Source organism: Ursus maritimus, unplaced genomic scaffold (genome assembly GCF_017311325.1).
Source record: "Ursus maritimus isolate PB19 unplaced genomic scaffold, ASM1731132v1 scaffold_9, whole genome shotgun sequence".
Taxonomy (NCBI): domain Eukaryota; kingdom Metazoa; phylum Chordata; class Mammalia; order Carnivora; family Ursidae; genus Ursus; species Ursus maritimus.
This window is the reverse complement of record NW_024427107.1, coordinates 12,296,099-12,440,277: the sequence shown is the minus strand read 5'-3', so window position 1 is coordinate 12,440,277 and position 144,179 is coordinate 12,296,099. Positions and strand designations below refer to the sequence as shown.

At 40.1% G+C, this 144,179-nt stretch overlaps 1 protein-coding gene and 1 long non-coding RNA gene across 2 annotated transcripts; both read right to left on the bottom strand.

Annotated features, from left to right (window-relative positions):
* Positions 1 to 34,275: 34,275 nt before the first annotated feature.
* Positions 34,276 to 122,690, bottom strand: RAB2A (RAB2A, member RAS oncogene family). The gene is made up of 8 exons (XM_040625615.1): positions 122,369 to 122,690; positions 90,633 to 90,704; positions 81,911 to 81,978; positions 72,421 to 72,503; positions 71,918 to 72,010; positions 62,707 to 62,818; positions 37,632 to 37,700; positions 34,276 to 35,598 (listed from the first exon to the last, which is right to left on the bottom strand). The coding sequence occupies exons 1-8, from the start codon at positions 122,412 to 122,414 to the stop codon at positions 35,503 to 35,505; spliced, it is 639 nt and encodes a 212-aa protein (XP_040481549.1). The 5' UTR covers positions 122,415 to 122,690; the 3' UTR covers positions 34,276 to 35,502.
* Positions 57,480 to 62,695, bottom strand: LOC121101670. The gene is made up of 2 exons (XR_005833624.1): positions 60,061 to 62,695; positions 57,480 to 57,778 (listed from the first exon to the last, which is right to left on the bottom strand). It is a non-coding gene; the product is annotated as an uncharacterized LOC121101670 (long non-coding RNA).
* Positions 122,691 to 144,179: the final 21,489 nt, after the last annotated feature.

Genomic DNA, 144,179 nt, shown 5'->3' with positions numbered 1-144,179 from the left:
ATAGGTAAAAATGAATGAATGAACGAACGAATGAATGAATGAATGAATGAATGAACAAACGAGAGAGTTCACCCCGTGAAAGTCAAGCACTTCCTTGGGAAAGTAAATGTCTATAGATTGAAGAGCAGGTAGTCCAAAGCGGAACCCTGGGGAAGGCTCATATTTAGGGTGTAATCAGGAAAAGAGAAACAACAGGTAAAGTAGAAGCACTGTGCTCTACTGGCATAAAGCACTGCTTTGAAATTCCACAAATCTGTGTTTGAGTCCAGCTCTCTGACCAGCTTCCTCATCCTGGGCACATCATTTTCCTCCATAATCCTACAAGCTTCAATTTCCTTATCCATAAAGTGGGGATAATAATTACATCTTCCTCAGAGAGTTAATACAGAGCTTAAATGAAATAAGGTGTATAAAGCATCCTCTATTCCACCTGACACAAAATAAACACTCATTAAGCATTCGCTATTAGCATTGCTGTTTGATTACCGATCGGAGTGATTGTCAAAGGTTAGAAAAGCACCAGAGTATGGAGTGTGACACAAGGCAAGAGAAAACCTTGATGAAAGGGCAATGACAATGGTGCCAGGTTACAATCAAGGAATCTGATGCCTTTATCTGACTGCATGGTTTGGGGGTCATGGATGATGTCAACATCCTAGTTTCACAAAGATGTGGCCAAGACCACCTGATGACTGGGACTTGAGCTGGAACGCTGGGGAAGCAAGGGATGGGGGAGGGGCGAGGGATTTTTGTCTATCTCCCTATTTGGCCATGAAAGAAAGAAAAGGGATAGAGCAGCAAAGACAAGGGAGCCCTTTCTCAAAGTGAGGGGGCTCTGTCAAGTCTTTGGGAAGAAAGGAAGCCGACCACAGAGGGGGAGTGGCAGGAGGGCTGAGGCAAGAGCAGGGTCCTCAGCTCGGGGAGAGAGATGGAGTGCTGACCTTTGGGTGAAGTTATTCAGGGAAGCTGATTCACAGTGAGTGAGGTGTGGAGAATAACAACAGAATGAAGCCTCAAGAGGAAAAAGGGTTTCCAGGAGCACTGGAAGGGACTGTGAGGGAGGGAAAAAAGCTCAGACAGGCAAGGGAGAAGCACAGAGAAGCATGGCAAGGAGAATGAAAGAGAGCCTCACTGGATAGGGGGCTTGGTGTCTGGGTGAGGGGCTGATGATGACGAGGACAACCAGGCTGGGGATGAGTGAGAGCAGCTTTACGGAGTGCAGACTGGGGTCCCAAGCTCTGTCAGAAGCCCAAGCAGGCAGCCCATGCACCCTGTCCTGTTGCAGAGATTGCTCTGCTCGACCCCTCCACTGGGGCAATGGGAGAAGGGCGGCCACTGGCGCTCGGACTGAAGCAGCATCCATGGTGGCCTGTAGTGGAACAGAGACCTCCAGCTTCCCGGGGAGGAACTGCAGGGGCTTGAGGAAGGAAGGGATAGAACACTCCCCAGAGAGCCAGAGGGAAGACTCAGCACAAAACGAATCCAGCCAGTGAGATTCAGGGTCCCAGTAGGAGTGTTACACTGTGCAATTCCTTCTCTATTATTGCTGAGCCCTCTACTCTACTTACACCCTTCACTTCCAAACCCCATCACCTCATCCCTGAGCCTCATCCTAAGGACGAATTGGTAGCCCTTGTTTCTTACATTACCTGCCAAGAGGAAAAGCCCTGGAAATTTAATGACTTGCTTGCTGTAAAAACTCCTGAGTCTAAATGTCATGACCTTTCGACAAAGGAGATTAAGATTTGGGAAGAATACATTTTAAATCTAGATTCATCTGGATGATGATGTTGACATATCGGTATCTCTTTTCAAAACTCAGGGATGGCCCGTCCCTTTCTGGCCCCAATACTCACTGGTCCTCTTCTTCCACACCAATAGAATTTTTAGCTGGACACGTGGCAAAACAAAGACAGTGTATCTCAGCCTCCCTTGCAGCTAAGGGGGGTCAAATCAGCCCAACAGTGCGTGGGCAAAAATGTTAGATGTGAGCTTCAGAAGAACTTCCGGAAAGACACTTGGTGCACGCCCTTCACCCTTTCTTTGTTCTTCCCTCCCCTCTGCTGCCCAGAATTTGACTCTAGCCTCCATCTCGGACCACAGAGATAGGGACAAAGCCTCTGGAAGATCGATGCCTGAAGATTTGAAGTGAGACACACATCAGCCCAACACCACCTGTCCTTGAATTTGTACAGAACTGGGATAAAATTTCTATTTTGGTTATGCTAACATTATTTGAGGATTTTCTGTTGTGTGCAGCCAAACTTAATTCTAACTGATATACAAAGTATTAACATCAGCTAGTTGTTGGTAAACAACAACAGCAACAAAAAGCTAATGTAAGAGGTAATGATTTGCTGTTTATAAGAATATAATAAAATTACAGAAGTAAAATTGTAAGCCAGGTGATTGTCTATTAAATCAAAACTATAACTGTGTGTGTGTGTTTTTAAATGTGTTCTTAAAACTATATTCAGTGACCGATTTTCAACCAGTTTTCTTGTGTTGGGCCCTGTATCGGACTCAGAGGATGCCATACGAATAAGCCACAGTGTCTGCCCCAGGAAGCCCACATCTGGGGGAATTGTAATCCCATCACAATAGTGGGGATAAGCAGCAGGTGCTAGGGGCACACACACCCTCTTCCTGCGGACTGAGGTAGGGCCCAGTGAATGCTTTCTCCCAGATGAGGTCCCAGAAGAGACCTGAAGACCAAATAAGATCTAGCCAGACAAAGAAGAGGAAAGAATGGGCTTGTCAGGCAGCGGGAACTGCTGGGACAGAAACATGGAACAAGAGGGAGCTTAGCACTGTTGGAGGGCTGCAGGAAGGGCAAGGCCAAATGAGGTCCGTTCATGCAGAGCGATGCGGGAACATGACCAGGCAGTGCTCTGTCCCCCAGCATTAGGAGAGACCGAAAGTGACACGGAACGAGGCTTCGAGAGTGCAGTTTCAGAGCATAAGAGGTGCTCATTGATGGCCTTGGAGAGAAGTGCTGATAGACTTCACTTTGGGCTCCGTTGGGGCTGCGGCCAGTAAGCCCGTGTGTCGGGGTACCCATGTACCACCCCGAAGTACAGAGCAGTGCTGGGGGAAGGGCTGAGGGGATGGGGTCTCCATGGGGTTGAAGAGCAGGTGTAATAAAATCAAAGCCATGGAGGAAGGGGGAAGGTCATGGGTATGAGCTACGTGGAGGCACTTCCGAAGGGCGGTGGTTGCAGACCATGCCCCGCGTGAACATGGGAGAACAAGGCTCAGGGTGGGGAGGACGGCTCTGGAGTGGTGGCAGAGCACTGTAAGAAGAGAGTTTGCTTGAGAGGAGCTGGGGGAGTCCAGGAGTGAGTGTGAGGGAGAATGAGGAGCGTTCCCTGCAGACGGCTTTGGAGGGCGTCCTGTCACGCAGGGAGAGATTGAGGGTCAAAACTCAAACTGCCACGCAGAAAAGTCAGGGGCAAGGCATGAGGCGGATGGCACAAAACAGGTCTTCAAGCAGGGCTCCCACTGTGGGCTTCCAAGTCTGTTTAAAATATTTTGTGTGGCAGGACGCCTGGGTGGCTCAGTGGTTAAGCATCTGCCTTCGGCTCAGGTCATGATCTCAGGATCTCAGGAGTCCTGCATCGGTTCCCTGCTCAGAGTCTGCTTCTCCCTCTGCCCCTCCCTCAGCTTGGGCTCTCTCTCTCTCTCTCTCTCTCAAATAAATAAATAAAACTTAAAAATCAAATAAAAATCTTCGTGGTAAAATATACATAATATGAAATACACCATTTTGACCATTTTTAAGCGTATAGTTCAGTGACACTAGTTACATTCACATTGTGGCACAACTGTCACCATGACCCTCTCCAGAGTTTTTTCATCTTCCCAAACTAAAAATCTGTACCTATTAAACAATAGCTCCCCATTACCTCCCACGTCAGTGCCTGAGAACCTCTGTTCTACTTTCTCTGTGAATTTGACTACTCTCCCTTCCTCATTCAATGCTTCCTTTTGTGTCTGTCTTATTTCACTTCGCATCATGCCTTCAAGGCTCATCCAGGTTGCAGCCTGTGTCAGGATTTCCTTCCTTTTTAAGGCTGAGCAATATTTCACTGTATCTATGTACCCCATTTTATTCATGCATTCATCCGTGGACATTGGGGGTGTTTCACCTTTGGAGTAAAAAGAGTTGGAGGAGAAGTTAGCAGGGAAAGGGAGAGAAACCCAGAGCAGAACAGGAATGTAATCCACTCTCTCCTTTTACCTAAACATGTGGAAATTGTAGTCTGTGGAGGGTTTGAATAGCTCAAAGTCAAAAAGAATTCAAGTCTTCTGACCTTCAGACTGCTTTTTCTTCTAGTCCCGTGTTTACCCCCAAGCTAGTCTGAGTTCAGCTGAATTCCCGGACCAAGGAGGAACAGGGGTGGGGCAGATGAACAGATCCTGGAAGTCTGAGCAGAGGCTGGAATCCCACAGTCTGATGCCACCACACCAGCACAGAAATGGAGCCGGAGACACCTCCCTGGCAAGACTGTCAAAGCTCTTTGGGTCCCACCTCACTGGGTCATTGATCTTTTCTTCCTCTACCTTTGCTGTTCACAGTCTCTTATTTAGCATTTAGCCCTCTTGTTGCCTTTCTCCATCTCAGCAGGATAAAAACGATCTCTGTCGACCAGGTGAAAGATTACTTAGGTGTTAGCTTAAAGCAGCATCTGGGCTCCTCCCAGGAGATTTACATTTTAAGGGGCTGCTTTAGAAAATTGAAAATTTTAGGAGCCAAGGGAGTGGGACTGTAGCATGGCAGAGGGGCTGAGAGTGCTGCATGCCAGCACGAGTCACCTCCTCCCTTGCTGGTGGGGTTAGAAGGTTGCAGAGAACAGTGGGCAGGGAAGTGTCTGCCCAGCTCCTCCTCCCTCCCAAGAACGGAGGCTCACTCACAGATGCATTAGGGCTTTGCTTTTTTTTCTTTCTCAGAACTTGATTTTAGCTTCCTTGAGAAAAAATGCATCTTGTGTTTATTTTGCCATCCATACAGGGTGCATGCATTTTTGCTTTCTGCACATAGTAAGTTCTCAGTCAAACCTGGGAGGACGATTAACTGTTGGCCAAATATTTCAGACTTGCATGAAGGAGCCAGGGATAATAGGCTTTTTGTTGCTACTTTATCCTTCAGATTTATCTGAATATATAATGTGTAAATATTGTCAATATATAATGTGTAAATATTGATATAATTTGTAAATATTGTCATTGAAGAACATCTTCCTCTTTTAACCTTTGACGGTGAGCCTTGAATAAACTATGCTTCACTAAGTATTTGCCTTGTTTTTCTTTATCCATTTTTATTAGCGTCACACACATACACATCACCTTGCTCTTGTATAATACGTGGAGCGTAACAAAATCCAGACTGTACCAGAATCCTCTTAAACTTACTCCAATGATCCTTTTTTATAGAGTCCTCCAGTTGCCATTAACATCAGGATTACCCATGAATAAATGCAAGTACACAATCCCTACTTAGGGAATCGGAGTTTATGAAAAAGTAATTTTATTTCCTTCTTAGATTTTTTTCATACTGTGTGTGTGTACGATTTCCGTGAAAACCAAATGTCCCCAGGTCCAAAGCAGAATGTATAGATGAGTAAGGTAACTTAGGACTGCTTGGTCAGTCTTTTAAGATTGGTGGTATACATTATCCTCAGTTGATTCTCACATCAGCAGTGTGAGCTGGTCAAGATGGTAAATAGTTACCAATTTATAATGTGGAAACTAACTCTTAGACACAACTTGCAGAATGCATAAAACTAGCTGATTTGCCCCTGAGCCTTAATTCCAAATCCCAACCTTTTCCCACTATATTATGTGCTAGTCATCACTATCTGCATATCTCTACTTGACTGGCAGTTTATTCTCAATGCCCAATTAACTTGAAATCTCTGCTAAAACCAACAAATGTAGCAAATGGCAATCTTAGATCTCATCTTAAATGTGTGTTTCTTTCAAGTGTTTGCCTAATCAGGTTTGCCATGCTCAAATAAGGCTGAAATGTATTTCATTGTAGATACACTCTTAAAATGGGCTATTAAAAAAAATGTTTCACTATAAAGACTTTTAAAAATCATTTACCACTCCACAAAATTTGGAAATAAGATTTCTAAAAAAGGTTTAAAATTGAAAAATGCAGTTAGCTAAAATGTCAGTGAAGTGTACTTATAGAACTTTTACCAAATCAGTGCCTAAAATGTTTTCTAAACTCAAAACTATCCAAGCCTACATACACAAAGAGAAGCTCTTTGGGATTTACTTTTCCCTTATCATTTCTTTATAATAATCACTTGGTTTGTCCTGTAAATAGATATGATACATACTGGGAGAATACTTACCTACAGAAACAGTAAATAATCATAATGCACATTTTTTTCTGCTTCAAATACTTTAAATACATTACTTGCTTTTACCTTTATATAATCTCATTTATTTTTTGCTTATTTTACTAAAGAAACTTTCTCTTCTTTTAAAAAAGTTTTATTTCTTACTAAATTATACTCCCTTCCACCAAAGTGTAACAAAGTCAACAGGCCAGTTGTACAGTAATGAGAAAACCAACAAGGATCTCCTTCAGAGTAAGGCTGAAGGGAAACAATTTGTAGTAGTTAAGATTTATTCCCTATCCTCCCCTCCAAATATTACATCTCTCAACAAAGAATTCTTGTTTAACTTTATTGAAAGTGTGTAGCAGGGTGGTGTTTAGAAATACTACAGATCTAAACATACATATGTAACATTGCTAGCATTGAGTGAGCACACGGAAAATAAGAATTTCAATTTGTTACCATGACATCTCCTAAACAAAAGAAAAATATTATGAGTACAGAATTTTTTTTTAAGTCAGTATCAGGACAATTCCTTAACATATTGATAATTGCTGTTCTAAAAATTAATCATAATAATCAAGGATCAGAACTTTCACCATATTACTCTTTCCTCCCACTATCATTACTGGGCCATTAGTTTCAGCTCAGTTTGGAAGTTTCAGAGCCTGGGCTTAAAATGAACATTTCTGCCCATTAGCATTAAACAGGGAGCCACTGTTCCAGAATCTCACAAACCACACACACTATTGCTGCTAAAAGAGATTTATAGTTAATTGTCACAAAAACATCAGAATGGTTTAAATAAATTTATTATACCATTTTTTAAAAAAGTTATTCTTATAGAGAAACTTAGATTAAGAGAGGAGCATTCAAAACTGAAAAACACAGCAATATAAAATAAATCTATCAGTAGATACCTAAGGCTACTCTGATTTTTGTTTTCCCGAGCAGATCAGTCTGTATTCTTAAAGGGTTATTAGGCTCCGACCATTAAGTATTGCCCAGGACCATCCTGGGAACTGGGAACAATGGTGAGCAGGATGCAGACCCCGTTCTGAAGAGCTGCTGTGGCATGTAACAGGCGGCACAACAGGCGACCGCAGTGTAGGGCGATGGGTGCACTGTGGACGCAGGGATGCAACTGGTCCTTCACTTTGGGGATAGGAGGTGAAGGAAGGGAAGGAAGCCACCTCTTCAGAAAGAAGGAGGCCGCGGAGTGTTGCAGAAGCTAGAGAGGACTCTCTCGCCTTGAAGAACTGAAAGCTACTCAGGTAGGAAGGGTGGGAGGAGTAGCCGGTGGTAAAGGATCCTGCTGGAGACCGGGACGGAAACAGGATTAAGAGGGCCTTACAAAGCGAATTTAAGGAGATAGGACTTAACCCGGTGGCAACGGAGATTTTCTGAAAGATTTTAAACGGGAATAACATGATCGCATTTACTTTACAGTAAAGTAGACCTTTCTGGTTGCAGTGTCGAGATGGGGGAGGGGCAAAGCCTGAGGCCGAAAGACTAGCTAGCAGAAGACTACCGTAGTCCAGGTGGAAGACGCTGGTGGCCTGTGCAGAGGAGGCCAGAGCGTGGCAGGAGCAAGGACCGGACGACCAGGAGGACGGAAGTAAAACGGATCTTAATGACTGCGGGATGGGGCTGGGGGGTAATGGCCAAGCTGTAGTGAAGCAGCTGCTGAGAAGGGAGACTAGGGAAGTTTGGAGGAAAGGCGCGGAGCTCCGTTTAGGACACACAGATCGTGAGATTTCTGTGGCACCCAAGTTAGGTACGCCCGGACCTCAGAACTGGATGGTCTGGAAGCAGGACCACCCTCTGCGAGTGGACCAGACACCATCCAGAGTGCGCAGAGAGAAGATGGCCCGGGACGGCTCCCCCAGGGAACCCCACCCATGCAACTGGACAATGCTTCTATCCCACTTTTCTTCAAATATACGCTGAATCACAAAACACGCTGCGAGACAAGTAGGAAAGCTCATTCTCTAATCTTTTCAGGTGAGAAAAATGAGACTCTAGGGTAGGGCTTGTTCATGATCACCTGACGGTGAGTTTTGACTTTTCGTCACCCAGCCCATAGAGCCCCTACTCTACTCTAAACATTAACTCAATGTATCCGATTGCTGAAACATATTCTTTCTCAAGATTTCGGTAGAGTGGATCACAGAAACAGGATTTTTCTTTTTAAATGCCTTTTGTTCCTTTCCTCCCAATCCTCATGAAATACTGTGATCAACTTTCAGTTTTAATAAATAACACCAGACACTAAAAATATGTTTAAAGAATTCGGATAGAGGACAATTTTAGAACCTATCTCCACCAGTAAGCTCGCAACTTCTTCAAGTTCTCTGAGCTACATAAATAAACCTTGACAGATTTTGGCTTTACGCTTATTAACTCGGCACGTCCATCTCCCGTCCTTCTATCTCGAGGACGTGCCTAATCGCTCCCCCCTCCCCGTCCCTCTCCCTCCCTCCTCCGCCCCCCTCCGGCCGCACCACCTGCTCCCGGCACCTCCCCCTCTCCTCTCGTATGCCCGCCCGCACCGGTTCTCACGCGCGGCCCGCGTCCCTCCCCGCGGCTCCCGCCCCTTTCACTTCCTCGGTGCTTCAGGACCGGAGCCGGACCACTGCAAGCCTAGCTTCCCAGCCCCTCCCGCACTCCTGCTTTTCCCCGCCCGCCCTCGAGCGCCGCGCCCCCCACGAAGTTCTCCCTCCTGCACCGCCCCCCGCGAGGACTTCAGAGGCGGTCCCTGGCCGGCCGGCGCTGATTGGCTGTCTCCCCGGCGCCCCGCCCCTGTGCACGCGCAGGAGGTGGGGCGGGCCCCGAAGCGGGCGCGCGCGGCGCGGTCCCGCGGGCGAAGCGTCCGTGACCCGCGTGCCGGCCTCAGCGTCCGGGCTCGGGCGTCCGCGAGGTGGGGGCGGGCGGCGGCGGGGGTGTACCCGAGCTGGGGACTCATGTGGCCCCGAAGGCCCCCCCCCACCCTTTGACCCGGCGGCGCTCCCTAGCCGGGGCTAGTCGGGCGTCCCGCAGGGACTGGGAGCTCCCCGAGGGGCTGTCGTCGTCGCCAGCCCGGTAGCCCGGATGTCGCTGCCCCCCGCGGCGGGGCCGCCGACGCTTCTCTCGGCCCCGGGAGGAGGCTCGTCTTAAAGGGACAGCGCCGAGTTCGAGCCGGAATGGGCGGTGCGTCCTGCCCTCCGTGCGCGACCCGTGTCCCGAGGGGACGCCGCGGCGCCCGCACCACGGGTCCCCTCCTGTCGGCGGGGCGCAGTTGGAACGCGGCGCGCCCTGCCCCGGGATGGCCGCAGATGGCTGCCCAGAGGCCGGGTTTTCTCGGGCCCGAGCCGTGGCCGGTGGCGCCGCGCGGGGCCGGGAGGCGCCGGCCTGTGATTGGCCGAGGCCGCCGTGAATGCAGGACATTGTCTGGTCGCGGCCGTCTCTGTCCCTGCCCGCCGCCCTTCCACAGACCAAGATGGGTGCGGAGCGAGGGCTCTGGTCGCCGAGGTGCCCCCGGCCAGGGAGTGCCTTCAATGGTGGGCACACCACAGTGGGAAAACGTAACTTTTACGAGATCGTGGATTCTGAGAATGGCAAAAGGTGCTGTTTCAAGATACAGAATCATTCTCAACAAGGAAATAAAATCATTGTGTTTGATATAAAGGTTTCCTTTAAGATGAAAAATATTAAGGTAATCGGAAAGAGCCAACTGTCATAAAAACGGAGTAGTTTTGTCTTCAAGAGTCCTTTGATTAAGACCTATGATAATTCATCTGAATATCCTTTATGAAATTTTAAGCTATATATTCATACATACATATTCATATGTATATGAAATAACCTTTTCTGGATAGTACAGCCTCTCTGGGTCTTAGTTTCCATATATGTAAAAAAGACTGAACTGTTAGCTTTTCAAGTTTGTTTCTATTGTTAAAATAACTCTGATTCTGACCCTTGACTTAAAATCCTGATATGTCCTATGTGTTGGATCACATCTCAAGGTCTTGGAATAAATGAGATCTTTTAAAGAGCCCTCGAGGAGATTTCAGTTCTCAGATCATCTTTGAATATATGTGGGAGTTATTTAAGTGGAATTGTAGATCTTTCAGTGTGTAATTTTGGAGTAAAGGGAAATGAGAGCAGTAGAGAAATGTATGGAGATCAATCAGTTATTATTAGTCAATGTGAAGAGCAGGGTTTTCTTTCATCCTAAAGAAGTTTTCTAGGTAATGGAATATTATAATAAAGAATAGCCATCTTTCCTATTTTGTTCCCAGTATCAAAGGAGTAGAAAGATGGTAAAGGAAAGAAGACACGTATGAAAAAAGAGATACACAAATGGAAAATGTTTGGAGAGTTTTGAATAAAACTAAGTTGTATTTGCTTTTTAAAAAGCTGGCTAGGAAAAATTATTGAAGAGTTAAAAGCAGACTTGTGTTAATACAGATTGTGTATATGTTTATATATGTATGTATATATATACATTTATATATTTAAATCTATTTTATTCTTTTTAAGATTTTATTTTCATTCCAGTGTAGTTAACATACAGTGTTTCTGTTAGTTTCAGGTGTACAAAATAGTGATTCGACAATTTCAGGAATCACCAAATAGATTATATTATAATATATTGTAGCTTCAGTTTAATGCCGTCTTCAAAATTAGAAAAAAAGTCAATGATTTCATTTAATTGAACAATCAACAAAAATTAGAGACTTGGAAATGACAAACGAATGAAGGAAGGAAAACATCCAGAAAACAAGATAAACTTAATGGACATGATTCATTGCAAGAGACATGACCTCATTCCTTATTAGAGGGATTTCCACTAAACCAGTTTTGATGTTAAATAAATTTATTTTACAGACTTTCCTCAAAATTATACTAATTTAATATGTTTTCTCGTTGTCGTTGTTTTGTGGTATGGAAAAGGAAAAAAAAGAAGAGATACAATCAAAATTTTAAAACATTATTGCAGCTTCCTTAAATGACAGTTGTTCCAATCTCCTCTACATCACCCATCTTAATATAGCAATAAAAAAGAAATCATCAGCGTAAAGATTCTAGCTGTCCCCAGAAGTGAAACGTGAATAGCTGTGATGTGAATTTAGTTTTGATTAAACTTCTAGAATTTAAATTGTTGATTTCTAGAATAAAACTGATTTTACTTACAAGTTATTGAATAAATTATTGAAAGGGATTAAGCTAAGTGAAATAAGCTGTTTATAATAAACACAAGTTTTAGAGTCTCTAAGGCATGAAATGACTAGCCAAGTAAGTTTGAGACTTTTCCAGCAAGTCTATTCCTTAAGACTTTTGCTTTGGTATTCCATATATAACTATAGAATAATCTGTATAGAATCATAGTATTTATGGAACAGTTGGTATACACCAAACACCGTTTTAAGTATCTTCTTAGATCCTCACAAAAATCCTAGGGAGCAAGTACATTACTATCACCATTGTATTTTATTTATTAAATAGGACATGTTTTATTTATTTATTTATTTATTTATTTTTAAAGATTTTATTTATTTGAGAGAGAGCACGAGCGGGTAAGGGGCAGAGGGAAACAGAGAAGCGGACTCTCCCGCTGAGCAGGGAGCTCAATGTGGGGCTCCAACCCAGGACCCTGGGATCATGACCTGAGCCGAAGGCAGATGCTTCACCGACTGAGCCACCCAGATGCCCCTATGATTCCCATTTTAAAGATGCAGAAAGGTTAGGCAGCTTGCTGAAGTCAGACAGTTGGGGGGCAGAGGTGAGAATCGGGCCTAGAATCCTGTCTGACTCTGCTCAAAGCCATGTGGCTCTGTGTTCTCAATCACTCGCCGAACAGACTTCGTTATTTCTAAGGATGTGATCATTCATCCACTTTTGATCAGATTTTTTCAACAGTTACACATTTAAATATTTTGCCCTCTCATCCATTTATATTTCAGGTGAGCTTGTGGCTACCGGAGTGCCATCTGTGCTTAGTTTGCTACGGAAAGTCAAGCATGCTTGTCACCTTTGAAGAGAAACACCCCCTGAAATTTGCATCTCTGTTCTCTTTTAAACAGACATGGACATGGGCAGTAGCACATGGGAAAGTCCGCTCACCTTCTGCTTTTCTGCATTTTCTCTTTCTCTTCTTTCTTTTTCTTCCTTCGGGCGTATGGCTTCATGGGACCCCGAGAATACCGGCTGGTACATCTAATTGGTGTCAGTCCCAGAAGAGGTGCTGGCGTCCTCACTCATTTAGTATTGGCCGAAGGCTGACAAGTCCCTCAGTTGTTCAGAAGATGGAGAAGGGAGGAGGAACCAAGAATACATGACAGGAATTTGGGGATTCAGTAGTGTAAAGCTGAGAGAAAGCGCTGGTACCATCAAGACTTTTTTTTTCTTTCCTCTTTGGCTGAGAAGCGACACAACCTTCATGACAATCAAGGGTAAAGGGCTGCTGCCCCTCACGTTCACCTCGGCCTCTTTAGGCCTGGTTCTACAGGCGGTAGACAGCTAGCACTCCTCTGTAGTTCTGCCAAAGACAGGGGAGAGGGGGCAGTGGGTCTCAAATCATTCCCTGTCATTGCATGTTCACGGTGCCTGTATCGGGAGGGTTACGAAATTAGAAATAAAATTATTCTGAAGGGGATCACTCGCGACTCATTAATCCATGTGATTTCTGATGCTCATTATCACTGAAAATTGAGTTGCCTGAGTCTGTTTAACTTTTGTGATTAAGGATCAGCGTTAGGATTTGAGGTTCCGGGGACAGAGAGGGATGAAAGGATTGTGTTCAGCTGTCCTCCGCCCCCACCCGCCCTACAGCCAGCACCCAGTGCTCTTTGTCTTGGCCAACAAGTGCTTCTCCATCTCCCCGTGAAACACTGACGGGGAGGCTGACAGCTCAGCATGGAGGACGGGCCAGCCTTGGGCGACCCGATCCACAAGTCCCACGGCCATCAGTGGATGACAGGCACAGCCGCAATCAGTGTCTTCGTCCCTAAGGTGCCTAGAGGGGCAGATATGACTGAAGACTGGCCTCATTAGCCAGGGGTTGTCTTTTTATTTTATTGTAGTTTTACAGTGTTCCATAACTGAGCTCTTACCAGCTGATATTTTTCAAATTCAAATATTTAAACATCTTTTGAATGTGTAACACTATTTTAAATCTAATAGCAAGCACCTACCCATGTATCCTTGTACTAGCACTTCTCACTCGACAGGTGGCCACCCTCTCTTCCCGGGCTCCAGCACACAACCAGATTCTGGCGCGCCATCTTCTTTCTTCAACCCCTCAGCCTGGGGTGGGGATGGCTTCCCATGGCGGTCGACACGGATGCCTCACCTTGCTGATTCCTTCACTCCGCCCATACTTCTCTTTTCCGAAAGTCCAAGTGAAGTGTCTTTCCTTCCCTCCTTGGATGGGGCCTGCCTCAGACATCCATCATGATCTGGGCCCTTATGGACACCTCCAGTTTCGTCTGTGGCCTTTCTCTGCTGCGTTCTTTCCTCCTCTCACACAGCAAATTACTCCTGTACCCCACACCCTTTGACCCTCGAGGGTGCTGTTCTTTCTGTCAGAAAAGCTCCATGAAGAGTTCCTTGGGCTCCTTCCACCTGGGCTGCGTCTCTTACGACATGGACCACATTGTATTGGAAAAGCTGCTTCCCCAATTGGCCCTTCCCGAAATGGAGGCTCCTTGAGGTCAGAGCTCACGTCATTCAGCCGCACATCTTCGTGCTTAGCTCCGAGCCGAACACACGCAAGAACAGGATGAAGGAATAGCTAAATACAAATCGAAAATGGTTCATTTCCTCTATTGATTCTTTTTCCAGATCAGCTGTCTGGCATTTTCAAAATTTAATCAATTCAAAATTGAAGTTTCATTTATTTCAATCTTGTCAATATTGATGTAGATAAAATGACACCCTTTAATTAACATTTCCATGATAGGATGCTTTTACTACACTGCATGCACCAGATATGCTCTCAAACCTTGAGTAAATTAATATTTCGAATCCAAGGGTTTACGGTTTAAGGTAATTTGACTTCTTTATTAGTGGCAAAGCTTCTTTTGTCTAACAGTCATTTTCTAGGTTATTTATTTGGGAAATGCTGCTTTCCTTGTATCATATTTGCCTTAAGAAAAGGAATTCTGTGTTGTACCCCACTACGTAAGTCGGTTTAACTGAGAAGTATCATTTTGCTATTTTTTTGCCTGTAAATAACAAAAATAACAAGAACAATGTAACAGTCCTATTCTTTTCAAGGCAACTCCACTGTCTGTGTGTTTTTGGCAGTGAGAGCAGGAGAAGGACCAGCTTCTCCCCTGTCCCTTCCCCGTGTTTCTCCAGCTCTAGCAGAGACGTTTTCTGTAATTGGTTTTCCACATTTGCCAAGAGTCTGTTTCCTCTTAACATTCAACATGTTTAACAGAAGTCTTGTAATACTTCCAAAAATAATAAAGCTGGTCCCAAGCATAAAAATGATCCATACACAACACATTGTTTTTTTGTCGTGGCTTTGGTTTGTTAAGTTCTTTTTAATAATTTTTAGTGTTAAATCATGTGGTAGAAATAAAAAGGTTTTCTTCACAGTAATAAAAGCCACTATAGAACTAGAATCAATGACTTGTGCGTTGGGCGAGTGTTACCTGCCGAGGCCACCCTGGGACAGTGTGGCCACATCAGTGTCCAGCTCTTCTTGCTGTGAGGGAAGTGGGGGGTTCCAGTTAAATTTAATGCTGCACCCCCAGAAGGAACAAAAGCGTGTTCGAGGCACATACTTCCGATATGTTGGGAAGGCTACTCATTTTTTAAAAAAATATTTTATTTATTTATTTGACAGAGAGAGACAGCCAGCAAGAGAGGGAACATAAGCAGGGGGAGTGAGAGAGGAAGAAGCAGGCTTCCAGCTGAGGAGCCCGATGTGGGGCTCGATCCCAGAACGCCGGGATCACGCCCTGAGCCGAAGGCAGACGCTTAACGACCGAGCCACCCAGGCGCCCGAAGGGAAGGCTATTCTTAATCTGATGAAATTTATTTCTCACACTGTCAAATGCTAACATAAAAAAGCATCACTAGCTTACATTTTATCCGCCCCCGCCCATCACTCCTAGGAGGTGGTTAAAGTGTTCCAAGATAACTTTCTCTGTTTTAAATAATTAGATACTGGACAAGTGAAAAAAATTTAGATTTCCTTTAAACTTGTTACTTAATTTATTGTTGTTGTAGTTATTATGATTATTATCACCACTGTTATTATGAATGAAACATCTTTAAGTGTTTAGGGCATCTGGACTTAGGAAGAGCTTTAAAATTCCAGAGAGAAATCAGAGGCACTGGCAAGCAGGTAGCTGTGGAGCTGACAACACAGTCTCTATGATTTGGTGCAATGCATTTTAACCTTTTCTTCATCAGTGAATTGGAATCCAAATGATAAGCCCGGGGTACCTCAATGTTTATAGCATTGATGTCCACAACAGCCAAACTGTGGAAAGAGCCGAGATGTCCACTGATATATGAATAGATAAAGAAGATGTGGTATAGGGATGCCTGGGTGGTTCGGTCGGTTAATCGTCTGCCTTCGGCTCAGATTATGATCCCAGGGTCCTGTGATCAAGCCCCGCATTGGGCTCCCTGTTCAGCGGGGACTCTGCTTCTCCCTCTGTCTGCCGCTCCCCCTCCTTGTTCTCTCTCTCTCTCTGACAAATAAATAAATAAAAATCTTTTTAAAAAATGTGATATATATATCTATATGTATATATCTATATATACACACACACACAGTGGAATACTACTCAACCATCAAAAAGAAAGAAAAGAAAAGAAAAGAAAAGAAAAGAAAAGAAAAGAAAAGAAAAGAAATCTTGCCATTTGCCACGACATGGATGGAACCAGAGGGTATTATGCTAAGCGAAATAAGTCAATCGGAGAAAGACAATTATATGATCTCACTCATATGTGGAATTTAAGAAACAAAACAGAGGATCATAGGGGAAGAGAGGAAAAAATAAAATAAGATGAAACCAGAGAGGGAGACAAACCATAAGAGACTCTTAACCATAGGAAACAGACTGAGCATTGCTGGAAGGGAGGTAAGTGGGGGTAATTGGGTGATGGGCATTAAGGAGGGCACATGATGTAATGAGCACTGGGTATTATATGCAACTGATGAATCACTGACCTCTACCTCTGAAACTAATAATACAGGATATGTTAATTAATTGCATTTAAATTAAAAAATTAAAAACCAAAAGATCAGCCTGGGGCAATAAAAACAATAACCCTGGGGAAGGGATGTTGCCCCTGCCTCACTGTTAGAGGGAATCCCAGAACCCATGGGATTCTGTCCCCTGACACACACCCAAGTTTGGGAAACCTGTTTCATCCTTTCCCCAGATCCACTTCTCTCTTCTGGGGGAGCCCGCTCTTTCCCACAGGACCTGGACAGACCCTGAGCTAAAAGTCTCACTGCTCCACGCCTGTCTGGGGTCCAGCAGCATCCATATGACCAGAGACCACTTAGGAAACGCAGAAGCTCAGGCTGAACCCGGATCTTTGGAATCTGAACCGGCATCTTAACAAGGTCATCGGGGGACCAAGGACAACCCTGATATGAGAAGCCTAGCTTAGAGCACCCCCAAATGAAGATAAGCCAAGAGTGCCACCCCTGGGGAAGTGAAACCCCCTTATATATTGTATATTTTACCCCCGTGTGTATTATACCCCCTCGTAGTTTTTGGTGTATGTTTCCAGGGAATGGAGATATTTGGGGTGGGGGAGGGATAAGAAAGAGTACTTACCTCACTGCGCTTGGTCAATACGTGTAGTTCAAATGATATGACCACCTTCATGGTAAACAAAACACTGGGCGCAGGTGTCATTCCAGGGAGAAGTAATACATTTCGAATCTGTATCGGTTTCCCAGGGCTGCTGTGACAAAGTGGCAGAGGCCGGCCGGCTTCAGCGACAGAGCACCCCCTAGTTCTGCAGGCTGGAAGTCTGAAACCCACGCTCCCTCTGAGTCTCTGGGGACAGCCCTTCCCTGCGTCTTCCTAGCTCCGGTGGCTCCGGGCCTGGCTGTCCTTGGCCTGCAGCTGCCCTGCTTCGCTCCATGCCTGGCTCGGCACCTGGCTCTCTCCCCGGGTGCCTGCCTCCTCGCCTGGGGCCCTCTCCCTCCTCTGTGGAAACCGGTGATCATGGATGAAGCCCCCTCTTCCCCAGCTCCAGGATGTCCTCACCTGCAACGATGTGCTTTCCCAGTAAGGTCACATTCTGTTAGACCTGGGGATCCTGAGATGAGGAAGACGTGGCCTTTGGAGGAGGTCCAAGTCGGGGGCGGGGGGGAGACTGCGGAGCAGCAGGAGCGGCTCCCAGGGTGTCTTCCACCCCCGACTCCTACGTGGATTCCATGGCCCTGGAACCTGGATGTGTAAGAAATCCCAAGCGATTCTGCCACAGACAGCCTCGCTTGCAACCCACCGCAGAGGCATCAGGATCCTAGCAGAGGTCCCCATGCTTCCCAGCTTGCCCAGAGTGGCCCCCAAGTGCGCTTGTAGACAGACCAGCACGGTGTGTGTGTGTGTGTGTGTGTGTGTGTGTGAATGACTCTGAGCAAGAGTCCCTAGTTGTGGAGAGAGCAATCAGGAATTGGTTGTTAACGTACAGGGACAAGTGACAAGAGCCCTTCACAGTGTCATGACAGGCACTTTTATTGTTGTGAAGCCTGTACACTAAACTCAAGCATTTCAAAACAGAGGTGGTTCATTCATTCATCAAATACTTCAGTGCCAAGTTGTACTCAGAGCTTTGGGATTTAGGGGGGATTTGCTCTTAATTAAAAAAAATTAAATAAATTTAGGAAACTAATATAAGATTGCAAGTAACACATTTTTATTTTGCCAGTTCTGGACATGTAAAAAGTGCCATCATCACCGCAAGGACATCAATTATTGTATTTTAAATTTGTATGTATTTATTTCTGAATAAGTTAGACCAAAAGGTACGAAGTATGATGGTACAAAGTGAATGTCTCTCCCACAGACGTGACTGCTGTTACTTGAGAAAAACTGTTTTAACACCAAAGAAGTAAGAAGGACATAATCTTAGAGAAAAAGAGAGCTTTTCCCAAAAGGTAACAGGAAAAAGAAAAATATGTGTATATATTTTTCCTTTCTTTTTTATTTATCCATCACTTTTTCCCAAGTATTTCCACACTCCTTTTATGAATGAGGCACTGTTCCAGGGGTGAGGAGTACATCAGAGAACAAAACAATGAAAACATCATTTCCTGCCCTCTTGGACTTATATTCCTGTGGGAACTGAATTTGAAATTGGGACACAGAAGTCCAAGCAAATGAACAGGGAGAAGTCAACGGAAGCTGAAGGAAGAGGATGTCCCAGCCAGCCACGAGTCCCCCGGTGGCCTCCAGGCACAAGGCAGACAAAGGTGGGCATGCGGTTGGAAATCGCCAGGCGGCCACGCCCAGCACTGCTCAGAGACTATGGTGGTCAGACCAGGTGAAGGACTTCATGTCTGGGTCTCATTGGCACTTGAGAAGCAGAGCCTGACCATAGAGTTTGGTCCAGATGTGAGCACAAGTGCAAGAGATGTGTGGTGAGGTGGAGAGAATCTTAAGGAGCAGAGAGCAGAGAGATTTTAATTTTTTGATAGGGTTTCTGTTCATGCAAGGAAAACAGCTGAATCTGTTTGCCATTTGCCTGCTTCCTTCTTCATTCTTCCAGTATCTGGGCGTGCCCCTCAAGACAGGTAGCGACTGAGCTGTTACGATAAATTACTGGCTCTCTGCCAATGGCTCTCCAATCAGGATGTCGGGTGGGAAGCATCAACCTCACTCTTCACACTTTTTTAAAATTAATAGGCTTTTTTTAAAGGTTGTTTTAGAAACAAAATGAAATAAATAAAAAGTAGTTTTAGGTTTTTTTTTTTAAGATTTTATTTATTTATGAGAGACTGTGAGAGAGGCAGAGGCTGAGGGAGAAGCAGGCTCCCCGCTGAGCAGGGCGCCCGATGTGGGGCTCGATCCCAGGACCCTGAGTTCATGACCGGAGCTGAAGGCAGATGCTTAACGACCGAGCCACCCAGGCATCCCTAGTTTTAGGTTTATAGAAAAGTTTTTGTATATGCCCTCATCCACTCCAATTTCCTCTATTATTAACATCTTGCATTAGTGTGATAATTTGTTACCATCGATGAATGCATATTGACACATGATTATTAACTAAAGTCAGTAGGTTACATTAGAGTTCCCTCTTTGTGGTGTACATTCTGTGAGGTTTTTTGTTTTTTTTTTAAGATTTTATTTTTAAATAATCTCTACACCCACCATGGGGCTCGCTCGCAACTGAGATCAAGAGTCACATGCCCATCTGATGGAGCCAGCCAGGCGCCCCACATTCTGTGGATTTTAACAAATGTATAACAACATGTATCCACCATGTTAGTATCACACGGGATCATTTCACTGCCCTAAAAATCCCCTGCACTCTGCCTAGTCACCCCTCCCTCCCCTTGAACCTCTGGCAACCACTGCTCTTTTTACTACCTCTATGGTTTTCACCTTTTCCAGAATGTCACATAGCTGGAACCATACCATATGTGGTCTTTTCAGATTGTCTTCTTTCACTTAGTGATATACATTTAATGTATTTACTATATGTATATGTAGATATACATGTCTTTTTGTGCTTAAAAGCTCATTTGTTTTTCGTGCTATCTAGTATTCCATTGTCTGGACGGACCACATTCGTGTTTCCATTCATCCATTAAATGGCGTTTTGGTTGCTTGTAAGCTTCTGCAATCATGAACAAAGCTGCTATAAACTTCAGTGTGCAGGTTTTGGTGTGAACATAAATTTTCAACTTATATGGGTAAATGCTAAGGAGAGTTATCATAGGAGAAAATGACAAGAAAATGTTTAACCTTTATCCTTTTCCTTCAAGAAACTCTTCCCTTAGTGTAAAATTTTGAATGCAGAAAAAAAAATGCAGCATAACATTTCGTCTTAAAATACTATATTGCGTGTAAATTTTTTCTTGATATGAGCTTGTCAGTTTTGGAAACTGTATTTCACATTGCAACACAAAGCCAAAAAATGTTTTTAGTACAACTTCTTGGGCATTTGGCTTTAAAAAATAGACTGTTTCTTAGAGCATTTTTACGTTCACAACAAAATTGGCATTCCCATATACCCCTCCCCACATTCGTTTTTTAATGCTGTCATGTTTTTTTAAAGATTTTATTCATTTATTTGAGAGAATGAGACTGAGAGAGAGAGCACAAGCAGGGCAGAGGGAGAGGGACAAGCAAACTCCCCGCTGACCAGGGAGCCCGATGTGGGGTTCGATCCCAGAACCCTGGGATCATGACCTGAGCTGAAGGCAGATGCTTAACCGACTGAGCCACCCAGGCTTCCCTTTTAATGCTGTCATTTATAAAAATATAGTTACATGTAGATTTATTAATGAAAATGCTGATTTAAAAAAACTTCTACCACTTCTAAAGTTCAAGAGCAATAGCAACTCACAAAACAAGTATACGCAATGCACACTTGTGTAACCTAAGCACATTTCTCCTGTTCCCACCCCCTGTCTTGGTCATCACTCAGTTTGTGTGTAAGCTTGACATCAGTTTTCCTTGCCTTGCAAGCATTTTTACACAGAAGTAGGGTTTTCTTCTTTTGTTATTATTTTCACAAAAATGGGATCCTACCATAAATATTGTCCTGCTAGCATAATTTGTTTTCTTTATATTATGAACTTTTCAGTTTAGTGCATAAAAACTTTATCTATTTTTTAAGATTTTATTTTTAAGCTATCTCCATACCCAGCGTGGGGCTCGAACTCCCAACCCCGAGATCAAGACAATTGCCATATTCTACCGACTGAACCAGCCAGGTGTCCCTAAACCTCATTTTTGTAATGGCTGGAACGTATTCCTTAATCTATCCCTTCTCCTAGTGTGGAAATTTAAGCACTTTTGCATTAAAAATCATGTTTAAGTAAACATTCTACATATTCATTTTTATGCATTTATGCTAAACTTCTGTAAGATAGAGTCAGAAGAATAGAATTATTATCTGGTCATTTTTCACACACACACACACGCACACTTTCACTCATATATACGATTTCACCTCTTCAAATTCCATCAACATTTCATGAACAAGTAAATCCTTAATCCTGGATGTTATTAAGCATTTTTTTTTTTTTGCTGTCTTGAAAGACAAAAAGTGGGTATCTCTTTGTTTCAACTTATATTTACTAATCTTGAACGTCTTTTCATATTCTTGGAAACTCTGTATTTCTTCTTTTGTGAATTGTCTGTTCATGCCATTTCCCTATATTTTCTCTTAATGTAATTTCAATTTTCACAAGTCATACTAATTAATACTATGATTTAAAAATTCAAACAGTGTAGAAGTGTAAAGAATTAAAGATAAAAATTCTCCATCAAGAAATTAGTTATCAGGGGCACCTGGGTGGCACAGCGGTTAAGCGTCTGCCTTCGGCTCAGGGCGTGATCCCGGCGTTGTGGGATCGAGTCCCACATCAGGCTCCTCCGCTATGAGCCTGCTTCTTCCCCTCCCACTCCCCCTGCTTGTGTTCCCTCTCTCGCTGGCTGTGTCTATCTCTGTCGAATAAACAAATAAAATTAAAAAAAAAAAGAAATTAGTTATCATAGTCAAAAGTTGGGATGTATTTCTCTAATTTCCTCTGTGTGGGGGTTACATACATATCCAATGTGCATATGTGTGTTTATATGCATATGTGATCAGAATATATATATTATTTTCCATCACATTTTCTTTTTTTATAATGTTTTTTTATTATATTATGTTAGTCACCATACAGTACATCCCCGGTTTCCGATGTAAGGCTCGATGATTCATTAGTTGCGTATAACACCCAGTGCACCATGCAATACATGCCCTCCTCACTACCCAGCACTGGTCTATCCCATTCCCCCACCCCCCTCCCCTCTGAAGCCCTCAGTTTGTTTCTCATAGTCCATAGTCTCTCATGCTTCATTCCCCCTTCTGATTACCCCCCCTTTCTTTATCCCTTTCTTCCCCTACCGATCTTCCTAGTTCTTATGTTCCATAGATGAGAGAAATCATATGATAATTGTCTTTCTCTGCTTGACTTATTTCACTTAGCATTATCTCCTCCAGTGCTGTCCATGTTGCAGCAAATGTTGAGAATTTGTTCTTTCTGGTAGCTGAGTAATATTCCATTGTATATATCTCCATCACATTTTCAACTTAACAATATAGTTTGTATAGATTTTTATATTATATAAATGGTTTTACTTAATAATATGTCATATACATCTATCTAGAATCCTGATTTTTTAATCATTATTTAGTATTCCATAATTTTTTCCTTTTTTTCCTTCCGATTTAATGAACAAGTATATACTGCCCACTGTGCATAAGGTACTCTTCTAGTGCTTCCTAAAAATTAGCCCATTTCATTGTCACAACTATCCCATGGAGTAGATATTACTGGGATCCCCATTTTTGTCAAGGAAACTGAGTTACTAAAGATTAAGTACTTGTTTAAGATCACACTGCTGGTCAGTTGCAGAACAGATTAAAACTTGAACATTCCCATATTGATAGGCTTAAGTTGTTTCCAATTTTTTGCTCTTTCACTTAGTGCTGCAATAAACATCCCAGGGACCCAGCGAGAAGCCTAAGGAAGGGAACGGCAGGAAGTCAGGTCCAGAAGCGCTGAGAAGGTTGGAAGGAGGTGCCAAACAGGCAGGAGAAAGAAGGGCTAAGGCACCTGGTATGGTCTGTAGGCAGTCTACAGAAAGAACACATCTTTACAGCTTTTCTAAGGAAGGAATAGACCATGGAGCCAATCAGGTACAATCTGTCTTGAGGACAAGGTCAACAAGAGCCAGCCTGCGGGGCAGGCTACCATGTGGAAAACTTGATTATTAAGCCACAAGCGAGGACTCTGATAGTCATTATTTTTCAATAATTTGGATGCTAAATATGAAAGAATATCACATTATGTTATCAAGTAGCATATTAATATGATTTTACTCTGTTTACTTGGCAAATACTCAGTATTTGCGGAATGTTCACTCATATTGAATTGAATGAAATGCGTACAGAGTGAATATTGGCTGTTTCTTTTTGGGTGACATTTTATAGCTAGAAGAAGAGAAAGGCTATTTTTTTAGGATAAGGAACTAAGAGATGTATAGAAGAGAAAATAAGGAGTTGAAAAACAAAAGTAGATGGGAAATGATAAAAATTAGTAGAAATTGTGAAATGCCTTAGATTGGTTAACCAAAAAGCAAAATGGGCAGAAATTTCCTCCCTAACTTGCACTGAATTTGAAAAGGCAGACGTGAGATTAATTTTAGATTTTGAAAAAATGGAGCTCCTCAAAATTCTATTTCTAGAATGAACGTCATTATCTCAAAAGTCCATGTTGCGCAGAAGGACGTATCTTGTTCCTGGGTGGGAACATTTAATATCACAACAGTATCAACTTTTCCCCAAATTAAACCATACATTAAACACAGTTTTTTAAAATTCCAATAGAGTTTGGAAGGTTTTGGGGCGCCTGGGTGGTGCAGTCGGCTAAGCAACCTACCCTTCATTTCCCCCCAGGTCGTTTTCTCAAGGTGATGAGTTCGAGCCCCCACATGGGCTCTGGGCTCTGTGCGGAGTTTGCTTAAGATTCTTTCTCCCTCTCTCTCTTTCTCAAATAAATAAATAAATCTTAAAAAAAAAAGAATTTGGGGGTTTTGAGGGGTAGCGGTTACAGAAATGTAGAAATCTGTGGCACAATAAGAACGTCAGAAACAGGTCCAAATATGCATATAAAAAAATTTTTTTAAAGATTTTATTTATTCGACAGAGATAGAGACAGCCAGCAAGAGAGGGAACACAAGCAGGGGGAGTGGGAGAGGAAGAAGCAGGCTCATAGCAGAAGAGCCTGATGTGGGGCTCGATCCCATAACGCCAGGATCACGCCCTGAGCCGAAGGCGGACGCCCAACCACTGTGCCACCCAGGCGCCCCTTATATAAAATTTTTGTCATCTGAAATTGAAGCGTTTAGATGTAACGAGGAAAAGATGAACTGCTTCATACATGGCACAAACCAAAGATCTGGGGGTTCCCCATCAAGTTGCAAAAGATTTTTTTTTTTTAATAAGAATTTCCATTGCTGGTAATACAGTACAGAAAACAGAACACTCCTGAGGTCTAGGTGGAATATAAATTGATACATTTCTTTTCTCTTTTCTTTTCTTTTTTAAGATTTTATTCTTAAGCAGTAGCCACACCCAACGTGGGGCTCCAACTCACAACCCTGAGATCAAGGGTCGCATGCTCTGTGGACTGAGCCAGCCAGGTGTCCCTAATTTGATACATTTCTGGAGAGAAATTACATATATAGAATCTTTAAAAATGTCTATGCTTTATGAAGCAGTACTTCTAACAATGTATTTTAAAGAAATAATTATTTATGTGTCCAAAGGTTTAGCTATAAGAATGTTAACTGAGTCGTGACCATTTTGTCTAAATTATTTATAAACCTAGTCAACAGAAGGAGAGGGTTAGAGCACATCCACGCAATGAAGTACTATATAGTCATCAAAATTATGTTGACAATCAATGAGCTAACATTTATTGAGTACTCACCATGTGCCAAGGAAGTTTCTAAGAACTTTCCATGTAATAGCGCATTTCACCTCCCGGCCACCCTGTGAGGTCGGGCAATTATTACTTTCGTTTTATAGAAGAAGAAGGTGAGTGAGGGGGTCTGATCCCTTGCTAGCAGGTGGTAGAACCAGTATCAGAACTAGACAGTGGGGCTCCTGAGCTTACCTTCCTAATCATTACAACTGAGGAGATTAGGTCACAACAATGGAAAATTTGTATAATAGAATAGGTGAAAAAGAGTGGTATGCGCCCCACGATTCTATCTTCATAAAAGAACATATGTACGTATAATCATAGAAAGAAACTGGAAAGAAACACAGCAAGATGCTAAGTCGTTTTCTCTGGGGGCTGGTACTAGGTCATCTTTTTTTTTTTTTAAAGATTTTATTTATTTATTTGACAGAGAGACAGCCAGCGAGAGAGGGAACACAAGCAGGGGGAGTGGGAGAGGAAGAAGCAGGCTCATAGCGGAGGAGACTGACGTGGGGCTCGATCCCACAACGCCGGGATCACGCCCTGAGCCTAAGGCAGACGCTTAACGACTGCGCCACCCAGGCGCCCCATGGTACTAGGTCATCTGAATAGATGCTGTTGGTGCACTGGCTGCCCCCCAAGTCATCACCCGGCGTCCTTTAACACAGGCCATACGTTTCCTAGTCTCTCTGCTTAAGGGCATGTCTGGTGGACGGTGTACAGGGCAGGCTAAAGTGCCAGGGAGCTGAGGTCACCAGAGCAACTCCCACCAATGACAGAAGTCCCGCTTTGCTGGGGTGTGTCCTTGTCAGTTTCCCAGAGGGGCCTCCGTGGGGAATGAGCACCGGGGTAACCATAGCAGTAATGCATTCAACAACGCACCTTTGTTAGCTTTTAATTTTTCCTTTTTTAAAGATTTTATTTGTGAGAAAGAGAGAGAGAGCACGAGCGGGGGTGCCAGCAGAGGGAGAGGGACAAGCAGACTCCCTGCTGAGCGCGGAGCCCGCCACTGGGGAGGTTCAACTGGAGATCATGACCCGAGCTGAAGTCAGACAGTTGACCCACGGAGCTGCCTGGCTGCGCCTGTTAGCTCTCTCTCCTCTCCCTATCTCACTTCTGCATGCCCTTGCTGTGCTCCTGGGAGCACTGCCTCCCCAAATTCCTTGCACCTAAATCTTGTCTCAGAGTCGGCTTGGTGGGGAATTCGAACTTGGAGACTAATTTTAATTTTCCACCTTTTGTTTGTTTTCTTTATGTTTTCTGCAGCAAACACTGCATTTTAACAAGTTATTTTTTAAAAAACTTTCGCTATTTTTTTTAAAAGATTTTATTTATTTATTTGACAGAGATAGAGACAGCCAGTGAGAGAGGGAACACAAGCAGGGGGAGTGGGAGAGGAAGAAGCAAGCTCCTAGCGGAAGAGCCCGATGTGGGACTCGATCCCAGAACGCCAGGATCATGCCCTGAGCCAAAGGCAGACGCTTAACGACTGAGCCACCCAGGCACCCCATGCATTTTAACAAGTTATAAAGGAAGACAGTGCTGTTGTTGTTGTTGTTTTAAAGGAACTTTCTGGACTTCTAGTTAAGCAGGGTGGGTTGAGCACAAGCCTTTATGTCTCTCTCAAGACCTCAATAAAAGCCATTATAAGGAATAAAATATACAAATACACAAGGGCACAGAGGCGAGGAAATGCCAACGCCATGTGGACTTGGCAGAGTGAAATGTCCGTGAACAGCGAGCCGCAGCACCATGGAAGGTGGCTCTGCGCCCCCTCTCCGCAACGCGTGGCCTGGGGTCCGAACTCCATGCCTCCTCACGCAGGAGCTGGAGGTTGATGGCAGATGCGGGCACCAAAGAGGGGGAGGGGTGAAGGCAGCGCTGAGAATGCTGGGGAGTCGCTTAGAAGGGGGAACAGGAGGGACAAGGGATGGTCACTTCTATTATAAGCCTTCTAGTACTATTAGACTTTTTGGAAGTGATGTACACATATAATTTTAATAATTTTTAAAAATTTTTATTCACTTATTTGTTAGAGAGTGAGAGCACGAGCAGGGGGAGTGGCAGGCAGAGGGAGAAGCAGGCTCCCTGCCAAGCAAGGAGCCCGATGCAGGACTTGATCCCAGGACCCTGGGATCATGACCTGAGCCGAAGGCAGATGCTTAATGGCTGAGCCACCCAGGTGTCCCCTAAAATAAATCTCAGGTAGAAAGAAAGAAAGAAAGAAAGAAAGAAAGAAAGAAAGAAAGAAAGAAAGAAAGAAAGAAAGAAAGAAAGAAAGGAAGAAAGAAAGAAAGAAAGATGAAAGAAAGAAAAAGAAAAAGGAAGGAAGGAAGAAAGGAAGGGAAGAAAAGAGAAGAGAAAAGAAAAAAGAAAAAAGAAAAGAAAAGGAAGGAAGAAAAGGAAGGAAAGAAAAAGTATTCAGGCTGAGAAAGAAGTGGGAAGGCAAGAAGAATTGGAAAGCACAGCACCACAGCTCATGCCATAGTCTGAGGAATTTTGTTACACAGACGGGTGATGCTGCCTGACAGGATGACACGAGGCCCTCAGAACAGGCGACCCCATGGAGACATACACACACAGCTCCATGAAGTCATGGGCCAAAGGGCCTGGGTTCCAATGGGTCTAGATTATGTAGGGAGATATTTGGAATCAGGAAGAGAATTCCATGTGCTGAGTTTTTCTCTAGATTTAGTAGACACAGTTAAACATAAGAAACATTAAGGGAGCATTCTTTAAAATCTCTTTACGGCCAGCTTGTTCATGTCCCAGATGGTGTTCCCCAAACCCCAGCTTCACCATGAACACTTATTGGGCTGATTAAAGAGCTAAGTGCTTCTCTTTCTTACTCTCTAAATCCATAATCCACAAGCACATTTTTTTATGCTCTGAATTGTGTTCCCCCACTTCTCAAATTCACATGTTGAAATCCTAACCCCAGTACAGACAAGGGTGACCTTATCTGGAGACAGGATCTTCACAGCGGTAATCCAGTTAATTTGAGGTCACAGGGGTGGGCCCTAATCCAATAGGACTGGTGTCCTTATAAGAAGGGGAAGTTGGGATACAAAGACACACACACACATACACACACACACACACACACACACAAAGGGAAGATGATGTGAAGAGACACAGGGACAGAGGGCCTTCTCCTCCCTCACAGCCCTCGGAAGGGGCCAACACAACCCCTGAGATCAAGGGTCGCATGCCCCACTGACTGAGCCAGCCAGGTGCCCCTGAACTGCACAGTCTTTAATACTTTGTTATGACAGCCCTGGCAAACTAATGATACATTACCTAACAATCCTTGCTTTTCTTCCCTACTATGCCCATTGTCTGCATAAATACCTTGCCCATCGTGCAGTGGGTGGTTGCATGGAATAAACTCCCTAACCTTTGATTTCTTTACTTATTCTTTAAAGATTTCTTTATTTGCGAGAGAGTGAGCACAGAGGGAGAAAGAGAAAGAGAAGCAGGCTCCCCGCTGAGCAAGGACGTGGGACTCGATCCCAGGATCCTGGGATTATGACCTGAGCCGAAGGCGGATGCTTAACCAACTGAGCCACCCAGGTGTCCCCTTACTGTCCTTTCAGACTGTAAGAGCCATCTATGACAATCCTCCATAAGTACTTTTATTAGACTAATTGCAAAGAGGGTGTTGGACTCAGTGCTTTCACAGGAACCGGCGCCTGCTCGAGGGAAAGGTATCAAGTGGAGTCTGGCGAACTCGTACGCCAGCAGCTCCCAAGTCGCACACGGACACGTGTGAGAAGGCGTAGCAGAGGGCTGACTTTGCAGCCACTTACCAAGTTCTTGTGAATGTGAATTCTGTGCGAGAGCAGCTCCCAGGGACCGGAATGTGGCTATTTTAACGCAAGATTAATTGTCAGATATGAGACCGCAGCAGCCCGCTCTCCGGTGACTGGCTCGCCCTCTCGCATTATCATACATGATTTCAGTATCTCAGACCCAAAACACAACCCTCTTGGCCAGCTCCCCCCCCCCGTAATTTGTTCTTTCTCGCTTATTTCCACAACACGAAGGACATCGTTTCTAGAATTTGTGTGATCTCTCCACTCCAGTTGTATACCGTTCACACCGGCTTCGATTTTGAGCTGAATTCCGGGCATAAGGAATGATAAAAATTCTATCTTTAATGTCCCATCAAGAAAGTCCTACGTGTTATACCTGCGATTTTTCATGCAATCTCTGTGTACAAATATTTCGCGTTCCGAATAGCATCTTGATGTGTAGATTAAGTTACTTTGAGGCGGGAAGATGTACTATCCCTAGAGACGAACGCTTCTCTCCGGAGAAGCCGTGTGTGTGCGGGGCGGTGAAGTGGCTGTTACTCTCCCCAAAGCCCACAGATTCAATGCGACCTTTTACTGAAGGTACACAACCCATCAAAAAATGCCCCCGTTCACAGGATAGAAGGGATGTATCAATTTCCTAGGGTGGCTGTAACAAAAGGCCCCAAATGGCGTGGCTGAAGATAGAAACTTACACTTTCACAGTTCGGGAGGCTAGAAATGTCAGCGGGGCTGTGCTCCCTCTGATACCTGGAGAAGCCTTCCTTGGCTCGTCCTAGCTTCTGCTGGTTTGCTGGCGATGTCTGGCACTCCTTCCAGCCTCTGCCCTCATCGGCACGTGGCCTTCTCCCTGGTGTGTCTCTGTGTCTTCACGTGGCTATCTTCTTATGAGGACCCCAGTCATACTGACTTCATTTTCACTAATTTACATCTGTAATACTCCTATTTCCAAATCAAGACACATTCTAAGGTACTGGGGGTTAGGACTTTAGTATATTCTTCTGGGGGTGGGAGGGTGTAATTCAACCCATAACAAGGGGATAAGGTAAACCTCACACGTTTCAGTTTTAAGGGCAACTCATAAGGCAGCATTTTTATTTAACGAGACGAGATCTTATTTACAAGAACGTGTGCGTAAAGCACATGAGCATAGTTAAAAAATCACAAGGCAAGTATCTCTGTAACCCCCACTCGGATCAAGAAACAGAACCTTGCTCATTCCAGAGAAGCCCCCTGCGTACCCCTCTTTCATCAGAACCCTCCTCCAGGGTCCATCCAGCATCCCACATTGAATTTAGTTGTCATGTCCCTCGAATCTGTGACAGTTCCTCATTTTTTGTCTTCCATGACCTTGGTGAATACTAGTCACTTTTTTTTTTTTTTAAATACAGATTTTATTTATTGGAGAGAGAGTAGGAGTGGGGAGAGCAGCAGAGGGAGGGGACAAGCAGACACTGCCCTGAGCACAGAACCCAATGCAGGGCTCGATCCCACGACCCTGAGACCATGACCCGGAGCCGAAATCAAGAGTCGGAAGCTCAACTGACTGAGCCACCCAGGTGCCCCACTAGTCAGTTATCTTGTAGGATGTTCCTCAATTTGGGTTTGTCTGAGGTTTCTTAACGATTAGGTTGAGACTATACATTTTTGGCAATAATCCCACAGAATCGTGCCCTTCTTAGTGCATCCCATCAGCTGGTCCATGATGTCCTTACATCTTATTGATCATTTGATGAAGGTGGTGTCAAGTTGGCTAACCGTCAAGTTAGTATTTTTCCTTCTGTAATATCTTGTGGGGATACACTGAGCCTATGTACATATCCTGTTTCCTGTCATTCTTTTGCCCACTGCATTTAACATTCATTAATGATACCTATCTTTACCAGTTACTGTGTTTCTGAGGATTTTGTTTACATCATATCTTCTAGCTCTACTAATTGGCATTCTACTGTAAGGAAAAGCTGCCTCTTTCCCTCATTTATGTATGCAGTTATTCGTTTATATCATGGATGCTGAGTTCCATGGTTTACAATCTATTACTAGCATGAGTTATTTTTTTCAAAGCATTCCAGATTTGGCCATCGGAAGCATTAAGTTATTTTTTTCAAAGCATTATAGATTTGGCCATCGGTAGCATTGAGTCCCTTGTCATACTCCCTTTTCCCTCTCCAGCATTTTATGAGCACTCCCTTACTTTTTTGGCGTCAAAGATGTTCTGGACTTGTTTTATGATTTCCCTGCCTCAGGCGTGGAATCAACCATTTCTCCAAGGTGCCCTAGCTCCCTTTATAGGAGAAGGTACTTAGAAGCCAGTATCTGTGTACGAGGTATGCTTACTGCTGCTGGGGTGTCTTTACTTTTAGGTCCTTCTCTTAGTAGACAAAACTAGGAAAGGTCTACGTGTATTCACACTCATCTATCTGTATTTCTCTATGCATCTGTACATATAAAAACCGTGAGTTCCTAATACCTCCGATTTCAATCCAACACCACAGGGCTCATTCTAGTTTTTCCCAACGTTTACTTGTGACTCCTTTTTTCAATAATGAAAAAGGTTTTCATCACAGATCTTTCATTATCCACAATATATTTATTTGCTCTATCTAAATATGCTGAAGGTGTTTTTAGAATTGCTAACCTATACCCTTTACTACCTACAGTATAATTGCGTATAGTTCGTTATGTCTTTAGCCTTATACGGTCATCCTGTTTTCCAAAGTTGCTGGTTGTATGCTAGTTTTCTTTCCTGTCCCCTTCAGTGTGGTAATGTCACTCACTCATTTGTAATACAGGCAGGTTCATTCATTGCTTTTTATTTCGAGTTCTCTGAACATCCTGGTTGGTTTTAATTATTTTTGGAGTACTGAAAACATGACTATGGTTCTGAGTCAGAGCTAAACAAAAATGTACACTGAAAGAGGGGTCACTTGTCCCAAATACCCCATTCCCAACCCTCCTTACTTTCCACACTGAACCCACTCACCCTCTGTAGGTAACCAGTCTCATTAGTTTCTATTCTTGCTGTGTTTCTTTTACACAAATGAGCAGATACCTGCATATTTTCTTATATTATCATCTCTATTACATTATGATAACCTATAGACACCCTTGCACTTTGCTTTTCTCACTTAACTATATCCTGGATATGATGACATCAATTCATAGAGCTCTTCCTCATGCTCTGTACGGCTGCGTAGGACTCCCTCGGGTGGGTGTACCATAGTTTATTCAATCACTCCATGTATAGACATTTAGGTCATCTCCAATTATTTTGTAATTACAACCAACGTTGCAGTGAGCAACTTCGTGCATTATGTGCTTTTGCACTGTTGAAAGGTTACCGTCAGGGTATTTTCCTGGAAGTGAGATTACTGGGTCGACAAGTGCACTTTGGTTTTCTTAGGTATGACCAAGTTCCTCTCCAGAAGGGCAGCACTAGTTTGCACTTCCACTGACAACATCTGAGCATGTTTCACCAACAGAATGTGTTGTCATACTTCAAACTCCTTCCAATCTCACAGGTGAGAAATGTTATGTTTTAATTTCTGTATGTTTGAATTTTTATATTTTAGGGATATTTAAAAATCTTAAGGGTGAACTGTCTCTTTTTCCATTTTTTTTTTCTATCAGGATTTTGGTCCTTTGTCCTTCAACTTTGGGAGTTGGCCTCATGATATGAGAAAGCTTATGAATACCGAAATATACACACTGGCCCTTTAAAGATTCCCATCATGACTTCAACCACGTACTATTATCTAGTAAATACCAGTGCAGTATGAAATGCTCTACCATGGGGCTAGGTTCCATTTTCATTTGAACACCAAAGCACATGTAAACTCTTAAGAAACACAGGTCCGTATTTTAGTTTATCTTTTTGTATAGTCAATTCTTGTTTATTATGAAACAAGATTTTCTTTGCATTATTTTTTAGCTTATATAGTCAAACCCTATCCTGTCAGCCTTACTACTGAGCTTTGAAAGGGTTCAACTACCTATGAAAGAATGAATATTTAATGTGTTCCAAAGCCAGACATAAATCATTGTTTGAATGATTAGACACATTTTGGTATCATTTACATTCCCACCCTCCTGACTATGAGAAGATAAATAGGGGCTATTTTCCTGTTAACAGGCTATTTTAAAATTAAAAACAAACTGTGTGTGAAGATTCAGTTCAGCTCCCATGCTGTTTGAATTACCTATCAAATTATATGCTACTCTTTCAAAAATTTGCTCCTGATTCAGTTGTCTTAAATTCAGAAGACAAATAGTAACATTGTCTTTATGAAGATTACAACTTTGGAATGTTACATGTTAAGACAATAAAAGTTGTATTTAGTTTTTTAGTGACTGATTTTCTAGCTCTTAAATGTGTTCACAAATGCTGCAAAAATTTATCAAAGATCAATTAAAGACTCCAATATGGTATTAAAGCTTCAACTACAGGTGCCAGTATTATAGTATTTATGATAGGGATAAAAAAATGAGCAAAGAGTAGAAACCAGACACTGACACCGCTTTGTCAACTGACGTAAAGGATTCATCACACATATTTCTAAATCGTAGATGAGATCTGTGGAGAAAGTGGTAATGAATTATCGAGAAGTCTACTACTCACCCCTGCTGCCCAAGACGGAAGCAAATGAAGGTTGCTGTGGTAGGGGCTGTAGGAGCGCTCCATTTTTTCTTAGGGTATTAAAATACATGTGCTAGTCTGCTGTTGTTTGTTTTTACCATTTGTTTCTCCTCCTATACGTGATTTATAAGAGAATCAGGGGAGATGGCATGGAAGAGAGACACATTAAACTTCTGGAAAAGTTCGCAGTGGCTTATAACTACCAATTTCCAAAGACGCATCGCATCCCCTTCCCGGTAGAGAGCAGAACAAGTCGTAGCTGTCCAAGGCTTTCCTACTCATCATTAATGACACCGAATGGTGAGATTCGTGAATTTTATATGACCACTTTAAGGAAAGACAAGTTTAGAATAACAATACTCAAGAAACTTGAATTCCTCTCACCTTTCCCTCTGGCCTCCAGGAGTGCGTTAAAACGAACCTAAGGTAACAACAGGTGTTTTCCCACAAGAGTAATGGCAGAGCTCTGACGGAGTATTGCTGACTCTTCGGGGAAGACCCGCAGAAGGCCGAAGTCAGTGAGTGAACTGAAAGTAGTTTCACACTTAGAACTTCTTTATAAACCCTGCTTATAGTTCGAATGCGCTTCTGTGCTGGTTTGAGAGGTAGGAAATACTTGCTTACATTGTCAGTAACGAAAAGAATTTCAATATCGTGAAGAGTTTGATCACATTTAAGCAAAATTTTTAAAAAGGGTGTTAAACATGCTGACCCTTTAAAAAATATGCTCAAATAAATACATGTGGACAGACTAAAAAAATACATTAAAAAAATGATCTGGTCATAATAAAAAAAAAGGAACACTTTTATACATAGGATTTTATTTTGCACTGCTGTAACAATTTCATTATAGACCAAGGGAGAGGAAAAAAAAAAAGGGATAAAACCACCACACTGAGTAAATTACTAAAGCTTTTCTACTTTTGACAGGATTTTCCATCTGGTAGATTTATTGTCATATCCCCTTCAAAACAGACAAGATGCTTACCATATTTTAAAGATTATAGGTTGCCACTGAAAGAAAAATTTTACACAGTCACTGTACATCAAGGTTGAAAAACTGTCCTGCATGAAAAATATACTTAGAAATCATGTGAATAAAAGCAAAAGAAAACATTATTGTGTTTAAGGAAAGATTAAAGTCCTCATAATGTGCCATCTAAATGTGGACATTCATTCTTCTTGGAGTCGCTTAGGTGTAGGGAGTTCTTGCTTCTGCCCATTTCACTCATTATACTGTGTTTTTACCCAACAGTATTCATTAAGGCAAACAAATCCTTTTCTGAAGAGGTCTTAAAGAAACTGTGGACATATAGCAAACTTTTGGCATTAAAACAGGTTAACACATACAGAGCTTTTAGTAATGTACATTAAGCATATTTTCTTGGACTAGTGACAAGAAAAGATGAACATGCTCGTTAACAATGTCAAAAAGTTTAAAATTCAGTGTCCAAGCAATTCCTAACAATGCTTCTGTAGCTTTAAGCTCTAAACGGTATAGAATTTATGCAAATGCATTAAAGAATTCAAGCTTGGCAAATTACACCCAAGCAGGTTAAACTGTATATACAGAAAGTAAGTGATAAATACAGAATTAAAAGAGTCCTTCTGGTTTTCCTTATAGCCTTGAAAATTGACAAACTTTTTGAGGACAGTTCTAGAATATTAAACATTAGGTCACCACAGGTGTGAAACCTAACCACACAAACTGATTTAAAATACTCGAGATGACTTTGTAGTGTTTAATACAGTTCAGTTCGTAGGTAAGGGCACAAGACAACATTTAACAAAAATAATCACATCAATTGACCTAGAAATCAAATGCAAATAGATATGAATACAATCTGCAAAATCTGTCTTTTTAAGTGAACATTAACCATTTATTCAAAGTTATACAAGAATTTGAAGGATTAAAGTCTCCTGTGACATAAAGCCATGTCAAATAGTTTCATGTCTCAGCTGAGCAGGAGGAGAGAGTGAAAGAGGAAGTGAGTCGCCGCATTTGGGCAGCGAACAGTAAAAACGGACTCAACAGCAGCCTCCCCCGGCCTGCTGCCCTCCCTGATTGCCTGCGTGTGTGGCGTTAGTAGCAGCGTGCTGAGGGCCGATTTTAATGCCGTTTGCCTGGAAGGAAAGGGGGAAAGGACAAAAAAATGTTAATGGGCCCCAACCAGAGAGTACAGTTTAACTCAATTTCAAGAACTCCGGTGAATTCTTAATGACATGATTTTACCAAACAACTCGGAAAAAAATACATTAAGCAGATTTTGGCAACAATTACAACAGTATCTCTGACGGGATGTTCCTTCCTTTTAAAAATAATACTGTGGAAATCTTTCTGAAAATAACTCTTTATCCTACCAGGTACTTGTGAGTAAACAGAACCCGGGGAGTGCCACTTTCTAGGGCGTTCTCATGACGGAGAAACTGTTTCAAAACCATGACTGCAAGTACTCTTTTTGAAAGACAAAAACATGCACAGCCCTATGCTGCCCGAATACAACGTCAACTCTTTTCTCTAGACAGCACTTCTGCTCCATGTTGAATCAGCTGTGCGGGCTAAGGCCATATGAGTGTTCTGTGTCATCAATAATTTCTATGATCCCCAAAGACATGGCAGCTTGCCAAGAACCCACACACAGAGTAGTTCTTTCATTCATCAAACTCACACTTCTGTCTTAGCCCTCACTCCCTCAAGTGGATTTTACCTACAAATACAACACTTTGAGAAAAGTAATACAGTAGCTTCAGAAATTAAGCTCTTAAGGAAACTTTACGTCACAGTAAATCTCAGATTTATAGCGCTTGGCAGTTGCTCCGCAACAGTAGTAGCCCGGGGCTTTCTGGCACTAGCTCAGTATTGACAGCAGCTGATGTGGTTTCTTTTCGCTCTTTTGACTCCTCTTTAATAAAAAGCATGCCCTATGGCTCATTGGTTTTGCCCCCTTTGGGCTGGTAGCAACTTCTTGAGGAATCAAGGAGTCAGACTTGGCATCAGGCCAAATAAATCGCACGGCCTGTTGGCTCCTGACAGCACATTACAATCAACGCCGCACCAGGCCAGTAAAGCAGTCAGCTACTATATGAAACCAGACAGAAACAATGAACGTGCCCTTTTAAACAGAGGCCCAATTACTGTTCAATCTACCTGGCATTAGTCTCTGAATGGTGTTGTCTTTAAAGGAACTCAAAATCTACTGCCATATAAGCCTACAAGATAGGATTTAGAAAATATATTACTCCAAATTAAAAGAAATGAGAAAATCAAGTACTTTTTGGAACCCTCAGGCAAACTGTTGTTTGTTTTAGCAAAGAATATTGAGGCAGATATGGAAGAGCCTTGTTTATGTACAGGCCAAGAGCCACACATGCAATAAAGGGTTCCTAACACCATCCTTCCCTAACTGTGACTCTGGGAAGCACAAAGTCTCAATACAGAATGGCAAAACTATTTATGTAAAAGTAATCTACCATACAGCCACATCAACATTCTGAAATAAGTAAGTGCATTGTGGGAGTCAGGTCAGAATGATAACCTTTGGTAAACACTCTGAATTACATGCTTCAAAGCTTTACGTTTTATCCTAATCATATTCATCAAGTTATTTTACAAAGAAGACAAAACCAAAAACAATGCCAATTGCCAATTATATATATTAGTCTCCTGAAAACATGCTATGCTATACTGGGAGTCATTTCCAAATTGGGTATTTCCCTCTTTCATACTAGACAAGAGAGCGAGCATCTTGCATTAGTAACATAGTATGTGCATTTACACACTAGAAAATTATTCCCCAAAGCAGATGACACCATATGGACGCGTGGATGAAAGTGGATTTTCTTCTCTCTTTGGAGGGTTATCTTTTTTTGCATTGCTTGCAATAAATGGTCACTTATTTTAATCCATTTTCACGGACAAAGCGATGCCCTACTAGAACATAAACATTTACCTATTATAGAACATAGAACAAAATCTTCCGTTAGAGGATTATAAACTAATAATGTGTTAACTGACATCATAGACCCATTTAAGGAATTTAAAAGAAATATAAACTCATGAATCCATGTAGTAATTAAAATTCAATTCTACATTAGTATGAGCCAATAGTATTTATTTATACATACACATATATAGATAGATAGAGACATAGATATACCTCGTTATTAATGTCAAAGACTCCTTCTTGGATTTTCTCATAAATTTCTTTTGCTGTATTAATAAATGCCTGAAATATAGAGAAATTGATTTGAATTATTTAAAATCACAAAGATAAAAGAATATTATGTAAAAACTCTGTAGAATGTCATAAAGTTCCACATAAGAAAACCAACCAATGTAATGCAGCATGTTAATTAATAAGGGACAAAAACCATATGATCACTTCAATAGAGGCAGGCAGAAGCAGCATTTAACAAAATCCAACAACCTTTCATGATAAAGGGACTTCCTCAACAGCATCTACGAAAAACTCACAGCTAACACCACACCAAGTGGTGAAGACTTAAAGCTTTCCTAAAGATCAAGAACGAGGCAAGGGTGTATACGAATGTTCGTCATCAGCAGCAATAGCCAAGAAGTGCAAACAACACGAATGTTAATCTACTGACGAATAAAAAACCCAAAAGGTGGTATAGCCTTTAATAACACAATATTACTCAGCCATAACAAAAAATGAAGTACTCCTTCCTACTACAATGTCCATGAACCTTGAAAACATTGTGCTAAGTAAAAGAAACTAGATGTAGAAGACCACACATAGCATGACTCCATTTACTGAAATGTCCAGAAGAGTTCAACCCATAGAGAGAAAAAGTAGATGAGTGGTTGCCAAGGACTAGGGAAACGGAGAGTGACTGCTAATGCGTATGCGGTTTCTTTTGGGGTGATAAAAATGTTCTGGAATCAGATAGTGGTGATGGTTGCACAACTTTGTGAGTACACTAAAACCTACTGACCTGTACTCTTTAAAAGGGTACCCTATGATCCAGCAATTGCACTACTGGGTATTTACCCCAAAGATACAGACGTAGTGAAGAGAAGGGCCATATGCACCCCAATGTTCATAGCAGCATTGTCCACAATAGCTAAATTGTGGAAGGAGCCAAGATGCCCTTCAACAGACGAATGGATTAAGAAGATGTGGTCCATATATATACAACGGAATATTAGCCATCAGAAAGAACGATTACCCAACATTTGCAGCAACATGGACAGGACTGGAGGAGATTATGGTAAGTGAAATAAGTCAAGCAGAGAAAGACAATTATCATATGGTTTCACTCATTTATGGAACATAAGAAATAGCAGGAAGATCAGTAGGAGAAGGACGGGAAGAATGAAGGGGGGTAAACAGAAGGGGGGATGAACCATGAGGGACTGTGGACACTGGGAAACAAACTGAGGGCTTCAGAGGGGAGGGGGGTGGGGGTTTGGGATAGGCCGGTGATGGGTATTAAGGAGGGCACATATTGCATGGAGCACTGGGTGTTATACGCAAATAATGAATCATGGAACATTACAGCAAAAACTAAGGATGTACTGTATGGTGACTAACATAATAAAAAATTATAAAAAATAAATAGATAGCTAGAGAGGTAGGTAAATTTTATGGTATATAAACTATATCCCAAAAGAAAACTTCATCACTGGAGGGGGAAGGCAGGGATACCATCATGTGAGACTAGCACACAGAAGAAAAAGCTGTCAGTTCGGTAAACTGCATAAACTTTCTGTTGAAACCAGCTTACTTTCAGAGGCCACTGTTCCACACAGAATCCTCTTCACCAGGGCAATGTGTTACTTAATACACAGTTTAAGAGGGAAAGAATCAAAGGACGCTTATGATAAAGCAGCTCAGCTTCCATGCCATGCTGAATGAAGTTTCACCTTTTTCCCACATAGCACACTACTAAATTGACCAAAAAACCACAAAACACAAAAAAACAAAAATACCCCAAAAAACAAAACAGTGTGTTTTAAAACACTGACCAAATTACGCCTCTTATTTCCAAATGAATCCACAAGCACTCTACGTGCATGTAAAATATCAAGCTACCGGCCCCTGGCTCAGTCAGTAGAGCATGTGACTCTTGATCTTGGGTTTGTGAGTTCTGGCCCCATGCTGAGAGTAGAGATTACTAAACACACACAAAAAAATATTAGGATGTTTTATACGCATAGTGCCAATGCTACCAAAAGTGTTCAGAACCTCACGTCTGAACTCTCCCATCTGAGAGCTCACAGATAGCAGGGCTCACATCCTAAGTCAGGGCCTCTTCGGTGAGCAGTCTATGAAAATTCATACAAGGCTATTCTCCACTAGCACTGCCACAGATTTAATTCCGAATTTACAAAGCAAACAGGTTCATGGAGAGGAACCAGTCCTACCTTTCGTCTTCTCCGCACTGGAAACATCTGACTGCTGAACTTGCCACCGGAGCTTTTGTTTCCTAATTAACAGGACTGATATGTTTTCACCTTTAAAGGCCTTACAGCTCCCCAGAGTCATCAATCTACGGCAGCTCAATTACTGCACCAAGAACACACCAGTCAGCGACGGAGACGCCAGTGACTGCGGCAGGAGCGCAGAGATATGAATATGCATAAACTCTAAGTGGCTGATCGAATCATCAGAGAGGGTCATGAGAATTTGCAGCAAAATAATGAGAAGAATTAATCACTGCAGATTCACGAGGCACTTAGGAAGCAAGTGCGCTTTTCCTGTGCGCTGGAGTTATAGGGAAGGAGAAATTGGCTTCCAGCCAACTCTGAATTGATTCACATTCCTCAAAATTGAAGTTACCCTTATAAATAAGGAAAAACTTAACTTTATTTCCAATAACATGTCAATTACGGTGATGGCCTTAGAAACCAGGCTAACTAAATATTGAAGTCAACAGATTCATAAATTCACAGGGCTCTAAATCCTTAAAGGGGCAGGCACCCGCATGTGTACATCTCCCTAGAACAGACAGAACTACAAGATCCCATAAATGAGTTATACCTTCATATAAACAAGCATTTGTATTATAAAAGATATATAAATGTGCCAATTTATGTAAAGAAATGCACATTTTTGCTAATCTGTTGATGAATCATTTTAAAAACTGGCCAAGAAAGCTATGCTATATGAAATTTTCTAAGTCACTACTAATTTTATGACCTGAATAGTATTTAATATTATTAAGCACCTTTAAGAACCACTGTACCCAATGGACTTAAGATGCATTTTATATCTGAAGAACATGCAATTAATTTCATTACAATTGAGATACATACAAATAGATATATTTCCTTTCGTAATTCTCATCATCAATGAAATAGTCTTTGGACAATGCTTCATTTACTTGCCATCCAACTCATGATTATATACTGAAAACACTGAAATAAAATATCTTTCCACTCCTCTGGGTGTATGATAAAGAGAATATTATATAAATGGGTTGCTTTGTTCACATGATGGCAAAATTAATTATATTTAATATGTATTATTAAATGATTAATTAATGATCAATTTTAATGAATCCTTAGTTTAAAACCCGATGTGACAAATGCAGACATTAGTTCACATGTTTTATTTTATTTTTATTTTTTTTTTTTTTATAGTTCACATGTTTTAAAAGCCGGTGGCTATCGATTGAAACTGTTGAATCCCCAAATATAATGAACATTAATCAAATACTGTTAAGGCTTATCAGAGATGAAATGAAACTTCTAAGAGCAGAGCCTTGGGTGTTACAGACAGTATCTGTCCCCTAGAGCTGCAAGCATTTCAAGAACTCGGAAAGACAAGAGACACCTCTTAAAGTAACTGGCTAGAATTTTAATTGCTCATTTTACTCTAGTCACTAAAAAGCAATGCCCACATATATCTTTCAATGTAGCAATGTGAAATACCTCTAGAACAGACAACAAAGAGGAAATGAGCAACAATTTAACTAGATACCACAAAGCCTTTACACTAAAGCTCTCATGTTTTCATGGGATAGTCTTAACTTGAAATTCCTTTCGGTTCTAAACATACCTTTAATCAGTTTCACTTCTTCTATTTCCCATGCTATAGAAACAAATTCTAAGGAGGGAGTAGGATAAAGAAAAGGGGAAGGGCGCCTGGATGGCTTAGTCAGTTAAGTGCCTGCCTTTGGCTCAGGTCATGATCCCATGGTCCTGGGATCGAGTCCCTCCTCGGGCTCCTTGCTCAGCGGGGAGCCTACTTCTCCCCCTCCCTGCTGCTCCCCCTGCTTGTGCTCACTCGCTCTCTGACAAATAAATAAATAAAATCTTAAAAAAAAAAAAAAAGACAGAAAAGGGGAGCATGCATGAGGGCGTGTCTGTGAGTGGTAGGCCCGGTCAAACCTATGTAGTATTAGGGGCAGAGGCAACGGGGGAGCCTGCATATGGCGGCAGCTGTGGGGACAGCAAACTGTGGACATCTCACAGCTCCTGACAGCGGAGTACACGCACTAATGATGATGGTCCATGGCATTAAGGAGAGAGGCTATAACCTGGTAAACTAATCTACCTGGAATACTTATTTCTTTATTATCAGAAAAATGAAGTTAATGACACAGCTACAGAAATTTTTAGCATTAGTTAGTGCAACACTTTCAAAGCATGACAACCTAAAGATCACTGTTTTGTAACATGTAAGTTAGAACTGTAAGCAAGAACATTATACACTTCTATACTCCACAAATACAATCAAATCTGAATATTAATAAATAGGTTACGGAACAGGAAAAAACATCTGCTAAGAAACCGATGTCAAAAGATTTCATTATTAGCACTGTGAAACAAACAATATCTAGGCAGAGCCACAATTATGTAGTAGAAACAGATTTCTGTGTAGCTAACTTAATTTGGTGAGCCTCTTGCTTTCCCATGCAAAATCAAAGGCCTGACCCTCTTCATTTTGCCATTAGCTCTCCCCCTTTGCCCTATTTGATTAATTGCCATGGTCAGTTCTTTACCTTCATTAGCCATTAATTGCCTTCCACCTCAGACAGTAATCTTTCAGCCCCTGGCACTAGTTATCTGAATGGTTCTAATACCTACAGTTAAGTCAATTTTCACTGACTTCCCTAGCAAAAATTAAAATGAACATAACCACAAAGAACTATAAATGCATTATAATTCAAATAAATATTCAACATACAAGCTGATGCGTATCCTATCATTCATCATTCACCCAGGGATACCTACTGCTACCTGAGACCCAGCACTTCCCTAGGTACTATGGAAGATATAGGGAAGAGGATATAGTTCTTACTATTGTGAACGAACACAATTTAGTTGGGAGAACTGAAGCACAGGGACTTAAATCTCTGTTGAAGATGCAGGAAAAAGAAACTTTCTGCACGGACAGAGGGAGAATGCGTGCAGGGCAGGACTGAGGGAGGTCTACATGTGGGCCAAGGACAATGTGTTCAGGGCCTTTCTTTACAGCCGATGAGAGAGGACAAAGACAAAGGGGAACACAGAACAACGTTTCATTTTTATTATGGTTTAACAGTTTTTAACGCAAAATACTGAAAATAGATTGTCTACAACAGAGTAAAAGATTTAAATTCTTTCTTTATGTCACATGCTGCCACCTGGTGGCAAAAGGAAAAGTATACCATCTGATAGGTAAGAATTCAAAATAAATCAAAGTATCTTGGTTTCATTTAAACATCTTGAACAGGGGTGCACCTGGCTGGCTCAGTTGGTGGAGCATGTGACTCTTGACCAGAGGGTTGTGAGTTCAAGCCCCACGTTGGCTGTAGAGATTACATAAAAGTAAGTCTTTAAATAAATAAACATCTTGAACAGATACATGCTAGACAGCAAAGTACCCTGTGAAATCAGTGATTCTGTAGTTTTTTTCTTAGAACTGGGAAACGTGAGGTAACTAAAATGTTAATTTTCTCCTCAATTCCGAATCAATGCTATGAACACTACAGGTGTCCATGTGATGAAGCTAATAATAACCAATATTTACTAAGTACTCACTAATGGGCCGGTCACTATGCTAAGTAATTTGCACAGGTGTTCATTATTTCTGAAAGAAATTCAAAATACGTATAAAAATGAGGAAATTAATTTTAATTTTCTTTCATTTGCTCCCAAGAAGATCTGTGGGATGAAGTTATCCTTATGAGATTAGGAGGATGCTAAGGGGGGAGCTCTAGAACCAGACTGTCTAGGTTCTGACTCTAGCACCACGTCTTACTAGACGTGTTGCTTTGGACCCAATGCTTACCCGCTCTGTAGCATGAGGATAATAATGGTGCCTACTTCACAGACTATCTGGGAGGATGAATGTGTAAAGCGCTGAGAACAGAGCTTGGCAAGCAGTAAGCACTCATGCCTTGTTAGCCTTCAGCATCATAAATGTGTGAGTGCAATGACGTGTGGGGAACAACAGGAGAGGGTAGAATGTGTCCTGAAACACGGCAGACAGAGTAAAGGAGAGAGACGGTGATCAAGGGGTGCCTGGGTGGCTCAGTCGGTTAAGCGTCTGCCTTCGGCTCAGGTCATGATCCCAGAGACCCGGGACAGAGCCCTGCACTGGGCTCCCTGCTCAGTGGGGAGTCTGCTTCTCCCTCTATCTCTCATCCTGCTAGTGCTGTCTCTCTCTCACTCTTTATGTCTCTCTCTCAAATAAATAAAATCTTAAAAAAAAAAGGCTAAAAAAAACAGTAATCAATACTCTTCAGTGAATTAAAGCATCTTGATTAAATAAAAACTAAACATTAAAAAAGTAAATTAGGAACATGCACCATGTACAGTGAGCTCTGAAAATAAAATATATTGAGGTAAGGCTTAAATATTATGCAAAGACAGGGAAGTCTTGTGGGAAGACCATCAGATCAGAATTCAAGACTAGGCAGTTTAAATACAAACTCCTTCAAATCCTGTGGCTTTAAAATGTTCTGAGTCTATCTGATCTAGTTTCGGGAAGAGAGAATTCATACACATATCGTCCAATACAATGGCTTTCAAATTGTATTTCACAGACATCTTGCAGGGGCCACCTCTTGGGATGAGGTAGGAAGTAGGGAGGGCCCAGTGAAAGGAGAATGAAAACTCCTCTTTCCTCCTTTCCCATGGCATCCCACTCTGCTTTTCTTTCATAGTTTCCTGCATTTCATTAGAAGGAAGAGGGCCACTGCTGAATCTACTGATCTATAGTAACTCTCACTTTATAGACAGGACTGAGCTACAAAAGGAGAAATGACTTGTCTAAGACCATGCACAACTGCAGCAGAAGCAAGATTAGCAGGACTGACATTCTGCCCACATTTACCTTCCCTTTATCAGGATGACTTAATCTTTTTTTTTTTAAGATTTTTATTTTTATTTATTTATTTGACAGACAGAGAGAGAGAGAAAGCACAAGCAGGGGGAGCAGCAGGCAGAGGGAGAGGGAGAAGCAGGCTCACTGAGCAGGGAGCCCAACTCGGGGCTCGATCCCAGCATCCTGGGATCATGACCTGAGCTGAAGGCAGGCGCTTAACGACTGAAATACCCAGATGCCCCAGGATCACTTAATCTTTAACACAACTCAAAGGAATTTTCATTTATTTCATGTTTTCATTTTATTTTATGATGAATTTATAAAGAGGCAAGGTTGGCAACAGGGAGACCAGTACAGAGTCTAAAACAATAATCCAGACAAGAAATGACAGCCTGACAAATTAACTGTGGCAACCAGAATGGAAAGCAAAGATCAAACTTAGTATCTACTTTGGGGAAATTAACAGGACTTGGTAAATAACAGGGCAAGAATGGTAAGGTATTTAAGGGTGACTCCACTTTTGGCTGAAGTGAGTGACAGGGAAGGCTGTGCCATGAATTGAGATAAATAAAATAGGAGGGGCACCTGGGTGGCTCACTCAGTTAAGCATTCAACTCTTTGATTTCAGCTCAGGTCATGATCTCAGGGTTGTAAGATTTAGCCCCGTGCTGGGCTCCGCGCTCAGCAGGGAGTCTGCCTCTTTCTCTCTCTTCCTCTGCCCCTCCTTCTGCTAGTGTTCTCTGTCTAAAACAAACAAATCTTAAAAAAAAATAAAATAAAAAGGAAAAATCGGGTTTCAAGGAGAGAATGAAGAGTTTATTTTAGACACATGGAATTCTAATGCTTATGTCAGATACAAGTGGAAAAGTCTTGGTAGCTGTGATCTAGATAATTGTGGGCTTATATATGAATATGCACTGTAAATGTGTGAGTACGTAAGTGTGTGATATGCACATATCAGCAGGACTTTCCCCAGTCACGTTTAGTTACCGTAGTTTCGTAGAGAAAGCAGATGTAACTTTCAAAGTTCGTTTGGCTTGGATGATCCAAGTTCTGTTGGGTGATGCCCAAGTAAGGGGTGGAGAAACTGAGGCTAGGCAGCAAAAATCTTCCCATTAGGGGAAGAGAATAAGTATTTATTAAACACTCCTCCACGGATGCTGGAAACCTGATAAGGTCAGGTCAAATTTCCAGTGAAAAAGTCGTGTGGTACCCTTGACACTGAGAACAGGGTTAAGGGGACAAGAAAGCCTTCAGTTTACGCCACATTCCAGCCTTATAGAAATACCTGTGCCAACACTTACAATACAGCCCAAGGCAGGTAAGATGTCCTCTCAACGCAAATTAGGTCTGGAGGTACTGGGACAGGAAACACGCATTAGCAAGGGGTCTTGAAATTGGTGTTCTTAGTTACACAAGTCATGTGTTTTCTCTAGACACAAAAATCCACCTATCCTGTCAGATGGCCTGGCAAGCTACTGCAATCTGTCTCAGGGCCAGTTAGCTGACTATGTTTTCAGCTATTATCTTGGCTGTATCTTTTATTTATTTATCTTTGCTTAGATTTTATTTACTTGAGAGCATGAACACAAGAGAGAGAGACAGAGAGAGAGGGTGTGTAAGCGCACAAGCAAGGGAGAGGGGTAGAGGGAGAAACAGACTCCCCACCAAACAGGGAGCCTGATGCAGGACTTGATCCCACAACCCTGGAATCATGACCTGAGCTGAAGGCAGACACTTAACTGACTGAGCCACCCAGGCGCCCTTGGTTGTATCTTTTAGTACTTTAGCAGCTAAGCCAAGAATTGCCAGCCTTGATTTTTCAATAGCTCAAGATATTTTATTTAAAGATTTTATTTTTTAAGTTTATTTATTTAAGTCATCTCTACACCCAACACGGGGCTCAAACACATGACTCCAAGATGAAGAGTAAGTCAGTCGCATGCTCTTCCAATTGAGCCAGCCAGGTGTCCCTCAAGATTTTACGTACTCTCTACACTCAACGCGGAGCTCAAACTTACAAACCTGAGTTCAAGAGTCAAGTGCTCCACTGACTGAGCTAGCCAGGAATTCAAAGAGTTTAAGATTTTTAAAAAGATATTTCAAATTACTAGACTTCTGCCTCAACGTTGTTTGATGTTTATGTATTTTTCTGGCTTCCCATAAATAAAATGATGAACATAAGTAAAACTAACCCATCAAATGGCTAAGAGAGTGAGAATATCTGATACGGAGACAACTGTTAAGCAAACGGCAAGTTTAACCACAATACACACCACAATCATCTTTAGTTTCTATAGGGAATATAATACTATGAGTTTTGGTAGTGTACAACTCTTGAGAAAATGGAATTTTACTCTACAGAGAAAATACACAGAGAAAGACAGGGAAGGAGATATATGTATATACACACACACACACACACATATATATGTATATGTATATATATATATATAACTACACACATACACAAACAGTTACATATATAACTATAATAATATATCACTTCTGGGGCATTTTAATCTTCATGAAGTCAGCATGAGGCATTTGGGAAGGGGTATTTTTCCTAGCCTCCTGTAATCTTTGTGACATTTATTCCTGGGTCTAAAAAAATCTTTTCAAACTACCAAGACCTTAGGTAGCTAGTGAAGGAAGCTCCTATCAAAGGAGGAGCCAATCTGTTCTTCTGGGTTTCAAAAATCTCATGGGTTTTAGAATGCTTAGAGCAAAGGTTTAGGACAGAATTCAGCCTACGTATTAACAAGTGGGACCAAAGCATAAAAGACTGAAGACTGAAGGAAAAAAGACAAGACTGAAGTAATTAAATAAATACTTAACCATCCAAACATTTATTATCTACTGTGCCGAGGAGAAATTGTGCCAGGTGCTGGGAATGCAGAGATGAAAAGAAAATCTGTGTTTTCAAGGAATGCTGCCCTTATGCTGAATCAACATGAAAAACAAGCATCACGACAGAGTGCTAAGATAAATTTACGCTCAGGAAGATATGGGCATGAACACAGAGAGAAGAGCATGTAACTGCTGACTATGTGTGCATGTGGATGGTGGCTGGTGGTGGAGGGGGCAGGGAGGGTGTGTTGTGTCACGGCATTCCAAGAGGAGGCCTGAGACTTCGTTATATCCTTGAAGGATCAGGTAGGCAGAAAGGGCATCTCAAGAGTACAGAATACTTTCTGTGGAGGCGGGCTGAAAGAGCACCACCCAGCCGATGGGCTCTTAGTATAATAGAGAGAGCACATTGTATGCAGTTGGCCAATAAGGGACTTGTCTTCCAAGCTAATGAGTTGATTCTGAAACTGTAGGGAGCCCACCACACATGGTTTTAATAAAACTGGGGAGTGACATTCAGTTTCCATTTTTAGGAAGATCTTAGAAGCAACTTCGTAGAGGATTGAAAAATTAAGACAGGGAATCCAAAAGCAATGATAGAAGAGAACAACTTGGGGAGATATTTAACAGGTAGAAATAACAAGACACAAGTGGAAAGCAACATATATTCACTGAATAAATGACTATAAAGGGGTAGAGAAAAAGAAACACTTTAGGACATATTTGAGGATTGAAGATATTTGAAGATTCAAATATCCTGAAGGAACTGTTTAAGGTAAAAACAGTCAAGTATTTGTTAGGACTGGCAATTAGGAAGCCCAGGGTAACCCTGGCCATGGTGGAGGAAGTTGACCTGTGAACTGAGGTGTGAAAAAGAATGAGGAAATGGAGATGGATCTTACTAGAAGATAGAAGAAGAGAATATATTCAGAACTGGGAATGACAGGTTTCTGTTTTTAAAATGGTTGAAACTTGATTATGTAATTATAAGCTGAGAGCCAAGAATCACTAGAGTAAGGGAGGATGAAATTGTTTGAAGGAATGTTTCTGAGGAACAGAAAAAGATAGTAGTCCTCCGGGTTCTTCTGTTAGGTGACAGAGCTGAAGGAACTTCACAGTCTCTACACTTCTCAGAGCCTGCCCAGGAGCAACAGCCATGACAACACTAGACAGCTGCTTCCAAATGAAGGCTTTCAGGCCATACCCCCAACCTACGGAATCAGAATCTGCATTTTAACAGGATTCCTAGGTGATCTAAGCATACATTAACGTTTGAGAAGCACAGTTCTAAATATAACTGATTTGGGGGGAAAATTGTTTATTTTTATTTATTCTTTTTAAAGTAAGCTCTATATCCAATGTCGGGCTTGAACTCACAACCCCAAGATCAAGAGTCATACTCTCCACTGACTAAGCCAGCCAGGCCCCCCTGGAAAAGAATGTTTTTACAAAATATTCTGAGCTAAGGAAAAAGCAGTCTCCACACCCCCAACTGCAACCCATATGTTACCATAAAGTAAGAGAATGAGCAAAATAAAAAAGACATTCATCTTTCAGATATCACATATCCCCTACCCCAATTCCATTTTTTGGGAGAATGGTTAAATCACATTGGGAAAACCCTGGGTTAAATAAAAGTGAACTAGTTTCTTAACAGGGGGTTCTCAGAAACTAATAAACTATCGTGAATTCTGGTTTTCTACAAGGGAGATATACAACAGCTCCTCCTAAGCACATCTGACCATGGAACCCTATGCAGAGGTGGCCATTTTATTATTAAAAAAGATTTTATTTATTTGAGAGAGAGAGAGAGAGAGAGCGAGAGCGCACAAGGAGGGGGAGCCACAAAGGGAGAGGAAGAAGCAGATTCCCCGCTGAGCAGGGAGTGGACCCTGTTATCATGACCTGAGCTGTAACCGACTGAGCCACCTAGCGGCCCCTAGAGGTGATCATTTTAATTAATACTCCTCAAAGGAGGACAGAATAGTCTTCAATACTGCTATTCTCTACTGTGTGGCACAGCAGAAAGGGGCTAACATATGAAAGAACTTTGACAACGTGCCACACAAATATACAACAGCATTATTTAAGGTACTTGGCATGTTTTAATCACCTGAGAATTTTTCTGAAATAGATTTTCCACTTATGAAACACTCTTCTGAATACCGATACCACATGTGTGCAACCAACACCACTGGGTTCCAGTGACAGAAGGAGCTTCTTGTAACTTTCATACAACTCCTCAGTTTGTCACAGGGCAGACCACAGAGGCCAGATTTTCCTGGGACACTGCAGAGTAGGACACTAAACAAAACTGTGGTTCTAGAATGAACCTCCAGAGAGCCACAGTTGAGGAGGTGAGGTGTTTCCATGAGGAGCCAGGACAGTTACCAGGTACACATGGTATCTTGGTGTCCTCAATGACCTTCAGGTCTTGGATGAAAACAGAAGTCAAAACTAATATTCAAAAATATTTACTGCTGGTCACATAGCTGATCCTTATTTTCCTATCAGCAAAACCGTTAGTAAAATGGAGGTCAAAGTAATTTTTTTCTTTTTTGTCAGAGATAGAAGAGCCTAAATCTCATTTTCCTAAAATGTAATGACACTATAAATGCTCTGTATATTCAGCATAAATATTAGTTGAATAAATGATGGGCAACTAAATGGGTTTTTCCCTCCATATGCTATGAACTCAAATACATGTATATAGCATCCAAATATCATGTTTAAAAAATCAGTACCAACAACTGAAAATGTAGAGTTAAGTTCTGGTCTCCTATTACTGTAGGAATACCATATAGACAAGCCTATTTTGGTTGAAATTGGCTTTTTGATTTCATTGACATTTAGGAGATGAACTCTGGGGTGTATTTCCTCAAAGTATAGCACATTTAGAGCTACCCCAAGTTGTACAAAAGTGACTAAAATCCACTTCATAGGAAGGATGAATTCCCTTATATAACTTGTAACTCAAAAATTGTAACTTACAGTTTGGAGACCAATATACTTAACATAGTATTTGTATACTATAGTAGTTGGCTAATACACTGAGGTTTTACATGGAGAAAGCTTTCTATGTGTGTACATAATGTTTATATGTGTGTGGCATTAATGTTATATATGATTTTATAAATAGTAGATCTTGAGGAATTCTTATCTTTGTAAGTAATATCTAGTTTAGGTAGACTAAGGTATTTTATTTTTATGCTCTCTAGAAAATAATTTGAAAAATAATTTTTTTTGAGGGGCCGGAGGGGGCAGAGGGAAAGGGAGAGACAGGATCCCAAGCAGGCTCGTGCCCAGTATGGAGCCTGATGTGGGACTCAATCTCACGACCCCGAGATTATGACCAGAGCCAAAATCAAGAGTTGGACGCTTAACTGTCTGAGCCACCCAGGCGCCCCCCCAAAAATAATATTTGGAAGTACAGTCTTGGCGTCATTTTAAATTTAAGATCCCAGCTGAAGATCAGAGCATAAATTTGGGTAAGAGCAAAACAATTGGTATATGAGAGGGTAGAGTTAAGGAAAATATAAAGTTTGAGGTATTGTAAGTAGAGCAGTGCTGAATAATGGTGTTAGTGGTGGCTGACATGGAAGGAGGTCAGCAGGGATCAGGGATAGAATGAACTTGGATCCAGGTGTCAACATCATCAGGAAGATGCTGAGAACAGCTGAGGATACTCACTGCAGAACTCACAGGTCAGAGAGAGCCCATCAAACAGAAGTAGAAGTGGTGTCACTTCCTAATAGCACTTTCCAGTCCTCACTCTCCCACCCAGATTGTCATTGAAATAAAACACTTTTTAAAAAAAGATTTTATTTTAGAGTGAGGGGGGGAGAGAGAGAGAGCGAGAGTGAGCAAGCGTGCGTGTGCACAAGGCGGGGGAGCAGAGGGAAAGGGAGAGAGAGAATCTCAAGCAGACCCTGCAGTGAGCTTGGAGCCTGACCAAGGGGTGGCGGCGGCAGGGTGGGGGTGGATGGACGCTTGATCTCACTACCCTGACATCACATCTGAGTTGAAATCAAAGAGTTGGATGCTTAATCAACTGAGCCACCCAAGCGCCTCTGAAATAAAGCATTTTTAAAAAAGATTTTATTCGAGAGAGAGACTGCAAGCAAGGAAAGCATGAGTGTGGGGGAGAGGCAGAAGGACAAGCAGACTCCCCCAGGGAGCAGAGAGCCTGATGCGGGGCTCAATCCTAGGACCCTGGGATCATGTCCTGAGCCAAAGGCAGATGATTAACCAACTGGGCCACCCAGGCGCCCCTAGGTTTAAGTGTCTAAAAGGAACTTTCAGTGAAATGGCCCATGATCAGACACTGGCTCTGTGTAAATCATTCTATCTTTTAACATACAGTAGTCCCCCTTATCCGTGGTTCTGCTTTCCATGGTTTCTGTTACCCCCGGTCAACCATGCTCCAGAAGCAGATGATCCTCCTTCTGATGTAGTCAGGTCACTAGCAGCCTAACGCTACACCACAATGCCTACGCCATGCACCTCACGTCATCTTATCACACAGGCACTGAACCACCTCACATCACAAAGGTGAGTACAGTGTAGGACAATGTCCTGAGAAACCACATTCACAGAACTTTTATTACGGTATCTTGTTATAATTGTTCTATTTAATTAAGTTGTTGTCAATCTCTTACTGTGCCTAATTTATAAATTAGACTTTCACTGGTATGTATGTGCAGAAAAAAACAGTGCTATATAGGGTTTGGTGCTACCTGCAGTTTCAGGCAACCACTGGGGGTCTTGGAACATATCCCCCCTACCCCATCCTGCAGATAAGAAGGGGAAAAACTTCTGTAATTCTCTTTTATATAAAAAAATGGCCTTTAAGAGAGTTGTCTTTCAATGCAGGGGTTCCCCAACTTCCTCTCTACATATTACAGTCCAAGACTGGCTAGGAATTAACTCTCAACAGATTACAAAAAGGGGATAACGGGGGTGCCTGGGTGGCTCAGTTCGTTGAGTGTCCAACTTTTGATTTCAGCTCAGGTCATGATCTCAGGGTTGTGGGATCGAGCCCTGTGCCAGGTGCTGTGCTCCACGTGGAGTCTGCTTGAGATTCCCTCTCCCCCTCCTTCTGCCCCTCCTACGTGCATGCATGAGGATACACTCTCTCTCTCTCAAATAAATTAAAAATGCGGGTGGGGGATGAGCTGCCCAAACAGCAACTACCACTCTCACTGGGTGAGAAGGATGTGTCATTAGGATAGCTGTCTTAACGCTTTTAACTCCTAACATGATCCACTCTCCCCGAAATGGGTCCTCCAAGGTAAAGCAGTAAGCTGACCATAAATTCCTGTCTGAGCTCAGAGCCTGAGGTTCTACCCACTGTGCTAACTGCCTCTCCCACGGAGGATGGCATGATAAGACACAGTATTTAGAACTAACTTCCCTGAAATTCATTCCTATGTGCTCCAACGCCAAGTTTAAGCCACTACGAACCTACAGACCCTGTTAAACTAGCATACTTATCTCTTGGGTTTCATCATGATTCCTCTTTGGATTTAATTCTAGCAGGCTAATTCTTGCTTAAATCCTGGAGGTCATACACTGCAATTTTATGTGCTGTACACTTTCCCCCTGAGGTATTGGCTCTCCTGCCACAGGCACTGGTGCCGAGGGCCTATTACAAGGCAGATGCCTGATAAATGCTTAGCTCTCCTTCTTCCCTCTCCTCAAAGCAGAAACAACACCCGTTAGACTTCTCTGATCTCAAAGAAAGAAACTGGCACTTGTTTTCCAACATTAATTGCTGACTGAAATAAAAAGGATGCCATTCATACTTGATATCAGATATTATGAAGGAATTACTAAGTTTGCTATGTATAATAATGGTATCATGGTTATATGTTTTTAAAATTATTGCCATTGAAATATTTATAGGTAAAATATTTCTGGAATTTCCTTTAAAAAAAACCAGAGGACATAATAAAAAAAAAATCATCAAAATGTCAAAATGGTGATAACTTCTGAAGCCAGATGATGGATATATGGGTTTACTTTTTTTTAAGTGGTGACAGCTATTTAAACTGATTTAAAATAGCAGCGCCACCAACCTTACTGAGTCAACCAAAATGCTTTAATATGGGTGATGTAGAAAAATAAACTAACGGATAAACATATACTGTCATATAAATGCTCTTTACTTAATGATGTACTTAATTGGGTTTTAAAGTCTGACATCCACAAAGGTCATGAATGAACTCAGTTGTTTTTAAAAAAATACTAGATTATATACGAAAGTGCAAAACATCTAATGTTTAGCCCAATTTTGGAGTTCTTCCCTTAGTTACTTTGCTCTACATAAACCTCATTATTATCTTCCAATCAGGTCTTTCTAAGCGGTCTCTTTTATGAATATTAGTATAATTTCTTCCTTAGTTACTTCTGAGCAATCTTACTAAGAGAGTCTATGCATGCATAATAAAAATCTCAATAGTAACTTTATTATTTGTTAGGCATAAGCTAAAACACATAATATTCAGCATGGAAGAACTTAGTTGTTGTAAAAAAAAAAAAAAAATTGCTCTGTGCAAAAATGTGACAGAGACTCACCAAAGAGCCATACTTTAAAAAAATGAGTAACTCAGGGGCGCCTGGGTGGCACAGCGGTTAAGCGCCTGCCTTCGGCTCAGGGCGTGATCCCGGCGTTATGGGATCGAGCCCCCCATCAGGCTCCTCCACTATGAGCCTGCTTCTTTCTCTCCCACTCCCCCTGCTTGTGTTCCCTCTCTCGCTGGCTGTCTCTATCTCTGTCGAATAAATAAATAAAATCTTAAAAAAACCACACACACAATAATTAAAAAAAATAATAAAAAATTAAAAAATGAGTAACTTAATAATTTGAAAAAGAAACTGTGTTCTTTGTAAATCTAAAAAATATCACTTATATAACTATGCTCCATATTCTCACATTGGTATTTTATTATAATACAACTGTGAGGCTTCTTAATCTTTAGTTTCTTTAAAAAAATTGCCACTGTGATCTTTAAGAACAGGTTACTTTAATTAAAGTTGTTTGTATGTGGCTATTATTATGTTTTTATCAGACTTTCTGAGGTAATTGTAGATTCACATGAAGGTTTAAGAGACAATACAAAGAGATCTTATGTAACCTTTACCTGGTTTCCTCTTATGGTAGTATCTCGGGAACAAATAGTACATTGTTACAATCAAAATGTTGAAGAGATACAGAACACTTCCATTATTATAAGGATCCCCACTGTCGGTCTCTTTATAAACATACCCACTTTCCTTCCACCCTGACACCCTCTCTTAAACCTGACCATGACTAATCTGTTCTCCGTTTCTCTAATTTTGTCATTTCAAGGAGGTCATATAAATAGAACCATATGGTGTGCAATCTTTTGGGATTGACTTTATTCACTAAGTAGAGTTCACGTAATAAAAAAAAAAAATGTTAAAAGAAAGAAAGAAACTAGACATTCAACTACCATGCTACCTAGCCGTTACACCTCTGAGCATTTATCCCAGAGAAACAAAGATTTTCTGGAGACTCATCTAGGTTGCTGCATATATCAATAGTTCATCCCTTTTTGCTGTTGAGTAGTATTCTGTGGTGTGGATGTACTATATTCCTTTGTCTAACCATTCATCCGCTGAAGGATGTCTAGGTTGTTTCCAGTGTTTGGCCATATTGTGAATAAAGATACTATGAACATCTGTGTACTGGTTCTCTGGGTAAACAGAAATCTTTATTTTTTTATTATGTGAACTCTACCTCCAACATGGGGCTCAAACTCATGACCCTGAGGTCAAGAGTTGCATGCTCTACCGACTGAGCCATCCAGGTGTCTCTGAATGTATAATATTTAAAGAAACTGTCAAACTGTTTCTAGAGTGGCCTTATCATTTTACATTCCCACCAGCAATGTATGAGTGATCTAGTTTCTCCATATCCTTGCCAGCATTTGGTGGTGTCACTTTTTTCACTTTAGCCATTCGGATGGATGTATAGTGATATCTCATGGAGGTCTTAAGTTGCACTTCCTCAACATTTGGTTGATGCTGAGTATCTTTTCAAGTGCTTATTTGCCACTTATATATATTTTTTGATGAAATCTCTGGTCATGTCTTTTGCCCATTTTTTAATTGGACTGATTTTTTTTTAACTATTGAGTTTTGAGAGTTTTTAAATTCTAGATACTAGTCCTTTGTTGGTATTTGGCTTACAAGTATTTTCTTCCAGTCTGTAGCCTGCATTTTCATCTTTTTATCAGGATCATTCATAGAGCAAAAGTTTTAAAAGGCAAACTTATCAATTTTTCCTTTTACAGATCATACTTTTAGTGACAAGCATGTCTACCACTATGTCCTCAAGATTTTCTCCTTTTTCTCCCCCTAAAAGATAAATAGCTAAATGTTTCACATTTAACTCCATGATCTGTTTTGAGTCAGTTCTTGTGTAAGGTATGAGACTCAGGTTCATTTATTCTGTCTACGAATGTCCAATTGTTAGAGCACCATTTATTGAAATGGCTATCCTCTTCTGTGAATTGTTTTTGCACCTTTGTTAAATCATTTGGGTGTATTTGTGTGGGTCTATTTATTGTTTCTCTATTCTGTCCCACTGCTGTATGTATCTATTCCTTTATTAATATCACACAGTCTACGTTAAGGCTTGAAATCAAAGAGTGACTCCTCTACTTTATTCTTTTTCAAAACTGTTTTAGCTATTCCAGGTTCTTTGCCCCTCTATATTTTATAATAATACTGTCAAATCTACCAAAAAATCTTACTGGAACTTTGATAGGAATTGGGTTAAACCTCTGTATCAATCTGTGAAGAAGTGACATCTTTATTAGGTTGAGTACTCCAAACAATGAACATAGTATGTCTCTTCATTTATTTACATCTTTCTATCATCAGCATTTTGCAGTTTTTAGCATATATGTCCTGTCCTGTACATATTATTTTTAGATTTATACCTAGGTATTTCATTTTCTTTTTGTGTGATTATAAATGCTATTGTATTTTAAATTATGGTGTTCATTGCTATCTATTTATCTATATCTATATCTATATATATACACAATAAATTTTTTAAAAAGTAAACTCTATGCCCAACATGGGTCTTGAACTCACAACCCTGAGATCAAGAGTTGCATGCTCTACCGACTGAGCCAGCCAGGTGCCCCATAAATACAACAGATTTTTATTTATTTGTCTTTTATCCTGTAATTTTCTTCAACTCACTTATTAACTAGTTTGTGTTTGTGTGTGTGTGTGTGTGTGTAAATTCCTTGGGATTCCCTACAGAGACAATTGTCAGCCACAAATAAAAAGTTTTATTTCTTCCTTTCTGAGTTGTCTGCCTTTATGTCCCTTTCCTGCTTTATTGTACTAACTAGAACTTCCACCAATATCTTAAATAACGGTGAGAGCAAACATCTTGCTTTATTCCCGATCCAAGGGCTAAAGCATTTAGCCTTTTATCACAAGTATAATGTTAAATGTGGGTGTTTTTTGTAGATGCTTTTTAACAAGCTGAGGAAGTATTCTTCAATTCCTTTTTTTTTTTTTTTTTGAGTTTTAAAACATTTACGGGTGTTGAATTTTGTCAAATGCTTTTTCTGCACTGACTACTACAATGTGGTTTTATTTCTTCTCCTAATTAGAATGGTAGATTATATCGACTGGTTTTCAAATACTGAACCAGCCTTGCATCCCTGGAATAAATTCCTTTTGGCCATGATACATACACTTTACATATGTACATGGTTATGATTTCATATATTACTGAAATTCTGTTTGTTGATACTTTGTTGAGGAATTCTGCTTATACATTAATAAGAGGTGTCAGTCTGCACTTTTCTTTTTTGATACTTTCTTTGGTTTGGGTTATCAGTGTAATAGGAGCTTTATAAAATAAATAGGGAAATGTTCCATTTCTTTTTTTGGGAAAGATGCTGTAGAATTGGTGTTCATTCTATAATGTTTAGAAAAAAAATGAATGAGTGATTGTATCTTTGGTAGAATTCTCCAGTGAAACCATCTGGACAGAGATTTCCTTTTAAGGAGTATCAGTTTCCTTAATAATTATACAGGACTATTCAAATAATCTATCTCAGGGAGACCTGGGGGGCTCAGTTGGTTAAGTGTCTGCCTTTGGCTCAGGTCATGAGCCCAAGGTCCTGGGATCAAGCCTGGCATCGGGCTCCTTGCTTGGAAGGGAGTCTGCTTCTCCCTCTGCCAGCGCTACCCCTACTTGTGCTCAGTCTCTCTCTCTCTCTCTCTGATAAATAAATAAATAAAATTTTTTAAAAAAGGTCAAATAAAAAAAAAATCTACCTCACATTAGGTGAGTTGTAGTTTGTGTTGTTTTTTTGTCCATTTTATATATGTCTGCAGGATCTGTAGTTTTATGTTCAGTTTTGTTCCTGATATTGGTAATCTCTGCCTTCTCTCTTCACTTCTTTGTCAATCTTGATAGAGGTTTGTCAGTTTTATTGACCTTGAAAAAACACAGTTTTTCATTCATTTTCTCTATCATTTTCCTGTTTTCAATTTCACTGATTTCTGCTCTTACCTTTATTATTTCCTCTCTTCTTTTTGCTATGGGTTCCTGAGGTGGGAGCTAAGATTCTTGATTTGAGACTTCTACTGAATTGTATGCATTTAATGTTGTACATTTCCCTCTCAGTACTGAATTACCTGTTACCTACAAATTGGTATGTTATAGTTTCATTTTCATTCAATTCACTGTATTTTTAAGTTTCCTTTAAGTCCCCTAGACACAGATTATTTAGAAGTGTGTTGTTTACTTTCCAAGTCTTTAGAGATTTTTTCCCCAGTTATCGCTTACTGATAACCAGACTAATAGAACTGAAAGGAGAAACAGACAAATCCATAATCATAACTGGAAACTATTTTTGATAGTTTAATTCCACTGTTTAGTTTATTTCCAGTTTCCTATTGGTTTTTGCTTCACATGTCCTGCAGCTCTACTGTTTGATATACACACATTTAGGATTGCTATGTCTTCGTGGCAGACTCTTGTTTTAGTCTATTTATATTATATTTTAGACTATATTTAGACTATATTTAGTCTATTTATATTATATATAGAGATATATGTATCTATATATATTACACACTATTATATAATGTCCCACTCTGTCTCTGGCAAATTTCTTTGCTCTTAAGTCTACTTTATTTGATATAAATAGAGCCACTCTTGCTTTCTTCTGATTAATGTTTATATCTTTTCCAATAATTTTATTTTCAACTTGCCTGTACCATTATATTTGAAGTGAGTTTCTTACAGACACCCGTATAGTTGGGTCATGTTCTTTAATCCCCTCTGCCAATTTCTTTTGATTTGTGTATTTAGATCATATACATTTCATGTCATTATTGCAATGTGAGGGCTTAAGTCTGCCATTTTGTTTTTTGTGGGTGGTTTTGGCTTTCTTTTTCCTGCCTTTCTGAGGGTTAACTGAACCTTTTCAAAAATTCCATACTGATTTACCTATTGTTTATTAGTTTATCTCTTTGTATATTTTTTTAGTAGTTATTCCATAACTACTATTTCCATATTCCATTTATATATATAAAACTTATAAAAAACTTTATGTATATATATAAAACTTATCACAGTCTACTAGTGTTGTCATTTTACCAAATCAGGTGAAATATAGTACCCTTACCTCTCCATGTCCCTTTCTCTACCATGGTTTATGGTATTTCCTGTACATACATCAAGAACACAATAGACATTATTGTTCTGCTTCATTTGTCAAACATAATTCGTAAGACTTGAAAGTTTTAAGAAAAGTCTATTGTAATTATCTGTACTTTTGGTTACTGGTGTTCCCTAAAAGATTCTTTCATCATTTCATTTCTGTTAGATAACTTCCATTAGCCACTGTTTTCTAGATCTGCTACTAATAAGTTCTTAGCTTTCTTTCATCCTGATTATGTCTTCATTTTTCTTCATTCTTAAAAGGTATTTTTGCTAGTTCTAGAATCCTGAAAATTACTCTTTCAGCTCTTGAAATTGCTGTGTATTTCTTTATGACCACCACTGTTTGATGAACAATCTGCTGTCATTTGAATGGGTAAGCTGTTTCTTACTGCTCTTGTAATTTTTGTCTTTAGCTTTCAGAGATTTGACTGTAAACACAAGTTCGGCGTGGTGTGGATTTGGCTGGATTTATCCTGTGTGGAGTTAGTTCAGCCTCTTAAATCTAAGTTCACGTCTTCTGCCACACTTGGCAAGTTTTTGGTCATTATTTAAGTACTTTTAGAGCGATTTTCTTTCTTTTTCTTTTTTTTTTTTTTAAGATTTTATTTATTTATTGACAGAGAGCAAGAGAGGGAACACAAGCAGGGGGAGTGGGAGAGGGAGAAGCAGGCTTCCTGCAGAGCAGGGAGCCTGATGCGGGGCTTGATCCCAGGACCCTGGGATCATGACCTGAGCTGAAGGCAGATGCTGAACGACTGAACCATCCAGGTGCCCCAGAGCCATTTTCTTTCTGCTTTCTTCTAGGAATCTGATAACACAATGTTAGAGTTTGTGTTATAGTTCCACAGGTCCCTGAGGCACTGCTTGTTTTTTTTCCAGTCTATTTTCTGTCTGTAGTATAGACTGAGTAATTGCCATTGTTCTACCATCCAGTTCACTATTTCTTTCCTTTGTTCCCTTCATTCTGCTGTGACCCCATCCACTGAGCCTTTTTTATGTTAATTATTATATTTTTCATTCTAAAATTTCTATCTGGCTCTTCTTTTAACTTTCGGCTTTTACTTATAACTTTTGCTGAGACTATTTTTCACTTGTTCCAAGCATGCTAATTGTTTATTGAGGCATTTTTATGATGGCTGCCTAAAAAATCTTTGTCAGTTCTAACATCTCTGTCATCTTGCTATTAGCATCTACGGAATTTTTTTTTTTCATTCAGTTTGAGATCTTCCTGGTTCTGGGTATGAAGAGTGATTTTCTAATGATATCTGGACATTTTGGGTACTGTGCAATGAGAGTCTGGATCTTATTTAAACCTATACTTTTGCTGGCTTCCTCTGGCACCAATACCACAGGAAAATGGTGAGTATGGGAAAACCTCATTAAAGCAAGCTAATGGTAGAAGGAGCACTGTAATTTTTTTCTGCCACGTTTGGCTATAGAAGAATGATTATTTTCTAAAAGTTTTCTGGCTAGGCTTTCTTGGTCCTTTGGCTAGAAAGTAGGCTTCTTTTTTTCCCCCTCCTCCTGCTGGCCTTTCTGGATTGTCAGTTTCTCTTGAACCCAATCTGACAAAAACCAAGGGAAATCATTGCTATGTCACCTTCCTCAAGTCTGTACATACAATATTCAGAGTTTTAGCTGTACTTGGCAGGTAGAAGAGGTGAAAGGAAGTCTACTCCATTTTTCTAGATGCTGAAGCCCTTTGGTTATTGCTTTCATGTTCAATCGGTTCCTAAGTCATATAGATATTCAGATTTGATTTTGCCCTTTATGGATCACAGAATGGTCCTCCCTCTCTCTACCTTCTCAAAATACTTGATCATGAAATATTTTTAGCTTTTAGGTAAAATCTCATGGATGATTATATTACGTAATGCTTGTCTTTGAATCTTTTAAAAATGGAATTAAAAAAAGATTATTTCTTAGTATCCTTAGTTTCTGAAAAGCAAATTAATTTACATAATTAAGAAAAGTTCTCTCATGAGTATAGAAATTCCTGCCCAGATCAAATTTAAACAATTATTTTTATTACTAACACAGAATTTCTGTAATAAGTGCTGCCAAAACATTAACGGAATTTATTTAAGCGTTCAGCCAAATGACAATAGTAATTTGCTGCTTACAAATAAATACCTACTGTTACTAGTTAAGAATAAAGAAAATGAACACAAAGGCATCAGAAACAGAACTAGAAATCTAGGATTACTTTCTAGTATTTGATGCTTTGTCATCTGACTTCATAGTATGGTCTTTATTCTTTCCAAGTTTTATTTACTTAAGTAATCTCTACACCCAACATAGGGCTTGAACTCACAACCTGGAGATCAAGAGTTGTATGCTCTTCTGACTGAGCTGGCCAGGTGCCCCACAGTATGGGTTTTTTAAATCAAAATGTACTCAATTTTGGCCTTAGGGTTCTCAAAATCAGTTAAGAAAATCAATTATAATCCATAAGGATATGTTTCAGAGGTCTTGAAACCCTCACAACTCATTAGCTATTATGGTTTCCAAATACAACACCTCTAATAAAGGACTGCCTCTCTGAAACAGGCAGCTTTACCTCTCTATTTTAAGTTGAACAAAGAGGCAGAACAAATTTCTCTCTTGGTTCACTGTGCAAAGTACAATATTACTCTTATATGTTATCAAGTTGTAATTATGGGCAACAAGTAAAGCATTAATTGGTGGCTGTAGGAAATGCATTAAAGGACAGTCACAGAACACCTCATCAAGTGTAGATAAGTAGAATATCATGCCTTAGAAAGAATTTTCCAGTGAAAATACCAATGCTCTTGAATTACTATAGTCAATTTCTGGTTTCAAAGTTAATTAAAAGAGCCCCAAGTACATTCTTAATAAAAATTTACTCACTGTTTACTATACTAAAGGCACAGTGTTAGCTGCTGCCTAGCATCTTTCTCTCTGCTATCCTTAGAAAAATGACATTTTAAAATCATTTATTTTCTAGAATCCCTTTTTGTAGCTGCTGCTAAGATTCTTACCCAGAAGGTGCGAAGAACAGCATTACTCTAGGCAAACTACTTATTTTTTTAGCCTCTTTCCTGCCTTTTATAAAATAGAGTGTAGCAATACTTTTACTTAGAATTAACTACTACTCATCTCTGTATGGTATATAAATACCATATCCAAATACAGAAAGCATAAAAAGAACATGATGTGTTCAGAAAACTTGTAGCAGTTCAGGCTGATCAATGGAAATAACTGAGATACAGCATTTCAAACAGAAGAATTTTCCTACTCTACGATATTCAAAGACTAAAAAGTTTATGGAAGATATACCAATAAATGAATATTAAAGTATACATTTCAATTAAATGAAAAGATGATGAACATTTAAAAGGGCCTCTTATTTACCTCTTCTACATTGGAAGCAGTCTTAGCAGAAGTTTCCATGAAGATAAGTCCATGTTCTCGCGCAAAAGCTTCGCCTTCTTCTTTTTTTACTTCTCTTCTAGATTCTAAATCACTAAATATAGGAAATAAAAAGGCCATATTATTAACCAACACAGTATAAACAGAGGTATCTGTGGAAAGTGTACCAAAAGATTAAAAATTGTGCTATTCTTTCAATTAATTTTTAACACATAATAATCAACTGCATTATTCCAGGTATTATGAAGGTCAAATGGCTAGAACACAGTACCTAGTTTCAAGGAACAAATGATCCAACAGGAGAAGATTCTGAGTTAGAGTCCTACAGCACTAGAAGTAAGAGAAACCTAAATGGAACATCTACCCAACACCCTGCTCTTGAGTACAGTGTGTTCCCAAAGAAGGGAACCATTTTACTCAAAATAATTCAAGAGAGTAGAGCTACACCAGTCTAATCTTTCAGTCAGACTGAGTTTCTATGAATGTGATTTAAAATAAATCACATAATTTCCGGAAACTCTAGGAAATTGCTTAATAAAATCCAAAGTACTAAAGACACATTAATTAGATTATTGTTACTTGGTTTAACTCCTAGTAAAACTGTTCATAGAAAAAGGGAGAGAGAAACAAAAGTCTAAATTAGGGGCTCCTGGGTGGCACAGCGGTTAAGCGTCTGCCTTCGGCTCAGGGCGTGATCCCAGCGTTCTGGGATCGAGCCCCAGATCAGGCTCCTCCGCTATGAGCCTGCTTCTTCCTCTCCCACTCCCCCTGCTTGTGTCCCCTCTCTCGCTGGCTGTCTCTATCTCTGTCGAATAAATAAATAAAAATCTAAAAAAAAAAAAAAAAATCTAAATTAGAAGTTCGGTATTTTACTGTAAAAATTTTAAAACTTTATTATAAAGTGTTTTTTTACTATTATAAAATATTTTAAGCATATAGAAAAGGATGGAGAATAGAATACCCATGTACTTGCATCAAGCCCTGACATTATTTTGACACATTTATATCAGATTTCTTCACTGCTGAGAAATAAAATCAAGTTACAGTTGATTCACTTCTTGTGCACCTTTCTGTTCCTGATCTCCTTTTTTCCTTTCACCTCCAAAAGTAACCACTTCTCTGTATTTGGTGTTTTCACTCTCATGCATGTTTTTTATATGTATACACGTTTATAGCCATACAGTAAAGGGTTTTTGCACATTAAAAAAATTCAGATGTAGTGATCATTCTACAACTTGTTAATTTTGGTCAACATGATGTTTTTTGGATTCATTGACATAATATATGTAGATCTAGTTTCTTAATGTTTTATTGCTATATTATATAGTCTACTGAATGAGCACAACACTATTTTTAATTTTTCATTTGAAAAAGTTATTTATAATTTTTATTATAAACGACGTTACCATAAAAATGTATACATTTTTTGGTGTACATGTGCCAAAACTTTTCCAGCGTAGTGAAATGTTACAAAGTACTGTATTTTCCAAGTACAGTATTTGGTGTATATGTGCCATGACTCAGTGAACTTTTCTTCACTTAATATTAGAATCTGTATCATTGTATCTTTTCCACAAACACAATTTTTAGTGACTAATTAATAATATCCCATCACAATTCACTTTATCATTTCCTTGGATGATGAGTAACACAGTATAAACCCAGTACTGTGAGGTGTTTTACATGGATTATCTCATTTAATGCACTTGACAGATGAGGAAATGGAGGAACAAAGAGGGCAGGTAAAGCAACCAAGTTCACAGTCTAGGAAGAGCTGATGGAGGAGGTAGCATCACCACCCAGATCACCATGCTATATAAGGATTACTTTTTCTGATAATAATTGAGGACGTTTTTGTCAAATATGGAAAAATACAAAGAAAAAAATTACCCATAATTTCAATTTCCACAGGTAATTAACATCTTGAATACAATTCTATATTACTCCTTTATTACTGTCTATTTCTTCCTACTGGACGATGCTCATACCCACTACTGTATTTTGCCTTTTTTTTCACTTACTGTATTTTGTGGATCATTCTCCCATTTTGCAGTCTTTTACAATATTACTTTTACTGATTGTAAAGAATAGTGGTATTTTATGCAAACGTACATCATACATATTAGAGTAAACAAAACAAAGATGTTAAAGTCTCATCCACCTAATGTTAAGTCATATCACTGTTTTAACTTTACAAAATTCACCAGGAATTGGATAGCTTTTAAGCTGGCTGACCAGATAAGTTGTCAATTATGTTTACAAAGTTGTCACTTAGCTCAATCAGTAACCGCTGTTTACATAATTGAAACTTCTGAGTGATTTTAAAACTTTCACAGTTGTTGTACTTTAAAAATAATTTACAATTTATAAAATGTCTAAGCATTTAGTGGTGCAAGCACTCAAAAAACACTACTAAAACTCTGAAATGTTAGAAAGTTTGATATAAACTACTACAAAGGGAACTGCAAATATGTGACATGCTCTTTCGATGTCCATGCTATGAAATATTAGTGGTAAGATGAGAACAAAAAGGAAGGCAAACTAAGCTTACAAATATTATAGCATAGGCAGGGATAACACACCCAACTATAATCTGAGGGCCTCCTGTGTGCCAAGCCCTTTCCTACATCTGGGGACAGACCACTCAGCAAAATAGACAAAAATCCCACACCCCCACAGGCCTCAAGGAGCTTATATTCTAGTAGGAATACAAAATGGGGGGGAAAACGCTAGCAACAGCGAGCGGTAACATGCTCCTGGAATTCAGCCCCCTTATCTGATAGTCATTCTTAAGGGAAAATTAGCTTTCAATTACACAAAATCTTCAAGGAAACACCTCTCCCTTTAAGTACCCTTTATCCTATTTTAAGCATATGCCATATCTTATTTAAACAATACCTTATTTGGGGATAAAATTACTCTGTTTTCCATACCATTATTTCTGATTACATTTGCATTTGCAAATGTTATCTTAGCAAAGAGGGTTAAAGACCTGTACCTTTGAGGGAGTGTTCAAAAACAAACAAAAAAAGGAAGTGGCAATTTAGGATGCATAATTTTTTTTTTTTTTATCATATCCTTCATTACTTTGGTTGTTTCCTCAGTTTTCCAGGCATAAAAATCATAAAACATTTGAACTGTTTTCATTACTTAATTATCCTTCTTTCCTAAACCTTCTCTTAATTCACACCCCCTTTTTGTTTAGGGTTTGTATAATAATCCTTGACTATTAAGAATTTTTCATCTTTGTAGACTCTGCATCTTCTTTCTTGTACAACCAATTTAAAATGCCATAGTAAGAAAAATTTGTGTCATCTGTCACTCTGACTAGGTCACTGCCCTTCTCAAATCCCTTCACTGGCTCCCTACTGCTTAATGCATCTAATTCAAAAATTGCCTATTCCCTGTTTCCATGTCTACCCCAATTCACCTCATCTAATAATAATCACCTCATTTATCTCTGTTCATTCCCATTCACTCTTTGCATGTCATACATTCTTTGTTCCCTTATCCTAGTTTCTTCCTTAAAATGTCTTTCCATAGCTACTATACTCTTAATTATAAGGACCACCCACCTATAATCATTAGAAACACCTCTTGTATATCATATGCTTTTTCTTTTTACATGTAGACTATAAGCTCCTCATGGGCAGGAACAGAATTTAAGCCATCAGTAAGTTGCCACCCACCATGTTTGAGACACAAGGAAAACACTGGTAAGATTAAAAGTATGAAAATTCTCTTTATTCTCCAAATATTCTCTTATGATTTCACACATCACCACTGAATGGTAGCATGAATACTTCTATATCACAAAGGCTAAANCCCTACAATAGCCTTAATCTTAAAAGGTTTAGAGAGAGAATTTAAATGAGGAAAGAACAACCATGAAAGGCCTTGAGCAAAGGCCAAGATGATAGATATTTCCACTTACAAAGAAGTAATGAATAATTGGCCTTTTACAATTGAAACATCACTTAAGTAAATATTTTCTCTTAACAGCAAACTTAGATTTCTATTAAAACAACTTTCTAAAACTAAATCTATACAGTAAAACGCTATTTGCTATCTTACTATTTTTACAGCTTTATTGTAGTATAATTGACATAAAAGAAACTGCACATTTAATATAAAATGTTGAGTCTGACATGTTTACCTGTGAAGCCATTCTCCTCCCGTAGGTCTCCTCATACCCCGCTGTAATCCATCCTCTTTTCTCTCACTTTACCCCAGGCAACTAATGGTCTGCTTTCTGCATTTTCCAGGATTTTACATAAATGGAATCAAATGATATGTCTTCATTTCTGTCTGGGTTTTTTCACTCAGCATAATTATTTTGAGATTCATCCACTTTGTTATACATATCAGTAGCTCATTCTAATTCTTTATTGCTGAGTGGTATTCCATTGTATGACTCTATCACAATTCACCCATTCACTTATTATTTGAAATGTGGGTTGTTTCCCACTTTTGGGCTATTACAGATAAAGCTGGTAGAATATTTGTGTATAATTCTTTGGCCCTATGAGAACATGTTTATGTTGGATAAATACCTAGGAATGGAATGTAGTATGTTAGATGTATGTTTACTTTCTAAAGACACCACCAAATTGTTCTGCGATGTGGTTCTATCATTTTACATTCCCAAAAGCAGTATAAGGGTTTCAGTTCTACATCCTTGCCAACACTCAGTATGTTAATCTTTTTAATTTTACCTATTTTAGTGAGTATGTAATGGTATATATATCATTGAGGTTTTATTTTTTTTTTAAGATTTTATTTATTTATTTGAGTGAGAGAGAGAACACTAGTGGGGGGAGGGGCAGAAGGAGAGGGAGAAGCAGGGAGCCCGATGCAGGTGCTTGACCTGGGGACTCCAGGATCATGACCTGAGCCGATGTCAGATGCTTAACCAAGTGAGCCACCCAGGCACCCCATCACTGAGGTTTTAATGTGCGTCTCCCTCATGTTTGTGGTGTTAAATATTTTTTATGTGCTTACTTGCCAACAGTACACATCTTCTTTAGTAAAGTGCTGGTTCAGATCTTTTGCTCATTTAAAAAAACTGGGCTGTCTTTTTATTAATGAATTGTAACAATTCTTCATATATTCTAGATACAAACGTTTTGTTGGATACAGGTTTTATGTTATGATATTTTCTCCTAGTCTGTAGCTTCCCTTTCATCCTTGAAACTTTTTTTTTTGAAGAGCAAAAGTTTTCAATTTTGTTGAATTTGAACCTTCAACAACATGGGTTTGAACTGCAAGGGTCCATTTACGTGTGAATTTTTTTCAATAAATACAGTATGGTACAGGGGAGTGCCTGTGTGGCTCAGTTGGTTAAGTGTCTGACTCTTGACTTCGCCTCAAGTCATGATCTCTGGTTTGTAAGATTGAGCCCTGCATAAGGCTCCATGCTGGGTGTGGAACCTGCTTAAGATTCTCTCTCCTTCTGCCCCTCCTCCCCCCGCAATTTACAGTATAGTACTGCAAATGTATTTTTTCTCCCTTATGATGTTCTTAATAACATTTTCTTTTTCTCTAGCTTATTTTATTGTAAGAACACAATATATAAGACATATACAAATATGTGTTAATCGACTATTTGCTTCAAGTCAACTTAGGCTATTAGCATATACAAAAGTTAACTTGAAGTGGATTATGGACCTAAAGGTAAGAGATAAAAATATTTTTAAATTTTAGAAGAAAACAATTTTAGTGACTCTTGTTTTGCCAAACATTTTTTTTCTTTCAAGATTTTGTTTAAATTCAAGTTAGTTAACATACAGTGTAGTATTACTTTCAGTGGTAGAATTTAGGCTTAGGCTTCAAGTCAACAGTAGCCTATTAGCAGTTAAGTTTTTGGGGAATCAAAGTTACATGCAAATTTTCGACTGTGTGTTGTTCAAGGACCAAGTATACAGTTGTTGTTGTTGTTGTTTTCCCCTTTTACGCCTTTTTTCTGTCCCATTTAAAAAATGTTTGACGAATCAACAAGACTAAAAGGCAACCAATGGAATGGAAGAAGATATTTGCAAATGACATATCAGATAAAGGGTTAGTACCTAAAATCTATAAAGAACTTACCAAACTCAATACCCAAAAAATAAACAATCCGGTTACAAAATGGGCAGAAGACATGAACAGACATTTCTCAAAAGAAGACATACAAATGGTTAACAGACACATGAAAAAACGCTCAACATCACTCATCGTCAGGGCAATACAAATTAATACCACAATAAGGGGGTGCCTGGGTGGCTCAGTTGGTTAAGCATCTGCCTTCAGCTCAGGTCATGGTCTCAGGGTCCTGGGATCAAGCCCCATGTTGGGTTCCCTGCTCAGCAGGCGGTCTGCTTCTCCCTCTCTTTCTGCCCCTCCCCCTGCTCTCTCTCAAATAAATAAAGAAAATCTAGACAAAGAAAAACAAAAACCCCACAATGAAACACTACCTCACACCAGTCAGAATGGCTAAAATTAACAACTCAGGAAATAATGGATGTTGGCGAGGATGCAGAGAAAGCAGAAACCTCTCATACTGTTGGTGGGAATGCAAACTGGTACAGTCACTCTGGAAAATAGTATAGAGGTTCCTCAAAAAGTTAAAAATAGAACTACCCTATGACCCAGCAATTATACTACTAGGTACTTATCCAAAGGATACAGTGATTCGAAGGGGCATATGCACCCCAATGTTTACAGAGGCAATGTCCATAAGAGCCAAAATATGGAAAGAGCCCAGATGTCCACTGATGGACAAATGAATAAAGAAGATGTGGTACATATATATACAATGGAATATCACTCAGCCATCAAAAAGAACAAAATCTTGCCATTTGCAACGACATGAATGGAACTAGAAGGCATTATGCTAAGTGAAATAAGTCATTCAAAGACAAATACCATATGATTTCACTCATATGTGGAATTAAAGAAACCAAATAGATGAACATAGGGGAAGGAAAGGAAAAAAAAAGTAAGATAAAAACAGAGAGGAAGGCAAGCCATAAGGGACTCTTAACTACAGGGAACAAACTGAGGGTAGCTGGACCAGAGGCAGGTGGGGGGATGGGGTAAATGCGTGATGGGCAGTATGGAGGGCACTTGTAATGAGCACTGGGTGTTACATGCAAATGATGAATCACCAAATTCTACCACTGAAAGTAATACTACACTGTATGTTAACTAACTTGAATTTAAACAAAATCTTGAAAGAAAAAAAATGTTTGGCAAAACAAGAGTCACTAAAACTGTTTTCTTCTAAAATTTAAAAATATTTTTATCTCTTACCTTTAGGTCCATAATCCACTTCAAGTTAACTTTTGTATATGGTGTGAGGTAAGGGTCAAGGTTCATGTTTTGATACATGGCTATTCAATTGTTCCAGCATCATTTGATGAAAAGATCATCCTTTTCCCACTGAACTGCCCTGGCACCTTTGTCAAAAAATTAACTATGTATATAAATGTATGAATCTACTTCTGGACTTCTTACTCTGTTCCACTGATCTATGTCTATCTATGCTAAAACCAGACTAAACTGATTACAGTACCTTGTAATAAATCTTGAAATCAGTATAGTGAAACCAGTAAATTCCCCAACTTTGCTATGACCTTTGCATTTTCATACAAATTTTAAAAAACAGCTTGTTAATTTTTACCTCCTTAAAAAAAACCTAAAGAATTTTGATTGGGATTTTAATGAATCTTTAGGTCAATCTGGGAATACCTGCCATCTTAAAAATATTTAGTTTTCCAGTCAATGAATACAGTATATCCCTCCATTAATTTAGGGTATTGTTTTGTTTTATTTTTTTTGACTGAAGGACTCTACAGTTAAGAAAGCAGTCATCTCACACAGGAAGTTTAGGAAGACCATGGTAACTATAACTTAGAGCTGGGGGATCAAATAGCTGTGAAAAAAATAGTTTCTTAAAAATTATTTAGGGATTATTGATTTATTTTTAAAGATTTTATTTATTTGTTTGAGAGAGATTGGGGGGGGCACAAGCTGGGGGGAGGGGCAGAAGGAGAGGGAGAAGCACTGAGTAGGGAGCCCGATGCGGGACCTGATCCCACAACCCTGGGATCAAACCTGAACCGAAGGCAGACACTTAACTGACTGAGTCATCCAAGCATCCCAGGGATTGGTTTTTTTTTTTTATTGAGATACAACTGACATATAACACTGTGTTAAATTTAAGGTATACAATGTGTTGATTTGATACATTTATATAACACAATATGATTACTGCCACAGGCCTTAGCTAGCACCTCGATCACATCACGTAATTATCATTTCATTTTGTAGTAAGAAAAACCTTTGTACATATCATGCCTTTCTTTTTCATACTGGGACTATAAGGTCCTCATGGGCAACAACCAATTTTGAGTCATCACTAAGATGCTACCCACCATGTTTCAGACACAAGGAAAACACTGGTAAGATAAAAGTATGAACACTTAAAAGTGTGAATTTTATTTGCTGCCACTGTAATTTTAGACTAAAATTAGCGAAAACTTTCCTACACTCTTTAAAATCTGGAGAAACGATGGTCAAAAAACTGTTTTCTCGTGTACTATTATTTTAAATGCAGAGCACAAGGACATTCATTGCAAATAATTTTCCCTAGAGTTATAAAATGAAGATAAAAAAACCAACATTAGGATGACATGAAAATAAAGCCTTAGACAAAAGCTTAAAAGTACTACTAAACAATATTAAAAATGTGTAAGTGGAAATAAACCTGATTAAGAGATGTATTGCACGAACTCGTAATGCACAGTAAGTCATAAAAAAAGTGAAAAAATATTTCTGAGTTCTGCACACATATTTCTACTGTGAAGTATTTAAAATAATTTGGATAATATTTAACAGTAACCTATCCCCCTAATAAATCAGTGGGTTTTCTTTCAATTACTAATCAGATGAACTTCCTTCAGATTATTCTTTCAAGTTTGCCTTCCAAGAAAAACTATTTCTTACAATAATCATGATGATGACGATAACGATTTCCAACCATGCTTATTATCTGTATTTTAAAAACTAAAAGAAACATCTTAGAATTTTCAAAATCTTGTAATTTAAGAAATCAATAACTCACATTTGGACAAACACATAAGATAAGCAGTTATTGCATAAACAGCTATCCACAGCCTTCATCATTAATGCAAAAAAGCTTTAGTCTTTTTACCTTTTATTTCCAATAAGCATAATGACCATGTTGGAATTGGAATGCTGGCGGGCATCCTCTAACCAGGTTGTCAAGTGGTTGAATGTATCTCTCCTAAATATAAAAGAAAATTTGATTACTATTTTCAAAGTGTTTCCCCTAGTAGTGTACAATGAACAATATACATTCCATTAAAGATAACTATTTTTAGCCATATCCACTTACGTAATGAGAAACAGATCTCAAGTAGAGTATCTGGAAATTAAATGTAACCTTACTTTGGAAAATTCCAATGTATAAATAGTATTACCAAATTGATTAACTTGGGGGTACTTATTTATATAAGAAAATAATTTCGGTGCAGGTCTCTGTAGTAAATTTAAATTTAATTAAAGACACACAAGTTTTAAAGTCAAATAGCCAGGGAATAAAGGCAAAACCATACTTTCATAACTGGCAATCATGTTTACTTAGGGAAAGTCTCTGCATTGACCAAAAGAATGGATACATTTCCAAGTTCTCACCTTGTAATATCATACACTAGTAAAGCCCCTGCTGCACCTCTGTAATATGACCTTGTGATGGAACGAAAGGACTCTTGCCCTGCCTGTGAGGAAAGAAAAGGTTGAGAGTTTTCTTTAATAAATTGTCATCTACATTTTCTTTTTATTCATATATAGAATACGGGCAAATAGGGAATGAGCACGTAAAGAGAAAGAAAACTTCACCAGTCTTAGGAAAAAGTCACAAAATACCACTATCGCTCAAGTCAACCAGACGCACATGCACCCCCCCACCCCAAACAAGACCTCTAAACCTTTTTTGGCAATCCCTGACAACCCAATTTACTGAATGGCTTCACAATACATGAATCATTATTAGAACACAGAATGGACTCCTAGCAACTAAGCTCTGAAGACAAATTTGAAAGGAAGCAAATAACCCAGAGCCTCACATTTGAATTCAATAACCCACTCCCTGGGGCAGCTGTTGACACTAGAATAAATAAAGTCCATTGTAAATAAATGATGAATGACATCTTTACGCCCACCATCTGCTGGTGTAAAGGTTGTTGGAAGGCCAAGGATGCAGATTTTATCAGTTATATCATAAACTGCAGTGAGCTTTCAACAGTCATCAGATGGAATTCTTTGAGCAATCATTTTATTATGAAAAACAGAAAATGGTTCTGAATTTAATTTATATAATTTTTTCTCCACACTTAATCAATTTCCTCTGTATGTGATATATAATGCTTGTCAAATGGCAACAGGATGTAGAAGTCATCTTTATATCCACTTGTGAAAACAGACTTCAGAGATTATGCAAAATTAGTTAATTTCTCTCTTTTACTGGTGGCACTAATGTTCTGGTTTTTAAGAAGGCTAGTGAGGATGAGAGACTGTGGACTCTGGGAAACAAACTGAGGGCTTCAGAGGGGATGGGAGTGAGGGATTGGGATAGGCCGGTGATGGGTATTAAGGAGGGCACGTATTGCATGGAGCACTGGGTGTTACACGCAAATAATGAACCAAAAACTGGGGATGTACTGTACGGTGACTAATATAACAAAATAAAAATTATTTAAAAAAAGGCTGGTGAGGGATATACGTATTGCCTCTGAGTTTAAAATTGAGACGGTTCTTATTAAAAATACTTTTGCATTTTTAATCACTTCTCTACTTTTGAGAAAAAGTAAGGATGTAAATTAAGTAAACGCTACGTCAGTTTTCACAATCTTTGTATTCAATATCTACTAACCTGGAAAATATTCATGTTTGTATGCTGAGTTTTAATCTTTCAGTGTAACTACAAAGCCCTTCCAGCCCTCAGAATTCACACAGACAGCTCAAGTTCTGCCTTGTTCTAACACCCCACACTGTAATTCCTTGTTCTTCTCGGCCCTCGCAATATACTCCCTCCCTCCCATGGCCCCCACCCCCAGTGCCTAGCACTGGGTCTGGCACACAGCAGGCATGCAGACAAAGCCTTACCAATGAAAGAATGAACCTAATATCTTAATCAAGTGCACGAAATAGTCATTTTGTTTTTTAGGACATCAGTAAATCTTAACATGCTAAGATTCAGTAAAAATAACTTCTCTTATGTGGAAACTAAAGATTAGGCTCTCTCTTGGTAACTTGCAAGCAATTCTGGCACTTCGAATAATGTCTTACGCTAAACTGAATACTGAGAAAGCCACCACACAAAAGAACTGTACAAATAACCAACTCATTTCACATAGTTTGAGGTTAAAACATTAGACGATACTAGCTGGAAGCATGAAATTTCATTAAAATTATTTTTATATAATTCATTGAGATGTATCTTTCCAAAAAAGTTTTTTTAATAAGTCCAAGTTCAAAATGTAAGCATTATGGGAATTTCTTTTTTAACTGCTTAGCACGGTTGAAAACTAAGGACTACATTTTTAGATTTATTTCACTGTGAATTATATATACCAATGAAGGAGTCTTCGTAATAATACAAAAAAGATAATGTTTTCTTTAGTTAGTAATTAGGTTTAGAGCTCTAAATATTGAGAAAAGGCAAAAGTCCTTTAAAACAATCTTGCAAGGACATTCTGTGGGATGAGTTAAATTAATATACTGTCGAGAGGAACATCACTGTACAATTTAAAAGCTCAGATTAAAAAAAAACAGTAAAAGGGAAAACAGATTATTATTTATTTTTAAGATTTTATTTATTTGTCAGAGAGAGTGAGAGCACAAGTGGTGGGGGGGCAGCAGACAGAGGGAGAAGCAGGCTCCCCACTGAGCAGGGAGCCCAATACGGGACTTGGTCCTGGGATCATGACCTGAGCCGAAGGCAGACGCTTAACCGACTGAGCCACCCAGGCGTCCCAGGAAAACAGATTTTTTTTAAAAAAGATTTTATTTATTTATTTGACAGAGAGAGAGACAGCCAGCGAGAGAGGGAACACAAGCAGGGGGAGTGGGAGAGGAAGAAGCAGGCTCCCAGCGGAGGAGCCTGACGTGGGGCTCGATCCCAGAACACCGGGATCACGCCCTGAGCCGAAGGCAGACGCTTAACGACTGAGCCACCCAGGCGCCCCCAGATTTTTAAAAAGGAGAACAGCACATGTCTATACACCATTCTCATTCCTCCTGTATTATTTTACCAAGAACATGTTATAATATGGATATACTGTATAATGGATCACTTTAAACTGAATCCATTCAATCTGGTTTTGCCTACCATTACAAATTAAACAAAAACTCGAGCAAACAAAAATCCAAACTTTCCAAGTGAAGTCTATGAACATAACCACACATCTTAAAATCTATGATTACTTTATAGTAAGCAAAGATCAGTATTCAAAATAGTTTCTGAGTTCTTGAGTTCTGCCTGGTGAGAATGACACCCCACACGTTGGCTTAGTCTCTCTGTTAACGGTATTGATAGCCATGAAACAAATCTTGCCCAATTAAGTTTTTTACTATGGCTTCTTTAACCATACAGGAACTGTTAAGCAACAACTGCATAAAGCTAGTCCAATGTTAATTATCTTGAGCATGTTAAAGCAATCTAGTTTTTTTTAAAAAAAGGTTAATATAAGTACGTCCAAATGCTGGTTAACCTATAACGTTTTCCATGAAAAAGAAAGTTAACTTAGGAAATACAGATGTTATTTTTGACTCTCTTCATTATAAGGTGTTGGCTTAAAGAGATTTTAGAAGCTTGAAACTGAACAGTATATAGAATTATTTGCAGTAAGGGATTTCAGATAGTAGCTAAGGGTATTAAAGAAAAACGCATTTAAAGAACCGAGAATAACTGGCTAAGTGAACAGCACCAGAAAAACCTCGTCAGGAGTGACCACAGTGGATCGTGAGCTTACCAGCTCACAAAATAACTCTTTGAGTCCTGTAAAAAATCAGCAAGATACCCAGATATCAGCCTTGCCAGATAACGGAACATGCTCATTTTCAGTAAATCAGAATCACAAAATCTCTGTGAAAAAGCTTTACAGACCTTCGTTTTCCATGTGAGGACTGCTAAATCAAATAAACTTGATTATTTAACCCATCATTTTCTTGCTTGCTTATTTATTTAGTACAATCTACCCCTAACTTGGGACTTGAACTCATGACCCCAAGATCAAGAGTACCATGCTCTACTGGCTGAGTCAGCCAGGCACCCCTAGCCTATACCTTTAAAAGTGATTTCCAACTGCCAGAAAGAGATCCCCCAATTTCGATTCCCCATGTGCCTGAGTCTTTCCATCGCCAACAATTTTTCTGGTAAACTGGCTGGGAATTTAACTCCTCTTCCTCTCCTGTTACCTTCATAACATACAACTTTTCGCACAGTAAGATACTGCTGAAATATTTCTAAATACCCTGGTTTTAAGTCTTAAGCTCTTGGGAATCTGATCTCTATTTGTTTCTCTAGAACTTTATCTTCTTATTCAATAAAGTCTTGTTCATTCAGCCAATTTGTTTTCCTACCGATAGCCTGCCTGTACTCTGAATATTCCTGCTTTTGTATTCCTGTGTAACTCTGCCTGAAGAACTATTTTCCTCCATCTACCCCATTTCCCTTTTCCTTGAGGACCTGTTCAAATGCCCTGATTCTCTCACAAAGCTAGGAAACTTGTCTACCACAGCCCGTAGTTACCCATTTCTCCTCACATACCTAAGAGCACTTCCATGTGATCATTTGGTTCCAGTACTACTGATTATATAAAAGGTACACACTGCTCAAATGCTGGTCTTGTTCCCTCTTTTAGTTCTCTTTGAGGGATAGCCTAACTCAGAATACTGAAGTACATACAGCAGGCACTCACATTATGTTATCCTGACTGATTCCAAAGGGCCAATAAAGTTAGAAAATTAAGATTTGTGAGAATCAATATTATAGTAATACCTCTCTTTTCATTGTTAATGATTTATCTAACAATTCCAGCTATACAGAACCCAGCCAAGAACCAAAAAGAAGAAAAGGATTTCTAAGTAGCCAAATAAGTGGTCCAGTGCCCAAGAATGAAATCTCAGGTACTTTACTAAAGATTCAACTTAAACATCTAGCTCTGTGATCAATGAACTGCTATCACTCAGGAAAAATGATTTTGAAATCTACACACATGAACAAGACTTGTTTTGGATGACAGTAACATTAGTAAAAATCAAAGTGACTTTTAGGCTGCCTGTGGTTCACAGTAAGGCCAGAGAAAAAGTCAACCTGGTACTATTTAAGTCTAGGCTTTCTAAGGGAGACTCCCGCAGAAACAAAAGTAGATCACTCTGAGAAGAGAAACAGGATTGTAAATATCTAGAAAAGAAGAGAGAAGTTAAATTCTTTTAAAAATTAAGCATATTTACTTTGAAAAAGAGAGGATTTCAGATTCTTTTAACACTGCCATATAAAAGAAACTGGAGACCATAGGTGGGAAGTAAACATTAACGTAGAATGGAATGTCTAACAGAGTTCCCTGTCCCTGTAGTTGTTCAAGAGAAGGCTGGTGAACAGCAGCCACAGGAGACAAAAGCCTCTCCACTCCTGGGCTTGTGGGCATGGGGGTGGAGAGGAGTGCCAGAGGCAGAACTGTGTCCTGGTGCTTGGTTCCAGGCCCCTTCCCTGGTTCTACTGAATTCTGGTCATCTCCTTACCACTCCACTGATATATAAAAACGCCCATTGTTTGGTGTAAGAAGTTGGGTATAAATGGACACATTTTACAAAGGAGAAAAATGCCTGTGATTTGCTGAAAAAGGTACTTTCAGCATGTAGGCTGCTCATGAGTGTTTTTTTTTTTACACAGTTTCAATGTCTTATTTGAGGGGAAAATATTAGTCAATCTAAAATATTTTGAGGGAAGTTAAACAGAAACATGGACTTTTAAAACATCCATACTATAAATCTGGGGGGAGAGAATAAAATTTATTTGGATATACTGGGAAGGCACCTGAAAATCTGACAAAAAACAAAAAGAGGAATAAGAATTAAAAAAAGGTGGGTAAAGGCTAGATGAGAGTCTAAGAGTGAGAATGGACTTCTTATGCCCTCCTTCCATCAGTCAAGGAATAAGAACTGGGAGCAACTTGTTTTCTTCTTTGACTCACCCTGACAGAGACTAAGAATATCACATATCTGACTTCTGACAAAAGAAATAAGTCACACAGGGCCAAAGGAAAGTGCTTTAGGGGAGGCACCGATAAACTGTTACCACTGCTTGCCGCAAGGCCTCCCGGGAGTTATCTGATGGCAACTATACTTACCATATTCAAAACAAAGAAAACATGCTGGATGTTGGATGTGGAAATTTTGCAAGGAAAACTCCTTATTTTTATTTTCTGTGAATGCAAATGGATATACAATGGATGATAAACATCCTAAGATACTGGGACTTAGTCACTGGGGAGAAAAATCATTTCTTTAAGGCTGATGAAACAAATAACTGTATTTGGCAAATTTTTGCCTGAAGGAGCCTAGGATGGTTTTGTAAATGTCCTGGGCCAGGAAAAGACATGATCCTTGCTACTAAAAATGTAGTTTCCTATCCAAATGTATAGACACACAGCAAAACATCAATGATATGGGAAACCATGTTCCACTCGGATATAAAACGAAGTGTGGAACCAACCTTAATGTGTGTCAGAGAATGTCTATTAGAGTTTTGCAAGTTAGGTGAAAGCAAGAAGAAAACCAATAACAATAACAGGCAAACCTCTAAGGCAGAGACTCAAGAAGTAGCTTTTAAAAGTAATAAGTTAACAGACTTGTTTTGAACATTCCTTAAAATCTGAAACAGGCTACTGTGTTCCTAGTACCGTCCATGCGGAAGCCTCAGAATTCTTTTTTGGGAGTCATGATGTCTTCAAAGGTACCAGTCTCTCTCTTTAAGATACAGAGGAGAGAAGACTATTCCTCTGCCTTTATAGAGGAAGTGTGAACAAGGTTTTTGTTTGTTTCTATTTCCCTTTCATACTGGTCCAAAATAAGTAATTACTACAGATTTCTTCTGAAAGATCACTGCAGTATAAAATAATCAACTCATAAGCTAAGGGGGAAAAAAGGCAGGACTAGTTAACCTACAAAAGAAACAACTGGGGAATGAATGATTTGTTCAAGTTTCAAAAACTGGAGGGCAGGGGACTATTTAAGAGAATACCTTAAGGACAGAAGAACAATTGAATACACCAGAATAAACTACAGTGAAGTGGTTTGTTCCTCTAATGTCACATAATTCTCATTACAATATCAATCTCCCCTTTGGAACTATGTACTTCAGTAATGATATCTCTTGAACATATCCAGTGATCCTACAAGCTGCTTAGAATGAGAGGTTTACACTCATTTATTCAACAAAATTTACCAAATATTGCATCAGTCAATCATCTATGAATCTAAGACACAAAGTTGAGTATAGTACAGATGGTCCTTTCCCTCATAATTATTCTGAGGAGGGTAAACAAACAACTATAGTAACAACAGGATCAGAGCTCTAACAGAAACATGCATAAAATACTATGGGGAGAATCACCTATCCCATGGGTGTCAGAAAGGCTCCACAACAGTTGACATCTGAGCTGGTCTTAAATGGGAAAAGGGGGTAAAGTACTTTAAGCAAAGCAAGTATTCATGCACAGTACAAGGTATGAAAAACGTGTTTATTATAGAACAGCAAGTAGGCTGGTTCACACTTACACTGTGCTGCATGAGTTTATTAGCTAAGAAAGCAACGTAGCTAATGCAAAAAATTCAGTTCTGAAAAAGAAGAGTAAACTATTTTAATATAGAAGTAGAAAATACTTCCTTTTAGCTGGAGAGCGTTAATTTTAAATCTCTAGGAAGGAAGGGGCTTTGCATGTTTCATTTTTCTCTTTTCCATGCAGTTTTGAAATAATATTGCCTGAGAGAATATAAATCAAAAAGGTTATGACACTACAGGCTCTGGGTGGGGGGGCACCTAAGAAACAGTAAAAGCATAAACCTTCACTTAAAAAGAAGAGCTAAGAAACCACAAGAACCTAGAGTCCAATGTATAACTGGGACAGAGCAAGACAGAGATTTAGGGTTTTCCATTTCAGGACGATTATGTGATACGTAGGAAGTGTCAGGAAACCTAGGTCTCACAACAGCCTGCAGCAACTTGCTTCGTCTTCTTGGGAATCCAGTCTGTGAGACTGTCCAAGGTTGCTTCCTTCAATAATTGTTATAGGTGACAGGTAAGAAACCAAAACTGAGTGACAAGAGAAAAAAACAAAACAAAACTGGGGTATATAATGATAAAATTCCCCATATTTTATATTTCATTTACTAGTTCACAGAATATGCGGTCATAACAGGTGATCTTTTTTGATCTTTCTCAACTGGGGATCTGTGAAGAATTAAGTCTTAATTGCCCTACAGCAGTGGTTCTCAAAGTGTGATCCCAGGACCCCTCGGAGTCCCCAGTTCTTTAATAGTCCATGAGGTCCTCTGTTTCCCAGCTACCTATTTGTGTGAGGTTGTGGTTTCTTTATACACTCCAACTAAACAACACACATAAGACTCAAGGCATAAGCAAATATGAGAATCCAAGCTGTTTTCTATTAAGCAGACAGTGAGGAGATTTTTCAAGATGTAACAAAACGACATTTCTCACTAGAAAAATAAAGTTTTGTTTTGGAAAAACAGTCAATTTTTTGTTTTGGAAAAACATAGTCAATTCTCATAAAAACTGCTTTGCTTATCCTAACATATACTGAGTTTCTTATGCTTATTTTTTTAAAAGATTTTATTTGAGAGAGAGAGAGAGAAAATGTGCATCAGTGCACGGCAGGGGGGAGGGGCAGAGTGGGAGGGGTAGCAGACTCCCCAAAGAGCAGGGAGCCCTACAAGGGACTTGATCCCAGAACCCCGGGGTCATGATCGGAGCTGAAGGCAGATGCTTAACTGACTGAGCCACCCAGGTGCACCATTATGGTTACTTTTTAAATGTCTGCACTGGGCAGGGAGCCTGCTTGAGATTCTCTCTCCCTCCTCCTCTGCCCCTCTCCCAGCCTTTCTCCCTCCCCCTCTCTAAAAAAAAAGTTTTTTTCCCCTCAGTTTTGATTTCTAATATGGTAAATATTGATAGCTATAATAAGGCACATAAGCAAAGGCTCTCTGGGGTCCTCATTACTTTTTAGAAGTATAAAGAAAGGGATTCTGAGACTAAAAAGTTTGAGAAACAGTACCTTAAGGCATTCACTGTATGTAATAAAGTAACTTCTCTTTTATGCATTTAAGCTGGGAGAACCGAGAAAACAAGTCACTCAAGTACTATTCTGTGGTTCAGATGACAAACTGCTATTAAAAGCCATACAAGATGGCACGGAATAGCACTCAATGAATTTGAATGAGAGAAGCAAGGTGGCTTCAAGTGGTTGAGACTAAATCAAACATATTTTTATTTTTAATTTAAAAAAATTTTATTTGACAAAGAGAGAGAGAAGAGAGCTCGTGTGAGTGTGCATAGGCAGGGGGAGCGTGCACAGGCAGATTGAGAGGAAGAAGGAGGCTCCTGGCTGAGCTGAGAGTCCGACGTGGGGCTCGATCCCAGAATCCCAAGATCATGACCTGAGCGGAAGGCAGACACTTAACCAACTGAGCCACCCAGGCACCCCTCAAACTTTTATTTTTAAATCAAACTTTTAAAATTAACAAACTGTCTGATCAAGTGACTCCATGGTGTTTACATTCATATTTTATCTTGTACATGTACTTTAAATAAGCTGCTTTATTTTCTTAAAAACATAGTTTCTAAAGCATTTCCATTTAGACCACAAAGCCTGAGCATTTGTTCAGGTATGTTCGCTAATGCCCAACACCTGCGGTACACCTGCCGAAAAACACCACAAAAGAAACCTAATCTTTTCTGGCACTACATTTCACCTCATGGCTGCAGGGGTGTTGGTATCCAACAAACCATAACAGGCATAAAATGACCTTAAACCAAAACAAAACATATACTGTACTTTCATAAAACAACTTTATTGAGGGCATACAATGTATTTACTATACTTACCGTATCCCATATCTGAAGTTTTATCTGTTTCCCATCAATAGTTATCATTCGAGCACCAAACTCTACACCTGAACAGACAAAAAATGATTTGTTACACAAACTAGAGGGACTATATTTCATATTTAAGGATTTTTTAAAAAAGTATGTCTATTTCCAGGACATACTATGCCAGGTGATACACAGATGAACTTCAACAAGTATCGCTCCTACCCTTAGAAAAAACATAATCTAAGGCAAAGGTGCTAAAAGGCATAAGCTAAAGACACAATTAAAAAACTAAGATATTCAAGTCTAGTACAGTTAGAAAACAAACTGTGGTCTTCCTGTTTCATAGGCTCAATAACATAAAAACAACTAGAAGTGAGATTCAAGAACAATAATTATTAGTAACAAATACTAAAATTTCCTAAAAACTATTAATGTGGTATAAAAATCACTGAAAGGGATAAATGCACTTCAACGTCACAGTTTTGGTTCCCAGTGTGGGTTGTCAACTAGAAAAGAAATCTCCAAATCTACCCAGTAGAAATAACCACTGTTTAAACATACTTCTAGACACTGCTCCATGGGTAGCATATTCTGTATATACACACAGAAATATACAATTTATATAAATGGGAACATATAAATGCTGCTCTGCAATTTGCTTTTCAGTCAATAACAGAAACATTATTCCACATCACAAATCTCATTACAAATCAATAAATATATAAAACTATGCCATTATTTTTGATGGCTGCATATTAAGCCAGCTTTACTAAGTTGCTACAAATTCAGGTCATTCCCAAATTTTCACTAAGTAGTTAAAACTGAAATGAACTCTCTGCATACATTTTTCAGCCAATGATTATGATTTTAGGCAAATTACAGGAAAGAGAATTGCAGGTCAAAGGGAGTACATACTTTACACTTATAAGTTAACTACTTTGGCTTTTTTCCTTCATTTATCATCTTTTTTGAAAGCACTCAGCAATCATCAAAACAGGAGGAGAAGAAAAAAAGGGGATAATTTCAGAACAGCACACAGCTGTGAAGGAGATTCTGAAAGAAGTCTATCACTTATATTACACCAAGTCATTACTGCTTGGAGTGTGCTCTATCAGTATTTAGATCAGACTCAGGGTGAAGGGAAGACACACATGGTCCTCAGAAACCAGATGTCACCCTGGCAGAAAAACTGCTTCTAGTTGCCCAGGGAAGGGCATACTGCCCAGTGTCAGAATTCCATTTCAGCATCTCCTGTAATTCCCCCAACCATGATCAGGAGGATGGGATAGACAGGTAATTTGTCCTTTCATGATATGTAACTTGAAGATTTTAGTCTACATTTTAATACTGATTTCATCCTAGGGACGTAGTCAATACCAAAAAAGTAATGGTACGTTTCTCAGACTCAGAAATAAAGAAAAGGTAGAGAGGCCCAGGAGTCATGATGTACTAGAATGAAAAATGCAAAATTCCAAAATTATGCCATATAAAACCATTTTTTCTATCTACCTATGTATACATTCATTACAAATACATAAAAGTATATACATACATGTATTTACATGTATTCTGTGGCACAGGGTGGGAGACAAACCACCATTCACCAGCTTACCATTAATGACATGAAAATGAGACTAGCTGAGGGGAGAAACCAGTGGCTAAATATTATACAAATGTTCTTTGAGGTGTCAGTATTTAAAAGGAATGTACTAATGTACAAAATCCTACATAGGTAGGTATTTAACTCACTGGCTAGAGCCTTTTCATGACTCTATTGTTTCTAGCCACAAACTATAGAGAGAGAAATCCTGTTTTTCCTTTCATTGTCATAGGTGAGCTTTTAATCACAACCCAAAACTGCATTGTTCACTGGGACTAAAGATTTCAACCCAATGCATAATGTCAAATCTGACAAACAACAACAACAAACAACAACGAAAAACTAGAAATAGACCCTTGGACTGATACCAAGCTTGGACAGGCAAGGCCAGCAAAGGCAAGCAGATGCTCCTTCTTGGGAACTGACATCTTGAGTGGAGGGACGCAGATACGACAAGTGACCGGCATGCATTCTGTCCCAGCAGATGAAAGGCCAAGAATAGCTCTGCTGCTGTAGGATGGCAGCTATGGCTCCCGCTTCCTGGCCCCTCAGATGCTTTATTCCTGCCCACTCCGAAGTCCAAGGTTTCCTCTTCTGCAGGTTCTATATAAGACTCCAGGCATTCTAATATATCCCCTTTTGCTTAACTTCAGCACAATTGCGTTTTGGTATGTTTATCTCTTTATTCAAAGTAATAAAGATTGTTTGAAACGTCTGATTTCAGCTTCAGAACCATAACACTTTCTCATTTACCTACTTGTAACTGGGCTCAATGCGGGTTTTACCTTCGTAGTCTATGTGGCAAAAGAAAATACTAAAACCTAAACCTAAATGTCCTGTTAAGACTCGGTAACACACAAAAAACCGAAAACCTTATTTCTCTTCTGCATTATTAAAAATTTTTAATCTTTTTCCTTAAGTATATACATATGCTTGAGAATTCCATTTTCCCTATCTTTTTTTCATGGGATAAACCATCATCCCCTATGCCCTTGAGGCTCTCTTCCCAGATACATTTTCAATTAACAGCCAATTTGGCTGCCAGAGAAACTGTCTGTGGAGCCAAATGCAAAGAAGGCCTCATTTACCTGACATTGTTAGGGAGCGATTCTGATTTCTTCAGATATGTTATTCACTTGCAACCTTCCAGAACAAAATACTCCGAGTGTAAATACATATACTTTTTAACTCTCTCTAGATGATTATCATCCCTCATAGTAAGGACTTGAAACCTTGCAGAGTAACCATTTATTGAGTACTCAATGATCAATACCTACTAACTGTGGGACCTTGGGCAAATTGTTAAATCTCTTCTGTGTCATAGTTTTCTTATCTGTAAAACGGTATTAAAGATACCCATCTCCTAAGATTAAGAGTTTTCTACTTTAAAGGGTTACTACACACAAGATACAACAGTGTTTGGCATACAGTAAGTACTCAGTATGTGTGAGCTATTATTATTATTATTTCATACTGTACACCAAAATTTCTAAACCACCACTCACATAAACTAATGATGACAGCCTGTTTGAGAAAGGGCCCCCTATCAGAGCCAGGTGATCGTGGGGGCTGCCAAAGCACAGAGCAGAGGTAGGCCAGCAGGAGAACATACAGACTTGTTCCGGGACCTAGCCATTACAGAGGTTCAAAACAGAGACTTGTGGGAAGAAGGCTTTATTCCCCTAATTCTAGAAACACGGGGAAAACTAAATATTAAAGAGTAATATCCTTAATTTTCTATGAAAAATGAACAGCACAGGCCATACTTAAAGGTAAACCACTAGAGGAATTCAAATTACAGAGAAAATGATTATAATGCCCTCAACTTGTAAATTATTCTAGAGATTTTGGTCACAAATTACAAAAATAAAACTAAAAGGTACAAATGTTAGCTAAAGAAAAAATTATGACTTACAGATAAGACCAGTCTTCCCAGAGTGCGCAAACTAAGTAAACAAAAATAATGAAAAAAAACCCCATTCACAATAGTAACAAAATCTATAAAATACCAAAATAAACTTAAAAAAAGCACAAGGCCTGTATGAAGAAATTTGTAAAACTTTACTGAAGGGCATTTAAAAAGTTGTAAAAAATGAAAACACATGTGTACATAAACAGGTGATCTTAATATACTAAAAACATAAATTGTCTCCCATAAATTCAATAAAATTCTTCTCAAACTTTAAAAGCCTCACTAAAAATTTTGCCATTTGGCAAACTGGGACTAAATTTTAACTGGAAGAACAAATTCACAAGAATGATCAAGAAAACTCAGAAAAGGAAAAATGCCAATCACATATTAAGTATACTACAATTACTATAAATACCAGCGTGGTATTTTCTCATGAAATAGAAGGGGAAAAAACCCCAAGCAAAAAATCCCCCAAAACATAAATGGAATTAGATTAGAGAGTCCCCAAATAGGCTCACTTATATACAGAGATTTAGCATATGATAAAGGTAATAGTTCAAACAGGAAAGAAAGATGGCTTATTTAATTAATGGTGTGGGGCCACATCTTATACACAGATTAAGGAAAATCATTTACATGGCTATATACTAGATAGGGTACAAATTTATAGTATTCGAAGAATAATTAAGAGAATATTATGTAAATTTTGTATTGGGGAGTCTTCCTTAGTAAGGCCTGAAAGCCATAAAGAAAACCATCAAAGGATCTGACTAACAAAACAAAAACCAAACTAGTACTAAGAAGGGGCAAAGATAAAAACAAGCAATTCAAAGAGAAAAGACATAGAAGTAGTTCTAAAACATATAAAAAATGCTCAGCCTCACTAAAAATTCAGGAACTGGAAAGTAAAAAAAAAACACTTTTCTCTCTCTATTTCACGAAGAGTTAAAAACCTATAAGCAGCAGTGAAGGGCAAGGATGAGCAGAAACAGGTATTCTGTTCAGCACTCTGGTGGAGGGAGTGCAAATCAGAACACCTCTGTGTGTTTACGAATATATTTTGAAACTCTAGAAGGCGACATACACACCACTGGTTGATGGAGGGCCAAAGGCAAGTCATACGGGGAATTTAACTTTCTCTGGATTTTTAACAATGTTTTCATAATAACCACACCCTGTCAAGAAAATACATTTACATTTAATTATTCAGATAACATAGACTTTCTGAGATCTAAATTAGATGTTCACAGGTCCTCTAAGCTACCTTCCTAGTTCTTGGCAATGTTATTTTAGCTAACTCTAGTTAGCTCAGAAAACTGAATCCCAAATAAATGAGGTGTGTTTTTAACTGATTTGTGGGAAACCAGGTACAAGAAATAATGCTTTGACTCTACCACTTTTTCTCCCAATGACTCCTCGCAGTCACTTTTTATAGGATGGCTCGTTTAAGGACTAGGGGGAGATAGGTAGGAAGGTATTAACATACAAATGGCCTGGCCTCTAGATCAGTGTCTGTCAAATTGTCCATTAGTAGGTAGCCAAATAAATGTAGTGGGAATTAGTGGGCTGTAACTAGAGTGATTTCTACACAATGTAATTAAACAGCATTAAACAAATGCACACATCAAGCACTGTGATGTTAAATGTTATTTTCCGAAGCTTTCTCCCCACATAGTATATTCTAAATTTAGAAAACATTTATAGGGCCTTTATATGTACCGGCCCTGGAGATACAGCAATGAACAGAACAGATAACGCTGCTATCTTGAACTTTACTTTTATACTGGTGGGAACCAATATTCACTTACAATCACTGGTATAAAAAGTTAAGGAGAAAAATAAGTCTAGGTGAGAGGATGGGTATGAGGGTGTGTGTGCGTATAGATACACTTGTGAAGATCTAGCAGGAAAATAATCAGGAGCTATTTGGATCACGTTAAGTTTGAGATGCCTAATAGGCATCTAAGAGAAAGGAGATGTTGAGGAAGCAGCTGGATATGTACACATGGGGAGGAGAGAGCTTACTAGAGTGAATTCAAAAATGAAGGGAGGAGAAAAACTAGAGAAAGAAAATACGAACAATTCTTTCTGAGGACTTTTGCTAAAAGAAAACAAAAGGATTGAAAGCTGGAAAAGATAACAGTCACAAAAAATAACAATCAAAAAGGGAAAAACGAATTGACACCTGGGAGAAAAAAGAACTGCTGAAGCAGTGTTCTTGAGCAGGCCTCGGCTAGCAACTCCTAGTTCATCCCCGTAGCAAGGAAAAGGCGGAGTTTATGGGTGCAACACAGGTTGGTGGGTCTATGTGGTGCTGGAAACCTGTGAAAATGGCTCTTCTGCTTGCCTCTATTTTCTGAAATAGAGACCGAGGTTATTATACGAGAGTGAAGATAGGAAAGGTGGTGCATGCTTAAAGAGCAAGAAGGTATAACACAGTTGTACAGGACAGCAGAAAATGAATGGACTGGAAATAAAGTGTAATTGTGAAGCAGTTAGAAGTCAGCGTCTAAGAAATTAATATGAGATTAGTTAGCATGGCTCTGTGTTTTTCTCCAAGCAGGACGGAGTGGGTAGTCAGATTTAACTTATGGGTTAGCCACAAGAATGTGATGGAGCAAAGGGGATTGAGGGTGCATGCAGCAGTGATTATAATGACATAATTACAGTGGCTAGAATTAAAGCTGGGTAAGGAGAGAAGCAGGACCACCAGAGGGGTGAGAGTAGAAAGACAGCAGGATCAATGGATTACAAATAAATGCTCCATGAATGGATGGAGCAAATAAATCATTAGTGTTAGCAACTAGAGGGTGTGAGTTGGAAGGATGGGAAAACAGTCAAAAGGCCAGATACATGAAACTAAGATTCTGGAATGCTTCCAGATACTGGTAATGACCAGGTCCTGGGTGTGACAATGGGAGTAAGTAGCTGAGGGAGAGGAGAAGCAAGATCAGAGGAGAGGTAGTAAAGCAAATGAGAGGCCAGGATGTGTGTGTGGGGGGTACGCTCACATGTATGCAAAAGTCAACAATACAAAACAAATTCCTAGCTGGGTAATCAATATTTAAAAGCCACTGCTCCAATGCTTCTCAAAACTTTTCATATGAATCACTGGGAGATCCTGTTTAAATGCAGGATCTGACTCCGTAGACTCTTTAACAAGCTCCCACAGAACACTCATGTTGCTGGGTCAGTGCAATAGGCTTGAACACACCTTCTGAGTAGGAAGGTTCTAGTCTAGACCTTCAGCGTAACTGGATCCAGGAAGCTATTCGTAAACTGCTTCTTTGATTCCTACATTAACAATTCTCACTGAGACAGTAGTCAAAGGGTAAGGTGTATTTCATAGACTCATCCTTGTCTTTTACTTCCCTGTTCCCTGTTTAATACTTTTTAGTCATGACCTGACCTTAGCTTTTTCTCCTTCTTCTATTCATCAGGCAAAGGAAAGTATGCAGCAGAACAAGATAATGTCTTACACCCATTTCAGCAACCATTCCAATGTTCTTTTAAAACAAATACACGCTAATAACCTGAAAAATAAATTGCCGTGATGGCAGTCAGGGTCCAATCAGAAAGACAGAAACCACATTTAAATATTTAAAACAGAGCGAATTTAATGTAGGGAGTTAGTTACAGGAAAGAAAGAGCTACGAAGCTCAAAGAAGGGACGGTGAAGAAGCCAAAAGATTAGCACCGGCAGGAAAGTGCTACCATCCCAAGGCTGGGGGAACAAAGAGAGAAACTGGTGTTGGCAGACCTTAAGAGCCAGACCATCAGTGGGCCTGTCATCACCAGAGGCTGGGGGTAGAGCTCGGAGGAAATAGTTAATTAAGCCAGGCAGACAGAGAAAAGAAGATGCTTGGCTTCCCTTTGCTTTTAGCCTCCAACCTCCCAGAGCTGCCCACCAGCAAACCCAGAGGGAAGTCAGCTGGTACAGCTGCATGAGTTACAGTTCCAAACAATCCCCTTTGGTCCATCTCCTTCTCTCTCTCCACAGGTATAGGCCTTGCTGATTTCTGACAGCAGGCTTGGGCCCGTCCTCTCCATCAGGTGTGCCATAACACATTAGAAATGTATATGAAAGCTTCACGAAAAGGGAGACACTTTTGTTTAGTTCCCTATACTAAAACCAACTGTGTGGCTAGTTGCATCAGGACTGAGTCAGGCCTACGAGAGAGCTACCCAGGTTTAGACCCTCTGGGCAAAGAGCAGATCCTACACAAAACTCAGCTCACCAAAGTCAAACTATGAAGTAAGGACCAGCATGAAACAGCAGTACCCGTATTACACTTCATTACTGTATATGCTTAAAACTAGCAAAATTAAAATGGAATCTGAATATTCCCATTGACAGTAGACACTTGGGAGAAGATTTCAATATATCCACAAAGTACATGTGGTTTGGCTGAAAACTATTAATTCATCTAAAATTTGATTGGCAAACTCTATGTTTGATTTGGTATTCTAAAAATATACAGGACACAAGAATCAACTTTCTTTTAAGGATGATTTAAAGATATCTGTAGAAAATAAGCAGTCACTGGCTGAGAAGATACACCAAGCTATCAGTTATAAGATCAATTCAGTCTTAACAGTTACTGGTAATGGTAACTGTCTCATTTATTCTTTGCAACTTAGGACACTAAAAATGCCCGCTGGCAGTTTCTCTCAATTAATAATTACAAGTAACCTAGAGCATCTACCATGTTGCCAGGCACTCTTCTAATGCTTCACATTTCTTAACACTCATTTATTGCTCACAATAACTTTGTGAGACTGGTACCACTATTACTCTCATTTTACAGATAAAGGAAACTGAGGCATGGAGTGGTAACGTAGCTTATCCAGCTAGTTAGTGGCAAAAGAGACTACTCTGATTTGCCTTGATTTGAACTCTGGCAAGCTGATCCAGTCTCTGATTGTACCCCTATGCTATATTGTTTTGCAATCATTTGTTTCATCGTTAAATACAATCAAAATATTAAATATTTATGTCTTCTTGTTTTCCAACCACTTTTACAAAGTTGCATAATATTTTTACCATACTCATATACTTGTATTTTTAAAAAGTGATGAGCTTAAACTCTGTACAGCAACAAACAACTCTAGTTTCACAGATTCTTTTTGACTCATCACTAATAGAATGGACCCCTGTTAGCACATTCCATTTCAACTACCCAAAATTTCTGAATGTTTCTCATCTCTTGTATAAAACTTACCGATAGTCAGGTCATGCACTGGCTGAAACCTCTTGTCTGTAAACTGTAGCAATAAGCATGATTTACCAACACCTGAAAGTTAAAAAAAAAATTATGAGACAAAACTCACAAAAATTAAGAAACACTTTACAAAAGCACATAGAAAAGAGGCAGCTAGGGTTTCTGGTGCTCCATGAACAATCTACCAGAAATTCTTGGTGCTCTGATTTCCTGGGAAATCATGGGATTGATGATTTAGGTGGAAGGTGTTAATCAATCCCAAACACCTTTTTATCCTTTGTTATTCACTGGACGTTTTAATCTGAAACATAAAACTGACAGGAACTCTTAGGAGACAACCAAGCAGGTCCCCCCAGTAGCCCCTACCACAGTACTCTAGCAAGAGTTCATGCACTTTGTATTTTGTGTAGTAGTGAAAAAAAAATTTTTTTTTTAAGATTTTATTTATTTATTTGACAGAGATAGAGACAGCCAGCGAGAGAGGGAACACAAGCAGGGGGAGTGGGAGAGGAAGAAACAGGCTCATAGCGGAGGAGCCTGATGTGGGGCTCGATCCCAGAACGCCGGGATCACGCCCTGAGCCGAAGGTAGACACTTTAACCGCTGTGCCACCCAGGCGCCCCAGTAGTGAAAATATTTTAAAAACAAAGTAACCTCTTTTTGTAGTTTATCTTACTTTCCTACAAACAAACTGACGGTTAAATGTATGGAATCTATTTTGCTCTATCTTCTGGCTAACACATTCAGGATCAACTCTAATTTTTTTTTTAAAGATTTATGTATTTATTTGAGAGAGAGAGAGAGAGAGAGAGAGAGAGAGCCTGAGCAGAAGGAGGGGAAAAGGGAGGGGCAGAGGGAGAAGCAGACTTCCCGCTGAGCAGAGAGGCCGGTCCCAGGACTCTGGGATCATGACCTGAGCTGAAGGCGGACGCTTCCCCGCTTCCCCGACTGAGTCCCCCAGGCGCCCCCAGGATCAACACTAATCTGAACTGCATCCCGTCCCTCTACCACCAAATTCACTTCATTAAGGTCATGAATAACTTCCACAGTCCTAATTCAAGACAAATTTTCTGTATTCATCCTACTCATCCTCTGAGAACCGGTTACTGACCACCACAGCAGCTTCCTACTCATTTTCAGGCCTGTATCTTCACAGTTGAGCAAGTCCGCTTCCTTGAGAGCACCCTGTGCTTCGTTTGTTCTTTCACTCAAAAGCCTTCACTGAAATGCTAACTGTGCTCTGCACTTGGGCCTTCAAGATACAATCATGTGGAATGCTTTCTTCCTTACAGTCCAATACAGGTAGAAAAATTAAACACTACCAATGACAAATAATCTATATGAACTGTAATTTGAAGTAATTATAGTAACTGCCATTTGAATGGAGAGAGTACTATGGAGGAAGAGTAACAAGATTAATTTAGAATGAAGCGCTGGAGAAGGTCTTTCTGAAGAAGTGACACTTAAATTAAGCTGTTCAAGGTCTTCTAGATTAGAAACTCAATGGTGAGAAGGATGAATATCTTGCTGTCTTATGGCAGATATAAGGTAATTAATGATTTCGCTGAATGATTGGCCCTAGTGTCAAATGTTACAAAGACTCTCAAAATGCCCAGCAAACAAATGAAAGAAATGTGTGCATATATGGTTATGCTTTGGGAAATACTTTAGTTGTTCAAAGTTTTCTGAATGTTTTAACTAAAAACAAACTGGAATTTTAAAACATTTGACCTTAGTTTTCTTCTTTTTTCTTTTATCCAGGATTTGTTTTTTACATTGCAAAAGGTGTAAAGCCAAACTCATTTTATCAGATTTCTAGCTCTGAATAGCCTTTCAGATCTAGGACAGAAAGGAAATTATTTTTTAAGTGTGAAAGTACAAAATAAGTGAACATTTGAGATCTGAATCTTCAGGTTTTTTTTTTTTTAAGGTTAAAAAAATTTTTTTTTACATATAATCCACCCCTCAACGTGGGGTTAGAACTCACAACCCCAAGACCAAGAGCCACAGGCTCTACCAACTGAGCCAGTCAGGTGCCAAGAATTTGTTGTTATTGTTGTTGTTGGGTTTTTTTCCCCAGATTTGGGGGGGGGGAGCAGAAGGACAGGGAGGGACAGAATCTTCAGCAGGCTCCACAACCCTGAGATCATGACCTAAGCTGAAATCAAGATCTGGACACTTAACTGACTGAGCCACCTAGGCAGCCCCCCATTAAAATAGACTTTTAATTTTTATTTATTTTTCATTTTTATTTTTTTTAGGCTTTTTATTTTTAAGAGCAGTTTTAGCTTTACTAAAACTAAAAACTGGGCAGAAAGTACAAGTTCCCATATACTCCCTGAAGCACAGCCTCTTCCACCACCACAATCTACACCAGAGCCATTAACACTTGCTATAATCCGTGAACCTACACTGACACAGGATTATCAAAGTCCACGTTTACATTAGGGTTCACTCTTGGTGTTGTCTATTCTACGGGTTTCGACAAATGTATAATGCATTTACCACTATGGTATCATACAGAATAGTTTCACTGACCTAAAAATCTCCTATGCTCTGCTTATTAGTCCCTCTCCCACCCGCAATTCCTGGCAAATGGTCATCTTTTTACTGTCTCCATAGTTTTGCCTTTTCTAGAACGTCATATAGCTGGAATCAACAGTATGTAGCCTTTTCAGATTGGCTTCTTTCACTCAGTAGCATGCATTTGAGATTCCTCTGTGTCTTTTCATTTCTATTTTTAACATCCCAGATTTTCCATATATAGAAAAAAATTATAATTAATTATAAATCACATATTTTATTACCGATAAACCTCAAGAATCATCTAACAGACTGGCAATCATTTAACTGATACAAGAGCCTAAAACCCTTTCTTAACTCACAACAGAGTATGTATTGCTTTAGTGATACTTATACCACTTATTGTGACCAAGTGCTAGTTAAATATAGAAAAGGCTTGCTGTTTGGTTTTTCACTTTAAACACTCCATATGCTTTCTTCAGGTAATCAAAGGATCTTTCAAGTTAGAGGATTTGGGTAATTTGCATCCTTTGCAGGACATGTTTTATTTAATACTTGTTCTTTTTATAATATAAAATTGGCAAAAATCTCCAAAGTTTCTTTCACCAATTTTCCTAAGATCCTCTCTTAATCCTTGATATTCAGAGAGTTCTTTAAAAGTGTCCTCCATATCTTTCCTCTTGTCAGCTATTTATTAGTCTAAATATCAGATCCCCATTCATCAATGGCATTATACGGAATTCAAGCAGTGCTCCAACATTTTTCTGTACTTGATGAAATCCTATATATTTTGCGGGACTTGTAACTGCTTCATCCTTCATATTCATAGAAAATGATAGTCAAATATGTTGATTTTCCTGAGGGGAGACACTTAGAAAAGATAACAGAATGAAGCATACTTTAAGTGGCCAATGAATATTTTCATGTTATTGTAACTGTATTGTCAAAAACTTTGAAATACTTAAAATTTATGATTATCAACAGATAAACTTATATAAAGCTTCTCTCATGCCAGATATTGTTTTTAAGCAATTTACGTATATCAGCTCATTTAATGCTTAAGAACAGCATAACATAGTGGTTATGATTTCTGACTCCAAAGCCACACCAATGCCTTGGGTTCCAACCCCAGCCTTGCCAATCACTATCAACAGAACCTCAAATTAGTTATCTTCTCAGGGCCTCACTTTCCTAAATCTGTAAAAAGTAGGCTAATAATAGCTATCTCAGATGTTTATTGGGATTATTAAATGAGCTCGTGCATTAAGTGCTTAGAACAGTTATCTGGCACATAATACAATTCAATAAAGAATTCAACAAATGTTTGTTACTACTATTAATGCTATCACTTATTACTATGTCTATGTATACCTCAAGCTCCCTAAAAGCTGGAAGCACATTTTATTCATTTTTAGTTTCACCACATGTACTTCTAATGCATGCCAAAATTCAAACTTTCTAGAAATATTTGAGAATGTACTATGTTCTAAGGCTAAGCAACTAGAATATCAGTAAAGAATAAGATAAAGGCTCTGCCCTTCTGGAGTGAGAAGAGACCATGAAAAAAAATTTTTTTTTAAATGTGTATATGTTTGTATGTATGTGTGGGTGGATGGATGGATGGATGGATGGATGGATGAACAGGATGTGGTAGCGCAGAGCATTATGTGTTAAGGTACAGAGAAAAAGCTGAGCAAATACATAGGAACTGGAATACTGGGGGGAAGGAAAAAGTGTGGTGTTTAAATGAGGTGTCTCTCACTGGGAAGGTGAGGTTTAAGTCAAGACTTGAGGAGGTGAGGAAACAGGCAGGTGGATTACTGAGAGAAGAGCATTTTAGGCTAAGGAAAGGGCTAAAGGGGGCACCTGGGTGGCTCAGTCGGTTAAGCGTCGGCCTTCGGCTCGGGTCATGATCCCAGGGTCCTGGGATCAAGTCCCACATTGGGCTCCTTGCTCAGGGAGGGAGCCTGTTTCTCCCTCTGCCTCTGCCCCTCCCTTTGTGTTCTCACTCTCTCTCTCTCACTCTCTCTCTCTCTCTCTCTCTCTCTCTCGGACATGTGCTCTCTCAAATAAATAAAACCTGAAGAAAAAAAGAAAAAAAGAAAAGGGCTAGAGGAAAAGCTGTAAGTGGGACGTGTCGGAGAAACTGCGATGAAGCCAAATATGGCTACATCTCAGAAGGCAAGGGAGAGCCCCGTCCCTAAGAGCTGAGGCTGCAGGCATCATAGGGCCTGATCACGCAGACTTCATAGGAATTTTAAAATTTACTTGCGTTAAAACGGGCAATTCACTGGAGGGTTTTGCACAGAAGAGTAATATAATTTGACCTAAATTCTAAAACAATCATTGTGGCTGCTACATTGAGAATGACCTGTTAAGTATAAGCAGATGAGAGAAGCAGAGATTGGTTAAGGAGGCTTTCTCAATGAGGCAAAAAATGGTGTCTTGGACAAGGCTGGTAGCAATGGAGGGGTTTGAAGTGACTGAATTCGATATACATTCTGAAGCAGAGCCAAGAGAATATGTTGATAGTGTGGACATGGGCTTCGAGAGAAGGAGAACTGCATTAAGAATGGCTCCAATATTTTTGCCTGATCAAATGGAAGACTCAATGAAGATGGGGAAAACTGTTAAGTGAAGCAGGAAGGACTATCAATTCCAGTTTAGTTATTTTGAGTTGAGCTGTTTATTAGACATCCCAGTGGTACAGCTGGGTAGGTAACAGAATATATGGGTTTAGACTTAAGATGCTGAGGTTGGAGATATAAATTAGAACTGTCAGCATAAGATGGTATTTAAAGCCACAGAAGGAGAGGAACCAGCAAAAAGACATGTTTGTTTTATAAAAACACACGTTTGTTTTCTATAATTGCAGAATTAAACAGAAAGAAAACAAATACTCCTTCTACCACTGGTTTTCACTCTATATCTGGAACCTGCAAGCCTTTCAAACATCCTCTTCTCTCTCTTTCCATGCAAACAGACTCCCATGGCTGGCTTCTCACCACCACAGATGCCTTCCTTCCCCAACCATTCTATGTAAAGTAGCTCCCACTCTCTACCCATTAGAAGTTTTAGATGAAAAAAATCACCAAATCCGTATCAGGTCTCAACCCCAGAGGTTCTGACTGAATTGTCAGCACTATGTAGTGGTTAAAAGCACTACCTGGGTGGCCCTGGATGAACCACTGACCTCTGTGGTTTTTTTGCTATGTAGAAGTTTTTGAGTTTGATGTAGTCCCACTTGTTTATTTTTGCTTTCATTGCTTTGCTTTTGGTGTCAGATCCAAAAATCATCACCAAGACCAATGTCCAGAAGCTTATTGCCCATGTTTCCTTCTATAAGTTTTATGGTTTCAGGTCTTACATTGAGGTCTTTAATCCGTTTTGAGTGAATTTTTGTGTATGATGTTAGTGGTCCAGTTTCATGCTTTTGTATGTGGCTGTCCAGTTTTCCTAACACCATTTACTAAAGAGACTGCCGTTTCCTCATTGTATATGCTTGGCTCCTTTGTCATAAGTGAGTTTACCGTATACGTGTGGTTTATCTGGGCTCTCTATTCTATTGATCCTTGTCTCTGTTTTTATGCCAATACTATACTGTTTTGATTACTACGGCTTTGTAATACAGTTTGAAATCAGGAAGCATGGTGAAGCTTCCAGCTTTGTTCTTTCTCAAGATTGCTTTGGCTATTCATTCTTTGATTAATACAATTTAGTATACTTAATAATGCCACTGTTAGAGTTCCTACCATGAAGTCACCTTAACTTTTTCTTTTACTTTGGGTCCACATTGCCATCTACTCAGTAGGACAGTACTGTGGTGAGAACTGAGTACCTAAGTACCACGTGAATGCCAAACAATTACAAGTGATACTCATTAAACTACATTCCTAAAGCCCCACCCCAGAGCTTCTGATTCAGGAACTCTTTGCTTGGACCCAAAAATCAAATTAATAAGCCCTCCAGTGATTTTTTTAGGCAATGTGTCCTTCCCCATAAGAAACAATGGTGTAAGTGCCAGGTATTCTACTAAGGTTCATTTGCTTAGTCCTAATTTGACTTCCACCAATTTCAAGGTCATTTTTAAAGAACTGATAATGGCTCTGTTTCTAAAAAATCATAACACAGAGAGATTTAATTTAAAATAAAAATTTTAAATAAAAAAAGCAAAGGTATGAAAAGTACCAGAGCTAATTTCTAACCCACTGAAGAAAAGTTTTGTCCAACTATCATTCTGAAATCATAGCTGCATATTTTCATCTACCACACTTGGCTCTCAAAAACAAAATGTAACAAAAGTTCTATGAATGAATGACCTATCTCATGACTAAAAGTAACCCACTGAAGAACTGTATATTTTATTTTCCTGATTTTATTTGAGGCCTTTCTTTTGATGAGTCTGGCTGAAGGTTTATTAATTTTGCTGATCTTTTCGAAGAACCAGCTTGAATTTCACTCATCTGTCCTACAGTTTTGTTGTTGTTGTTGTGGTTTTAGAACTGTATGTTTTAAAGTCATACCCAAAAAACTGACAGACCTCCAACACAGATCATTCAGAGATGTGGTGAGCTGGCTGAGATATTAGTAGCTTATTTTGCAAACATAGAAAATTTTCTTCTTCTTTGCACTAACATTCCAAATTGAGAAACATGTAATGAAAAAACAATAAAGTCTTCTCTTTTTAAAAAGAACATTAATAAACTCAGAAGGAACACAAGCTTTACAGTTGAAACACCAGTGTTCAAGGCCATATGTAACATTTCATAACCTGTGAACTCCAACAAATTAGATACAGAAACTATGTTCCATTTCCACATCTGTAAAGTGGGGGGGAAAATATAGTATTCCTACTTCAAAGGAATATCATAAAGCTCAAATGTGATCATTTCAAACTTTGCAAATTCAAAAGTTTTAATAAAAATGTTAAGTTGAGGATTCTTCAAGATGAATACAGCCAAGGAGCAAATCTCCCACCAAACCCATGTGATCTTGAGTTCAAAGTTTTGAATACATATTTTCTAAAATTAACTGAAGAAAATATTCACAAATCTATAATTTTCTTTTAAATAAAATGATTTCAGAGTTGTTCTTATGCTATTGGTTCTCCATACACTGTCCTCCCTCACATCTAAGATAGCAATCCTCTCAACTAATTCAATTAGATACTGATCTGGTTCCTTACTGTAGGCTGAAGGGTGGCCCCTGAAGAGATATGTCCAAGTACTAACCCCGAGAACCTGTGAATGTGATCTTATTTAGGAAAAGGATCTTTGCAGATATAATTAAGGATTCTGAGATAATTTCAGTCTGGATTTTGGCTGGGCCCTAAATCCAAAGACAAATGTACTCGTAAGAGAAAGGCAGGGGGAGACAAAGATACCTATAAAGACAGGTAAAGACTGAGTTAGGCAGCCACAAGCCAAGGAACACCCGGAGCCACCAGAAGCTACAAGAGGCAAGGAAGGATTTTCCCTGGTGCCTTCAGGGGGACAGCAGCCCTGAAGATACCTGAATTCTGGACTTCTGGCCTCCAGAACTACAAGAGAAGAGGTTTTTGTTGTTTTAAGCCCTAAAACAAGTTTGTGATAATCTGCTACAGCAGCCCTATCAAGAGTCATCTTTTATTCCTCCTCCTCCTGGGACTGTTATGTTGTTAGTCTTCCAGGCTTGTTGACGTCAGCTGTAATAATTCCTACCATCATCAGTAAAGTGCCTCAAACACCAGAAATATTAAGAGCAGTAAGGGAAGAGGAAATGGGGAATATAGAACATTTATTTGAGAAATCTGTCAGTGAAGGCTAGGAGGAAAGGTTAGAGATAGTCACTCAAAAAATATTTATGGAGTACTTACTATATTCCAGGCACGAGTAAAAATAAATTACAAATGAAATTAAAGAAAATTTCCAAGAGGATGTAGCTTTCAAAACACAAGACACCTTCTCCCTGAAAATGGAAGGTATGGAAACAAGTATGCTGACAAAGCTGAAAGAGTTGCTAAAGAATCAATAAAGTGAGGGGCACCTGGACGGCTCAGTCAGTTCAGTGTTGGATTCTTGATTTCAACTCAGGTCATGATTTCAGGGTGGAGGGATCAAGCCCTGCATAGGGCTCCATGCTCAGCAGGGAATCTGCTTCTCTCCTCCTCCCTCTGCCTCTGTCCCTCCCTCCACTAGCGTGCACACACAAATGCACACACGCTCTTGCTCTCTCTCAAATATAATAAAGCTTTAAAGAAAGAAAAGAATTATAAAGCAAAAAGGAAATAGGAAGTTGTCAGGATACAGCCCTCATGCCTTGAAGCAAATCATCTACTTCCATTTCTCTATCTTTGGTTTTACAATATTAAAGTACCCTAGGTATACTAAGTACACTTCTGGGATGAGACCAAAACCATGAAAACGATTCAAGCAGACGATACCAGTATTTCTTAAACATCTGGCTGTTTGCACATATTTATTTAGCATACTTTAAGTGTTCTTTCCCCCAAACTCAGTGACTTTGTTCTACTTAGCTAATAGCTACTTACCTTTACAACTTAACTCAAGTGGCACAACCCCTGGGAACACAGACCTACCTTCACAAAGTGAGCTAGGTAATTCTTAATACGGAGACTTCCTGTGTGTATAAAATAAACAATATAACTGTCTGTTTTCAGGGGAAAAAACAATATCCTCTGCTGTTGATGCTGGGGAGGAAGAACACTGATGGCCTTCTATGATGCTCTCACTTGCCCTGGGTGTGGCATGGACTCCAGGAAACCAAATCTCGACCTGAGCTCAAGACCAAAAGATGAACTCAGGCCTCACTGAGGAGCACAATTCATTTTAAAAAACAGGCTTAAGAAGAGCTCCAACCCAACTATTTATTCAGGCACTATTTGCTGAGGACCTATGACAGCTACATAACAGTGAGTGAAGAAGCCTTATCTTCATAGCTTATTCCGTACCCTGCATTATTTATGAAACCTCTTTGCTTTTACCTCTCCCCAAGTTTTGATTTTTTTCCCTTGCTTTTCACCCACTGTCCTTTTTCAGTCCCAGGATCCCATAGAGGACACCATATTACATTTGGTGATGCTGTTTCCTTAGGCTTCCCTTGGCTTTCTCAGACTTTGCTTGTTTTTGATGACCGTAACATTTTGAGAAGTACTGGTCAAGGCATTGTAGAGTGTCCCTCAATTGGGATCTGTCAGACTTCTCCCCCATGACTGACTGGACTTACTGATGTTTGGGAGGAAGACCATAGAGATAAACAGATTTTCTCACCTCTGTAAAAGTACCCACTATCATAACAAGGGTACGTATCACTGACATGACTGATTACTGTTGACCTGAACCTTGGTCACCTGCCTGAGGTAGTTTGACAGGTTTCTCCATTGTAAAGTAACTGTTTCCTTCTCTTTCCAAAGGATATCACTATACTCTTCCAAAGGACATCACTACGCATAACCCTCTCCTTTGGGGAGTGGACCTTACCAAAGTTTTAACCACTGACCTGTTCCTCTATGTTGTCATCTTTCACCACCATGTCCCGCTGCCCCTAGCCAATCTTCTACCCTTTCACAGTGCTTAACATTATCATGTGGACTTATTACTTTATATTTAAAAATAAAGGAAAAATAGCCTGTATTTGAAGTACTCTTCTGAAATGGAAAAATGGCTGAAAATTACCTTCATCTTTAATTTTCTCACTCCCTACAATGTCCTTCCCTAAACCCTGTTAATTCCAACTCTCACCAGTAACCACTTCTTCATTTTCACTACCACTGCCTTGGATAAGGCCTTTATCACCTCCTACGGGGACCACTGTAATAACCACCTAACTATACATGCTCCTGCTTCCTCATATGTCCTACATTGACCGCCCCAGGGATGGATCAGAAAAGAAGACAGGAGGAAAGGATTGCATTTAACATCTAGAATGTCTCTGACACTGTACTATAATCTGAATATATACACATGTGTATTTAGTTTCTAATGTTCATAACTCCAGCCTAGTACTCTTTTCATTTAAAAAACTCCTACCTTTTCTACTGTCTACAGAATAAACTTCAAATTCAACCACACTCTAAGTTCAATATGTTTAATGAATTTATCTTTCCAGTCTTATTTCCAGTAATTGTCTGATATGAGACTATACCATAGTTAAATTGGATGGTTTTTACTGAGGAAGGTACAAGGTGTGGCACTTTACAGACGCATGATAAACGACAATTTTTTCCCCTATTTTTACATTTTGTTTATTTACCATTTCTACCTGTCTAAACTCGACGCATTTTTCAAGAACCAGCTCAAATGCCATCTTCTTTATTTTCTCTTTTCTTTCAATGCTCAATTTTTTTTCTTTCAAATGTCATCTTACCCTAAGGTTTCCAAGAAGGAGGACAGGCATTCTGAATTCTGGAATTTCTCATGAAATTCCAAGCTTTCTCCAGTACCTCCATCAGAGTCCTTATCACATTCAATCAGCACTGCTAAACTATACACCCCTTAAAGGCAGGGGCACATGTAATTCACTTTTAAAACCTTCACAGTAGTAGTCGTCCGGTGCTTTACATTTGGAAACTTTTACTGTAAAGCCTTCTGCATTTCAAAGTACACCACTAATTTAAGAGATAACAAAACTACTGGACTAGATTAGGATCCTGTGTGTGACACTGGAAGGAACCAGTTTCCTTCCTTTCCAGACCTTGTTTCCTTCTTTGTATAATGGTAATCATACCACCTACTGATTCATAAGGCTATTTTGAGGAATACAAGAGATAGCATGCAGATCACATGCTTCTTTTTCCTTCCCCAGTGCTGAAAGGCAGACTGACACTTTATCTCATGCTAAGGCCATGGTACTCTATACATACTTTATTAAGCACTTATCACATTATAGTTTTATTATCAGTTTCCACATCTACCTTCCTCCTTCAGGAGCAGTAACATTCACTTTTTGTATTTTTGAAAACCACCTTGCACTGTGGCCCAGTTTAAAAGGTATATGCTCAGTGAATACTGGATTAATGTAACGCATGCTCACTGAAAAGGTCACAAAGTGAGACTAGCCTTTTCTATGTAATGACAAACTCTAGTCTACATTAAAAAAAAATCAATTTCTCAAAAAATAATAAATAAAATTTTTTTCTCAATAGTGAATTTTTCAGAGATGAAAATGACGCTAGAGAATGAAAACCTTACTGTGCTGAATTCAAATTCCATCTCTGATTATCATCGGCCTCTAACTTAAGTGTAATTTTCCTTTGAAAAGTTCAGCTTTTTAATGTGTACATGAGTTATCAATCAAGAGCCTCCTAGCTCCAAACCTTCATTGCCCTGCTGGAGAGACTAGAACATTTCTCCCTTGCCAGCTGGCGTGACAGCAAGTGTCATCAGCAGAAGGCAGCACTCCGCACCTCTCTGCAGCCAACTTCCCCCCAGCACTCCTTCAGGCTGCTTCCCACGAAGGTCCTCCCCATGGAAGGCTTCCCACAGCACACAGACGGCAGCTTTCCAATCCATTACATACAGCCCCTCAGTGAAATTCTCTGCCACCAGCGGGCCTCAGCCGTGCCCCTCCAAAAAGGTCTAGATGCCAGATTGGCTTTTTCCTTCTACGCTCTGCCTGGGTCTTGGGGTAATGACTGAGCCCTCTATCTGCTGTTACTGGACTCTTTGGAGTACTCTTCACCTCTGAGCCAATTCCCTGCTACTCTAATCCCATGGTATAGGTAATGATTCTTTACATTGGACTTTCCCTATGCAAATTCCTGTGTGGTTTCAGTCTTCTAGCTGGACTCTGACTGATCCAACCAGTATGGTTAATAGATCCTTCATTAAGACAAACCAAATTTAATTTGGTGAAGTGGAAGGTTTTTGAATATAAGCCAAGTTTAGATTTTCTTAGGGAAGGCCTAGGTGTTTTGTTTTGTTTGGTTTTGTTTTTTAGTGCAATATTTTAAAAAACTACAAAGCCAAATACAATTTAAATTTTTAAAAACTAAAATAAAATGGAGCATTTGCTAATTTCCATAGGGAATAAATGATAAAATATTAAATCTAATAGCAAGTAAGATAGCACAATGTGGTAAAAATAACATACGTTTCCTTTCTTCTTCCCAACTCCGGGGACTTTCCTCCCACTTGTTTTAATGGTGGAAAATGGCTGGAGTGTTTGAGAAGAATCAGAATGAAGAAAGCTGAAGTACAACTACCTCTCAGAATCTTAAGTGTCACAATTTGCTGGAACCAAAGAGGTCCTCTGTGCTGTGTTTTTTAAACAGTAGACTGTAACCAGTTAGGTCATGAAATCAATTTAGATCACAACCAGCATAAAAAAAGACCTAGAAAATAGCAAATATCAGACTGTATGTACTATACAAGGATAAGTACTATTTGAAAACTTCTATTTTAAAGAGATATATGCACTTACACACCTATCTGGACCTTGGGCTGCAATCATGTATGTACCTATTACCATGACCTACAGAAACAAACTTGGAAATTACTTTCTAGTGTCTAATCCAACCACACACCCAATGAAAAAATTCATCTACAATACTTTTGCTAGCATTCATAGCAAAATAAATCTGCTGAAGAATCCAGAATACCTATATTCTCTTAATTAACATTTAAAAGGACAGAGATCATGGGAAAAAAATCTGACTGTATCGTCTGCTGGCAATTTAATGTACATACTACATAAATAAATAAACTTAGGTATCATGAGTCACCCACCAGGTGATAATTCTATTAGAGACACCTCTTTGTAAAAAGATTTTTCCATTAGGTGAAATTAGGGTGACCCTATACCCTGGTTTGCCAGGGAAGGCTCAGTAACTCCAGTTTCCCTAATAAATTATGGATCAGCTTATTTGAGAAGTTATATGGTTTCCCTAAAGCACTGATTCTCAAAATATGGTTGTCACACCAGAAGCTTAAGCATTACCTGGAAACTTAGAATGCAAAATGATCAGCCCCACCCCAGACTTACTGAATCGGAAACTGGGGTGAAGCCCTGCAATCTGTTTTACCAAGGTGTCCAGGTGCTGCTCATGGGTGAAGTTTGAGAACCAGTGTCCTAGATGGAGCGAACAAAAATGCTGGTTTCCATGGCCAATCCTCTTCAGTTTAGGTTTTTTAGCTATAACTAATATGAAGCCCCTACATGGTTGGTACAACATAAGTAACTGAAAATGCTGGAGATATGTTTCCCCACAGTATGGGGTAAAGTTCAAAACACAGTTATCCTGGTTTCCACTTAGTATCTCTGACAAATACCTGGCTTAGAATAGCTGGGCTACACGCTACCTGCCAAATACCCAAAGGACTCACTTCAATACAGATAGTCTACCTTTCTTTTTTATTGCATCTAAGCAGTCCTGCAATCAAGTTATGCTAATATACTTTTGTCTTATTTAAAATATCTGCATGGCTTTTGGCAGTTTGAAGGTCTAAATATGCTCCTTCCTCACACACAATCTTTTTTTTTTTTTAAAGATTTTATTTATTTGACAGAGATAGAGACAGCCAGAGAGAGAGGGAACACAAGCAGGGGGAGTGGGAGGGGAAGAAGCAGGCTCATAGCAGAAGAGCCTGATGTGGGGCTCGATCCCACAATGCCGGGATCACGCCCTGAGCCGAAGGCAGACGCTTAACCGCTGTGCCACCCAGGCGCCCCCACACACAATCTTATTTGACCATACTAGTGAGCCTATGAGGTTAGTAAAGCAGAAATGATAATCTCCTTTTAAAGACGAAGAAACTGAGGCTTAAATGATAAGCCTCAAGTAAGAGACAGAGTTGAAACTCCAAACCGGGTTTTCTTTTATTATTATTATTTATTTTAGAGAGAGACAGACAGAGACAGTAAGAGAGAGACAGAGATTGTGAGTGGGGGGAAGCGCTGAGGGAAAGACTCTGAGCTAAGCACAGAACCCAATGTGGGGCTTGATCTCACAACCCTCAGATCACAACCTGAGCCGAAATAGAGTCTGGTGCCCAACTGACTGAGCCACCCAGGCGCCCCTTAAATCATATTTTTCCACTCTACCATCCGACCTCCTCAATTTATTCTTTTCAGATACACTGCAACCAATACCTTTTCTAACTAAAAATAATAAGAATAAGAGAAAGAAGGGAATACTCTGCAACTAAACAACTGACAGGGCAGAAATGTAATAAAGGAAGAAGTTTTAAAAAAAATAAATACGATTTCCTTGACACTAACTCTATCCCAACAAGGTTTCAGTTAATACATCAGGTATATTACACTTGTATCTGACCATTTTCTTAATCCTTTCATAAGCAGAGATTCCAAGTAAGAACTGCAGCATCTCAAAATCACATTTCAATGAAGTACCTTGCAGAGGATACTTTTCCATGATGTTATGGAAGAAGTGTTTTGTGATGTAAATGTACACTATAATTATTACACAATAAATTTACTGTACATGATCTCTAAGTAGTATGCTATGATATAAATAATATCAAAGTTAGAGACTGTAAGCAAAAAGAACTATTTCATGCAGTTGCTAGATGAAACTGGCAAGAACCCAAAGAAGCACATAATAGTTAACTAAATCAAACTGCTAAATTCCTAAACATAGACTAGGCATCAGTCAACACAGACTATGTTGAGATTAGCCTGTTGAATTAAGTACACAAAATATATACCCTGCTCAAAATTAGATATTCTTTCTAAGTCCATTATTTTTAATGAAAGGTGATTTGGCAGTATCTATCAAAATACAAATATAAATCCTAGCTGGCCACAGATTTTACTTCTTACACAAACCCACAAGAATTGTGTTACACACTGTGTGTAACAATATTCATCGACAGGTCATAGGTGAACATTTGTTATTTCTGGCAACCTAGCATCAGAGTACTTTTCTTTGAACTCCCTGGCAGCTAGCATATAAACATGTGACCTAAACTCAGCCAATCAGATGCTCTTGTCCAGAACCTGGAATCTTGAAGGAATGCTCCAATAACAGGGACCATAAAGAGAGAATCCATGGTGGCTACAGTAGAGATGAGACACCACTGACACGTTCCTAGCATCTTCTTCAGCAGGCTGTCAGTACAGCCTTGACTATGCCTTGCCTTCCTTGGTTCTGCCATTTTCAAGCTGGATTATATTGATTTCCTATCAATCTATGAACATTCAATCTTTCTAATAAAATCTTCTGCTTAAATTAACCACAGAAGGTTTCTGCTGTTTGCTACCACAGACCAGGAATAATAGAATCAGGAACTGAATAATTATGGTTGAGTTATGCAGGTGTTTAGAAAGCATGAGATAAATTTATATATGTGATATGTTAAGACACCTAAGATGTACCCTCCTCAAGAGAAAAAAAAATAAAGGTGTAGAACGGTACTAAGTGTATAATCCTATTGGTAAAATTGGGACACACCCATACACACAAGCTTACGGATGGGTGGAAAATTTCTGGAAGGATACCCAGAACCATTGTTTACCATACTTACACAAGGTGGTAGAGTATTTTCATTTTTCATCATGAGCATTTATCACTTACACCATTAAAAAATAAATATAAGTTTTTCAAAGGATCTATTTTAGCATCAAACACTATATAAACAATACTTTTATGGGCCTCAACTAACAACCTCCATATTGATGTGGCTTTTAAATAATTAGCAAAACTTCTTGTGTGATCAAAAATAGTTACATTAAATGTTGGTCTGCGGAGAAAATTATGAGAGCCTGTGAGTAAAATAATGTGCTATGAAAAGATTTTGATTTCCTTTTTTTTTAACTCCTAAAAGCTGCTAAAGAATACTAATCAGTAGTACTTTTTAACAAGATTTACTGACAGCTAAGCTGAAAATTCACATATTCATGCTCAAATCCAACATGGTTTTTCCATTTCTAAGGTAAATTCTCCAAGAAAGGAAACCTGAAGCCAGACAGAATGGGGGAAAGAAAGGCCAAAAAAGAAAAAAAGAGATTAAAAGGTGGAAAGGGATCACTAATTCCTGCCATAAATCTGAGTGAAGGGTAGAAATTTATACCATTTAGAGATGAGGAATCAGGCTTCTGTGCAGTACCCAGAGGATGAACAAAGCAACTCGCTGAACCATGCCACACAATGCTCTTCACAGTATGGTCCCCAGACTTCCTTTAGTCTTAAGTCCCCACAAAATCCTGACAAAAACCCTATCCTGCCATACTCTGTATAACCTGACTGCGAGGTGCTCAGCTCAATTCTCTGTTCTCCACATAACAAATATAAAAGTAGGAGCAAAAGTACAAACTGATTCCACAGGATTGTTAGGTGGGGGAATTATTCAAACAAATGAGACCATGTCTGATGGTATCATACCTGATACATAATTTGTAAAATGGAGTCCATAGGTACCTAGGGTTCCTGTGAGAACATAGATGAAAGCCAAAGCACAGCACTCTGCACACAGCTGGTGCTCAATAAATGTTTGCTGAAAATCTGAGTATGTTATGAGCCATTCATTGCAGTTAGAATTAATCCTCTCCACGCTCCTTCAGTACTTTGTGCCCAGTGCTATTACATTATCTTGTAATTACTGTGGCAAATTGGTCTTCCCAGTTAAGATGAGATAGTCCTGTTCATTTTTCTAACTATAGCACAAGGACTACCCACACAGTACCTTAAATTTCTTTAAAAACAAAAATGAGGTGGGGGGGCCTTGGTGGCACAGTTGGTTAAGTGTCTGACTCTTGGGTTTTGGCTCGGGTTGTGATCTCAGGGTCATGGGATCAAGCCCCAAGTGGGGCTCTGTGTTCAGCGTGGAGTTTGCTTGGGATTCTCTCTTCCTCTCCTTCTGCCCCTCCCACTCGTGCTCTCTCTTTCTCAAATAAATCTTTAAAGAAATAAATAAAAAAAATAGAAACAAAATGAGGGGTGTCTAGGTGGCTCAGCTGGCTGAGTGTCTGACTCTTGATTTCAGCTCAGGTTGTGATCTTAGGGTTATGGCACTGAGCCCCACATCATGCTCCACAGTGGGAACGGAGCCTGCTTGGGATTTTCTCTCTCCCTCTGCTCCTCCCCATCCCCTACCACTCGTGTGTGCACCCACACTCTCTCTAAAAAAACCCAAAAAACAAAACCAAAAACGAATCCAATGCTGTAATCTTTGCATAAATTTCATCCTCCAAGCCCTAATATGTGTCAATCAAACCTCTATCTGAACAACTCCAGTGACAAACCAACTTACCACTTAAAAAAAAAAAAAGATGGAAAGAGCTTGTTAAATTTTTTTCTTTGTTTTTAAGTCATCTCTATACCCAGTGTGGGGCCTGAACTCACAACCTTGAGATCAAGAGTTGCATGCTCTTCCAGCTGAGCCAGTCAGGCACCCCCTCCCCCTTTCCATTTCATAGGGAATCCAAATCTAACTCTTTTACTCATGGTCCTGGTTCTGCCCATGAAAAGCCACAAAGGGTAGGTTTAAGTCTCTTTTATTTGAATACCTAAGTATTAAGTCATTATTATATACTCCTTTAAATCTCTTCTTTTTAGGTTAAATGTTTTCATTATTTCAGAGTACGGGGAGGGAAAATTAAAAACAAAAATGTTTCCCGTGCCTGGGTGGCTCAGTTAAACTGTCTGTCTTTGGCTCAGGTCATGATCCCACGGTCCTGGGAAAGAGTCTCGCATGGGGCACCCTGCTCAGTGGGGAGTCTGCTTCTCCCTCTCCCTCTGCCCCTCCCTCCTGCTCAAGTGTGCTTTCTCCTCCTCACAAACCCCCGCTCTCTCTCAAATAAAATATACATCCAAAAAAAAAATGTTTCCGTTAGTTGTTCCTACAATGTCATAGTTGATACAGCCTTCATACAACCCTGATTGGTCTCCTGAGCATAGACTCCAATGTGTAGATACTCCTCTGAAACAAGCTTCCGTAACTGAATTGTAGAGTAGAAGTATTACCTGCCTTGTCTGTACATTATACTTTTATTAACCTGCATCACATTTATTCCTTTGTTGGCTTTATTACTCATCTGACTCATACTGAACCAAGTCATATAAAACTTCAAGTGTTTAGACATGTGCTATTTACCAGCAGACTTCCATCTTGTATTTGTATGGTTGTTTTTACTTTTTTTAAAAAATATTTTTATATATTTATTTATTTCAGAGAGAGAGAGCATGCATCCCAAGCAGACTTCACGCTGAGCCCAATACAGGCCTTGATCCCATGACCCTGAGATCATGACCTGAGTCAAAATCAAGAGTCGCATGCTCAACTGATTGAGACATTTAGGTGCCCCTGGATTGTTGTTTTTTTAAAGTAAATACAAGGCTTTAATTTCATTAATTTCCATTTTGCTAAATTTAGCCAATCACTCTGCCTGTCAAGGTCATTTTGGATTCTATCTAGTATAATCTACACATTAGCTCTTTCAACCAAACTGGATTTTATCCAAGTTGTTACTAATATGAAATGTAAAAAAACCAGGACTGAATGCAGTAGCATGCTCCCTCCAGCTTGCCTACAGGGGCAGCCCTTTATGGATACAGTTATTCAACCACTTAAAAATCCACCTAGCTGTGAAACCAGAATTTCTTCACCTTATACCAAAGGTTATATTGAATTAAGTGTAACACATATTTTTACTTTAAAGACAGGAGTATACAATTATTGCTTTAATTTATAATTAATAACTCATTTTTCTATTTATTAATTTTTATATCAAATTAAGTAAAGCTTTGAGCATAAGTGATTTTGGAAACGTGTACTTTTATTTTGACCTTTGAAATGGTTAAGACTAAACTGAACTAACAATACTTTGTCCAAGCTGATAAAAAGATAACCTTTGATCAACAGATTCATTATACTGAAGACTTCTGTAGACCTAAAAAAAAGTGATTCTTTCCAAAGGGGTTCAAAATCGAGAGAACTCATCCAAGAGGTATCTTAAGTTACCAAGAGTGGGTGCAGAAGAAATTAAGGAAACAACTATTGACCTTAACATCTCTTTCCTGAAGACTAGTGAAAAAGAGCACCTCCTACTTGATATTATTCTCAATCTCAAGTGGCTGTGAGGATATCTGAGATAGGAAATGACTTTCTTTTACGGAGTCCAAAGAAAATTTCAGGATCAAAGAATCGCCATTTTGCGTATTAACGTGATCTTATTTCCTTCAACTCAAGTAATTAGTTTGAAGTCAGCACAATGAATAGCTTTTTCTATAGACAAGACCTCCCCCACTAACTTAATTTTAGGATGCTCAACAGGTTAGAAAAATTATCTCTAAGATATTACTATTAATAAAAGCACTGTGCAGCTTACAAGGCACCTGCACACATTTTTTACTTCAAATATAAAAATCCTGTGGGGTAGATACAAGCCAGGCATTCCNCTTTTTCTAGATGAGAAAACTGAAGTTGAAGAGGTCTGAACTTCACCAAGGTAACAAGCAGAGGAGCCCGTGAACTAATCAAGATATTGTAATTACAAATACTACACTCTTGGAAAATTTTCAAGAGTGCTGTCTAAGCTAAAATAACCAGAGAGGACTTAGAATAACATATTACAGTCGACCTTTGAACAACATGGGTTTGAAGTGCACGAGCCCACTTATGTGTGGATTTTTTTCAATAGAGTACTGTAAATATATTTTCTCTTTCTTATGGTTTTCTTCATAACATTTTATCTTTAGCTTACTTTATCTTAAGAATACAGTATATAATACATATAACATACAAAATATTTGTTAATTGGCTGTTTGTTATTGGTAAAGCTTCTGATCAACAGTACACAATTAGTGGTTAAATTTTTGAGGAGTCAAAGTCATATGTGGATTTGACTGTGTGGGGGCTGGTGTCCCTAATCTCCATGTTATTCAAGGGTCAACTGTATCTGCCTCCTAGATGAACAGTAATTATTGCTAAGGTGGACAAATGATAAGGAGTCATTCATCAACATTAATAATCCTGGGGTCAACGGAACAAGAGTGAATACACCATTTACACTGACATATCAACTGTAAATAAATGAAGGGAAACAAATTAATGACACCTGAATTTCAAAGACAGCCATAAAGTTTGAAAAAAACCAAAAAACGAAAATCACAGCATCGGTGAACAAGCCTATAGAGGGTGCACTTAGCAGGTACCATATTCATTTCACAAACAGGAAACTCAGGAATTTTAGTTAATTGTTCTTTTGCACAAATAAGAATTAGTGACAGGTATCCTCTTTCCATTAGACTCTTTCTACATTGTTCTATAAGGAATAGGCGACATTATACATGCTTGGGAAATCTGACCATCATATTGCTTTCTATGTGGGACATAGTAGGACATAACAGGACATCGTGCCTGCCTTATTCAAAAGCCCATGGCAAATGCGCATGCTTGAGAACCATGCCTTGATCCCTGCCCATGTGACTGAACAAGGGTGGGACCTGATATTATAAATTAACTCAAATTAATCAATGATTGCGGCACCTCGGTGGCTCAGGAGGTTAAGTGTCCAACTCCTGATCTCAGCTCAGGTCTTGATCTCAGGATCCTGAGTTCAAGCCCTGCGATGGGCTCCACTTAAATAAATAAATTCACCAATGATTAAATTCTCCTAGTAAAAGCCTCTCAGACTGAATCTTTGAATAAAATAGCAATGGGCTTTATAAAAAACACAGGCCTTAGGAAAAAAAAAAAGACGACAGTAGAGCTGAAAGAACAAGAATGAGAGTTAACTGATAACTAAAGAATGATTTAGATTCACAGACAGAGCAGAAGATATGCACACCTCACACCCACAATTCCACTTCAAGGTATATCTCCAGAACTCTAGCATACATGGTTCAAGGAGGCACACACAAAAATAATCCATGTAGCATACTGCCTCTTTTTTTAAGATTTTATTTATTTGATAGAGCACAAGCAGGGCGAACAGCAGAGGGAGAAGCAGGCTCCCCACTTAGCAGGGAGCTGACGTGGGGTAGATCCCAGGATCCTGGGATCATGACCTGAGCTGAAGGCAGATGTTTGACTGAGCCACCCAGGTGCCCCTATACTGTCTTTTATACCATGACAGACAACCCAGCCTAAAATTTCCTTAGATGAAAAGAATGGGAAAACTGGTACAAACAACAGGATATAATTAAAATTAAACCAATCCAGCAATACCGATAAAATAGAAAACCGATAAATCTCCCAAAATAATGTTAAACAAAAAAGTTTGAGAGCAAATACAATAAAATTCCATTAATATAAAGTTGAAAAAAATACATAAACAATTGTGCACTATTTACAAATACACACATGCATATGCAGTAATCATTTGGAAACTTCCACAAAAATAATAAACACCAAATTCAGGAAAGTGGTTACCTCTAGGGACAAAGGGCAGTGAAGAGTATATAAGGGGCTTCAACTATATCTGTAATATTTGTTTCCTAAACAAAGCACAACAAAATAAACCCTTCCTTCTTTTCCAAAGAAAAAAGGAGAAATGATGAAAAAGCACATACTAGGCAAATATGAACCAAAAAATAAGATTCAAAATTAATATCAAACACTTGAGTACCCAAAACTACACTACAAATGAACAATATACAAAAAACAAACAAAAAACCCCACAGTATGTAAAAAGTGGAGGGTAACTTAATGACAAAGAATAACTCTTCAGTGAGCTATAAAGAACTGAGCCCCACATACACCTTACAAATTAGCCCTCAAATTTACTGGGAGGAAAAAAAAACCACTCTGACAAAATCAAAAACAAAACAAAACTGTTGTCATAATAGATGCTAACATCTTACTCAAGAGACTATCAAGAATATATAGATACCAAGTCTGATCTCATGAACATGTATGGAACCCTGAACCAACCATGTACACAATATACTTTTCAAGCATGCACAGAATATGTACACACACTGACCAAGTAGCTGGCTACAAAATTAGCTTCCAAAGCTGAAGAATCAATAAACACAGTCTATATGCTCTTACCTACGTGAAATAAAGTCAGAAATCAGTAATAAAAACATCATTAAAAAGAAAAAAATACATGTTCAAAATAAAAAACACACATGGTGCCTGGCTGGCTCAGTCGGTAGAGCATGTGACTTTTGACCTCAGGGTTGAGAGTTTGAGCCCCACACTGGGTATAAAGATTACTTAAAATAAAATCTTAAAAAAACCCAAAACCCCCAAAACGAAAAACACATGGGGTACCAGGGTGGCTCAGTTAAGCATCTGCCTTCAGCTCTGGTCATGATCCCAGGACCATGGGATGAGCCCCACGTGGTCGGGCTAGCCACTCAGCAGGGAGTCTGCTTCTCCCTCACCCTCTGCCCCTTCCAGCCCACCCTGCTCTCTCTCTCTCTCTCTCAAATAAATAAAATCTATGAAAACAAAAACAAACAAAAAAACGAAAAACACATCCATAATTATCTCAAGGGTCAAAAAAGAGGCCATGAGAGGAAAACATTTCAGAGTGGCTAGTTTCCTAACATTTGTTTACCATTTTTCTTAGTTTCCTATGGGCACTCTTTAAATTACTATCAAAACTTCTTTTCTTGAGCTAGTTGGAGTAGGTTTTCGATCTTTATAATCAAACAGGTCCTTCTAGAACAAAACCCTATAGTCTTTCTAAATCATTAGTGGACTTGTATGGTCATGTAGACTAAATTAGGCAAAGGTGCTAAATACATATATACCTGGAATAGAATGAATCTTGATAAACAATTTTGGATCTTGTTAAATCAATGTTGATAAAGTAAGGAACTTTTCATAAAAACTTTCTGCTACATGCAAACAAATATAGTAAAAATACAGTAAGTGCAAGAAAATACCAATAATGTTAGAAAAGAAACAATTAGAGTCAAGGAGAGTAGACTCCTCAAAGTATCAGCTGGCCACAACTAGCTAGCTAAGCAGGGGTGTGGGGGGAAAAAGATCAACATCTTAGGATACACAGAGGACAAAAGAAATTATTTTTGCTGTGAACAGCATTACTCAAACCTATACAACACTGGTTTGTGTTACTTTTTCAATGCACCTGAGGGAAATTACGGTAACATTCAAAGAAGCAGGATATAAAATTAAAATGAAACAGTAACCATTTCTCATTCAAGTCACTATTACATATCTTATCTCATTTATTCATTCCATCTCATAGATGAGGACACCAAAGCAGATTAAAGATGTTGCCCAAGCTCATATTGCTGGTAAGGAGCAGAGAAAGGACTTTATTCTTGTATATATACAAGTCCTATATAAAATATAGGACTTCATTGTTGTTTTATCCTTTATCCCCATTTTGTATGAATGGATGTGGTGTCTGTTTTAGTAAAGGGGACTGAGGGACTATGTACTCCCACAACAACTCAACAAACTATGCAGCAGTTGGTGAGCCAACAAGAGGTCTGAACAGAATTTGTGGGAATCAAGAAAAATGTACGATGTGGGAGAGTATGGACAGTCAGAAAGACCTGGGTTCAAATTCTATATTCCATATTCCAGCTTAGTCAGTTACCAGCTCTGTGATGTGACAGCAGCCTCCCTTTCCTTCTCTGTAAAATGGAGCCTTCATCGTAGATATTACTGCTCAGATTCAATGAGCTGTACCAGTAGAAAAGGCCCTATAAATATATAAATATACTGGTTGTATATTTACATTCTTCACTCACTACACTGTAGTCTTTTAAAGAGCAATCAGAGGAAAAATGCCTTTCAAGACCCATGATCAGGAATAATTAAGTATACGCATACATGCTTTTAAAAAAATAATGCATACTATAATTAAAGTAAACGAGCAGGGTTCTCTCTTTGCATAGCTTAATACGGTGCCCACTTCAAAAAGGTGTACACAAAAAGTCAAGTATTAATGTTGCTTCTGACTAATTTGCTGTTTCTACTTACTGTTTCTCCTTTGTCCTCAGTGGTAGGCAGAATAATGCCACTCTCTACACACAAAGAAATGTACACCCTAATCCCTGGAACCTGTGAGTATGTTACTCTACATGGCAAAAGGCACTTTGCAGATGTGATTAAATTATAGACTTTGAGATGAGATTATCCTGGGTTATCCAGATAAATCCAATCTAATCACACAAGTCCTTACATACAGAGAACTTTTCTCAACTTCGGTCAGAGAGATGGGATGACCCAGGAAGAGTCAGAAAGATGCAACACTGGAAGGGACTTGGCCAGCTGTTGCTGTGCTTGAAGATGGAGGAAGGGGACCGACCACAGGCCAAGGGAAGCCTTCAGATGACAGACAGCAATAAAATGGAGATCTTAGCCCCACAGCTGCAAGAAAGTACATTCTACCAACAACCTGAAAGAGCAACCTGAATCCCTCAAAAAGGGAACCCAGCTCTGCTGAAACCTTGATGTTAGCCTGCTGAGAAACATGTCAGACTTCCCACATACGCTGATGTGTACATGGACTTATACAGAACTTTAGTACTGTTAAGATAATAGATTTGTGTCCTCTGAGCTGCTTTAGTGTATGGTGGTTTGTTATGGTAGCAACACAAAACTAATGTACCTTCTTTTTCCCATTTGAATTAATAAAACCAACACAAATTTTTATATAAATGTCCTTAAATCTTTTTTGAAACAAAAAGAAACAAATTGGCCATGGATGCACGTAGCCTACCCAGTAGAGGCTACCTAGCACACATTCATGATTTTCTGAAGTGCCAACTCTGCGCCAGGCACCGTCTTGCTCTGAAAGCTTCACTGCAGCGCGCATCCATCAACAGTCATTTTCTTCCTGTCTCCCTCAGGTTTGACCAGAAACACACTACGTATCAGCTACACCTGAAAATAGGAACATTCTGAAGAGCAAACTGGGAGAAACTTAAAGGGCTACACCATAGCTGTGAAGAGTAAAAACTTACAAGGCAAGAAATACATAAACAACTTGCCCCAAACGACACTCAGTTTCTTCATCTATAAAATGCTAACCTCGTATATCTTTTGAAGCAGTAAAAAATGAAAAGCTTTTGATAATGTGTACAAACTGTAAGAAGTGTGAAGAATGGCTCATAAGAATCTACTACATAAACAGTACCAAAAACTAATGTGATGAAGAATTCCATATAAACGTAGCTGGATATACTTTAGGGATTAACTTAAAAACCCAGAAAGCAGAAAATCCAACAACAGGAAAAAAAAGATAAACTCCAGAAAAATATACACTAAGGCCCACGACAGACCTGCAGAGGAATGTCATAATACTACCACTAAAAAACAGTGCTTTTACAGGCACCTGGTGGCTCAGTTGGTTAAGCGTCTGCCTTCAGCTCAGGTCATGATCTCAGGGTCCTGGCATCGAGTCCCGAGTCAGGCTCCCTGCTCAGTGGGGACCCTGCTTCTCCCTCTCCCTCACTTGTGTTCTCTCTCGCTCTCAAATAAATAAATAAATAAATAAAATCTTTAAAAATAAATAAATAAATAAATAAATAAATAAATAAATAAATAAAAAACAGTGCTTTAAAAAAATACAGATGTCCAGGACTCACTGCAGGTTTTCTTAAACATTATTTCCAAGGATAAGACCCAAGTTGTTTGCATTGAGAAATTCTGTAGGAATTAAAAGGGAGGTGACTACATGTGAATGATAGCAGAGGGAATCTAGCATCTTTTTGCCAGGAGTCTTTTATTTTCAAGTGAAGAACAGCAGCTAGAATGTATTCTAAAACTTGCAAATAAATGAGGCTGATGAACCAAATGGGAAAGTTTCACATAGAAAGCAAAGTTAGAAAATGGGACAAGGGAAGTCAGTATGCGCCTGCATCCTTTGTAGCAAAGGACACAGACTCACAGATCAGGATGAGCAAAGAATAACAAAATGGAGCATGCACAGCTGGGCCAGAGTGAGAGGGAAAAACAGCTGAGCAGGCAAAATTAGGATCTGTTCAAAAACAGGGCAAAATTACTGGCTACTGCAAGAGGCGGTGAGCTGTCAAGATAAAAGTGGGGAGAGGGATCAGAGGGGCAGATAGAAAATTCATTTCATGGTGGAGCAGAAGCAGGAACAGAATGAGAACAAAAGGGACAAGAGCACTGAGGAAGAAGAGAGGGGCATTATTTGAGATGAGGAGGAGGCAGGTTCACTAGTAGAGATGAAGGGAAAAATGACGAGAACAACAGGAGCATGGCGTCTATGATTCAACAGAAGCGTCAGCAGCAATGTAAATGTTATGGGGAGCAAGCAGCAAACAAACTGGTTAGGGGAGAGAAAGAGAAAAGGGAAGGGCTAGTCAAAAATCTTAAAAGACTACAAATAACATGCATAAAGCAACCATTTAAATAGACCAGAATATACTGTCAAGGGGAGCCTGGGTGACGCAGTTGGTTAAGCGTCTGACTCTTGATTTTTGGCTCAGGTCATGATCTCAGGGTCCTGCGACTGAGCCCCATGTCAGGCTCCATGCTCAGCATGGAGTCTGCATTAGATTCTCTTTCTCTCTCTCTCTGCCCCTCCCATTTGTGCTCTCTCTCTAAAATAAATAAAAATCTTAAAAAAATATATACTGTCTAAATTCTACATAATGTTAAAAGGTATGTTTCAGACATGTTTTAGCTCTCTCACTGAATAAAATTAACTAATAACAGACAAAATGAAACAATATGGAGATGCAAAAGTTCCACAACTATGAAGAAAAGTAAGGGAAGGATTAATACAGAATTCAAGATGGTGGAAGCCTGGGAAAGAAAGATGTAGGTGATGAGGATCTGTGTTTCTTTAGCATGGGTGTGTAGTAATTCATTACTGCTCTTTAAAACTATTAAACTATACATACATAATATATACATATATATGCTTTTTATATGCATGCTATATTTCATCATAAAATAAGTGGAATTTTTCTACCTTCAAATTTCTTAGTTTTTCCCGTTTGTTTTCTGAACACAGTCTAACAAATTTGTTCATATAATTAAATAAAACGGCTGGTGTTTCTCGGTCTCAGGTTTTGCAACAAGGAGCCTCACCTCAGACCTAGTGAACCAAAATCTCTGGGGTTTGGGCCACTGAATCTTTATTTTAAAAAAAGAAAAAAACACCGTTAAGTGATAAGAACCTAAAGAGACTCAAGTTTAAGTCTCCCACAGGACAGGTCTTCCTTCTGTCACAGCTCTAAGCTCTACAGAAGCTGACGCCAAGTCCTCTAGGATTTTGCCTCTATGTTGCATTTTTTTGACCTTTCAACTTTAAGTCTCCCCTATCTTCACACACATACACACACACTCAACACCCCCTCACATTCCTGCCGTTTTTTTTTTTTTTAAGATTTTATTTATTTATTTGACAGAGATAGAGACAGCCAGCGAGAGAGGGAACACAAGCAGGGGGAGTGGGAGAGGAAGAAGCAGGCTCATAGTGGAGGAGCCTGATGTGGGGCTCGATCCCATAATGCCGGGATCACGCCCTGAGCCGAAGGCAGGCGCTTAACCGCTGTGCCACCCAGGCGTCCCCCTGCCAACCTGATCTTGCACTGAACTCTTCACTTCTCACTTTCCCTCTCGTTCACAGTCTTCAATAAAATGGCTTACACTATACCTCTATTTTTAATTTTATAAAATCACCAGTAAGTAGTATATGTGAGATTGACTGATCAAGCAGTAAACATATACTTCCAACTACCTACCAGCCATTTCCCCCATGCCCACCTGGCAAATCCCCTACGCATCCTAATTTCAGCTCAAGTATCACCTTCCAAATAAAGCTTTGTAGCATGTCCTCCAAGGGCCCAGCTACTTATCTATTAAAAATTTTATTTATTTTCTTATACAGCACTTGTCCTCAAAAGATTTTAAGAAAAAGAAGAAAAAAGCATGTGGGAGTGGGGAGAAGGGGGGACAAAGAATGAAGGAAGAGTGGAGGGGATGAGTATGACACAATAGGGAGTAGTGGGGTTTGTCAACAATCTTAAAAGAATGGATGCACAAGACTTGGTCAGGTGAAAAAGTTTTGACCTAACCTTTCTTTTCATCTTTTTGGGTGGGGGGGGGGCAAGGCAAGAGGGTCATTTCAGATAGAATACAACTGGGTTGGAGCTTTTGTGTGCCTAGTTGAGTGGCATGGAAAGGCAGGGACGGTTAGTGATCAGGTTAAAATGGTAGGCAGTTGCCGGAATTTTAGGAGCAACAATTACAAGTTTATTACAATTTTTCTCTTTCCATATTTGATAATTATCTGGTTATGCTATTAGGCCAGGCTTGCTAAAAAACAATTTCCACTTTATATCTAGATTTAAATGACACATTTACCTAAATGATTTTTCAGGAACAAGACACTACCAATGAAAAATTTTAAAGCTACATTTTAACAGCACTTGGCTCCAGAGTTAAGAGAACAAATATTTCAAAAGTATCATCATGATCATGGAAAAAGTTTTAAAATGTCTCTTTTATGAAGTGGGAACTCTGAAAAAATGTGCATGGTACTTTCATATTTGTCCTCATTTTATCTCACTAAGAGAAAAGGAAAAGTTAAAAATGAGAGTTTATTACAAACTAGGGAAAGTGAGAAACAGGAAAAGTAGCAATTTCCTTCATTCTAAGATACATATTTTTCATACTATGACTTTTGAAGACATCAGGATGGATATCACACTACTGATTTAATATCCTCTTTCTGTGGGGAGGACCACATTAAGTGTCCCTTACAACTGTGCACATATTTTGAATTAAGGAAACACGGTAAAGGATTTTGGCCAAAGTCAGTTAAAAAAGTGACAGAATCGGGCTAAAAAAATCCTACAGTCAAGTCATTAATGTATATTAACATGAACATAGTGGCCTGTTTGGCTATTCTTTCATTAATTTAACTAAATGTACAGGGCCTTCTCCTAGGCTCTTCCTGAAAAGCAAAGCTATACTAAACATCTTTTCTGCCCTCCAGAGGTACATAATCAAATACAGATGTCTACGCAAGTATCTATAAAACAGTCTGGCATTAATATCAGAAAAATACAAAGTGTGATACATCCAGATAAAGGAGTAGTAGTCACTGCCAGTCAGGATACCAGAAAAAAAAGCCTGACACATCAAAAGAGCTTAATATATGTTGACTCTGAAAGCATTATGGAAGACCTGGGTTAGACTTTGAAGGACTGAAAGAATTTCCACGGAGAAGGTACTCCAGGCAGAGGGAGCAGTAGGAACCAGGAAAAAGCACAGCAATCAGCCACCTGGCCTCACGGGCACAAGGCAGGCAATAGTGGGAAAGAAGGCTAGCAAAGAAAACAGAGGCTAAAATAATGGAGTTCCTGGAAGGTCAAACTAAAGAATGTGAGCAGAGGAAGAGTCTCCTAACAGCCAGGTTTCACAAAGATTAATCTGACAGTAAACTAGACTGGCTAGAGTGGAGAGAAAGTATTACTAGACTGGCTGGAATGGGGAGAAAGTACTGCTGTCAAGTATTCCGTGCCTGAAGAGCAATGGCAAGAAAGGAGTAGTCTTTCCTGTAAACTGCCTGGGGGTTGTTTTTGAATGAGCGCAAATTCCAAGAGCACAGAGCACCAGCTTGCTACGGGTTTGTAGCTCCACTGCTCCCAGAACAATACTCTACCCGCAGTAGATGCTCAATTAGTAAGCTGAAAGAAGGCAACCTGCAAAGGCTAATTTGCATCTTCACCACTGCTAAATGTCTATATTCACTCTTCTACTTCTCAAACACATTCATTTCATAATTAACAAAATTCCCTCTCCAACTCGGGTTTACAGCCTAAATAAAAATTTTCTAATAGGCTTTGAACCCAATTCCTTCTCCTTCAAAACATGCCACAGCTTTAAAAAAAAAAAAGTACATAAATTTCCTACTAAACATTTGCAAAACATTCCTCTACCCAAGACATTACATAGAAAACCATCCAGCCTCTGTACAGACACACATCAAAAAAATCTTGCTAAAAAGCCATGTTTATAGCAGGAAGTTTTCCTGGGGTGCTTGGGTGGCTCAGTCAGTTAAGCGTCTGCTTTGGGCTCAGGTCACGATCTCATGGCCCTGGGATCAAGCCCTGCATGGGGCTCCCTACTCAGCAGGGAGCTGCTTCTCTCTCCCCCTCTGTGATCTCTCTCACTCTCAAATAAATAAATAAATAAATAGGAATATATAGCAGCAAGTTTTCCTTTTAGGCTGTAATCAACATGTGTTCTTGTGTTATTTATTGAATTTGCTACATCACTAGTGCAACCACAAGCGGCTGCTTACATTTCCAAAGTTGTGCAAAAGGCCCAAAGTTGTGCAAGAGTCCTCAGTGAAATCAGACTCTGGTATATAAATAGTTGTAACACCTGAACAAGCCTTAGTTATATTATTAGATTCAAAATAATGTCAAAATTACAGGTATTAAAAAATATTTTACAAGGAGTTTGTTTACTTATCTGTGAAATATACTCAGATGTTATTTCAAGTGAGAACAGCTGAATTTCTTTCTGCTTCAAATGTACATCAGGTCACCTGAAAATCGGCAGTTGCGACCCTGAATCTGACATATCCAAGAAATCACAGTGCCCCCAACACACACACAGGCACACACACGCAAGCACACACCCAGAGTACTGAACGGCCTCGCATTACTACCAAATAACTCCAGTTTACACGTGGCAAAATCGACAGAACTTTCATGCTTTAATGACCTCGAAAGGTACTCCCCAGCAGCCAACCGATGGGACATGACTTATTCTGACTTGGGATTTGAGGGTGTTAAAAAACAATTTTTTTAAAAGGTTCCCTTCTCTCCTTCTCAGCTGGCTGTCCCACACCAGGAGCACTCTGCCCAGCCCCTGACAGATGCGTATAGGATGGAAAACGTGGGACTGATCAGGAAACCCAAGACCCTCCTCCCATCACCTTCTGCTCTCCTTTGCCTGCCTTTTTCTTTCTCGAGGGCGGCGAAGAGGCCCAAGGTGAGGGGCCCTGGCGAGGGAGTGCAATCATCTAAGTCAGGCCCTGACGGCCCTCGGCTGGGCCGCCCCTCCTGTCACACAGTTCCTAGATCTTAAGTCGCAAACGGTTGCCGCGGCCCCCAACTGCAGGGCTGCCCGGGGCGGGGGCCGCGGACAGGGCCTGGCCAGGCCGCGGCCGCTCGCAGTGCCCACGTCACCAGCTCCAGCACTGCGGAAATGGAGCGGCGCGGCCGGGAGGGAGGCGCCGGGCGGCGTTGGCGCCTGTGCCGCTGCCAGACGCCGTTTGCCCCTCAGCCCAGGCCAGGAGGCTGCCGACGCCCGCCTGGCTGCACCCCGGGCCCTCACCTGTGTCGCCGATGATGATGTACTTGAAGAGATAGGCGTACGCCATGGCCGCGGCCGCTCGGTGCCAGGGCACACGGCTCCTCCTCCTGCTACTGCTCCTCCTCCGCGCCCCTCACCCCGGCGCCGCTCGGCCTCGAAACGCCAGGCCCCGCCCGCCGCAGCCGTCGCCGTCAGCCGCCGGGAGTGAGGGGCCGAGAGGAAGCCGGACAAACTGACACCCGCAGAGCCGATGGAGACAGCTCCCGGCCGAGCCCAGTCGAACAATAACAGCCGCCGCGGCGCCTCCGCCCCGCCTCCGCGTCGACCCGGAAGTGCTGCGGCCGCCGGCGCCGCCGGAGGAAAGGGGAGGAGCCCCGCACGCCGGCCGGAGCCCCGCCCAGCCAGAGCCCCGCCCCGCCCTGCCGGAGCCCCGCCCAGCGCCGAGCCGGCCGCGCCCCGGCCGCCCCACGTCCACCCAGAGCCGGGCTAGGCCCGGCGCCGGTCGTTCCGGCACGTTTGAGCGGGCGACGCCGGCGGCCGGGAGACGCTGGGGGAGGGGAGGGAAGTGGAGGGTTCGGTTCCGTCGCCGCGACGCGCATGGGCGCCGCGTCTTTCCGCCTTGCAGTGGGGGCGCGGGGCACGTGTGGGAAGGCGGAGGTCGCGTTCCGTGCGGGCGGGCCCCGCCCTGGGCTTATGAAAAGGTGTTTGAGAGTGCGGGAGCAGCTCGGGGGTGGGTTGGAGGGCGATGATATTTCTGTGTTTGGGGGCCGGGGCTTGACAGGGAAAATGGAATTATTTGTAAATTGCAAACCGTAAATCAGAGAATATGAAGGAGATTGTGGTATGCCCTACCGTGGAATATTACACGGCTCTTAAAGCCTGACAAAGAAAAAGAAGGCACAGAAATTGGTGCATACATATGTTTATATTATATGTATCACTTATATATAAGATATATAACGATTATATGCTTAATATGTTCATATATTGGTAAATTATATTTTATTGTTATATAGAAAACATGTATATTTATCGTTAAAAAAAATGACAAGGGTGCACTGAAAAGTACCCATTTATGTGTAGTCAAGCTGAAAGGAAACACAACTGGCACCAAGGAGAGGGTGGATGGGAATGGAGGAAAGATCTACTTTTCCCTGAATTTTCCATGCGCGTTTTGAGCTTTTTTTGCAGTGTTCATGAATTACCTATTGAAAATATATGTTTAAGGGAAAAAACAAAGTAACTTTTTTGTTCATTCAACTAACATTTATTAAGTACATACTATGTTTCTGCTTGCTAGGCATTGCAACTGAAGGCCTTTCTAAAGGAGCACAGTTTTGGAAGAGGAGGTAGTAGAGTTCATTTAAGTGGTAGGATAGGTTACCTAGAGAAGATGATGTTTGAATCAGGAATAAGAATGATGAGTAAAATTTGTCGAAAGGACAAAAGTTTGGGAATGGGAAATGAAGTTCGGGCAAAGGCGCAGAGTCTGCAAAGTTCATGGCTCCGTTGACGGAATTTAAAGTTGCATGAGGAAGCTCATTTACTAACCCATATCCTCTAAAGTTGGCAATGGAAGGACAATCTTTGCTGGGGAAAAGTCACTAGGATTTAGTGACCCTGGTTCCTCTGGCCTAATATCCTCTCCCTTTTGGGATCTCTCATTATGTATCTACTGACACTTTCGTGCTGAGCTGGCTACTGTTGGTTAGTTTGAATGGCCTTGCCAAGTATGAACTCATTGATTGTTTCTGGAGTATTTGGAGGGGATTTTACTAAGGTTTCAGGGATAGCACACAAGAATTTGACATGAGAAGTTACCTGGAATTGCGTAAACTGGTTCCTTCATCTTTATTTGGGGGGAGGGGAGGTCCCTGGCCAAGGCCTCCAGGTTCCAGAGGCCATTTGGTCCCTCCCATCCGAGTGCCTTCCCTCAGGTCTTTTATGAGTGATAGACATCCAGAATGTCCTCTCAGTTGTCTTCTACTCTCAGAGGTATGGCCTTTACTCACAGCCTCGGCAGCGGAGCTCTGGCAGGATGACACACAAAAACTGAGCATCCTTTAGAATCATACTGTTAGAGGGGGAGAGTCGCTGGCGAAGTCACTAGTGCTGGGTCGTGCATGGTCTTGTAGCCATGTCAGTATGCATATAGTACTTTACCAGGAGGACGCAGGGGAAACCGAAGAGAAAGATCAGAATTTGGCATGTAAAAAAAAAAAATCATAGAAATGGGTGTAGAACTATAGAGTAAAACAAAACAAAAAAACTTAGGAGGCTTGGCTTCTGGTTGTGGCACTACCATGAACGGATCGGATGATTGTGACAGATCATTTGGCCTCTCAGAGCTTCAGCATACTCATCTGTAAAGTGAAGGAGTGAAGTTTTATCTTAAAGGGCTATTCCAAAGTCTAATTTTATGTATCTCCAACTCCAGATCTGAAGCTACCTGTATCAGTAATCCTCTCGTGACAATGCCAGGGCCCCAGGAGTCAAATATATATCGTTCTTGCACAGAACTTGGTAGCACCTCTTCGTTCCTGTGATGCATGGGAGTTGTAGTGATTGCTTGCTGCCTGGCAGTGTAATCTTTTTTTTTTTTTTTTTTGATGTTATGTTAGTCACCATACGTACATAATTAGTTTTTGATGTAGTGTTCCATGATTCTGTGTTTGCATATAACACCCAGTGCTCCATGCAATACCCTTAATACCCATCACTGGGCTAACCCATCCCCCCATCCCCATCCCCTCTAAAACCCTCAGTTTCTTTTCCAGAGTCCATGGCCTCTCATGGTTCATCTCCCCTTCTGATTCCCCCCTCCACCATCCCTCCGTCCCCCACCAGTGTAATCCAATGAAAAGAAGAAAGACTCGACACTCAAGTCCTTTGAGTCTCATTTTCCCTATCTGGAAAATGTAGATAATAACTGCCTCACAAAGTCAATTTAGGATCCAATACAATATTGTATGTGGAGATATTTTATAAGATATGAAAAATATATACTTAATACATAACTCTTAGTACTGAATAATTATTTAAAATTACCTTGAGTTCATATTTTATTTTATTTTTTAAGATTTTATTTACTTACTTGAGAGAGAGAGAGCACAAGCAGGGGAGGGGCAGAGGGAGAAGCAGACTCCCCACTGAGCAGGGAGCCTGACATGGGGCTCCATCACAGAACCCTGGGATCATGACCAGAAGGTGGATGCTTAACCCACTGAGCCACCCAGGCACCCCAAGAGTTCATGTTTTAAAATCAGCTCCATTTCTGGCTTTATTTTATGTCTCTATCTTTATTTTCTTTCTACATTTAATTCATAATATTTTGTTATATTTTCTCTATGTCTATATGCTGTCTTAAATCCTCTTTGAAACAATATAGGGCATAAATAAAAACCATACAAACTTCATTTGAAACATTTGATTTAGGGGCGCCTGGGTGGCACAGCAGTTAAGCGTCTGCCTTCGGCTCAGGGCGTGATCCCGGCGTTCTGGGATCGAGCCCCACATCAGGCTCTTCTGCTATGAGCCTGCTTCTTCCTCTCCCACTCCCCCTGCTGTGTTCCCTCTCTCGCTGGCTGTCTCTATCTCTGTCAAATAAATAAATAAAAAATCTTTAAAAAAAAAAAAAAGAAACATTTGATTTAGCCCCCAAAATCCAAAAACATTTTTCAAGAAAAATTCCTCAGGCAAAATGACAGAAATAAACCTCTTTTCCCCTAAGCGGTAGAATACTTCCTGAGATTTTTCCATTCAGTTTGATTTTCAGCTATTTCACTCCCTTGGGGATGAATTCTGATGACCTCATCTCTCAGTCTTACATCCTATTTGGTCTGAAGGTCAAAACTGTGACGTTTAAAGATTGTTAGACTACATTCTCGAAGGTCTCCTCATTGAAGTTCTCCACGACATTTTAAAATACAGTATTATATTGGAATTTTGCATTTACATTCCCGATCAGATTCTTCCTTTGTTTACATTTTCTGTTTTTTTTTTTTAAGGTTTTATGTATTTTATTTAACAGAGAGAGACAGCGAGAGAGGGAACACAAGCAAGGGGAGAATGAGAGGGAGAAGCAGGCTCGCAGCAGAGCAGGGAGCCCAATGCGGGGCTCAATCCAAGGACCCTGGGATCATGACCTGAGCCGAAGGCAGACTCTTAACAGCTAAGCCACCCAGGCGCCCCCATTTTCTCTGGTTTTGATTGCTCTCAGACCGTGGAAAGAGGGAAGCAGTGGGGTGGATGGAATGGGAGAGGGGTGGTTTGCAATACTCTAATCCACATTCTCACTTTGGTTTCCATGGCTCCTTAACTAGTTCTTGAATGCTCTCTGAGGGCTCTGGGGCCCTCCAGAAATAGTATGCAAAATGCTGTATGTGTTTGCATCTGTGTAATTTTATGGGAGAGATTCTTGCATGGGGCTGTGACCCAGAAATCATTAAGAACTACTGCAAAATGTTTTCTCTCAGCCATTTGTAAATGCCATGATGGAACTAATTTTCCAGTAAATACTTAATCAGCTCAGTACCAGTGTTAGAGAAAGAAAGAACTAGGTTCAAATCCTGACTTTACTACTTATCAGTTGATAAATTGATGGATAAATTACTAAACACTCTAAGCCTTCGTCATCTCAGGAGATGACGCGAAGTGTCTAGCATGATGTCAAGCTCATAGTAGACATTAAATAAACATTAAAATTATTTCCTCCTTCCTTTCATCCTTTTCCTGTTCTCCACCCCCAACCTGTTACCAGGGGTGGTTAGGAATTCAATGAGCCTGAGAGAGGCCCTGCCTTAAAGTAGATTACAGTCTCTTTGTGCTAAGTCATGGGTAGCTTTGGTCAGATGAAGTCCACAGGAGAGGTAATATGTCATTTTAGAGGACAGAATTTTGTTCTGGGAAATGAGAGAAGATTTTTACAGAGGGAGAGCCATTTAAGTTGGGCCTTAAAGGGTTTCATCTTTCATAGTTATTATGCCTTGAACTGGTTCTTTTCAGATGCTCCAACAGCCCTCCCTTTTCTTCTTTGCTTGTCTTATCCACCTCATCTGCCATTTATATTCTAGTTGGGTAACACACTTAATATTCCCTGTTCTATTTTCTATTTGTGGCCTATTTCTGACCACTTGTCAAAGTCAGAAATGACTGTTCTCTCTCCCACTTCATTCTGCTTATCCTTCAAAAGTTTACTTGAAGAGTATAAATTTAATGATCACAAATTCATACCCTTAGTCCATGTGTGTGTAGGTGTTTGAAGAAACTTTCTTTTATATGTCGGCTACTCTTTTTACTAATGGACAGATCATTTGTAATAAGAGACCTACATAAGTGCACAGATGAAAGAAACAGTGAATATTGGAATAATAAGCTCATGTTATAAAATAGTAGATTAAAAAGTATAACTACATAAACGACTTTAAATTAATAAGAATTTTTAAAAACTTTAAAGCGAGTTGAAACCCAGGATAGTGGTCTTAATTAACTACTTTTTTTTTTTTTTTAAGATTTTATTTGAGAGAGAGAGGGAGAGAGCCCAAGTAGGGGGAAGGGCAGGAGGAGAGAGAAGCCGACTCCCGGCTGAGCAGGGAGCCCCCTGCAGGGTTCCATCCCGAGACCACAGATAGGATCATGACCTGAGCCAAATCAGATGCTTAACCAACTGAGCCACCCATGTGCTCTCATTAACTACTTTTCTAAGTCCTTTACATTTGCCTAGTGTTTTCAGCAGAGAAAGTGGTCTAGAGAAAGGCCTGATGTTGAATTCCAGGAGGCCTGAATTACAGTCTTCCCTGCTGCTAACTAGCTGATTTCGAGAAAGTCCTCTTCAAACTTTTGTCAGCTGTTCAATAGAGATAATAATTCTGGTTGCTTACATAATAAAACTGCTGAGAGATAGAAGTGAGAGCACTCTGAAAAGCATGTCATTCCCGAGAGCAAGCATAGATGCCAAATTGCAGGTGAATGATTTTTTGCAAATGTATATAAGTAAATAAATAAAAGACCAACTCCTACAGAACAGTGAAACATCAGCAGTATTTTATTATCTGCCGTGTTAGTCCTTTTCATCAGCAGAAACTAGAGCGTGGGGGCGCCTGGGTGGCGCAGTCCTTAGCGTCTGCCTTCGGCTCAGGGCGTGATCCCGGCGTTATGGGATCGAGCCCCACATCAGGCTCCTCTGCTAGGAGCCTGCTTCTTCCACTCCCACTCTGTCTGTCAAATAAATAAATAAAATCTTAAAAAAAAGGAAACTAGAGCGTGCAATTGCTTCAGACCCTACTCTCCATTTATTTCTAATGTGTTGTAGGTCTTGTGTTAACTGGTAGGCATTCCTTGTTTTGGAAAAGTTGGGGTTGGAATAAGAATGGGGGTGCACGAGGCATATATCTCACACCGGCTGAAGACAGAACCACTTCCTGTCCCATGAGTGCCTCAATTTGTTTTAATCTCTATCCCTAAAGGTCTTCAAATTTTGATAAAGAGAAATCCATTTTCTCTCCATTTTTTGAGGAAATGATAAGCAGGCTGTGTCCCAGTGGGAGATGTAGACACAGAAAACCTTCTGTCACTGATATCTTTCGAGTGAGAAGGGATCTTAGAAAATAAGTGGTACAGGGCCTTGTGAGATCATGTTTCAGCCCTCGGCTATCCCCCCTCTCCCCTCTGCACTCTTTATCTCTGCTTCGAACAATCTCACTGTCAGAATTTATTTATTTATTTATTAATTATTTTTTTTAATGTTTTTTTATTACATTATGTTAGTCACCATACAGTACATCCCTGGTTTCTGATGCAAGGTTCGATGATTCATTAGTTGCGTATAACACCCAGTGCACCATGCAATATGTGCCCCCCTTACTACCCATCATCAGTCTATCCCATTTCACTGTCAGAATTTTTAACATATATAGTGAAAGAGGGGAAACTGATCACCACAGAATCATTATTTCACTTGTAATCTGGAGAACACAGAGTATATTTTCCCACACTTTCTTATTTTTAAAAATAAAAATGATTCAAAGCATAAATATGTTCTTTAAAATTGAGATCTTATCTAAAGGCTCTCACATTCAAAAATCCACAAGGCTAATTTAGGTTTGTACCAAGAATTACTGCTGTGCTTCTGCCCTTTAAAATTCTTGATCTGAGGGGCGCCGGGTGGCTCAGTCAGTGAAGCATCGGCCTTTGGCTCAGGTGCGAGCTCCACATGGAGCTCCCTGCTCAGCGGGGAGCCTGCTTCTCTCTCTCCCTCTGTCCCTACTCCCTTTTCCTCCCCCTCTTCCTATTCATGTTCTCTCTCTTTAAAATAAATAAACAAAATACTTAAAAAAAAATAAATTCTCAATTTGAGCAATCTAGGGATCAATTCTCAGGAATAAAAAAAAATAAATTCTCAATTTGAGCAATCTAGGGATCAATTCTCAGGAACCTCTTCAAACGGGGCGCCTGGATGGCTCATTCGGTTAAGCCTCTGACTCTTGGTTTCGGCTCATGTCATGATCTCAGGGCCACGAGATTGAGCCCCACGTCAGGTTCCATGCTCAGCATGGAAGGCTGCTTGAGATTCTCTCTCTCTCTACCCCTCCTCCTGCTTGCATGCGCTCTCTCTCAAAATAAATAAAAACTTAAAAAAAAAAGAACCTCTTCAAATAAACATTATGAAAAAGTACAAGACGACCTTAAAGCAGCAATAAACATCGATTCTCATACAATTTTTGTGCATTAGAAGTTGGGAGCAGCTTAGCTGGTTCGTAATGGTGTGGGCTCTCTCATGGGGTTGTGCTTAATCTTTCAGCCGGGGCTGTAGTCCTCTGTAGGATTGACTGGGGCTTCAGGATCCACTTCCAAGCTGGCTCTCTCCCTGCTGGCTGTTGGCAGAGACCTTAGCGCTTTACTACATGGACCTCTCCGTAGGACTCCTTGAGTATCCTCGTGACAGAGCAGCGGATCACAGGCCAGAACTTCAATGTCTTTTGTCATCTAGCCTCAGAAGTCACATGCCATCACTTCTGCTGTATTCTTTTGGTCCCACAGACGCACTATGATAAAGATATAGGAGGGGACTACACGGGGCATTAACGCCAGAGGCAAGGACCACTGAGAGTTATCTTAGATGTCACCCTAGAAGCATCACAGCCTGAAGAGATCAAGAAGTGAAAAGAGGAATCTAGTAAATGTCTCACCATCTGAAATCAGATACATTTGGGGTCAAACCAGGTCCATTTAATTTGTCTACAATAACATTTGCTACCGGGCTGCCTGCCTTTGGCTCAGGTCATGATCCCAGGGTCCTGGGATGGAGAATGACAAGAGGCTCTCTGCTCAGCCGGGACCCTGTTTCTCCCTCTGACCCTCCCTCCTCTTGTGCTCTCTCTCTCTCCCTCTCTCTCAAATAAATAAATAAAATCTTAAAAAAAATAAAAAATCGTATTTCTGAGCAATTGTTTTGAAGACACAATATGATGACAAAATAGCACTCAAATAGGATTTTTTTTTTAGTTGCTGTTTTCTCCTATCCCAAGTCTTTAATGACTCATGTGTTTCAACAGAATAAGCAAGTTATTTTCAACTTCTCATTAACTTCTTTGAATAATTTTATGGGAACTCAATATTTTTCTACCTACAAAAACTCTTGTATCCAAATATTACAGTGGTTGATTATGCATTTTAAGTTTCAAGTTAAAAGAAAATCTAGATTAAGCAAAGGTAGGGGAAGCCTTTAGTTAAGAGAGTTTAAGATACAAACAGGTAGAAGTTTGACTATCATCTTATTCCCCGAAAGTAGTCTTTTCTGATACTATAGGTTAGTAATCTTCATTAGGAGAACTGCAAACTCACATCAATTTTGGAATCATATTTTGAAGTTTTCATTACTAGACTTAATGCAGAACATTTTTTACTCTTAGTAAGTAGGTATTTACATTTTCTTGAAACCTCATCTGACACAAATTACACAGAAGTGTCTGTTAGCAAGAGCAGATTATTTGGCATTGATATACGCTACTTTCTGTTAATTTTTCCTTTTGAAAAATTGATTACGGGCAGAACTCTCTTTGGAACTAGAGGGGTCCTCTCTTTGAATCAAGTGAATGCATTTCTGGAAGGTTATCCTTTCACTTTACCCCAAAAGACATTAAACCTGGACGTGAAATATGAGATTGTCTCATCTGAACCTAGAGATAAACCATTTTGCTTATCTATAGAACAGACTGAAAGCTAATTACTAATTATTAATTGAAATTTCCAAACTGAATTACTTACCTTTTCTTTCTTGGAAACAAGCAGAGATGAGGAAGTCAATATATATAATATGATTTATTATAAGTGACCCAGGATACAAGGAATAGAAAGTGAACTCCATAGACAGGCATTCCTCAATTAACATTTAGTCAGTTAAAATTTTGAAGTCACTGAAGTAAGCAAATATTTAATGATTGATTTAATGTAGCTACACAAAGGAGGATTATTTGAGACCAGCCATTCATATGCCAGGTACTAAGAATACAGAAAGAGAAAGAGATTTACCATGCAGCTAATAAAGCTGAAATTCAGGCTCCCTTACTTGTGTGAAACCCTTCCAAGGTGAATATATTCACACGGATAAATTTCTTTTGGGGGGTAGGGGTAAACTTGGCAAAGTAAGACATTTAAACCTTAATCAGTAAATTCGGTTGTCACTCTCCACTCAGACTTCCTATTTATCACATTTGCCTTTGTGTTGGGGGTACTAGAGTATCTCCAATTACTTTATTATTTGGTACTGGTTAAGGGAGAGTTGAGTTGGGGCACATTTGGCCTCATAGGATACACTTATTCAATCACTTGTGGGTATAGCCAAATTATTGCAAATTATCCGTTGTAGAAACGGTTTCCAGGAATATTGAAATCCCTGTTGTGCTGATTCATACCACATCATATGGTGTAGAGGTCATATCTCAATATAAACAAGTTCTACTGGATTCATTTTCTATTACTGAGTGATAAGCAAACAAACAAATAAATCTTTTTTTTTTTTAAAGAATTTATTTATTTGTCAGAGAGAGAGAGCACAAGCAGGCAGAGGGAGAAGCAGGCCCCCTTCTGAGCAAGGAGCCCAATGCAGGACTCGATTTCAGGACCCCCGGATCATGACCTGAGCCAAAGGCAGCCACTTAACCTACTGAGCCACCCAGGCGTCCCAAACAAATAAATCTTAATGGCAAAAAATATACCTATTAACTATGCTACAATGCTGCAGGACAGCAGTCTGAGCACGGTGCAGATGCATTCCCTGCTCAAGGTCTCATAAGGCTAAAGTCAAGGTATCGGCTTAGTTGTATTCTCACCTGGCGTCCTTTTCCAAGCTTACACAGTATTGCAGAATTAAGTTTCTTGCTGTTGTAGGACTGACATCCCTATTTCTCACTGGCTATTATCCAGGCACCGCTCTTAACAACTGGAGGCTGCCTGTGGCCCTTGCCACAAGCCTGACTCCATCTTCAAGGCCAACAATAGAAAATCTGCTTTTCATTTTTTTTTCTTTTAAAAGGTTATTTATCTATTTGTTTATTTGACAGAGAGAAAGAGCACAAGCAGGGGGAGGAGCAGAGGAAGAGGGAGAAGCAGACTCCCCACTGAGCAGGGAGCCCCATGCAGGGCTCGATAGGGGGCTCAATATGGGGCTCAATCCCAGGACTCTGGGATCATGACCTGAGCTGAAGGCAGACGCTTAACAGACTGAGCCACCCAAGCACCTCTTGCTTTTCATTTTTAAGCCCTCATGTTTTGAACCAATTTTTGTCAGAAAGGGCTGGTTCCATTTAAGGGTTCAACTGATTGGGTCTGGCCCACCCAGGATAATTGTCCTATCTTGAAGTCAACTGACTTGAGACATTAATTACATCTGTAAAATCCCTTCACTGCAGCATCTAAGTTAGTATTCAGTTGAACAACTGGAAGAAGGTTTGTATGTAGAATGGAGTGGAGGGCTTGGGAGCCATCTTAGATTTCTGCCTACCACACTTACTATGCCCGGCACTGGACATATGTGGGTTAGTGGAAGGTATACCTCTTATAAAGTTTTTTTTTTTAATTAATTAATTAAAGTAGGCTCCACACCCAGTGTGGAGCCCAAGGCAGGGCTTGAATTCACGCTCCTGAGATCAAGAATCCAGGGGTCCCAAAGCTTTTCAGCTTAGAATATGTATCTTCAAAGACTTGGAAGAAAAATTCCAGCATAAATAAAATGAAAATTTATTAAAAAAATTGACACAGCTCTAATATACCATTTTAACTGCAGTGTTTTGGTTAAAACCAATACAAAATTATAGACTCCTAATTTATTTATTAGAAACCTTGAGTTTTTTATTTATTAAAAACAAAGCATTCATAAAAAATTAACAGATTGTACAATAAAAGTAATAAAGATGAGTGATAAAATTAATAAAAAGTATCCTGTCATGGAGAATTAAATTGTAACAAAGCGTTCTACGGAACACGCAGTTGTATATTACAAGGAAGAAGTAAATTTTGAAAAGAGGTAATGAGTAGTCTCAGTGTCTGTCTTGGACTTAGAGGAGAGGGGCTCTGCTCTGATCCCTGTACTTGAGAGCACCTTGCACATTACAAATCCTGAAGCACAGGGGAGCCTTGGTGGCTCAGTCCGTTAAACATTTGCCTTCACCTCAGGTCATGATCTCAGGTGATCTTACGGATGGAGTCCCGCATCACATTGGGCTCCCTGCTCAGTGGGGAGTCTGCTTCTCCCTCTGCCTCTTACCCCACTCATGCTCTCCCTCTCTCTCTCAGATAAATAAATAAAATCTTTAAAAAAAAAAAACAAAAACCAAAAAACAAATACTGAAGTACAGAGATCATGAATGTTCTTTTTGACCTCATAGGAAAATTTGGTGACCAGCAGAGGACCAGACACTATGAGAGGAGGATGTGTAAGGAGGCTGTCCCCAAGGCCGGAGGAGAGCGACTGAGAGCAGAAGACAGTGTTTGGGTTAGGAAGAAAGCTGTGACCTAGCCCATGGAAGCCAGGGAATTGGGGGCTGCTTATAGTTGGTCACCCCAAGTCACCTAAGTTGGCATCCAGGCATATTAGTGTCCCTCCACATTTGCTCTTTTTTCCCTCTCTTCTGCTCAGCTGGTGTAGCTTTGAAAGGAGAACTTCCAGAAGGGAATGGATTTTTGTGAGGACAGGAAGAAGGCAGGTGCCCATCCTGGCTCGCTGAGGAACTTAACCAGGTCAGTCTTCTCTGGCTTCTGGGTAGGTCCAGGTATCACCCAGGAGTCCAAGTCTAGCTAGCTCCAGCTCACTGACACAGTGTATTTGGAAGGAATGGGAAGGAGAAAAAATTAAGCACAGTTCCTAGGTATCTTGCCTGATGAACAGGGTAATACAATTAATTGAGGTAGAAGACCAGGTGTGTGGGAAAGAAGGGAGAGAATCAGACTTCTGTTTTGGGCATATAGAATTGAAATGCCAACAGGCATCCAAGTGGACATGTCCAATGATCAACTGGACATCTGAGTCTGGAGCTTGTGGGGAGTGATCTGAGCCAGAGAGAGAACTACCAAATAGCTGGTACTATTGTTGGGGACAAATGTTTTTTCAAGGGCTTGATAGATATTTGGAGTTTCTCCATTGCAGGTTATATATTTGTATCATCTACTTATTTAACTATCAAGTCTCTGACAATTATTGTTAAAAATTCCCTATCAGCTTAATACCATTGAAAATGTGTGACAAACCATGCCAAATCACCTAATCCTCACGACAAATCTGATTCAGTTTTTTTAAATCTTTATTTTATAGAGAAAGAGATGGAGGCTTAAAGAGATTAAATAATTTCTCATGTCATGACAGCTAGTAAGTGGTAGAGCTGGAAGCTAGTTATATGGGCCTAATGAGAGTTCTGACCTCCACACACAAATTTAGAATCATCAGCACGTAACACCTAAGAAAAACGTGTTTGTCCTCCACAAGGAGGTGATGGACGCTTTCTGCTTACGAAGAGGAATATATTGGGTCTCCCAAGAGAACTCACAGGATGGTATACATAGTAAATCAGGATTAGAAGCCTGATTTCTCTGCATATCAAGAGTGAATCCATCTTTCAGGAATGGACTCCCATTAACCTAGTTTATGGGTCTGGGTTTTAAATGGAGAAAGTCAAATTGCAATGAGAAATCATTGTCCCAGAAACAGGAATATGTAAAATCTATGCAACTAGTTTTTGCTTATCCTGGACGATGAATAAAGTGTATGGAAATATTTAATAACTTTAAGAGAACGTGAGACACCCATCTCACTTTTGGGATCATCTTTCCAGGGAAGAACATCTGGCTTATCAGTTCATTCGCTCTCTCATTTCATTGTCTGATTTTCTCGCTCTGACCTGCATGACGTATCCATTTGGCCTCTGATGGCATTTGTAACCTGGCCCAATGGCCTTAACCAAGTACCAACCACTTTGATGAGTGAAAACCTCCCCCGAGGAGTATTTCCATAGAGAATGCCAATTTTTATCTCTAAGATCTTGCTTTTTCGAGCTTCGAAGGCTGACCAACCTTCCTTCTGATATATAGTCACTTCAGACACTAACAAATTCAATCAAATTACCATCAGGCCGTGGCCCTGGGATCCAGTCTGGATCTTTAGGTCACTCCCATAACTTTATTTTGCAGGATATTAAGCCCTCAGTCTCATTAATTACCGACTACATGACGTAGCCAAGTCTTTGATTCTGTCTATGCTTCAGTTTCTTAATCAGCAAAGTGGGGAAGTCATAGGGTTACTGTGCAGTGCCCAGGATGTGGCAAGCTTTCAGGATGTTTTCTGTTATTATCATCATTATGTGCTGAATTTTAGCATTAACTCTCAAGGTACAAATGTATTTCCAAGTTCTTACGTGAACCCTTGCCGTAAAACCCAGTGACTATGATGGCAGTCACAGGTGGTTTTGAGGCTAAAAAATGGGACAGTGGCTTTGTAACATGAGCTTCAAAATTGAATAGAGGGGCGCCTGGGTGGCTCAGTTGTTAAGTGTGTGCCTTCCGCTCAGGGCGTGATCCCAGAGTCCTGGGATCGGGCCCCATATCGGACTCCTCCGCTGGGAGTCTGCCTCTTCCTCTCCCACTCCCCGTGCTTGTGTTCCCTTTCTCTCTGGCTGTCTCTCTCTCTGTAAAAGAAATAAATAAAATCTTAAAAAAAAAAATTGAATAGAGAAGCAGTTAGAGGCATTTTTAAAAATTAGGCAGGAAACATTGTGCAGGGTTTTCTTTTCTCCTTCTCCTGCTCCTTCTCCATCTTCGTCTTTGTCTTCATCTTCTTCTTTTATAATTGCCCCCTTTTAGCAGTTTGGTAAATCTCATGGATGCCTTCTCAAAATAATGATTTTAAAAGTACAAAATAGGGGCACCTGGGTGGGGCCCAGGAGGTTGAGCATCTGACTGTTGATGTCAGCTTGGGTCGTGATCTCAGGGCTGTGAGAATGAACTCTGCATCGGGCTCTGTGTGCAGTGGAGAGCCTGCTTCTCTCTCTCTCTCTCCCCCTCACTCTGCCCCTCCCCCGCTCATGCGCGCGCTCTCTCTCTCTCTCTCTCTCTCTCTCTAAAATAAAGAAATAAATCTTAAAAAAAATAAAGGTACAAAATAAAATACAGTGCATTATAAAAAATTAAATTATATTGGATTTATTACCCAAATATTTCCCAAATTTGTGTTAGAGTAATATTTGAGCTTCTTTATTAATACAGTAATTAAAGAGATCTAACATGCGGTCTAATAATGACCATAGTTTAGCATTTGGGATGAGAGTAAATAATATAACAAGATATTTGTACCAATTATATCTGTATTTCTATTGGTGAAAAGCCATAAAAGCTACTAACACCAGCGTGGTTTGTTCACAACAATCATAATTGAAGAAAGTTACATTTCAGCTAGAGTTAATACAAATAAAGATGCAGTTTCTCCATATCTATGTGGTTCACGGACCCCGCATTAGGAAACTATGTATCAGAGAGTGGTAGTACGGTCACCAAAAGAAGAATTTTTGAAGGAGAAACTGATTAATGCCCTTTATGGGAAGATGAGAAATTATAAAGATGAAAATGCTTATTGGGTTTATTGTTTAGGAGATCATCAGAGAACAGTGCGGTTTCATTAGAGCAGTTGGGGGCATAAATTAGTAGTTTAAGGATGAGTAGGGGAGGGGAGTGCAAACACGAGCCAGCAGAGAAATAAATGTAGACGTCACTTTGAAGGGGCTTGGCTGTGAAGGGCTTGAGAGGGACGTTCCATAGATAAAATGTGCATTAGTCTGACAGAGGGCTGGGTTACTAGGAAAGAGGTCTGGGCATAAAGTGTGTGCTTTGCGCAAAGAGCAGTAGAAAAGGAGAAGTTGGGACAGTCAAGAAAGAGGGAAAAATACATGATGGAGAGACACGTGTGTGGAGGCAGGAGGCATGGGAACCCAGAGGGCAAGCAGAGGAATCCACCCTGGACTGAAACTGGAACACTGCTTCTACTGAGAATGGAGTGACTTGGAAGCCAGTGCAGAAAGCAAGCTGCAGTAGCGGCCAGAAAGGAAGGTTTCCAGATTGAAATCTACGCCTTTGCCCTGCCCTTTGCTGCCACTAGCCTAAAGGGGCATGTTCTCTAGGTAGAGGCAGTAGGACCTAAAAGCCTACAAAAGATCTATCAGGTGGGATGTTGACCTCTGCAAACAACAGAAAGCCCAACATTTGGGATTTATTATTTAACTTCCTTAGATTCAGGAATCAAGGTGATTTATTGGTTCGCTCAACTGAGAAAGCCCAGAGATGACTGAGCAGTCAGTTGTAGCCTTGCTGCCTTTCTAAGAGCTTTTCAGCTCCCTTGCCTCCAGGATTTGGCCCCGTGTTCAGGCTGGGGAGCCCCACAGCTGAGGAGTTCCGGGGAGCACCACCATGCATGAAAGGATCCAGGGCAAACAAGCTCTTTCATCCAGGTGGGCCCTTTTCTGAGAACTCTCTAGCAAACCTCCTCCTGCATGCCATTGGCCCAAATTGCATTCCCGTTCCTGGACCGGTCCCTGTGGTGGGGAAATTCCGTTCTGCGCTTGGCTTACCAACCACGGGCTAAGTTCCTGAACCATCACGGGCAGAAGGCACCGCACCCCCGTGACACAGCCATTCTCAAGCAGAGCACTGCCATGCTGGTGTGTGTTGGATATGTTGAGTTGTTAGAATGATTGCCCGTGGAAGCCAAGATGGAAAACATGCGAAGATGGATGGCACAGTCCTGCAGAGTGAAAAACTGGCCAGTTGCGGCCGGGGCTAAGAAATACTGCGGTAGACAAAGGGGCCCACCTTTGAATTTCATTGGCTTCATAAGGAGGCACGGTACAATAAAACATATGCATGGTCTTTATCCCTGATTCCTGGCGCAGAGCTCCTAAAAGCCTTGGAATTTCCTGAGCAATAGGAGTATCTTTTGTTTTTTATAAGGAACCCCTTTTTATTACACTTGATAATGCTAATTGATGTGAAATGTTGGGATCCAGGAGCTAATGGTCCAGAAAGAATTCTTGAGATGTCTTTGGTGCAAAAAAGGTGTTTTTATTAAAGCATGGAGCGGGACCTGTGGGCAGAAAGAGCAGCACTGGGGTTGTGATGAGCGACTGATTATATACTTTCTAGTTGGGAGGGGCTTAGGGATAGCATAAGTCTCTAAGGAATTTGAAAGCAAGCTTTCCAGGACCTTGAGGGGTCATTTACTACTTTACTACTACTAAAACCTTAGGGTCCCTTCAGATTATATCAGTGGGCCATATGTTTGGAGGACGATTGCTAACATATATCTTGGTTGGGCAGGGTAGAGATAAAGGAAGTTTCCAAAGGGATTTTTATATGTTAAAGAAGACTTACAGGATCCTGATGTCGGACTAATGTCAGGCTAAGGTTGCCTTTTGCCTCTAGCAACGTATTAACCTGGAGGCAGTTGAGTTCCTGGAGGAAGGTCACCCTGCCTGTCCCAAGTACCTGTCAATGGGCTGTAAGTTGTAAGGAAACTTAATTTTTTCTGTATTTCTTTTGCCTTTGTTCTCCACATCACTAATGAGGTGACTTAAGGTGGGATTCCTACATGGCCTCAGGGTGGGGCTGGTCACCAGGAAAACCAAGTGATTAGAGAGTGGGGATTTCAAGGCCCACCCACCCACCTCTAGGAAGGGAGGTGGTACTGCAGATTAGGTCCTAGGAAAACCATGATCAAGGAGAGATATGTTGCGTGGCTGTGTTGGTGAACCCCTGGAGGTGCTGGGAGCCTGCTGCATCCTGACAGTGCGTCCTGTTCAGCTGGGTGTTCCCGAGTAGTATCCCTTTATAATAAACAGGTCAATGCAAGTGAATGTTTCCCCGAGCTTTGTCAGCCATTCTAGCAAACTATCAGACCTGAGGAGGGGGTCATGGCCAGTCAGCAATACAGGTGGCCCCTGAGTCTTGCAACTGGCATATAAAGTGGGGGCAGTCAGGTGGGTCTCGGCCCTCAAACTGTGAGATCTGATGGTATCTCCGAGTAGTTAGTGTCAGAATTGAGTTAAATTTGTAGGACACCCAGCTGACGTCTGCTGAGCATTGCAGAACTGCTTGGTGGGGCTGGAAAACATCCCAGGAGAATATGGATATATCTGAACAAGAATCTGAAAGGAAAGAGTAAGCAGGTGCAAGGGAGGCAACCAAGTATCACAGATCTCAGAAGCAGAGGGCCTGGGGTTCAAAGCGTGGCTCTACCTCTTTGCAGCCGTATGATCTCGGGCAAGTTAATGAAGTTTTGAAAGCCTTATTTTCCTGAATAAGAAGAAATAGAATAATAGCTATCTCCTAGATTACTGAGTGGATTAGTAAGAAATGGATGCAAAGCGTCTTAAATGTCCTGGGCCACAGAAGGGACTCAATGCATGTTTCTTTTCTTCCTGTACTTCCGTGCATTAGGTTACAGTATAGCCACTTGATCGTATCTGGAGGGATCAGCACTTTGCTGTTTCCAACAAATGTTTTTTGAGGCGCTAATATCTGCTAATGAGAGCAGGAGCCATCATTGAAACCATTAGATCAGGAACATTACAGATGGTCCCTGTACAGTGTGTTCATGTCACAGATGGTTCGTAATAGCAAATCTGTATTAATAAGCAAGAATAGACATATCAGTTTTAGCTTTGGGCTTTCATTTCCTTCTTAAATATACTATTGCTATATAAAATACATGAAATATGTATGCGGACATATGTTTGCCTTTCTATATGTTTCATAATTAGGTAAAGGTGCATAATACCCCTCATTCTAGTGCATCTTCCTGCCTTTCAAACACAGGTCTTCGTACATTCTGTTCTCTCTGTCTGGCAGGTAACACTCACTTCTCTTTCTGAGTCCATGGAAAACATCAATTCTCTGGAAGGGCTCCCAATTTTGCAAACTAGATAGGACCTTGTGTTTTTGTTTTCATGGCCTTGTGTTTTTGTTATCGATTGCTGGGTTAGCGACCACCCCGAAATTCAATGGTTTAAATACTAATGGTATTATTTTCCATGATTCTTAGGATCAGGGTGTTCTTCTGCTTCACGTGCTCTCAACTGAGGTGCTGAGATAGCTGAACGGTCACAAGGCTGGTGTATCGTGCTAGCCACTGACTGGGAGTTCAGATGGAGCTGTCTGCCGGGGCCTTTGGGTATCCCCCACGTGGAGCATGCAGCCACTTAGCGAGCTTCTTCACAGAGTGGCAACCGGCTTCTAAGACGTGCATTCCAAGGGGTCTAGTCCCATTGGGCAGGTGCACATCAGACCTCCACTAGCACAGTGCTTGTAATGTCCCAAGAGTCAAAGCTAGTCACGTGGCCAAACCCAACATGGAAGGGGAGGTTGCACACGGGAAAAATACCAGGAGGCATGATTCCTTGGGGGCCTCCAAGTCTACCCCATCCAGTGAACCTTTTCTTCAGAGTACTCACCATTGTTTACGATGATATATTTATATGTGTTACTGTTTTCTCTCTCTCAACAAGCTCCAAGACCCAGGAAAACAGGGATCTTTTTGTGTTTTTGCTAACTGTTGTGACGTAGACCCTTAAAGATACTTTAAGGGTCTTTTAATCTTTTAATTTAATTTAGTTGAGTTTTTTATCTTTTAATTTAATTTAATTTAATTTAATTTAGTTTTACGTGCTTGAAAGGTTTGGAAGAAGCTCAGGTGACTGAGAACTTAACCATAGATGTCACCGTGCAGGACTTGCCAAAGAGATTGGTCCAAAAGTGACCTGACCATTGCTAGTTGATCACCCACCTGCACACCATTCAGAAGAGGGATACAGGTGTTCTTGTCCTCTCTCCCCATCATGGCTGAGGGGAGGGGTGGGGCATTCCTCTCTCACCTCTAGTCCAGTGAGAGGGATTTTAAAAACTATTTGGAGACCTTAACACGGGATCCTTGGATTCTGGTGCGCCATCCCTGCTAACATCTCATCATATGTGGGCACCAGCCTTGTTCACGGGCATCAGATCCTGCCAGGGGATTATCTCAGGAACCTCTTCCCGGGTTTTCCCTCTGAAGGGAGGCATGGCTGCCAGAGAAATCTCTCCATGTCCTGGACAGACCCCCAATGATGTTTTCTGCTAAACAACATGAGCTCCATTTGCTGACTTCCATCCACGTACCACAGACGTCACATATGTTATATCTAATCTGTATGACAACCCTGCAAGGTGGGTTGGTTTCATTCATATTTTCCAGATGAGAACACAGGTTGAATTTCCTTTCTAAGATCACACAGCTAATAAGGGGAGAGCTGCATTTTGAACCCAGGTGGGTCTGTCATCAAAATTCATGTGCTTTCAGGGGCGCCTGGATGGCTCAGTCAGTGAAGGTTCTGCCTTTGGCTCAGGTCATGATCCCAGGGTCCTGGGATCAAGCCCCGATTCGGGCTCCCTGCTCAGCAAGGAGTCTGCTTCTCCTTCTCCCTCTGCCCCTCCCCCCGTTTGTGTGCTCTCTCTGTCAAATAAATAAATAAATACAATCTTTAAAGAAAAATTCATGTGCTTTCACTAGTTCCCCACTGCCTCAGGTCAGGCAAACATGGAGAAGATATGTCCTTGGGGGAAGACACAGAGACCCAGTTTGGGGTATAAGATATTTACTAGGGATCAACACTCATGAAAGGAAGAGGGGAAGCAGGATTAGGCAGATGGAGAGGCTGTGCTGGAATGTGGGCCTCTGTGGTCCCCCTCAAGAGCCCTGGAACAAATGTCCATACGGGATCCCCTTCAGGCGGAAGGCAGGGCCTTACACCTCTGCCTCACCCAGGCACAGGAAGCAGCCGGCCCTGGAATGATGGGTAATTTTGTGTTAACTTGACTGGGACATGGCATGCCCAGGTGTTTGGCTAAACATGATTTCGGGGTGTATCTGTGGGAGTGTTTCGGGATGAGATTAGTATATGAATTGGTAGAGTGAGTGAAGCACACTGCCCTCCTCAGCATGAGTGGGCATCGTCCCATCAGAACAGAAAAGAAGGATATATATCTCTCCTCTTGGTTGCGTTTCTCTGGAGAATAATATTCCCAGGAAGTGCATGTCCTCGGGCAGAACGGCTCTCTGCAGCTGAGACCAGCCGCAAAGTGGCTGCCAGCTGGAGGCCATCTGATGACTCCACACCCCACAGCTGGGCAGCACATCCTTTCTTGAAGGGCTCTTGGCAATATACCTCCCCACGTCTACCACACACCTCTGAGCTGTTCATTTTAAGTTTCCTTCGGTGTTTTTATTAAAAAATTGTACTATATTATTATTTGTTTTGATAATATTATTATCTTGAGATCCATTTAATAGCTTACCAGATTTGAGTATGTGACTATTATGTTTAAAATCTGACGCCAGGTTAAAATGGGAAATTTTATGGTATGTACATTTTATCACAGTGAAAAAAGTCTATGACTGCTGCTTATTACTTATGTGAGAGTCTAAATCCCTTATCATGGTCCACTAAACCTAGCAGAATCAGGTCTTAAACTGCATTTACAAGCTTCTGCTATTGGTCACTCCTCCCCCACTCTCCCCTCCCGTCTCTGACTCCCTTGCTTCTGGACAATGCTTCGGCAACACTGAACTTCTACTGATTCCAGAATGTTCTGTCTCCTATAACTACTCAGTATTTTTGCACTTCCCAGATTATCTGCATAATCTTCCCTGACTTCTCTATCTGATAAAATCCTACTGACCCTTCAAGATAAAGTGTAAATATTCTTTGACTCTCCTGGCAATTTTTTTGTTGTTTCCCTGTGTTTTCCCATTATGTAGCTTCTAAAGTATTCTTGGTTTATATATACACGTATGTGTATGATTTGGTTATACATACAGGTTTCATCCCTGCATTGCTTTAGGACGGTTTGGGCTGCAGGTAACAAAAAGATAGGTCTTGCCTCTCTATTGGCTCCATTCCCGTTAGCCTGTAATTCTGTTTAATGTGAGTAGACATTGCAAAAGCCAGTGGATAGGTTTCAGTTCTTAACTTACTTGACTTCAGCTCTTGTGATCTATGGCTGTGTGTGGTATAATAACAAATGTGGGTCTTGTCTCAGGTTCCAGGCATAGGGCTTCACAAATCCTTGGAATTTCCTGTGTGACAGGAGTGTCTTTGTTCTGCTAATGGAATGAGTCATGGTGGGTGCCCTAGAGAGCTTCTGGATGGGGGCTTGTCACCAGAAAGAGCAACCACAGGATTAGAGGGTTAGTCCATTCAGCCACCTCTAGGGAGGGGGGCTGGAGATTGAGTTCAGCCATGAAGCCAATGATTTAATCAATCATGCC

Excerpts from the sequence above, each read along its gene's own strand:
- RAB2A (XM_040625615.1), bottom strand. The coding sequence starts at position 122,414 with ATGGCGTACGCCTATCTCTTCAAGTACATCATCATCGGCGACACAG. Across the intron at positions 90,705-122,368 it reads CATCATCATCGGCGACACAG|GTGTTGGTAAATCATGCTTA; the intron begins GTGAGGGCCCGG and ends TTTAACTTTCAG. Across the intron at positions 72,011-72,420 it reads CTAGTGTATGATATTACAAG|GAGAGATACATTCAACCACT; the intron begins GTGAGAACTTGG and ends TTTTATATTTAG.